This window comes from Cupressus sempervirens, chromosome 1, assembly GCF_028749045.1.
Source record: "Cupressus sempervirens isolate cs-2001-9-10 chromosome 1, ASM2874904v1, whole genome shotgun sequence".
Taxonomy (NCBI): Eukaryota; Viridiplantae; Streptophyta; class Pinopsida; order Cupressales; family Cupressaceae; genus Cupressus; species Cupressus sempervirens.
In genome coordinates, this window is record NC_143118.1 from 793,462,774 (window position 1) to 793,606,952 (window position 144,179).

The window sequence follows — 144,179 nt, forward strand, 5'->3', positions numbered from 1 at the left end:
TTCTCCCTTTTTCGGTCACCTTTGTGAACTAGAGTTGCACATATGTGCTCAACGTGTCTCACTGCTCTTGGCTTCATACAGGTTGAGGTTCCTTCTTCACCTTGACATCAATGATAGCTAAGTCATAATTGCAAACACCAGTAATTTCATGGGTCTATCCTTAGACATTTAGGCAATTATGCCAACACAAGACATCCAACTTTAGGAAGCACCTAAATTCAATCAGATTCAAAGTGTAAAACTCAATTATTTCAAGGCCAAAGAAAGCCTAGAAAGATCAAGTTCTTGCATATTTGAATTTGTAGATTTAAAATTTTATGATTGAATCCTTTGACTGGGTTCCCACTTTGTCTTGATGTGATCATATTTTAAATATGTTTTTTTATCTTTCATCTTAAAAATAAGGTAAAATACTTAATGAATTGCATAAGTAGAGTGATTTCCTCTTAAATTTTACTTTTTAGCATCAAATTGTGATTTTAGGAAGAAGTATGAAATCCAAGCTTTTGACAAGTATTGATGTTGTCTTGTTTAGCAAGGAGAGATTGATGGAAGAGTTGAAGGTAAGAGGAGGCTATGACAAGATTTCATTGATAACACAAGAAAGATGATGATCAAAATTGAGAGTGAAACACAAAAAATGAGATCAAGATGGAGTTCAAAGAGAAAAGAGCAAGCCGATAGAACATATTTGCAAGTCTATTGGTAGAGAAAATTATCAATAGTTGAATTCCCTTACAAAATTGAAGTTCACTTTGTAGGATCCAGCTACATAAAAGACTTCATGACTTCAAGAAGATCAAGGTCAAGGCATCAAAAGAGACATCAAGTTTGCAAGTACAAGCAAGTTCAAAATTATGGCTATGAGAAAATTCACAAGGATGGAGAAAACTTGAGAACATTAAACAATTTGGGAGTATACCATTACAATTTAAGGCTTGATAATGTTGAGTATCAAGAGATATTTCCTCATCACAAAAGAATTGACCAAGTCTATGAGATAAGGATATTGGGATGCCGCCCACTTGTCTTCAACTAATCGAAAAATTCTAGTTACACATGTACAATCATCTTATGACAAATGTCCATGTGGAAGACATCTAGTACCTCTACCTTATCTGTTTTCTCATTAGATCTTAAAAGCACTATAATTTTCTTATTGGGCCATAGGGTGGTGACTTCATGTAATTTGATGATAGTATGACAACTCTAATTAGGGTTTTCAATGGGCCAATCTTGGCCCTTGATCTTGAATTGATCTTAGCCCTTCATTGTAATTGAACAACTATAAAAGATCAAGGCCTTCTCATTTGTAACTCATGAGATTAACTGTAGAGGGGTTAAGAATAGATTAGAAGTAGAGGAGGGAGACTTGTCGAAATTGTTTTCATAATGTTGTTAAATTAATTTTACCAATTCATTGTTCATCTTCATGGTGGATTATTTGTGTTGCTTTTGAGTATGCACGATTTCTTCAATTCTTCACTTAGATTAGATTTCATTTCATGTTGAAAATAAGTCAATGGATGGAAGATATTCTTGAATGGTGATTTGTTGTAGAACTAGTGTCCATGCCTTTTGGTGCTTGTTGATTGTAAGTAATAATACAAGTTTAGTCTCAACCTAAATTGCAAGTGTTTAACTTATATTGGAAATGTTCATTTAGATTGTGCCTTCTTAGGGTATTTTCATAGGGTTTTTGAATGAGTATTGACAATGCGAAAACCATTCCCACACCCTTAGAAGCTAGCACCCTCCTATGCCTAGTTGACATAATGAAGCTGGGATTGATTAGAGGCTCAACTCATCATCAAAATTGTCTTACATTCTTTAAATTAGATTAGCTCCAAACCTTTTCATTTGCAAGTCATTGGTGAGAAGAAGTTAAAGTCAAGTTTATATCATTTGAATAAATAACATAAGTCCCATTTTGATAACTAGCATATCACATAATAAAACTAAGTGAAAGTCCACAATAAGAAGGAACCTCAAGGTTGTCTCATTTGATCACATGATTCATCTACACTGTTTAGCATATGAGAATCCTTATTTAGGAGAGAGTTTGCAATTTGGTTTTTCATCTCAAAATACTAAGTATTCAATTCTATATATTATAGTGGAACAAAACTCACATCAACAGTAGGGTCTCATACCATATTGACGAGGTTGAATGAAAAGGTATATGTTATAGACTTGCTAGTGGATCTCAGTATAAGTTTAATTTCAGTGTTACTATATATGTTCTCTATGCCTATCATGTATGTTAAGAGGAATAAGTGTTTCAATTGTGAACTAGAAAGAGCTTCCTAAGAAGAAATGAGAAATAAAGATAAGAGTTATTGCAATAAATCGAACTACACAAAATTTAGAAATTTATAATCCATAGATTCCATACTACATCAAACATTTTAATCGCATATATGATCATGAATGGAAATAGAATGAAAATCTAAAATGAAAATCACTCAGATAAGAACTAGTTCGCATCAACTTAGCTGTAAAACCAAAAGATAGATGATATCTAAAGAAGAGAAGGCAGAAAGAAGACGTTGCTATCGCACTCAAGAAGCAGCGGAGACAGAATGATATTACATCATGGTGTGCTCATCCTATAAGGATAATTGGGTCAATTACGTTGAGACACTAGATGTGAAGTCCTTGAGCAATCTATTTGAAGAAGAAAAGATACCAGGGTTGCGGATTTCCTGACCAAAATACACAGCAAAGGATCCAAGATGCAGAAGGAAAAAGAGACTGATTGACATGGTTTTGGGCTATTCTATTTTGGACTTTGCATGCTTATCTGTTTGCTTGCTATCCATGGATCCCATAGGCTGTTTGGCCTAAGGACATTATGAAAAAACTTTCAATCATATCTGTCCAAGTCAAGAAGACTTCCAAATCTAACAACACTAGTATCATGGAGAATAAATGATCATATATAGCATGTCAAGTGGCCAACAAAGAAAAAGCTGGAAACTCAACCATTTTCAAGCTAGAAGAGAATGATGCAAGGAGTTTCTAGAGCAACTTGGTTTCTCAAGAGCAGAGTAATAAATGTGATTTATTGAATTTACACTAGGTATTCTATAGTGTATTGTTTCTCTTAAGTAAACACTGCAAATTATTTTTTATTCAGATGAGGGATTTTAGGAGTTACTGAAGCTCGTGTTAGCATCTTCCTCTTTATAGAACTGTTGTAAGTGATAACATCAAGGAGATAAGACAAAACACAAGGACGAGCATTCTTTTGGGAATAATATTAAAGAAACAAAGAAGGCTCTCCCTATCTTTCAATTTGCTACTTGTCTTGAATTTTTCTTGAGAATATTTGTGGTCTGAGTTTTTGAGTCAATCCTACTGCAGAATGGAATCACACCATCCATCTAATCTTTTCATTTCGTTATCTGTGTTTCATATAAGTGTATTTGCAGCCCTGAGTGGGTGCCCACTGTCCCATTCCTCCTAAGAATGAGCCCATTCATCTTGTTTTCTGTAGGAACTGCTTATTCATAGGGATAAAAAGGAACGAGTAGATCAAAACTAAGTAGTAAGAAAGAAAAAGACTTATCTTCAGGTTAGGCATAACTTGTTACATCATCACCAACACAGTAAGACATCTTATATAGGGATTATATTGAATCGTGTAATTGTAGAGCTGGGATATCTTCATGGTGACAAGATACGAGTTTCCATCCATAAGGAAGAACAACCTGACTCCATCTCTAAGAATCTTAAGATTGACAACTACCATAGTAGTGCAGAATGATGATCAATACTTCATGAAAGGCATGATTAATGTTTAAGAATGTAACTGGTGGACGCATAATGGAGGTTTGCTTCTATGGTTTTGACCTGATCTATTGGAATATTAGGGTCTATGGTAATAAAGTCACCTTAATGACTTAATAGTTTTTAGTGATTTCTTATGGTTATTAAATAATTAGTTGATTCCCATAAGATGACAGTTTGGTAACTCATTCTTGAAAGGCATTATAAAAGCCATATTGTAACACACTTAAAATCAACTCTCAATAATATCATTGTCATCTTCTGTTTAGAACTGTACAAATGCAGATGTTACTTAATATTTCCAATATAATCAGTGCATGCTAGAAATGAGAACACTATCTCAGTTAATGTTAGAATACCATTATAAAATTGGATGGTTCAAAATCAACACAAAAGGAATGCTGGTTAATGCCATTGAGGTTGAAGAAGGTAATGGCTAATGTAACACTTCAGAGATAAGTTGGTTGTTGAATTGCTCGATCCTAATATATATGACAAATATGTTGATTTGAATATTGATAAGAATATGTTTGTTCACTTGCACAGCATGGTAAGTAGCAGTCAAACAGTGATCTAATAGGGGAATAGACCTGCAATCTGAAAGGAAACTTATAAGACTGAAATTCCTATGGACGTCCTATTATTAACTCTAAAGTGAAACACTATTAAGGATTTGGTTGGAGATACAATCTCATACTCAGATATTCATTAAGGGAAATATGTGAAATACTAAAAGGAATTTATAGCTCATGGGTAAAGAAAGTTAATGTGGTCAGGCTTGAACATCAGAACATTTGTAAAATAAGAAGAGAGCTGAAACCAAGCAAAAGGTCATGCGTAACCTTTCCTCTCAGTGTCATCTTATGTTCTTACCAATTTATGAAAGTGTGTGTATTCAGCCTTAATTTATATAACATTGCTTGGACCTGGCAATTTTAATCCACAAGAAAAGAGAAATAGACATGGCAGAATAGAATATAAGCTTAAAATATACGTTTTGCCTCAATTGACTTGAGCTCCATCAAGTTTGAATATGGTAAATATCTATCTGTTTGTGCATTACTCATGGTACCTCTAATTTATAAAAATGTTCTTATATTAGTTGTCTGGATGTCCATCGATCAAACATCACAAATGATTGCCTAGGCTTGTATTCTGGTGCTGTGTGACCTGCTCCCTGTCAAAGATTTATCTATTATCAGATTTGTATGCATGAAGGAAATAGATGTAATTTTCTTCTAAAAGAAAAACAATTATGATTATTGCATGGTTTCGTCCCATAGTTTCACTCGAAAATTTGAAATGATATACCATCAACTACAATAAAATTTTCACCTTAATTGTTGTAAAGGTCAGGTTTCTGTCATAGGCTCTTGTGTATCTGTGTAGAATACAAAACAACCATCACTTACTCTGGCCTTTGTGAAATGATTAAATATAAATACTATAATGAGAAAATAAAATGCATGTCAATATGAAAAATGATGAATGTTCTGATTTTATGTAATTATACAACATAGTGATAATATTTACATTGAAAATTAAAAAACTTAATAGTTAGATCTGAGAGTTACCCAGCAACTTGTCCATCCACAAACCAAGATCGCCAATCATTTACTATTTTGTAGCCTAATGACCTTATCCATGATTGACTTCCAATAAATGGCACGACCATATCATGATCACCGCTGCAACATCATATTCTCAAGAGTGTGCATCTTATAGTGGGTAAGATTAAGAAAACTTGTAAATTACTATGAATACTTTATTTTCTCTAAACTGAATAGCACAACAAACAGAGGAGAATTTTTTGTTTATCATAGCTTTACCTGCTTACAAATGGTCTTAAGACATTGAATTAAGTTATAGAAGGGATATTTTAGTAACTTGAGAAATGTTCTTTCAGTAAAATTTCAGTAGTTAATGGGTTTCTAGAAAGCTAAAAGTAAAATAAGTTCTTAGCATGAACCATTGAATTTCAAAGGGTTAAGCTAGAGAGATAAATCTATGGGGTAGAGAATTTACCTGTAGATTAATACAGAATAGCCTTGCATGGTAAGCTCTAAATGATATTTGACTACACTTGAGTAATCAGCAGAAAACTTAAAACGAGTGCTACATCTTTTCCACGCTCCAGTTATTTCTTCCTGCAAAGAGGGAAAATTGAAGGTAACATGATGTTGTCAGTTGTATCATATCTATAAAAACCAGTGTTTCTCAGGACAAATGCACGATTTCAGGATGACAAAAAAATTTCTTAAATTTTGGGAGGGTGGGACAAATTGATATCAATACTACAAATGTGTAGAAATAAAATAACTAAAATTTATTGGAAGTGTCTTGGATTAAATACAGGATTAAGGACACCAAGTCTGGTAGTTGATAACAAAGTCAATTAATATCATTGGATTTCCACAATCCATTAAAGTTATTTTTATATGTTTCTGGTTTAGATTGTGTATGAATCTTTTTTAGAACTAACATTTTGGATCACATTTTGCGATCCATCATGAGAATAAGAGTGCAAGATATGAGAGAACATAAGATGTGGAGAAAGCCTCACCTCCAAGCTAAGATAGAAGAAAGGGACAAGAATGACACAAAAATCCAGGAGAGAAATTAAATCAAACAAAATAAAGAAAAATAAATAAACAAACAAAAGAAAAAGAAACTAAACCCTAAACCTATTCTTTTATCTTTTATTTGTTTATTTTTTGTTCTTTATTTTATTTGATTTAATTTCTCTACTCACTTTTCATGTCTTTCTTACCCCTTTCTTTTATTTTAGCTTGGAGGCAAGGCTTTGTCTGCATCTTATGTTTTCTCATATCCTGCACTCTCTTATCTTGATGATGGATCACAGATCTGAAACGTTGATGCTAACAAAGTTGAATTCTCAAATTATAAATGTAAATGACAGCTCAAAAAAATGATTTATAATTCATATGGCTATCATGATAGCTGTTAGCAATACAATGTTAAATATAGTACACTGCAAAGGCATTGCTGAAGTTACTGTTGATTTTAAAAAACTATAATTTACAGTGTGTTTAATTTAAAACAGGATTAAGAACTCACTGCAGAGTGGGTAATTGATACCAAAGTCTATTGTCAAATTAAATTGTGATTGTCATACCCAAAATCAAGGTACACTTTTGTTTTTGATGTACTAAATTTACTAACCAAGTATTTGAAATGCACGGTCAATGGCACACAATTTTATTCAATTGATAAATGTTATCATATTAGGGTATTACAAGGGGCATCATGACTATTTTCAGTCATCTGTCTCTTTCACCATCACAATTGACACACTCAACCTCCCTCGTTAATACGTAGATTGATAGGTACAATTTAAATGGTCAGAATAATAGAGTTGTCTAAGTCTTGCAGATTTAAAAGGAAAACTTCGAATAATGACAGTTTACTAAGAGTTTTCTACTTACTTTAGTTATTTGAGCTTAGAATTTTTTATCCTAGTGATGACCTAGATGAACCTTCAACGTAATGTTCACTGAAGTTGGTTTATTAAACTCGCAATAATTTAATCGTTGCTAGTTCATTGCTTAGTTATTTAATAGTTTACTATGGTAAAGGTGTCTAATTGAAAAGATTGCCTTTTTACGTCTTATGATTGTCTTAGTTCTATAGATACGATGTAATCGTCCAAGAGGGTATTATAGTTTAATATGTGGTTTTTTGTGTACTTTAATTAATTCCAACCTGTTGATGTGAGTTTTGTACCACTACATAACATATAGGAATTGAATACTTGATACGGAATATCAAACACTCAACCCTCTCTTGAAAAGTAAATACTCATGAAGAACATGATAAAAACTCCAAGGTTCCTTACGCCTGTGGATATTAACTTAGTTATATTAATGTGATTTTCTGGTTCATCACGTAGGCGGGCTTACATAATTCATTCAAGGATGTTGGACTTTGTTGTGATGATGATGAAATTTAGCTTTGCAATGTATACTAGCACCAAATGATATTGATGGTGATGATGGGAGGGAATGTCCACCAATAATGCTCTAATTTTCTAACTTTGTTCTTGAATGAATTCCAACTACTAAACTACTTGCTGCTTTAATTCTACTCCTATGAATGGAAAGATTAGCAAATGGACGGGGATCAAATCTGATGAAAGCTTACCAGCGGCTTTACCTCCATAGATGCAATGATTCAAGGGAAAAAGACTAGATTACCACGCAAGGCTTCCTAACAAGCCACTAGGATGCTAGTGGCCTAGTTTATGCATCCCTATCAAACATCCACTAATATCACCATACAACTATCCATCTATTCTTACTCTTACTTAACAACTTCCTTGAAACAAAATCTACTTTAACAACTTCAATGAAATCTAACTCTAATTATTGGAAGTAGAAACCATGCAATAACATCAAGTGTTCTTATCACCATGCAAGTCACAACAATGATAAGATAAGCAATTTTGGTATTATCTTAAGCAACAATTTCTTCAACCCATCACAAATGAGAGCAAATGGCCCTATATAGGGGCCAAAAAAAATCAACAGTATAGATTAAGAGGCAAAATCAATGATCTAGATGAAATCCTAAAAACCCTAATTAGGGTTTCCACCCCATTGGCCAATTAGAAGATGCCACTTCATCAATGGACCAATGAAAAAAAGGAAAAGTGGCAACCAATGAGAAGGCACCAAAATGGTAGCCAATCAGAATCAAACACCTCTCCTACCCAAGAAGAAAGGAGAGTTTGCCACTTGGCTTACATCAAATGATCCTCTAATATAATTCTACCCTTTTCTTTCATCTTCTTAGCTAAGGAAATGAACTTGGCTAGCCTGTCATTGACTTCATGGGAGAGCAAGGCATGTGCTTCATCTTGAGCTCAACTAAATCCATCATGTTGCTCGCTGCTTGTAGTTTCTTCTCATGATCCTTCTCACACTCTTTCACATATTTGATAAAGGTATTGAGGGAGGCAAGGGTGCCCAAATGCTTCTTCTTGATGGAAACCTTCCCCAACTCATCCAATCTCGACCCAAACTCTATCTCATTGACATTCTCCTCTTTGATATATTCAAAACCAAGTGCAATCCCAACGTTGCCCAACATGGTTGAAATGGAAGTGTCAATGCTTGGGCTGTGCTATGCAATCTCATTTTGTATCTCTTCAAGTATCCTCAATTTGATGGTCAAGGCAACATACCAAGACTCCATTGTACTCATTCCTCCTTCATCCACCAACTTGGTTCTTTCCAAATATCTCTCTGGTAGCCCAATAAATGTCCGTAGCCTGGGAATGGCTAAGTCCTTGACTAGAAGGAAATCCCTCCAATCTCCTTCAAATATTTTAAATTTATCTCTAATAGCCACCAATGACCTGAATGTCAAGATAAAGGAAGGCAAGAAATTTTGCCCATCTTGAATTATATCACTATTTGAATCTTTGGTTTCACACAGCTAAGCCAATATCTCTTCTATGTTGTTCCCAGTGTCCTGAGGAAGGGTTGCCTGATGAAACTGTTGGATAGGCTAGCAATCTCTCCAATACATGTTTTCGGTCTCCAACTTTACAATCCTCTTGTTTGCCTTACTCAACCTTTCTCTAATTGAAATCATGCCTTCCTGGATCTCCTTACATTCCATGTCATCCGTGATTCTTCCCAGGTTATGCTCTACTATCTCATACTCCTGGGCTACAATCTCATCCACTGCCTTGCTAAACTTTGGTATAGAAATCTAAAATTTTCGGTGACCATCATCATTGTTCTTGACTACCTTTGCCACTGTATTTGCAATTTGTTTCTGTTTCTCACTATCTTCCTTTTCCACTAACCCTTGAATATCTTTAGTTGTTCGGACAGTCACCACCTTGCCTCTTGGCATAAGCATTTTCGTTAACCATAGTGGTGCAGTGCATCTCCCCAAATCTAGATTTAGTTTGACTAGAAAAGCACCACTAATGGCCTTAGGCACTTGGCTTATTTCCTCAATATCAATTGGCCTATCCTCTTCTTCAGTAGTGACTATCATACCATCTCCGTGTTGGTTCTCTGAGAGAGGAGAGTATTCGGTATTGTCACTATAACTACTAGATTCCAAATCAAAGCTCAGCTCTATCGCAACCCTTTTTTCACTCGTATTAACCCCTTGGCTCCTAGCCTCAATTATGCTCCCTCTTGACAATGTCGCATTCTGTCTCTTTACTAGAGGCTCCTAATGTTCTTTACTTTTCTCAACCTCCAAATTTCTCTTCTTTCTCCTAACTGCTCTTTGTTGTTGGCTACTGCCCCCACCTTTTTGTCTGATTGACTTCGCTGGACCTTCTTCCTCAGGCTTCATCTTCTCATAAGTAAGGCATAGCTTCGAAATTTGTAATTGTTTTAACTTCTCATTGTACCATGACTCAGTGTGTAGATCAACTGTCCTTGTAACTAAATCTAAGGAAGGATCCTAATATCATCCCAATCCACTGGACCCAATTCTGTTTCATCGATTGTATCATAATCCTCTCTTAGCACATTTTCATAATCTTTCAGCTGATCGGGAATAACAAGGCCTCTCCATTTGATTTCTCTCATCATACCCATGGAAAATCTTGAGAAAGCTAGCTTCCTCACATGAAAGTCATCTTGTGCATTGGCCTAAAAACCTTCTATAGTAGAAATATGTTTGAATGTGTTTACGTGAGATGCCTTGATAAGATCATTAGGATCAAATCCTTGTCTTGCTCTATACCATCCTAGATGATACCACTCTAACTCCTCGGCAACTGCAAAGGCAACAAGATTAGGGCAAGTATCATTGCCTATTCCAAATGAGAAGGTAATCCCTATCTCACCTTTAAGTTTCATCATTTTTTCACAATGCTCAAGTTTCCTAGCCAACTCCATCAAAACTATCCTGTCAGGTGGGTACCTTGGAAGTCCCTTGGGACAAACTGCACTTCTTATTACTCTAATATATGTAAATTGTGAAAATTAGATGAACCAACTCCCATACTTCTTAAATTTTGCTTCTTCTTCTATTGAGAGCCTCCTAGCAGGTGTCCCTTGTAATATTCTTACCGTCTTAATGGCAAAGGCATCATAAAACATCTTATAATCTTTGTTGTTGTGTAAATGAAGCTATGGATAGCACTCATGCACCAAACATGGCCCTGACCCATTGCCACTCACTCCTAATGCCTTAAGTCTAGGATTTTCATATAGACTCACAATCAAATAGAAAAGATAAGAACCCATGTAGAATTGCTTTTGATTTTGCACTGTCCTAAGTTGCAACTCAAAAAATTTCACTTATGATTCTAGCCCAAACAAATTTTCCCTTTCCATTTTCAATTTCATCAATAAAATAATACATCTAGTTCTAGAATTGCATACCTTGAGCCATGCCCATGATCTGGCTGAGAAGCACAATAAGGTCACCATACTTTAATTTGAAATCTGACTTGGTGAGCCTTGATGACCTGGTAACTCCTTTTTCGCCTTCCTGTAACTAGTTCTGCTCTAGATAAATGAAGTAGGCCTCCTGATTATGCTAAAATAACTTGGCTACCTGATCCATCATTACCATTGTCATGCCTTTATATTGGAAAATATTAAATACTTCTTTGACCACTTGTCCCCTGATGTTAGTCAACACTCTCTTCCCTTCATTAAAAATGATGGACTTGGGAACAATACCAAACCGGGATGCACACTCCATTACCAATTTCGAACAAGGCAAGGTAGGAAGGAAAGCCGTCGCGTTTACAATTTTTCTCTTGTAGATATTCTTCGCCATGGGGGACTATCCTTCCTTCAATCTATCCTTCAACTGTACCATATTCACCTTGCTGATATTGGTATCACTTATTCGCCTCACTTTCGAGAAGAAGGTGGTCTTAGGCATCATGTCTTCTTTGTCTTTTTTGTTATTTGTTCCCTTTGGGTTCTTGCTTGCACTAACATCTACAATCCTAAATATTTATTTCTAACTCTTCATTCTAAATGATTTTGACTACACTTATCAATCTCCAAACTTCTTTCTATCGATGGAATCTAGCTTATTTTTGCCTCTCCAAATCCTATCTCAACACTTATCAATCTACAAACTTCAATCGTAGGGGTGAGACTACCACTTATTTTTTCCTCTTCATTACCTTAGGATGGACTACAACTATATCTCCCAACTTCAATCCTAAGGTGGTCTAGCTTATTTCTACCTCTTGAAATGTCCTATCATGAAATCTACACTTATATCTCCCAACTTCAGCATATAAATGGAGATGATGAAGTGGTGGATGAATAGTGCAAGAATAAGACAAGGGAAACGAACCAGGCAAGAATAAGGAATAAAATTCGCCAAAAAAACCAATCTTCACCTCTAAAAATGAATGGAAATTTTACCTTAAATCTGCCTTTACCAATAATCGGACCTCTTCAAGTTTAGATCTGATCTCAAAAATTTCACTCCTCTAAAATGTGATGCCCTAGCAAATGAATTGCTTGCAAAATCTGTCCTAAATTAGAATTTTGACTTCCCAAACTTGCCTTGCCCCTTCACCAAATAAAAATAGCCATAGCTGAAGAAGAAAATTGTAGCCAAAGGAGGAAAAATCAGACTTCAAAATTGCTGCCAATCTCGCAAAAATCAAGCTTCTTTACCACAAATTCAACCTAGGGCAGAAATCACCCAACTTGCCAAAATTCAGATCTGCTCCTCCAAATTTCCCTAGGGTAGAAATCGCCCAACCAAAGAGGAAACAAATCGCTGCCAAAGAAGGAAAAATCAGGCCTCAAAAATTGCCTTAGCTGAAAATTCGCTCCCTAGAAGAAAATCGCTCCAACTAGCAAGAGGGGGTGGAAAGAATGAATGAAGAAATAAGGGGGGGAAGCCCCTCTTATACCAAACTTTTTGCCTCTCCAAGTGGGCTGACTTTTCTGAAGGGAAAACAAAATTGAGTGAGTCCCTTAATTAATGGCCCAAATTTAATTGCAACATTAAATTGACTTATCCCTATAGTGAATTGGCCCATTTAATTGTCAATTTGATTTGAATTTACAAAATAGAAACAAGGTAAGCCTAGGAGATGTCAAAAATTTCATTTAACAATGCCTTGGTAATTAAAATATCATTAAAATCAAATTTGGCAAGCCAAAATTGATTTTCAATTCCAAATTACCAATTTCCTTTAACATTTCTAAAATCCTCTAGGCAAAATTTCAACCAAATTAATTTGATTTTGCAATTTAATCCAATTTCAATTTTGCAATACAATTTCAATTTTTTAACAAAATAAATCCCTTTCCTGACACTCAAAATTCAAATTCTAAATCCAATTTCACTATCAAAATTTCTTTCACCAAATTTTTTTTCAAGATTTTCCAAAGTGATTAAATCTAAAATTCATTTTGAAAATGCTCAAGCTTATACAATTATATCAAATTTTCAAAATCTGTCTAAGTCCAAAATTTGCAAATTTTTCCTGTTAGATGTTATTTCAACCATTGAAAAATGTTGTTGAATTCTATTTGGCCTAAGGACAAAATTACATGTTCTAGAAAATCAAGCTTCGCATTGGGTGAAAACAAACCGAATCCCTCCTGGCTTGAAGACATCTAAGGTGTAAAATTGTGAATTCAAAAACCTCTGGACAACTCCAAAATTTTGCTAAGGCAATTGAAAAATTATAACACCTGTGAAAATTGCAAAGGCCTTCCTGAAAAAGGGGGTCCCCAAAGCTTTGGGGCGATGGTGTGAAAACCTCACAACACAACCTAGGTACTCAAACCTAACCCTCTAGATGCTCACTTTAGCCATTACCATTTAATACTTGAATGATAGCTAACCTTGGGCTTACTTTATTTTTTTGGCAATTATTCATTAATATGTCAAAATCACATTTATGACTCTCCAAAAGAACCACTTTCAAAGGTGGTGAAAATGGAGGTCATGTCTGTTGGGACTCAAAATTGAAGCCCTAATTTTGAGTACCATTGAAAAATCAAGTCCTATAAGGGCTTTTTGATGCATATGTACTTGGCTGTCCATTTGAGGCCTACAAGGTGTTTAATGTTTCTAACACCTTGCATTCAACATGCCTATGTGTTTCATGAATATAAATTGTCATTCTAAGCCATTTCGTAAAGTCCCATTTTGACCAATGTCCAATTTTGCATTTTCACCTAAGTGTCAAACAGCGACAAGAGCCTGAAGTAGAAAAAGGGTCTAGCCTTATAGTTAGCCCGGTGTCTAAAAGGATATGTTAAGGATGGGAGTTAGCTGCTCCTAGATGTGTCTTGTTCTCATCAAGGTAATTTGAAACCTGTAGCGTTTCAAAACACCAACAATGTCCATCCCCTTTCTTAACACTCTTGGTTTACCTCTCATTTATGAGAGGGGACAAAAATGGAAGAGAAACGACTTGTAGTCACTTCTTACTTATAACTAGTGGTTGGGTAGAGGCTTGTAGGCCTTTTTAGTGGTTCTTGGTAAGACTAAGAGGTTGTTCACTCACTCTCTAGTTTTAGAGACCTTTTTGAAATTGGAGAAGACTTGGAGAAAGTATAGGAAGAAAATATCCTCATCAAATCTCATTTTTCATTGCTTTAGATCAAGGTTGGTGCTCTTTCCATGGAGGAAAGTTGTGCTTGCATGATAGTAGCTTAGAATGTGGTTGTTTTGTATGCAAAGTGTATTTTGTATTTGCATTGTTTCCTTGTTTTTTCTTGTATGATTGTTTATTGGTGTTCAAGGCATCACTCACCCTTAGGAGGGAAGTAGTGGCCTTGTGGGTAAAGAGGTTAGTTGGGTCTTCCCTTGAATTGTAGAGTCTCTTCTCTTAGAGAAGAGGGATTAAACATGGAGTATGGGGTCCATGTTGCCACCCTTGTGATATTGCACTTTGGGGTTATAAGGGGAGATATTTGTGACAAGAATTTGGTGATCTTGAAGCCTTGTGAAGGCATGTTATAATGGTTGTCATTCTATTATGTATTACATCTCCTCTTGTTGGTCCACCTTCACACTCTTTAATGGGTCCTTAGGTGGCCTATTGTGCAAATCTTGGAAAAAGGGCATTATTGTTGTTTGTTGTCTTTGTTTGTAATGTCCCCATTTTAGCAGTTGACCAAGTGTGTGTGCATTAGCCTTGTTCTACATGGTCCCGAGGGCTAACGAAGGGTTTAATGGGATCCTGGAGTGTTTTGGCCTAGTCATTTCCAGTTTGGGCCAAAACAAAGTTGATTTACTCATTCAGGCATACTTACTATTTTTAGTAAGTCGGCAAGACACAGTACAGGTCAATTTTGGTGATTGGATTTGATACTCCTCGGTGAGAGCTTTCCGATGAGCTATCACTCGCATTATTCAGAGTCTGATTGCTAATACATTTTAATGCCTGAAGTTTTATTAAAGTAACGTCTAATTTAATTGTAAAATATTAAAGTGTTACTTTAATATTTATTTTATGGGGATGTGTACCCAAGGGAGACATAAGGGGTATTTTAATATATATTTTATATATTACACATCTTTTATCCCACATTGCCCATATGAGTTGAGCGGACCCTTGGAAATAGAATAAAAGGAAGCATTTGTGGCTTCATTAGACAGGTTGAATATGAGAAGAAATTGGTGTGTGAGTTGCAGCTCTGTTCTTGGCATTTGAGGACATTTATCCTCTTTTGTAACATTCTAGACATTATTTCCTTGGGGTTTGGCCTTTGGAATTCTTTGTTATCGGCTTCATTATCAGGCAGTTTAGTTGCATTTCCAACTACAGGCAGATTTGGTATTTTGCTCATATCTTCTTCACTACTTATCCGACGCTTATGCCGCTTTGAGGGAATGATATTACGAAAGTAGTGGACTGATTCAAGGACAAAGTACTATAGCAGCACTATTCATGCGGCACTATAGCAGCACTATTCATGCGGCACTATAGCAGCAAGTTCAAAAGCATGGGCTGGAGTATTATGTCAATAATGCTGAAGTAATTAGTGAGTTGATAAATCTGCCATGTATTTGGTTTTATGAATTCTAAAAATAACATTTTATTGGTAGCAGTTCATTTCCACTTTTCATATTATTGTAGTTTCCTTCTTGTTTATGTTGTATGATACCAATTCCATGCACAAAACACAACAAACAAATAAACGTTTGATTTCTGGAGTTATAAGGGGTTTAAAACATTAAACAGAGAAATAAGAGGTTGAATGCAAACTGTTTGACATAATTCCTTTCAGTAATTTGGTTTAATTTTTTGGGGCATTCAGGGGTGCCCATTACAATGGTATCAGAGCTATAAGTCCTGCCATCCTGTGGAGGTCTTATAGGGGATTTGGAACAACCGGATAGAGGGAAAAGTGTTTGACGAAATGTCAAAACACTAAAATCAGAAATAAATAAATAAAAACATAGGCTAAGCATTTATGTTTGAGGATGCGACAGGGGCCTTATAATTTTCGCGATACCAGAGCGAGACAAAATAGGATTTCAGACTTGCAAAGCAAACAGTTTAGTACATCTGTGCAGGTGGACATTGAATCTAGCCATACAAACATAGAGAAAATATTCTTTGATCAGGACAACAATATGGGTGATCGAGATGACAGGAATACAGGATTAGGCGGAGGCGGGAATGCCAGTCCAGATCAGGGGGAGGTAATGCTCAGACAGTTATCGAATACATTAGAGCAGGGGCAACGTATGTAGCAGGAGCAGAATAGGCGAATGGACATGATGTTGCAGCTCATGGCTAGACAGATGGGTGTCAACATTAATCCAGGTGATGCCAACAACAGAAACAATAACAATGGGGGAAACAATAACCATGGAGGCCAAGGCAACAACAATGGTCCTGAGAATAACATTAATGGTAATAATGGACACAGCAACAATGGGAATGAGGCTGATAACTTTAGACATGTTGCACGCCCTGCGTGGACTGCGAGCTCGAGACCTCTTCTACCCACTTTCCTACCCAGAGATCTGGTTCAACCAGTAAACGAACCACAGATTACCAAGTTACAGGATCAGTTCAGGAGGGACTGGGAGGCTAGTGGACCGGAGTTTCAGGTGGATATTTCCCTCAGAGATTATATGGACTTGAGGATGAGACACATGCCTAGAGCAGGAGGGAGGAATCAAAACTTTGAGCTGAGAAAGAAAGTTGGAAAAATTTCTTTACCTTATTATGATGCTTTAGGGAAGATGACTACACGAGCTTGGGTGTAGAAGGTAGATACATACTTGCAGCTAAATCCTATGCCTGAGGAGGAGGCTATCAAGTATGCGGCTATGCACTTGGATGGCATTGCACATGAATGGTGGCATCATGGCATGGTGACTTTGGGGCATAATCAGATTACATCCTATGAGGAATTCACCGAAACATTGATTGAGAGATTTGACACTAGGGATCCCAAGTTACATTTCAAGGAGCTAGCACAGTTAAAACAGTTAGGTTCTGTGGATGCTTACATTGTCGAGTTTTAGCGCTTGTCTGTACTTGTTACTAATATCTCTCTTAGGAGATTGGTGGTGTTATTTTGTGATGGTCTTGCTGATCCATTACGAGGGGACATAATCCACTCACCTTAGCTGAAGCAACTAAAAAGGCATGAGATTTAGCCCCTTTGGTATACAAAGGAAAAAGCCATTCAACAGATTCTTCCTACCACAAGGACAAAGACAAAAAACTGTTTCAGAAAGAGTATAGCAAACCCAAAGAAGGATCAAAAGGACTAGACAATGAAACCTTGAATGAACTTCGAAAGAAGAAGCTGTGCTTCCATTGTAGAGAGCCTTGGGACTTATCTCATAAATGTTCTCTCAAGGCTAAGGCAAATCAAATGGAGTATTTTTTAGTAGAAGAGTCAGAGTCAGAGGGGGAGGATCAGCACTCCGATTCAGATGAGGGTAACACTATAGAGGAGAGCAAGATTCTTAAGGATGATAGATCGTTGGTACGCTTGACAGGGGCCCAAAAGGCAATCACATTTAAGGTCAAGGGTACTATCCAGGGGCAAAAAGTGATATCTCTTATTGACAATGGGGCTACACATAACTTCATAGATGCACAGTTGGTAGCCAGGAGAGGGTTAGAAACAAAGGAGCATGATGGGTTTAGAGTCATGGTGGCTAACGGTGATAAATTATTATGCACTCGAAAGATATCTAATCTTTGCATCAAGTTTGGAGATGGCTACGAGTTGGAGGATGAGTTCTATGTTGTGGACATGGGAAATTATGATGTCATCCTCGGCATGACATGGATGGCTTCACTAGTTGAGTTCACACTCAACCTAGCAAAATTGGAGATGAGATTCCAGCATGAGGGCAGAACTGTGGTACTTAGAGGATGTTCAGATGGAGGTTGCAGAGTAGTGCCCTTGAGGAGAATGCAGAGACTTTTTCGTCATGATGACATAGAGTGGGCGACAGAGTGCTACATTATGCCAACTTCACCAGAGCCACAAGAAAAGAGTCATCCACCAGATATCCAGAAGATACTTGATAGACACTCTAAAGTATTTAGTGATATTCCTCATGGGGTTCCTCCTGACAGAGGGATGGAACATGTTATTGAGCTCGAGGAGGGAGCCAAACTAGTTATGATTACTCCCTATCGTCATCCTAAGAAACACAAGGATGAGATAGAGAAGGCAATTAAGGATTTGTTGGAGATGGGGCATATCAGGCCCAGTAAGAGCCCCTTTGCTTCAGTAGTAGTATTGGTAAAGAAGGATGGGATGATGCGCATGTGCATCGATTACAGGGCACTGAATAAGAAAACAATTAAAAAAAGGTATCCCATTCCTAGGATTGATGAGCTGATTGATGAGTTGCATGGGGCATGCTTCTTCACCAAAATTGATTTGCGATCCGAATACCATCAAATCAGGATGAGAGCAAAGGACATTGAGAAAACAGCCTTCCGATGTCACTATGGCCACTTTGAGTTCATGGTTATGCCATTTGGTCTAACCAATGCACTCGCTACATTTTAGAGTTGTATGAACCAGGTATTCAGGAAGCAGCTGAGGAGATTTGTCTTGATCTTCTTTGATGACATCTTGGTCTTCAGTAAGACCTGGGAGGAGCACTTACATCATTTGGAGGAGGTGTTATCTATTCTAGAGAGAGATTCATTGTATGCTAAGGAATCTAAATGTGAGTTTGGCATGACTGAGCTCCTTTACCTTGGGTATATCATTAGTGCAGATGGCATTCGGGTTGATCTCGAAAAGATTAGAGCTATTGTAGAGTGGCCTACTCTCACAAACCTTACACAGCTTAAGGGATTCTTTGGTTTATGTGGTTTTTATAGAAGGTTTGTTAAGGGATTCTCACAGATTGCTACACCCTTGACAGATCTTACTAGGAAAGGAGCCTTCATGTGGACAGGGGCAGCACAGAGGTGTTTTGAGCATTTCAAGCAGGTTATGTCTTCATGTCCAGTTCTAGCTCTACCGGATTTCATGAAGCCTTTTGAGCTTCATTGTGATGCATCAGGTGATGGGATTGGAGCAGTATTGATGCAGGAGAAGCATCCCATTGCATTCGAGAGTAGGAAGCTCCGGGGAGTTGAGAAGAGTTATTCTGTCTATGACCGGGAGATGTTGGCCATAATGCATGCATTGGCCAAATTTCAATCATATTTGGTAGGTGGAAATTTTGTGATCAAGACTGATCACAACAGTATTAAATACTTCATGAGCCAGCATGATCTTAATGACTGGCAACAAAAATGGGTGACTAAATTGCAGGCTTAAGACTTTGACATTAAGTTTGTCAAAGGTAAGAAAAATGTGGTGGCTGATGCCTTATCTCGGAGACCTCACTTATGTGCTCTGGCAGAGATTTTAGGAGATTGGAGAGATTGGATTATTGCAGAGTATGTTGGAGATGCTTGGGCTTCTGGATTGATTTCTGGTACCATACAAGATGATCGCTATGAGGTGATAGATGGATTGATTAGAGTTTAGGACAGGGTTTATTTGATTCTGTCATCACATTTGAGAGAGGCGATACTGAAGGCATTTCATGATGCACCTACAGTTGGACATCTGGGGGTCTTCAAGACCTACAGGCAGATCCGAGAGCAGTTTTCATGGAAAGGGCTCAAGGATGATGTTCAAAGGTATGTCAGGGAGTGTGTGGTTTGTCAACAGAATAAGGGAGAGCACACATTTCCTGTAGGTTTATTATAGCCCTTGCTCATTCCTGATAGGAAATGGGAAATTATTTCGATGGACTTCATCACTGGTTTACCACGAGTGCAGGGAAGGGATTGCGTCTATGTGGTGGTGGACTGCTTGACGAAGTTTGCTCACTTCTTTGCTATTCCGTCCACTTACACAACAGCACAAGTAGCAGATCTTTTCTTTAGAGAGATATTAAGGGTACATGGGCTGCCCAGATTCATTGTTAGCGATCGAGATAGTAAGTTTATGAGTGTTTTTTGGCAAGAGTTGTTTAGATTGTGTGGTACAGATCTTACACCTAGCACTAGTTATCATCCGCAAACAGATGGGCAAATAGAGATTGTGAATAAATGGGTGGAAGGATATTTGAAGAACTATGTAACTGCACAACAAAAGGCTTGGATCAGATGGTTGCATATGGGAGAGTATTGTTATAACACCACTTATCATATGTCCATCAAGATGACTCCTTTCATGGAACTCTATGGTTATGAAGCACCTAGCTTCATGGATTTAGTTTTGGGGGATAGTAGAGTGCCCAAAGCCAAAAACTTATTGTAGGATAGTCAGGACATCCTGAAAGTGCTCAAAGAGAATATACAATAGGCCCAGAATCAACAAAAATTGTATGCTGATCAGCACCGAATAGAGCGTAGCTTCGAGGTAGGGGATATGGTTTACTTGAGGCTACAACCATATAGACAGTCATCGCTCAAGAAGAGCGGAGCTGAAAATTTGAAACCTAGATTTTATGGTCCCTATAGGGTGATTCGCAAAGTGGGCAAAGTCACCTATGAGCTTGAGCTTCTAGAGGGAAATCGAGTGCACAATGTGTTTCATATATCTAGGCTTAAGAAAGCCATTGGTCAGATTGTAGTGCCTTCTACAGATTTACCCCCTTTGGATGAGGAGGGGAAGCTTGTGTTAGTACTTGAGGCTATTCTGGACACTAGAGAGAGGAAGCTTAGAAACAGGATAGTTAAGGAGTATTTGGTCAAATGGAAAGACCTACCGGAGGAAGATTCTACATGGGAGAGTGAGCAGGTTATTCAGCAGGTTGGACTGAGATTGCTTGAGGACAAGAAATTTCAAGGGGGGCGGACTGTAATGTCCCCATTTTAGCAGTTGACCAAGTGTGTGCGCGTTAGCCTTGTTCTACATGGTCCCAAGGGCTAACGAAGGGTTTAATGGGATCCTGGAGTGTTTTGGCCTAGTCATTTCCATTTTGGGCCAAAACGAAGTTGATTTACTCATTCAGGCATACTTACTATTTTTAGTAAGTCGGCAGGACACAGTGCAGATCAATTTTGGTGATTGGATTTGATACTCCTCGGTGAGAGCTTTTCGATGAGCTATCACTTGCATTATTCAGAGTTTGATTGCTAATACATTTTAATGCCTGAAGTTTTATTAAAGTAACGTCTAATTTAATTGTAAAATATAAAAGTGTTACTTTAATATTTATTTTATGGGGATGTGTACCCAAGGGAGACATAAGTGGTATTTTAATATATGTTTTATATATTACACATCTTTTATCCCACATTGCCCATATAAGTTGAGCGGACCCTTGGAAATAGAATAAAAGGAAGCATTTGTGGCTTCATTAGACAGGTTGAATATGAGAAGAAATTGGTGTGTGAGTTGCAGCTCCGTTCTTGGCATTTGAGGACATTTATTCTCTCTTGTAACATTCTAGACGTCATTCCCTTGGGGTTTGGCCTTTGGAATTCTTTGTTATCGGCTTCATTATCAGGCAATTTAGTTGCATTTACAGCTACAGGTAGATTTGGTATTTTGCTCATATCTTCTTCACTACTTGTCCGACACTTATGCCGCTTTGAGGGAATGATATTACGAAAGTAGTGGACTGATTGAAGGACAAAGTACTATAGCAACACTATTCATGCGGCACTGGAGCAGCAAGTTCGAAAGCATGGGCTGGAGTATTATGTCAATAATGCTGAAGTAATTAGTGAGTTGATAAATCTGCCATGTATTTGGTTTTATGAATTCTGAAAAAAACATTTTATTGGCAGCAGTTCATTTCCACTTTGCATATTATTGTAGTTTCTTTCTTGTTTATGTTGTATGATACCAATTCCATGCACAAAACACAACAAACAAATAAATGTTTGATTTTCAGAGTTATAAGGGGTTTAAAACATTAAACGGAGAAATAAGAGGTTGAATGCAAACTGTTTGACATAATTCCTTTCAGCAATTTGGTTTAGTTTTTTGGGGCATTCAGGGGTGCCCATTACATTGTTGCATTTTGTGATCCTTGTTTGTTTTTAACCTGTTAAGCCTTGGTTCCCCAAGCTCAGGGGTGATCTCATAGAGGCCTAGGTTGGGAGGTGAGCTCTCCATGGTTACCTTTTTTAATTACAGATTGTTGCATTGGAAACCATGATTGGAAAAGGGCAAAAAAGGGAGAAAGTACTTATGCATATTTCTTAAAGTGTTGTGTAAGATTCAATAGGTGTTGTGAAGGAGTTCTTAGCTCATATTGTGTCAAAAGTGTTTTATAAAGGAGAATTTGAAAATGTGGTGGATCTTGTAGTATGTTGTAGTTGTAAGAAAGAGGAATGTAATGGCTGCACTAAGTTGTATTTCTTTATTCAAATATATGAATGTCTTATTGTGAATGTGGTAGAAGAATGAGAAAGTTTCAGATTTATATATGTTTTGATGTGTAGAAGAACTTTAAGAAGTATAGGATGAAGATTTATTATATTCTATCATTGCAAAAGAGATTAGCGATAAGGTTTGCATATTTTTATATAGTAAGGTTGTAGGGAATGCTTAATGAAATAAATCTGAATGTGAAATGTGAAAATTTAGCATGAGTTCAAAAGAATGAAAAAATGGAAGTATTAGATTTAGTTAGATAAATTTAATTTTTAAAAAAGGTGTGTTTTGGTTTAAAAATTATAGGCATGACAGCGATGATAACTGAAAAATAAAAAAGGTTTGTAGTTTATATGGATGTCATAGTAGCTATTATTGAAGCTACTGTTGCAAATGCCACCAGTGACAAGACTTTGTCAAATATTTTCTTGAATTCCAGTTATTGTTCATTTATATTTTGTTACTCGCATATGGAAAATCAGAGCTAGTTGAAGCATGCCAATGAATTTTAAATCAGATTACTTTTCCACAAAACTATCCTATGCAAATACAAGGAGAATCCACCAGTTAATAAAATGGGGGATCCAAAATCCCTGAGGAAAAGAAAGTTGAACCCAAAAAAATCAAATCCAATTTTATAGATTCATGTGTATCAAGTTTTTTAATGATCCAAATTATTCACATCTCTATCTTCCTCAATCATAAATCCTCGTTTCTTCATTGACACCTTTGTTTATATGCACCTACTCACTTTTACAGTCTTTTGTAATATTATTTCAAAACATTAGAAAAAAGCAAATGGTGAGGTACCAAGAATGGAAAGCTATACATATGAGGTTGTCTATAAATGGCAAATGTCCCAAGGAATGTCTCCCTTTATTAAAACAAGTTAAAAGAAAAAAAAACCAGTTTTATAGATTTACATGTTTCAAGTTTATTAATGGTCCTAATTATTCACATTTCCATCTACCCCATTTATAAATCATCTATTCTTCTTTGACACCCTTATTTATCTGAACCTACTCATTGTACAGTCTGTTATTTTAAGATATAAAAAATCATTTCAAGAGAAGCAATTGGTGGGAAACATCATGGATGGAAGGCTTTATCCCCAAAGTTCCCATAAATGGGGAATGTTCCTCACATTGGGGAGATGTCCCCAATATTTTGTAAAAAAAACGATAGGAAGGTACACTCAATGTCTATCCCCTTGTCACCAGGACATCTTCCATCCCCAAAACCTTGTAAAAGCTAGGGACATGTGTCCCTATGGAACACTTAAAAAAAGGGGAAAAAAAGACAACAAATAATATCCTTCTAAATAATATATGTATTTCTCTCCAATATATTTACTGGTTTGAACATCAGTTGCTAACTAAAAACCACTTAGAACATTGGAAAATTATCAAATGCATCCAAAGTCTTAATACAAGTCAAGTAAAATAAACATTGGCTACTGAGGTAGATTGGAAGAGTTCTAGTGAAATACCGATTGAGCATGAATTGATTTTCTCACAGAAGGATTGTTTGCCCAAATATTTGAAAGTTGATAAGAATCCTATTGGGAAAAACATGTTTTACTTCAGCAATAAATCATGGGAAAAATTACAAAGATAATAATAATCATATATTTGAAACAATGAAGAGATACAACCTTATATTATTCGTGTGCCCAATCTTACAAAACTTTGAGATAGTTGTTTAATTTAGTTAACCACTGACTGATTTCCAGCATTTAGGTTCATAAACAGAGTAAGAGAAGTCACCTGGAACATTTTATCACCAAGTTGGCTTTAACTTTAGATACTAAATATGTGATATTAATTTGCTATGGTTTTCCTGATACCTTTTTCCTAAGCTAAGCAAGATTTATAATTTTATATGGATTTATAGGCAAAAGACTTGTGTCAATTCATCAAGATACAAAACATAGTGCCAAGATAAATATACAAGTTTGGAATGTGCCAAGAATCAAAGATCTGCCTATTATACTAACAAGGATGACAAATATGTTACTCAGCTTGACACCTTGATACATAATTTCCTAACCAAATTTGAACACATGAAATTTTAAATTTATCATATTCAGAATCCAGGTGATATTAAGGAGAGGCAATTTTCATCCTTCATTGGAATCTCAAAGTATACTAATTTTTTTCTCATAACAAAGAAAGCGCAGTGGTTGCTATAAAGCAGAAGCTGGTAAAAAATAAATAAGTTGGATTGACATGTTACATAACCTGGTAAAATATGCAGATTCTAAAGTTGCCACTGTTTTCTTCAAAGAAACTATCACAATTCTAACCTCATTATGGGAACCATTGAAATCGTCATTAATATGGACCAGAATATCCATTATCCTTTGAGAATTTTATTGTCATACTATTTCGGAAGCCTCTCAAAATAAAGAATCCAAACCTTATTGTACATAACTCTTTTGACAAATCCCTTTGTTTTCACAGTGGTCTTTTGCTACTAGAAAAGTCTGATTGATTGCATCTTTCCCTTCAGAGATTGAAGTGTTCTTTTGTGGATGTCATTGAATATGTTTAGAAAACATAGAAAATGAAGAACTTTCTTTTTCAAGGGTATCAGTTTGAAAATTTATTGACTGTGAATTGAAAGGGTCTTGAATAGTAGGAATCTAATTCATCATTGGAAACCAAGTGATTTGGTTTGTTTACACCAATATAACGTCAAGAATTTTATGGATTTCCAGTTGGACCTTATTTGCATACTAGGAATTCATGTAGAAGGAATGAGGAAGAATTCCCATTCTAGATGTTCAAGAAAAACATTAAGGTTCCAGAGGTTCAATTCAAGTATGAAAGACTCCAGCAATGATAGGCTGATCAAAAAGAATGGCGCTCAATCAACTTCCAAAATTGACATGTCCATATTGTCTGCATTGAAAGAAAGGAATAAATGACAAGCTATTATGGACAACCGTCCATTTGATGCTTAGTGGGAACCTTCGGTCATTATGGGCCATCTTTGACTACTCACTTGCTGTGATGTCCCCTTCTAGCTAGAGACATCACTTTAGCTGGTGATTAGCCTATCAGAGACCCTTGTAGGCTAATAAGATTGGATAGAGGGTCACCTTGGTGTGGAGATCCTCCAAGGACCAGAGCAGAGTACTCTTCTGGGTTGCCAGATTTTGTTTATGATGAGTTTTTCTTTGAGTTTGGCTTGGTCAGGCTATTTTTAGCAGTTTTGGAGTTATAAAGATAGACCCCTACTATTTTTAGAAAAGGGGTATGGTCATATGCAATTCTATCATGTTAGCTCCCAGTCCAAACGACATTAAAAAATGTTTAGTAATAATGGAGATATTAATGTTTATTTAGTTAAAATAAACATTATTGGTTTTGAGCCTATATTGTTAAGTTATAATATATAACTTAAGTGAGGGTCATGATATCATAAAAGGGGCCATCGTTTCAATTAATTGTGGGTCCAAGCTTATGGAAAAATTAAAAGGGGTTTTCTAAGTTTTAATGTAATAACATTTTTTATGTTATTATTACATCTTTTAGCCCACATTGAGCATGGAGACTCATTCTGGAGTTGAGGAGTCCTTATAAACAAACCTTGTCTTCCTTCAAGAGGAGGTTATGAGAATTGCTTAAAAACTTTGCCTTGTGAAATTTCTTGAAGTTGTGGCAACAAGGGTTTCTACAAGTTTGAGAAGAATTCAGACTGTGGAGAACGTAGTATCTTTAGAGTTGATGCAATTTGAGGGTTTGAAATATCACTTGAATTTTGCCTGTGAGTTGACTTCATTCTGGAGTCAATATTGTGTTTCAGTAGGAAAAAAGTGGATGAATCTGTTTACAGGTTGGAAGGGGTTATAACAGCAGCTACAGTGTTGTGAACAGTACAGCGCTACAGTGAATTAAAAATCAGAGATTTAATATTGCGGTTTTTGATAGGCGCTGCCCAAGGAGGAAGCAACCAGCAGCATGGTTGCATATTGGAGACAAAAATCAGGTTTTTTTCAACTATTAATGATGATGTTTTTAATGTATTCTTCCAGCAATAAGTATTGTACATACATTAGGAGCCATCCGAATAAATGAATTTGATTAGCATTATAACCAGATTTGAGTTATAATTTTAGGTAAGATTAGTTTTCAATATTTGTATTTTCTTTTCATCAACTCAAAAACCCAAAAACAGCTTAAAACATTAAAAAACAAACCAAAAACAATCATTACACCCAGGGAAACAAACAGTGATCAGCGTAGAGCCTATTTGGGGTTCTTACACTTGCTAAGTGGACACTCCTCTTCTACTTGGACCATGTGGACCCAATCAATTATGACACAAATTCTTTCTTACCCTAACCCTAATTAGAGATGGTGTGGCAAAATCTAGGCCCTTTATCGTTTTTCAATCTGGTCTGCACATTCTGATTTGAAAATTTATATAAAGGCCCTTCCATCTCATTTGTAACTCATTAGATTAGATTAGATAGATTCATAGATAGATAGACACATAGTTAGCTCTTGTTCCTTAGAATAGAATAAGAGTAGGAGAAGGGGAAGACATTGTAAAACTTGGGGAAACAAAATTGGTTTCCATTGAAGATATGCTGGATTCATTTTTATTTCAACTCATTGCGTGGTATCTTTCTAATTTCCATTTGTTAGATAAAGTGCTTTGGTTTCAATGGACAAATGTAATGGTATCTGATGAGTTTCTTGGCTCATACTTTTGGTAGTTTTTTTATTGTAAGTTGTCATTTAAAGTTAGCCTTAGCCCCCTTTTTTCGGATACTTAACTTCTATCATTAAATTTTCATTATTCATTATGATGGTGTTCATTGTGATATGAAAATTCTTTGTATAACCCTTAGAAGATTTCACTAGTTCTTGTAGAGTTGTAGTTGATCTTGGAAAAGTTATTGGGAGTTTGTTCATTGGAGCATTGTCCATTGATATTATTCCCCTCACAATTAGAGTTAGACCTTTCTAACCACTGACATTATCCATAAAAAAAAGGAACCTTTTAATCACATGTATGAAATTTCTCAATCTTAGAATATATTGGATTTTGTTCAAGAGAGGATAATATACCTTGGTACTTTATTCTACGTTGGTGCAGTCATAAAGCACACATCAACAAGTTCAAGGTTTAGTTCCATGATCGAATTACAATAAATATATCTCAAAGAAATGAGGAAGGTTAAAATGAAATGAAAGTTCGAAGACAAAGTGATGGCATCATGATCTAAGTTTACAAGTTCAAGTCATTGAGAAGGATCAAGCCCAAACAAAAAATGATGTGAAAAATGCAAAGCCATGAAGAAGGATGAAGGCCAAGGCATAAAGTTGGGAACCATTTTAGGTACAATGAATTTCCAAAACACATCAATGAGTAGATTTCCAAGACAAGGAGGATGGAAAGGTGGAGTTCAAACAAGAAAATCGTGTTGAGTTGGTGCACCTTCATCTCCACCAATCAAGTTGTTTCAAGTGTGCATGTGGATTGAATTTAATGCTTTACCACAATGATTTTTCTCATTGGTCAATCCTCAAATGGATTTAAAAACAATATAATGTTTACATTGGCCCATAAATTGTACCTAGTTGTAATATGTTAACATTCAATGATTATGAGTAGTAGTTCTAATAACCCTAATTAGGGTTGTGTTGGCATAATCTAGGTCATTGATTCCAAATCAATCTGAGCCATCCATTGTACTTGATCTCCCTATATAAGAAAAACTCGAATCATTTGTAAGGCAGACTTGGTGAAATTGTTTCTATTTTTCTGCCAAAGTAATTGTAGATTCATTGTTGAATGCATGGTGGATTGCTTCTTATTTTAGAGTGTTGCATGGTTTCTTATTTTCTTAATTAGAATAGGATTTATTTATGTTAAACAGTAGTCGAAGTTGTTAAATTGTTAAGTAGATGAATGGAAGTTATAGTTGTTGGTGGTTGATGGTGAGAAGTATGTTCATACCTTTTGGTAGTTGTTGATTGCATGTAACAATACATAGTTGGTCTAAAATTATTGTAAACACTTAACTTAAATGGGGAATGTTCACCTAGATTGTCCCAGAATTGCATTTGAATGAATGTTATCAATATGGAAATCATTCATGACTCCTTAGAGGATTGCAATCTCTTTTGCATAGTTAATCTAGTGAAGCAAGAATTAGTTGAGTTTCAATTCATCACCATTAGTGTCCTTCATTCTTTTAGTTAGCATAGATTCCTAAACCCATATATTTTTTGTAATTTGTTTTGTTAGAAGTAGTTGAAGAGCTCAAATTGCCAAATCACTTGCATTACGAATTCTGATAGATCCATGAATGAATAGCATAAGTGTAATGCCCCCATTTTTGCAAGCATCACACTTTGAGGGATTAGTGTATTATTTGACCTTCGTAGGCTAGTATGGTGGATTAGTAGATCCATTTGGGGTATCACAAAGGATTTCTAGTGGCAATTGTCAGCATTGTTCAAGATTGTTCCTCGTTTGAGTCAAAATGGCACAATTCCTGTTTATAAGTCTTGAGGCAAATTGTAGTGAGGAATTATAAATACTTTCTAATGCAAAAGTTGAACCATCTAGTTTCTTCATTTTATTTTTGGTGAATTGGTGTTCATCTTGATTTGAAGAATTGTGAATTCTATCAAATGTCATTACATGTTGAGTTAGTATTCTATTAACAACCGAATTGAACCTTTGCTATAACATCAGCCAGAGGTTATGAATGTGTTCCAAAAGTGATAAGTCGTCAAGGTTGGTTCAGCATTTTTCGTCAAGGAATTCGTACAGATATTGCGGATGGGCAAAGGTTGTGGATGGAATCCTATTGCAGATCGCAGCATTTTCTGTAGTCTATTGTTTTTACAATAGGCTGCCATGGCTTATTTTCAGGCTTAGCACCGTTTTTGGGATGGCTGTAATGGACTGCAACATTATTTATAGGGGACAGCTTGATTATTAGCAACCAGCTAATGTAAATTGGGGAAAATGATATCACAGAAGAGAAGGCACATGTTGAGTTGGGGGTGTTTCCTTTCGTTACCACCGGCATGGAGTTATTTTCTAGGAGTCGCCATTTTATGTATACAGTGATTTCCTATAGGAGATCTTCAACAAATATAAGTAACTTCTATGCATCGAGTTCTTTAGAGTTGCTTTCACTAAAGTTCATGCATGTGAACTTTGCATTGCAAATATTTTTCTTTGATATTTAGTGACTAAAGTTTGAGTATGCCTCATTGAGAAATCTACATATGAGATTCAACACATTGTTCTTCACTTTCACAAAAACTAATTAGATTATTAGACCATCAAATGCATTGAATAATTGTTGCCTAGATAATTTTATGAGAGAGAATTAATTAAGTTAATTAATGGAAAGACGGAGAGAGAGAGAGAGAGAGAGAGAGAGAGAGAGAGAGAGAGAGAGAGAGAGAGAGAGAGAAATTATTTTCCATTATTCCAATATATTCTCTCCCTGTACTTTAACTTCTAAAGAGAAGTTCGGGTTTCTTTTTCTCCTTCAACATTTTCTCTCTCCCTATACTACCTCTCTCTACGTACTCAAACTTTTAGAGAGAAGTATGGGTTTGGGTTGCCTTCTCTCACTCAAGATTTTCTCTCTCCATGTACTAAAATACTCTCTCACTACGTACTCCAAATTTTTAACCTAATCCTAACCTGAACTTCCCAGTGTTAGTTATTCCATCAAAACTCAAAAGCACAAAGGTTTTCACTTGGGTGATTGGTCAAATATCTTGCAGGTAGTAGATCAAATGTTAAGCTGAATCTCTAGCATGTCAACTCCTAGCTAAAAGACAAAACATGTAACCACATTGAAAGATCTTCCTCCCTTCTCTAGTCCTGGCATTCCATAGAATTAGACAAGGCACGAGAACTATTTGGAAAATGGACCTCAACTTACCCGCAGGCATCCTAAAGTATGGGAACTGAAACTTAATCGTTTTACATGGCATCCCAATGAAGTGACATCTCATACTGCAAATGGTGGGAGATTCTACATATAGAGAGTTTCACTAAATGCCAAAGAAAGATGATTGGTAAAGCTGCTCAAGCCTCAGGCCAATTCCATAAAACAATTGATTTGGAGTCAGTTTTATTACAAGACTAACCACATTCCTAAGTGAACGCAATGAGTGAATATGCAATATAATTTTTTTTTGAAGATCTTTGATAAGAAGTCAAGCACCCACGACATGGAGAGCCACAACTCATGTGTATACATTTAATGGAAAGATTGGGCATGATATAGGTTTGCTTGTAACTGGCATATCCATACAAAGCACGTGAGTTGTTCAAATGAACTGTTTTCAAGTCAATAAAGCCGCAGACAAGGAAAGTTAGCAGCAGAGGAAGTTTCCAAATGTTTGAGAAAATATCCTCATTCATCCTGCACCCAGTAAGCAGGGAACTCTGATGCTTAGTGTGGGTGTAAACTGTTTGACTAAATGTCTTGTAAAGAGATCGTTTCATGTATGATTTGCTGGGAATATTAGAGAGCAAGCCGCAGCATCTGGCTAAAAGCAATTTTTCCTATGTGAGTTTATTGTGACATGGTATCCCAAGCCGCAACTTCTGAAAATCCCTACCACCTCATATGCGGATTTACTTATATGCAACAAGTTAGAATTACAAATTTTATATATGAAGATGCAAGTAAACCATAGGAGGATTAGAAATATTTTGACCAAAAGCCTAAATGTGTCATCTCTTATGTGCCAAATGAAGAACCTCACTGCACAGATATGAAAGTTTTAAAGTCTTCAATGAGAGAAAATTTGAAGTCTCGGGTGGCACAAGCATGCTAACTATTTGATTGAATTCCCCTAAACTACCACTTTCACAAGTTTACCAAATGGATGCATGAGAATTGTTTGGCATGATAGGTCAGGTGAATTTGTGTGTTTTGAAGCCCATAGTCTAATAATACACAATCAGAGGAACATTTATCAAAGAATTTGGTAAACAATACTATGAGGTACAAATTCCAAGGTAAAAAGCCTCTTGTGATATTAACAAGCACGCTTCCCAAGATATCAGGTACAAAGATGGGACATATGGAAATTATAGACTTTTAGAAAATGATGAGCAGAGAAGATAAATGCCCGTGGCTATACAGCCACGAAAATGCACTTTCTTTACATTCCTTTTTCTAACTTTTTAAAAAATTCACTAAGTCCTCTCCTTCGTATGAAAGTGCATTTTCGTGGCTGTATAGATGTTGCCAAGATAAATCACCCCGAGCATAACGAACATAAAGTGGTCTAGCCCATGTAGGAGGACACCCACTTGTGGTTCAATGTGCGAAATTAGTTCTAGAATGTATCAAGGTATATGATTAGAATTCCAAGGACATCAAGACCTCAGTAGGTAATGTCATGGCAAGGCTAGATCTAGTATCTATCTCCATCACATTTAGATTGCCAGTAAGAGAAGAATTCATAGAAATTTCTAACGAAGGTGCCCAAGGATACTTCCATTAGAATAAGAAAACATGTCTGAATGCCATTGCTAGGAGTTGGCTAGATCAACCTAGACGAGAACAAACACAATTGCCAAGAGTGCTACACAGAAATATCATTAATGAAGATATTTATGATATGATAATTCTTCTCAATAGAGTGGTGGGATATCAGACGGCTGAAGATTTTTAGGATTGAATGTTTTTGTACATTAATACCATCACCACTAGAAAACAATTTATAGATTGGGGAGAAATGATTAGTGATGCCCTTCATCACCTTTTAACCGGATTGAATGCGAGTTAGGGGTTTCACTTGTCCTCGTACCTAATGTATGCAATTGCTAGTATGAAATCATGGCCTGGTCTTAATCCTTATGGGGAGTATAGCTTAACCACACAAATTTATAATTATTACCCCCAGTTGCAATTAAGACAAAGCAATGCACACTTTCGTAGGGTGAATGATGCTTTTTCTATGCTCATAGCCAGGGAGCTACAGTGAGATATAGGACTCTGAATTTCTCTTGAAGCAACCAGTCTCATCAGTATTTATGGTAGCTTCTTCATAAAGTACCTACAATTCACTTATATTTGCATTGGATGTTTTCGAGATTGTCCTCTCATGTTGCCTTGCTTTGTAGGTGACAGGTTGGTACTTTTAGAAGTTTGCAGGAAAATTGGTTAGGTAAACAAAAGTGCAGGAACAAAAGATCAATTCCTTTCCCAATCGACATTGGGAACTATAGTTGTCTTTCTTCTTCAAATGCTCAAAATATCGAGAGATCCACGATGAACATAACTTTTCACTCCTTCCACAGTTGCTTCCCATTTGATGGTAGTGGGTATGTTAAAAATAACTTGGCACTCGAACCCAACTATCTCCATTTCCCTACAATGGAAGATTATTGGGCGAACTGTGAAAATGACTTCAAAGTGAGGAGAAGGGATTAGATGAGATTCACAATACAACAAATCATTGATTACAAAATGGGATGGGATGTGACAAGCATAAAAGAGGACGGGTTAGACTTGATTGATCCTTTCTTCTTTGAGGGCATACAATTATTAGAATTGCCGTATATTAATTGGTCTCTGCCAGAATTGAAAGACCTCAAGGAAAGAACCTTCTTTGTGATTCAATGAACTAAAAACTGGTTAAAAAATAAAGTCAAAGAAGTCACAGCTACTACATCAAAAAGAAGAGGCAGTGCAAAGAAAAATAATAATTATTAGGAAGGTACATCAGTTTCAGCCATTCCGTCTTCTATCCATACTTCCTTGGGCTCTTTAAATAGTACATAGGGTGGAGATGATGGTGAAGATACGGATAAAGGAGTTGATCTAATTTCAGCATGTGAACTCAATGCAGTCACCAGGAAGAGGAGATCAAAACCCAAGGATAAGACTTTAAAACCAATTCAACAGATGATAGATGAAGCTCCCGAGATGAACACTTTACCATCATTTGTAGATGAGATGATTCGATCCATAGCATCTCCTACAGGCTCACTATCTCCTAAAAATGCAAAAGCAACTCAAGAGGTGCCAGTTGTAGAAAATGTACATAACTTAGATTTGTCATCTATAGTTCTATAGGTTCCTTCAGTAATCAGCCCATCTACCAATATTTCAACATCTTGGTTACAACAAAGTTTGGAGAGAAAGAAGAAAAGGATGATCCAATTGGAAGCACCAAATCTAGATGCCGTAGCTGATTTAATGCATAAAGGCGCAAAGATAAAGAAGACTAGAATGGATTCTAGACTGGTAGTGAATCCTACCTCAGGAAACTTATTTGTTGAAATTGTACAACTAGTCACAAAGAAGGACATAAATGAGGCAAACGAATCTGATTTTAGCATCACTAAAGTGGATCTAGGCCGGACCACTCATGAGGGAAGAGAACACAATTTTCAAGTGTCAACTACTGTCCTGATGGAACAGTCAAGGAGAGATAAGCAAGCTAAGAATCAACTCAAGTGTCAAGTTTGAGTAATTTCTTCATGCATCCGATTGATGATCAGTGATTCCTTTCCGAATCCTAGCTCATCTACGGAAATCACAGGAGATCCTAAGAAAATGTTTGATGAAGAAACCATTCAAGACATAGGAGAATGTCAAACTTATGGTAAGATGGTGAAAGCATGGGTAAAAAGTATGAAAGAAAAAACATAAAGCCTATTTCAGGAGGTCAAAGTTACATATGCTAAGGCGAATCATATACAACAAAACATTAAAAAAGAGTTAACAACTCTCAAAGAACAACAAACATTCTGGAGAGAAATTGATGCTAATTTAGTAGAGATTAAATGAATGGACAGCAATATAGTCAAATCGCTGAAGTTAATCACCAGTGGAGAAGAGAAAATTGACATATGGCTGGAAAACATCAGATGGAAGATTGATAGCATGAGTCAACAATTGGAAGAAGGAGAACAATTCTTAAACTCCTGCAAGCTACTAAAAAAGAAGGCCTTGGGGAATATACTGATGATTGTAGAAGGTATCCCTATTAGTGAACACACTCAAGATCTAGACATATCTTCCATTTTGGAATGCATAGAGGCAAAAATCAGCAGCGAACTTGGCAGTAAACAAAGTTCGATTGAGCAGTCTCTCAGTAACTTCGGAGTCCTGTATTCAAAACTTACTAGGTTATGTCATCGATTTGAATGAAGTTAGAAAGAGACATGATCTATGCAAGCTGAAAATGCAAAGCTTAATCATCATTAAAAACAAGGCGTTGGCTCAAGTCATCAAATCATTTAGAGTGTACAAGGCAAACTTGACTCAACTACTCACAACACCTATAGATCAAAGAGCAAGCTCAAGAAATATCAATGATCATAGTTAAAAGTTAGAAGTGCATATGTCTAAAGTTGTCTCAGGTTTTTATTTATGTATTTTGTAAAAAGGTCAACTATAGAATTAATTTTGGTTTTGGTCAATGTCTTAACTTTTGCTAACTATAGCTAAGCATTGAAAGTTAGAGTTGGTTACAAACTATCTTCGAAGTAATCCAAATTCTAACTTTTTGAGTAGTTATGAACCCGAAAGGTTAGTTATTCTAGAATAGCTATAAATTCTAAAATCTCAATCTAATAAAGGACTTCTTGGACTTAGACAGGGAACACTTATGTTTTGATGACAAGGCAATTTTTGAAAAGTGTGTACAATTGTTGTTCTTGTAGTCAAATATTTCTTCTATTCTTGGTGCTAAGAAATAAAGAAAGTACATTTTGCATTCTCTCTTTCTATATATCTGAAACGTTGAAATATTGATCCTTTCTTTGTAATGGATGTTTTTACTGTATTGTGCAAATGTTCATGAATGATTGAATCAATATTGTGAGTGATAGCTCTCAAGCATAGTTCTTGATTGTTTTTATTAATAGTTTACATTGATTTTATGGAAACATTGAAGTTGTGTGGTGCATTTTCTATCAATGGTTTCCTTTTTATATTCTAAGTTCTAATCATTTCTATTGAAAAATAAATTTTTTTATCTTATGTGGGAGCTGACCCTCTAAATGCAGAGGAAGGCCGGATATCAAGGGCCTATCCAACTATTGGAGAAATCGATTTGCCACACATTCCATTGGGGTAAATTGCATATTTTCTAAGTGCCAAATCTGTTTACCAACAATAATGAAACTTACATGCAAAGTGTTTGACGAAATGTCAAACCTTCCAAAATGACAACTCAAGGTAGATTTGAGACAATATCTTAGCTTGCAATATTATAGTGGTATTGAAATGGTTTCTTGCCATTTGTGGGAGAAGCCTTTTACATTCAAGACAAACGGTTTGTGTGAATCTTGGAAAAAACAATGTCTATACAACATCTTATGTCACAGCTCATGCATGCTTTATATGATTATAGTAATGTCTTAAGTTATCAATGCAGATGCGGATCTGGAAGTGGATGCGAAGTGCGGGATTTTCTTTTGTTGCCGAGGGGGGGGGGGATGCAGATGCATATGGATCCGTATATATATATATATATATATATATATATATATATATATATATATATATATATATAACAGAATAAGAAAATCTCAAGAGTATCTCACAGATACTCCAACTTCTAAAAAGATTAACAAAATATGTATTGATCATGTGCAAATAATATACACAATCACAATTCTGCAATATCTTTAGTAACTGAAAAATTATTAAAAATATATCTTAGACATTTAGATTCTTTGCAGAACAAATCACACAGCAGAAAGTTTCTACCTTGGACTCCCCAAGAACCATATGCTAACCAAAGCCTTGTTTTCAGCAATGGGCCCATGTTGAGTAGTCTTCCAAAAGAGACAAATGGACTTCACTGAGGAATATGAAAGGTTTGTTGTTACGTTCATAACTAAAACATATAAATGTAAAGATGATGATTATGAATTGTATGCCAACACCATATTTTCCATCTTTAGATGCTGACAACATCAAGTAGAAATGCACAGAAATCCATGCCTGGACGTGTCCCCATTTGGGTGGCATCTTGGTGGCATCCACAAGGCTTCTGGATGCACCAAGCATCAACACGCACCAACTTCCGCATCCAAGGTTGCTGAGGATGAATTGGTAACTTAGATAACATCTTTCAAAATTATAATAAAAATTTATCAGAGCTTCTACAACATCCAAAAATCTTGGATCCTTTGTTTGAAAGAAAAAAGAAGCAAAAAGTTGTTCAAATAGCAATAAAGTTCTTATTTTTATGACAATAGTCCCTTGATTGAGCATAATGACGGTGTTGATGTCATGGCAATCATGAAGGATGTTGTGGGTATCCTCTTGAGTGTTGACATGCAAGATGGGAGTGTCAATATGAAGATTGCCTAGAAAATACGAGCTATAACAATTCTGATTTTCATGACAGCACACAGTTGTGCTTGCATCACCCTGAAACAACAAAGAGTTCGCATGTGGATGATGTCAGTCCTCAAGAAAGTACTAATGATGCCATTAACGATGAAGACTCGTGCTATAGTGAGTTTGATTTTTCGTATCTGACCTTATAAAATGAATCAAAAACTTTGTTTATTGGTAGTAGGTCCCAGGATCATGACTTACAAGAACTTGCAGTTGCATTGGAAGTGGGCATATAGATGTTCAGAACAGCAGCTTCCACTTTACTAGTTAAGCCAACTTTTGAGGTACATGTAGAAGTATTTAGATGATTTGTGCACTGATAGTAGAAGTTGCGGATACAACATCCTTTCATAGTGCAGATTTTGATTCCGATAGCTTGCATGGTGGTCATGGATTTTAGAGACATGATTTGGTTAGGCAACTAAGGGTGAATTCAGTCAGATTACCACAATCCTTGAGCATTTTAATGTCGCTCATTATATGTTGGCCACCTATGGTTGAGGTTCTTTTGATGGATGAGCATTGTGATGGTAGCCTTTCCCTTGCAAAGTTTTATACAATCTGAGAAGCCATTAGAATAATGAAGCAAAACTATTTAAAATTATTGGCTGACAAAAACTACCTTCTTGAGTGGGGTTGCACTTTTTATATGTGTTGATGGGAAAGGAAGAGGAGGTAAATGATCTCATCCATGAGATTGACATGACTATGAAATTATTGAAGAGCATCTAGTTGGCTATTCAGGACTCGTAGTCACAGTTAGAGGCGTTTACTGTGGAGCTGGGTCATGCACATTCTTTACCAACTACAAGCACAATGTGATTCTCTACAGTGACAATTGGTGATGACCTTATAACAATGGGTTAAATTTATGATTCGGTGGAGGATGTGGCCACATCACAATTACAAGTAATGATGTTATAGTTGAGATGAGTGCACCTATAGAGGGTAATGGAGAACCACATGTTGTATCAAGTTCTCCCATGATCAACACTTTGTTAGATGATATGGGATAGAATACCGATAGCACTTTTTTGGTAGTGGTGGATTCTCTAGAGAGTTGTGTTAGTAAATGACACTACTCCATCATCTTCACAGGAAACTTGTACAATGTCATATGGTTGGGATTATGACTCTAATGTTGATTTGATTCCCTCTCATAGAAACAATTTGTTACTTCATCTTATGCAGCTAATGGTGATAGACAACTTGTTGCATTATAGGGTCAAAGTGATCAGCTCAAGGTTTATTCTCCCTAATTTCATTTTTACCATGTCGATACATTTGTTGAGTACCTTCTTAAAGAGTATGAAGTTTCAAAAAGAACCTTTAAGATCAGCAAGGCTACTTTCATTCGAGGTTCTTGTGACATTCAACATTTAGTAGGAGCAATTGTAGAAACTTTGACTACAATGTTTCCTCACAGAGATTTTGTGGTTAGGTTTGCAGAGAAGGTTACCAGAGACCCTACCCAATCAACTGTGCAGGGACAATGATTGGATCCATCTCCTGACTCTTGATGTGTTTACGATGACCATTGACAAATATTGAATCCTTTTACCATAGCTACATAATGAGAAGTGCTCATCATTTTACTTTTGATCCTCATGTATGAGGTTTATTTCAGATGCATAGTTTTAGTACATAGAGTTTGGATAGTTGGATTGTGTTCCACTTCTGTGCACTTGTGATTATACTAGTGTCACATTAGTGTTTCTGTGTGGGACCATTCTCAGTATTTTTTTGGTATTCCAAGTGGAGTTTCATTGTAGTTGTGATTGCTTGAGGAAAAACACTCTTAGGGAGAGTGGACTCTAATATCCCAATTATTTGCAAGCATCAAGTTTGAGAGATCAACCTATAACTCCTCATAGGATAGTAAGGTTGATTAGAGGATCCAATTTGGGTATCATGAAGGATCTTTGGTAGCATTTATCAAGCCTTGTTCAGGATTGTTCCTCATTTGAGTCAGAATGATACACTTTCTATTTATAGCAATAAATCGAGACTCACCGCGAGTCACACAAGTCAACGAGTCGAGTCACCTATGTTGGATCAAAACAACCCATGACCTTGACCCATGATTTTCCATGTGACCCGATGAGTCCGAGCCACATAACCTAGCCCGTTTAGGGAAAATTTGGTCACCCAAAAAAATAAAAAATGTTATGTTTTTTAAAACAAAAATTATGTTTCTTTTTGTTATAATCCTAAGAGGGCTTCCATAACATTTTTATGTCAGAATTAGAAAGGAAGAGATAAAGAAAGAGATATAGGGAGCCATTGTTTTGCAACTAGCTGAAAGGAAGAGGAAAAGCACATTGAAGCAGCTATATACTTGCATTAAGAACATCAAGAAGTTTATAGGAGCTCTTATCAACACATATCAACTCCTTTGAAAGAGGTAAGAGTTGATTTTTTTCGATTTAGATGAATGCTTTCTCTATCTTTATGGGTTTTTTGGTTTATAACATTATTGCCGTTATTTTACGCTTGACTTTAAAATCTACATTGCATTTGTATATCTCAATTATTTGCAAATTTTTTATAGAAAATGTAGGGTTTTCTGATTTTTTCTTTTAGTTTAAATCTTCATTAAATACAATGCTTAAATAGTATTTTTTTGGTTAGAATTGTCTTATTGCAGCAACCTTGATATTTTGAAAATATTTTTTCCCCAATCATAATAGCCCCTCCTAAAAACCCAAAGGCAATAAAAAAGATGAGTGTTGGAAGTACACCATAGACTTCCCAGGTAGAGGTAGAAATAAAGAATAATGCTGATTTTGTAAGATCATTATTAGTGGGGGGAATAAATAGATTGAATTACCATATTGATGGCATACACAGCCATGATACTGAGCCTTGTAAAGAGGCAACTGCTGAGGCTAAACATTTTGTTGTGTTGCCTTAGAAAAATATGAACAAGCAAAGGAATTAAGATGAAATCAATTTGAAGAGTTAGCTCAAATTGGTTCCAATCCACCCTCGTCTGCATCTGTATGTGTATCTAGTTTTACACCCCTAGGTTGTGTTGGAGAGGGATCTTCCCTTTCTCCCTTTCGTCCTAATGCTTCTTCTAGTGCTAGTGCTTCTACATTTGTTCCTACTAGTGGCTTCAACCCTAAAAGTAGTATTGGCATTACCTTTTATTCTAGAGTTAGAAAATCTACTTCTAGGTTAGACATTTTTTTGTACCATGTACCACTCCTAGTGCACAACCCTCACTTGAGAACATGTAATATCCCCAGCTGGATATGACTTCAACAAACCCCAATTATCTCTTATAATTTATTGGCTTTACATTTTGTTAAATACTTTGCTAACAAACTTCGATATTCTTGAGATAGATCTAATGACAATCTTCACTTTATTACCGTTAATATTTTCTTGCATCATGAAACTTTTGTCATTCAAATAGGAAAATCATATTCTGAAATGAAACAGTAATATGCTTCACAATTAAATTCAACTAGTTGCAATTTATTTATTTGCAAGTTGTCCATCACAACAATGCAAATAGAACGTGGAAAATTCTGGAGCTGATTCAATTAACAATAGATAGACATTCTCAGAACATGGCCCCATCCTTTCTTAATATCAACACTAGAAATGCTATAGGCAGACCTCATAAATTGTTCAAACCCTCCCAACTGCAAATTGCAGCCCACCAATTATCATAGATAGTTAAAAATTTAGAATAATAATGTACGAAGTGATCGCAGCCTATGATTATAAATTCCCATCCTCACAAATAATTAATGCAACACCATTTAGATCAGACACAAGGCATCAATATTCAACCCCAAGAAAAAACAGATATTACGGCCGTGTGAGACCAAATTGTAGGCTTGATTTAATGCAACACAAGTCCTAAGAAAGGCTTCTTCCAGCCTCCAATTACCTCACACCACCCTCTAAATGCAAAACCCTTCTTGGTAATGATGAAGTGTTGCCATTTTTGGGTAATGGCAGCCATAATTCATACAAATTGTCCCTCCAGATCTTGGATGTAGCCTTGCAAAATTGATCTCCAATTCCCTTCCAAAACAAACAATATAGTAGCAAATATATCAATGAATTACCCACAACAAAAAAACTCTCCTTAGTCACAGTAGGAATAGTAGGAGAGTAGCAAATTGCATACCTCAACACAATTTGCAAAGCAATCTTAGAACTAAGAAACCCTTATACCTCAGTAAGGGCATGAAAATCAGAACTTCAGAAAAGCCATAAAAGAAAATAAGAATTCAAGCATGATTTTTCCTATGAAAGGAGCCCATATTTATAATCTCTTGTTGACAAAAGTTTCCCAAAAGAACTCAACTCTTGAAACTTATTAACACAACCCTTCTAGTAATATCTCTTAATATCATTATTATAATAAAATATTCTTATTATAATAATGTGACTTTAATAATTAATTAATAAATAAGAGCTCATGCAATTAATAACCACATCCACTACAGATGATAACCAATCGACAGAGGTACCCATTACATTGCCAAAAATGGCAACTTCCAAAAATAGACTTACTAAAAATAGTATGTCCACAACTGAGACCCCCTAATCACCTTGTCATCTCATGAGGGTCGCTATAATGAACTGACATGATCATCTGCACAATCTTGCCAAAAATGGGGACACTACAATCCTCCCTCCTTGAGATTGCTTGTCCTCAAGCAATCTGGCATCACGCTAAAACTATCACCCAGATCCCATAAGAAGCTAGTCATATCCCTATCATCACTGAACCAATAGTATGCCAACATCATCACCAAGACCAACAACATAACTTGTATTATAACACCCAATACCGACATTGATGATGTAGAAGCCAAAATATTCATAAAAGGCAACTCAACAGAAGATCCCAACATACCCTCCTATACTGAACCTATCCAATCATCCTACAAACAATCTAGCTTAGGTACAGACCAACTCTACACCTAACACAAGTCCTGGACATGTGAGTCAAATATCAAACTGTAAATACTCATCACAGTAAAAAATCTATCACTAGTATGATCATCTCTATCATCATCCTCATGCGGCTATGATGACTCCTCCTCAATCACATCAATGTAAACCCACATTCCATAGTTGGCTGCCCCCTTCGGCCTCAATGTGCAAGTATGACCTTAAGAGAAAGGTCCCTTGCACCAATAGCAAAGTTTTTACCTCCTCAAATCCCCTCTAGAAGTATTATCAGATATCCCCATTGGCTTTTTTTTGTCCTCAACAATTGGTGGGTACTCCTCATCAATAGACGGAGGGATAGAAGACTTTTAAGCAACCTTGCTTTGAGAAGATGACTTCAAGTCTCATTCTTTCTTCATCACTAGCTATAGAGAAGATGTGTCTAATGACTTCACCCATTGATGAAGTGGCTCAGTCAATCCCTCCACAAATAACATCACTCATCTGTGTTCCAAAATATCATAAACCATGACTAAAAGCCTGTAGAACTTACTAATATAACTCTTTAGTCCGCCATACTACTTTGGTTGAGCCAACTCATAAAAATACACCTTTGGATCCTTCTTATCAAGTCTCTTGATTAGGCGATCCACAAACTCCTAATAGGAAGTGATCTGATCATGTCACAAAGAAACTAACCCATGGTATCACCAATCATTGGGAAGCTCCATCCAAATGTAGCACTCCAAATTTGATAGTGTCCACCTCTAACATAGGATGCAAAGCTAAATACATGTCGAGCTTATGGATCCAAGCTCGAGTTGTAACTCTCCCACTATCATTAAAGTGCTCCAACGTCATTGTGCTGGTAACTTGTTGTAACTCAGTCTATCAACTACTGACCTCACTCTAGAATACTCCTATTTTTCAGTCAAGAACCTATCAAAATTCAGATGATCTTTAATTGCCTGTGGTAAGAATCCCACTCCGTAAAGTGTTTCACTGTGTCATCAACAAAAGGAGGGGTCTCAGATTCAATGCTGGCTGCATCCACCTCGGGTCTTAGAGACATGGGCCTCTGTGGCCTATCATGAGTGCTAGTATGTCTTTCAGCTCTATTAGCTAACCCACCTTGATCCTCAACTCAAACTTCGTCTCCATCTCTATATCTATCACCATATAGGGTTCTATCCTCAACTAAAGATCTATGTGAGCCAATAGAAACATCTTGATCCCTCTCCCTACTCCATCCTCGAGGAAGTGCAATTTGTTGTAGAGTGTTAGAGAGTTGTTGTAGTACAGCTATCATTTTCTATTGTCCAACTGTTAGATTCATGAATGTCTGCATAGCCTCTCTGTCAATCTCAACATCAACATCTCTAACTCCTAAACCACTTGGACTACCAACTGACTCAAACTATATCTCAAGCTCACCTTCCCTAGGTGGAGTGGTAAGACCTCTATAGTTCATACACGGCACAAATATCATCTCCATGATACTGAATGCAAATTCTAACAACTCCTGCCCAAACCACTAATTAATAATTCTGAGCGCAATCCCTATAGGCCGACAAGAAACCACTCTAATACCATTGTAATATACCCACCTGGATATGACTTGAACAAACCCCAATTATCTCTTATAATTTATTTGCTTGACATTTCATTAAACACTTTACAAACAAATTTTGATATTACTAAGATAGATCGAATGACAATCTTCATTTTATTACCATTAATACTTACTTGCATCATGAAACCTTTGTCATCGAAATAGGAAATGCATATTTTGAAATGAAACAATAAATTTCTTCATAATTAAATTCAACTAGTTGCAATTTATTTTTTTCCAACTACGATGTTCATTACAACAATGTAAATAGAACCTGGCAAAATCTAGAGCTGATTCAATTAATGAAAGATAGACATTCTTAGAACATGACCCTAGCCTCTCTTGATTTCAAAACTGATAATGCTACAGGAAGACCTCAAAAATTGTTCAACCTCTCCCAATTGCAAATTGCAGTCCACTAGTTATCACAAATAGTTTTAGAATTCATAATGACAATGCTGGAAGTGATTGGAGCCTATGATTATAGATTCCCAACCTCACAAATAATTGATGCAGCACCCTCTAGATCATACATGGGGCATCAATACTCAACTCTAGACTAAAACGAATATCACAGCCTTGTAAGACCAAATCATAGACTTGAATTAATACAAGTCGGTTCTAAGAAAGGTGTCTTCCAATCTCCAATTACCTCATGCCACCCTCTAAATGCAAAACCCTTTTGCAAATGATGAAGCGCTACCTATTAGGGTAATGAAAGCTTGAATTCATACAAATCATCCCTCCAAATCTTGGATGCAACCTTGCAAAATTGATCACCAATTTCCTTCTAGACCAAATAATAAATTATCCACAGTAGCAAATAGATCAATGGATCACCCACAACAACAAAGTCTCCTTAGTCACAATAGGAATAGTAGGGGAATAGCAAATTGTATACTTCAGCACAATTTGCAAAGCAAACTCACAATAATTGTTAGAACTCAGAAACCCTTATACCTCAGCAAGGGCATGAGAATCAAAACTTCAAAAAAGCTACAAAGGCAACAAAAGAAAACAAGTATTCAGGGTGATTTTTCTAACGAAATGAGCTCATATTTATAATCCCTTGCTGACAAAAGTTTCCCAAAATAACCCAACTTCAAAAACTGTAAAAGTTTCCCAAAAGAATTCATCTCTTGAAACTTATCAACACAAATCTTTTAGTAATATCTCTTAATAATATTATTATAATAAAATATTATTATTATAATAATGTGACTTTAATAATGGATTAATATTTTTAATAAATAAGAGCTCATACAATTAATAACCACATCCACTACAGGTGATGACCACATGCCAGAGCCACCCACTACATTGCCAAAAATGGAAACTTCCAAAAATGGACTTGCTAAAAATAAGAAATCCACAATTGGGACCCCTTGATCACCTTGTCAAATCATGAGGGTCTCTACAATGAACTGACACGATCATTTGCAGAATCTCGCCAAAAATGGGGACATTATAGAGCATGGGTTGAACAAGGAGATCCATGATGTTGGAAGATCAATTTGCAAGTTTTGGTATTTTTGCAACATTCCATTTATTATAGTTAGGTAGTTCATTTATATTTGATTGTTTTACTTTTAAATTAAAATTTTGTAATTATAACTTGATGTTGAAATTCACTAATTTAAATATTTCTATATATGTGACAAGACTCCTTATTGGCAGGGCATGATCAATGTGGTTCTCATTTGTGGTGCAGGATTTAAAGCCCCCACTGATATTGAGTTGAGTGGCCCCCTCTTACTAGAAATGATTGAGGAAATGAACCTTGAGATTGAGGACCATAGAAAGGCTTGGAGCCAAACTGGTTGCACCATTATGACAGATGGATGGACATATAGAAGGAATAGGACTCTCCTAAATTTTCTTGTTTCCTATGGAGGTGATTGATCATCCTCATTTTCTACTTCTGAAAGTCTAAAATTAAATGTATTAATTGAATATTTAAATTTTTGATTTATTGATTGGCCAATGATAATTATTGTTGAAGTTGATGAAAAATTAACCCCACAACCCCCAAGAATCACCTACATGCAAACACCTATCACAGAAAGAGAGAAGCAAAAGCTATGGAGGTTGGAATTCACATATCTATAGAGGAGACATTCTTGATGAGCAAAAAGAGAAATTGTTATTAATCAAAACTAAATGAATTAATTTACAAAGAGAGATCAATCTTAATAAACAAGATTAGAAACCCTAAAAGATTAAACCTAGGTTGCACAATGAAAATAAAATTAAAATATTAATTAATATGAATTCAAATGCATACTTTAGTTTTATTTTCATGTGCAACTTTGCAAAGTTTTAGATTTTAATGATCATCCACTCAATTTTAACTATTTTGTAAGCCCCTCGTAGTCCTCCTATGAGTTACTAGTGGGGAGAAGTCCACTATGGGCTATGTATATGAGGGGGTGGATAGGGCCAAGGAGGCCATTAGAGTCAAATATGCAGAGTTAAGGGTAAGTATGGCCTCATTTGGGACATAATTGATAGGAGATTGCAAAATCAGCTTTATAGGCCCATCCATGCAGCAACCTATTACCTCAATCTAACTTTCCATTTCCATGATGATTTCAAGGTGGATGCGCGGATTCTTAGTGGCCTACATACTATGATAGGGAAGATGGCAGCCACTAATGCCACAAATACATTGCTTGAGATGGATGTCTAAAATAATTGAATAGGGCCCATTTTTGGAAGCTAAATATACAAAGAAGGTTGTACAAAATTGCAGCCAGGAAAAATTCGCAATTTGTGCATTTTAATTTTATTGTCTACATTCTAATTTTAAAAGTGAAAATGAGACTAATCTTCTTCTTTTTTCTTTTCCTTTTTTCAGATAGATGGTGGAAAATGTTTGGGCTTTCAGCCGAAAACCTTCAAAAAATTGCCATCTGCATATTGAGTCAGAAATGTAGCTCTTTTGGATGTAAGCACAACTTGAGAATGTTCAATCAGATTCACTCGAAGAAACATAGTAGGTTTTCTATGGAGAGGATGAATAATATAGTCATTGTGCATTACAACCTGCGCCTCAGGATCGGAGATATTTTGGATAGTGACGCCTCTCCAGATACTCTAGAGGAGGTTGATCCAGAGTCTGAGTGGGTTACTGGGGTTACTAATACTATCTTCGATGATGAGGACCTAGTGTGGATTGACTAGGTAGACAGAGAGGCTGAGGCTGTGCCTATGGCAGCAAAGGAACAAAGAGCTACAGTTGATCCTAGTGGCACCTCACAGGCAAAGACTATGGCTAATCAGTCATCTAGGACCTGCCTTAGATGCCTTATTAGGAGGCATAATATAGGTTACTCTGAGGCTAAGGATGAGGATGAGGATGAGGATGAAGAACCATAGCTATAGACTTGTTTTCGTTTACATAAGTTTAGAACATTTGATGATGATATTTAGTATTGATATGATGGATTTCATGGATTTGATATGCATTTTGATTCGACAATATGTAGATACTAGAATTTTGAATTTTATATATCTATGTTTGTTATTTCCTTCAGCTACAATTTACCTTTGTACTTAAGTAATCAATGTATATTTATATATGTGATCAAATTACCTTCTATTTCATGATGTTGTTGTGTTTTTAAGCTTTATTCAATAATGGGTGCATGGAATGTTCTTTAAATCCTAAAAAATCTCTAAATTTCAAGGGTTTTGTCGCTTTGCCGAGTCACGAGTGAGTCCAAGTCAATTCACGAGTCAAGTTACCCTTCCTGAGTCAAAGTTGGGTTTTGAGTCAGGTAGCTTTGATTTGTAGTAAGTATTATTTTGGGGTAGTTAAGATTTCTTTGGAAGGGTGCCTAAGCATGTTGGCAGTAGTGTTGAATCTTGGAAGCTTTGATAGAGCTTCTTTTTAGGGACTTACTATTTATAGTAAGTCAAGTTCATGCAGTGAATTTTTTGGGTAAGGCACTTGATTGTCTAACATTTGTAGTTGGGTTTTGGCTATTGAGGGGCCAAAATGCACCTCATAGACAATTATTTGAAATTTTTAATAAATTAACATTCATAAAACTATTATACATAATTTTAAAATTAATTAATAAAAGTGCATTTTGGTACTTGCATAGATAGTGCCTTGTAGTTGTACGATCTTAAAATTTGTAAATTTTCTTTGTAAGACCTTTTAGCTCTTCTTTTGGCGAACTCCTAGAACATGGATGCTTATGCTCAAAATATTTCCTTTTCTTGAGCTTCTATCCATTTTTAACCATTCTTTCTCTACCTTCGAGAGCCTAGAGGGCATTTCGAGGCATAAACCCTCTTGGATAAAGGCCAAGATTGGCCCTTACCGAGGGTAGAGTTAGACATCATCCCTTACTCTAGGGTAGAGGTGCCTCTACCCTAGAGTAAGAGATGACCTCGAACTCTATCCTCGGTAAAGGCCAATCTTGACCTTTATGCAAGAGGGTTTTTTCCACGACCTCTACTTGAAGAGTGTTTTATCAGGACTTCCTCAGGGTTTTCCATTCTTTTCCACCTAGTGTAGTCCTACCTTTTTATTTTGATCCCAAAGTCACTGTTAAAGGAGGTCTTCTCACTTAATTTGATCATCCATGTAATCTAAGGTGATCCATTACATGCAAGCAATCCATACTTTGAAGCATACAAATCATCATTTGCAAACAAGTTGTCATGGTGCATTCAAGGAGTTCAAGTCTAGCTAAAAAGGATTTATTGAAGGCCCTCATTTCATGTCATCAATCATTCATTTCTTGCTCAAGCTCTAGCTTCTTTCTTCATAGGAAATAGTGGAGTTGACCATCAAGGAAGGATCTACATTTATCACTATTATACAAGCATTTAACCCTTCAAAAGTTCTAAAGCATACTTGCATCCATGAATCATAGATTCATGAAACTTGTAGATTTATTGCAATTTGTGGAGGCATCCTACATTATCATTCTATATCATTCATACATCTATGTACAAGCACCTATACGTCTTTGTAGATAGTGGATTTGAATCCATCCATAGTGATTCGACAAGGTGAATATTTACATTTGTCCTACTTTTTACATTCTTTCTCATTTCAAGGTTAATCCCTAAATGGGGGCTTGAACAAGGCAAGCCCCTCCCCTCGACATATTTCCTTTTTCTTGTTTACATGTGCAAATTTGTAGGTTTGTGAATTTGCAAATTCGGATTCATGAATCTAGGGTTTCACTTTCCACTGGAATTTTGGATTCAAAAAATTTTGTGTAGTCTTGGTCCAAGAATAGCTCTGTGATTTTGACCTTTCTTGGGTTTTCCATTTCATGCTATTATTCCCACCATAGTCTAATGGCCAAACGTTTCCTTGTATAAGTTGTCTTTCCTCATGTGCTAGGGAGGCTATTGAGAATATTTTAGGATTGGTGGCCTTTGAGGTGTCCATGGGATTGCAAATTCCTTCCATCAAAATATTGCTTCCACACCCTTTAACTTTTTCTTGTTTCATTCATGTCTTGGCAGCTATTGAGGGGTATTGGATTTTTGGGTAAAACATTATCCAAAGAATAGTGAAATCCTCACTTTGGTGTAATTTCCTCCACTCCCTTATTGAATTCTCCTTGTGCATGTGTCAAGGGTGGATTAGAAGCTGCTAGTTAGGATCTGTCAAATGGAGATCAAAATCCCCACTATGAGCATAATGTCACCATTTCCTTTCTTTGTTGTTGTTTCGTCTACTGCAGCTTGTCTTAAGGCTATTTTTTCTACATCCAAAGGACTGCAAAATCCCTTCCAAGCATGAAAGCCCGACTTTCGTTCTTTTAATTTATTGCTTTATGTCTTGAGGAACATTTATAAAAGTGTTCAAAGGATTGCAAAATCCCCAATGTAATGAGAACTCTATCTCCTCTTCATTTCTTGTCTTATTTTCTCCTATGTGCTAAGGTGGATTCTCATGTACCAAGGGCCCGTGAAATTCTGACCCTTGCAAAATATTGCCACCTTTGTTTGTACTTTAACTCTTTCAAGACCTAAGGTGGTGGTTCTTATCATGTCCAATGGGTCATGAAATCCCCACCTCTATTGTAATGTCGACTTCCTTTGCCTTAGTTGTATTCCCTTGATAATACAAGTGTTTGAAGTAATCCATGTCTATATTTCTTCCTTAGTCACATTTCTCTTTCACTTTGCTTATTTCTTCCATCACTTAATTGATTGAAATGATCCTTTAAATTTGAAAAATCATAGCTATTCTATCCATTCCATACTTGTTTTTCTCAATCCCTTGAATCTTTCTTGGCCTATTATTCAAAGCAAAGATCCAAAAAAATTGTCAAAGATTGGTTCCTCTATAGTTTTATCAGTTTCAAAAGAGAACTTAGGTATCCTGACGACTAGCCATCTCCACTACTACTTTCTTGTTCAATCCTAAGTAGGCTTTGAGTTTCAACTAGCCTAATATTTCCAATGCAAGATAGATCCCCATTTCCTAAATGCAGAGATAGAATGCAAATCCTGACAAGAATACTCCAAATGGAGAGAGACAACAAAATGCTAAACCTAAACTAACCTAAGGTTGCAAAAGAGGTGGCGGTCCCAGTCTATGATGGGGTGTGTGTGCAAGGCACAGCAGGTCCCCAATCTCATTATTGGAAAATTAATTTAAATCAGTTTTCCATCACTCAGTCTCTTGTGTCCTCACATTGGGGCTGACCCTCTTCATTATTCTGCACCTTGGATTAAAGTTCTTGCATTTTTTGCAAGGTTACAGTTCTTAATGATGATGTCCAATTGTATCTTTCTTTTCTCTAAGTGTTGAGCGTGCAGATTATAAATGGACCAACCCTTTTGAAGGTCAACATCTACTGCAGACAATTATAACCTGAGCCTGATCAATTGCAATATCATTCCAACTAGCTCTTTTCATTCATTGCCTCGATAGCATTGATCATTGCCTATTCATTACTGAAGGTCATGAAGCTGAACAAATGGGACCTCCCAATTTCCCATTCACTTGAAATCCTGGACTTCAGGACCACGTCAAATGGGTTGAAAGTATCACAAAGGTTGTGGTCATCAGCTTGAGGATGTGTGTGAACTCAGTTTCACATCAATCAGCAGCCAGTTCACTGTTGAAATCAAATTTGAAACCCTCTACCTGAACACTAAAGAAAGGGATCATCAAGAGTGTGGTCCTTGCCTTTGACCAGTTCCTCACTATGTCAATGGTAAACTTCTGCAGAAACTACGACCATTCAGAAATGACTCTTGGGCAGAAACAGTGTAATCATTGGGGTACAAAAGTTTGCATCAAGTATGATACTTGTGGACCAATTTTCTTCAGAAATTGTTCAAGTGCTCCATAGTGACATTTTACAAAAAATGCAGCTGTTTTGGAACAACTTTCTACAACAGTCCCAACTGTTGTTGGAATGATTTCCTACAACTACTATGCTGTTACAAATCAACTAATGAAATGGTTGCATGGCTACTATGTAACAACCTCACCTAGCTGCCTTTAGACAGTGGTCTGTTGCCAGAAGGCTGAAATTATCCTGCCTTCTTCATTATGGCATCTTTCAAAAGCAACCACTAATCAAAGAAAGATCATGTTGTTCTGCCTATTTATACTTAAAAGTCATGTACTCTTTTTGGGTGATGCAAGATTGCACTGGCCCAAGGTTGCCCCTAATCAATCAATACCCAAATAGCATGGTCATTCCATGTATTGTGGTCATCAATAGTGCTCCTTTTGCAAACAAGAAGAGAATATTTTTGGTGAAAATCAACCCTGAAAATGAAGCTCAAGTTTTTACATGAGAAATAAATATCTATTTGAACTCAATGCACTAGGTTATCAAACTTCTTGAGAAGATAATATCAATGATCAAACGCTTCATTCAAAATTTAAAATATCAGATCTTGTACTTAAATGAAACAACTACTGAATGCAGAAAAAAAACTTGTCAAACTCTTCTCCACCAAGTCAAACCTGCCAAAACTCTTCCTCTAGATAGGCAACACAATTAGCAAGCACTTGAAGACATTAAGTCAGTCAAATTTACTTCCGTGCAATTCAGTCTTGAATGTTTACAAAAGACATGGAATTTAAACAATTCATCCAAATGAGCCATTGAGTGGTGGTTAAAGTTATTAATGCTAATCTCTTACCAATCTGCCCAGTTGGCCATGGTTAAATACTTTCAAAGAGATATGTATAGATTGTTTAGGAGAGAGAACATTGGGATTTTGACCAAATTGCAATTGGTTCAACAATTTCATCCTATGGAGCATGATCAAAATAACTATGATGTCAGTACCATGAAAAATTAGATGGGACTTGTTTTCTTGTCTTCAATGTTGAATATTCTCCTTAATCTTCACTTTATGATTGTTTTTCAACTCGTTGATGATGTTGTAATGATTAAGATAATATATTTTCTAGTTCATAAATTTAATAATATGAAAAGAAAATCAATTTGACAAATCTATGAAGTTCTCATCCTCTAGAGGGCAATTTGGAAAATGAAAAATGAAATACAGTTTTTGGGGATAAGATCAAGAGTTGAGAAATGTCATTTAGCAGCCAAAATGTTGTCCATTGTGTCCCGGCCTTGCTACTTCTATAAAGAAGTGAGAGGACATATAACCTTGAGCTATTAGATGTTCATAAAGTCTTGTTACAGATGTCGGTTTCTTTTATACAAAACAAAGGGATTTTATATGACAATTGCTAGTTGTTACAAAGTGAGTGTAATTTTAAGGGTTATTTAGAATTTTGTAAATTGAGCTAAAGGGATTGTAACAAAAATTATGTCACAAAAATGTTCTTGATTAATGCATGTGAATTTCACAATTGAAATGTGATTAAATTTTATTTTTTAGGAAATTCCAGCAGTCCAGCATCACCAGATCTCACATTTGAGAAGTGTTTATGTGGAAAATAAAAAAGGGATCTAATATGTTCAAACATACACATTTGGATGAAATCATAATCCGTCTCACTCAAAAACAGTTGGAAGGTAGTATACAATGAAACTTCAATTCTCGAATATTAACGTTCAACATACATGCAGAAATAAAGTCAGAAGCTTGATGCTGCATCGAGCTGCAATTTACATTCTTCTCAGTTTAGGAGAAAAATACTTCAATTTTCATGCATTTCCTACGTGCTCCAATGAGCTACAAATTTGAAAATAACTAAATATGTTGTACAAACTGCGAAGTCACAAGTACTTGGGATCATCCAATGGCATTTTATTGGATTTTACTTTCTGTAGTAGAACTTGCCATTGGATTTGTGTCTAATTAACTTTTACTTGCATATTATAATATTGAAACTATAATGATCTTTGGTTTTTTATTTTATTTCTTTTATCTTATGGAATCTGTTCTTAATGATGCAGACTTAGGCCATTTATAAAGACATTGAGTTATACAAGGAGATTTTTGGTCATTTCCATTTAGGAAATAAACATTAAAATAGGTTGGGAGGAGAACTTTTCACTTACCACATGACAAGGAGAATCTTGCTCTCCAATTGGCAATGTGAGTAGCATAGATCCATCCACTTTTTGAAAGCTTGTTAGCCAAAAATGACCAAACATCATCCACACTGCATGAAGATCATCAAATGGTGATTTTCTTGTTGAACTGTTCAAGATAATTTTATCCCTGCTCATTTCCTCTTCTTTCTTTATGGAGAATGGGAAGCACATTGGGTCAAGAATATTATTAGCATTGATCCATGAAAGGGTCTGTATTTCACAAGAACAAGCTTGTCAAAATCTGTATATTTCTAGAATTTTGGACCTAGAGAAAGATAATCCACTGCTGATGTAACTTGGACCTAGAGAAAGATAATCCACTACTGATGTTACCTGCCCAAATTCCAGCATTTTGAATTTACAAGCATCACTTCTTGGATTGAAATAGCTTCCATTGCATGCCTCTTTGACTGCCTGCAACAGTGAAAATCAATAGTTTGCATATTATTCTGAGTGAACCAGGAAAACTAGAATCAAATTTATCCTCTACACAATATCTTGGGAAAAAATGACTATTAACCTAATTTCAGTTTCCATAAAGATATATATATTACTTCCAGAGTACTCCTTGCAATACCATTGTAAACTTATTTTTTTCACGTGAACAAAGTAAGAGTTATAGGTGTTGGTCTTGACTCTACCCATGTTTTTTCTTTAAGATTCGGTATGAGTTAACTAGTTGAGACTTATTTACAAATGAAAGAGTGAAAAATGAGCCTTGGTCTAGTGGATAGCAAGATTATTATGTTGAGTAAAGACTTAGTAGCACTGTACCTTTCCTTGATGTGGATATTTATGTAGGGTTTATGAAAAATATATGAGAGGATTTTTTATGTGGCCATCTTCAAATACAGATGTTCCTCTTTAGCATTTAAATTTCAAATATATGAGATAGTTGGCCATTTCGTTGACTTTCAATTGTCCAATTTGGTAAATCTGAATGTCTTGAATTTTATTAAATTTATATAATCCTATGTTGGTGAAACTGAAATCACAATAAGTGGATTCCTAGAACAAAGCCCTAACCTATGGTTTCTCCTCGAAGTCATATCCTATCTGTGATTCTGTTCATTGGGATTTTATAAGAATTTATTAGAACTGGCGTTGAGCTTGTGTAGGAGTTCTAAAAGATTTGTGTAATGAAGAATAAAATAATTTGGTTAAATCCAACACATGTTTGAAGAAGAAGGTGAAGGCTTAGAAATAGGTAGATGAATTGAGCAGATACATTAAGCAAATTGTGAATTTCAGGAAATAGAGATTGAATTTATTATGTAAATTTCATAATTTTCTCCATCGACAGGAAGCCTATCAAAATAAATCAAAACAAAAAAATTGTTATTGATGAGACCAAACACTCATGATCAAATCTAACCTTTGATATGGTTTTGAAAGAAAAGCTCAATGATGTTTCCAAGCATTAACGGTTAGGAAAAACAAGAAGTAGATAAATACCCCACTGAGATAGGATGAGCAACACAAGGTAAATATTGTAAAAGAAATAGTCTGATAGAGGTTGGCCTTCTATGGTGGGGAAGGGAGACGTTTCTCCTTTTTGTGATGATGCATGTGAGCAACATAGCCTCATTGTGTGGAGTTTCTTGACCTCTTGGGACCAAATATCAATGTAGTGAAGTTGACTAGATTTATGTTTCTGATTTTCAATACACAAGATCATGTTTAGGATGGTGCAAAGATTTGAAAATGGTAACCTAGTGGCCCTTGGTTAGGCTAACAATTTCATCTCTTCATTGATTGCTTAGCTCATATCTTAACATTTCAAAAGGTCTCTTAGACAGAAATGTGAATTTCCTCGGATGGTGTGGGAAAGGTTCTGAGACTTATACCACTGGTTAGAAAACTCTTCTAGAAGGTAGCTTGGAAATAAAGAACTTTAAGCTTTGGAAATAGCCCTGGCATCCTACATGTTGGCCTAAGGTTAATGCTTTCATATGGCTTATAACTTAAGATAAATTTCCTCATTAGAATAATCTTCAGAAAATAAGGGTTGGGGGTTTGAATAGATGTATTATTTGCCTTCAAGATAAAGATCTGGTAGACATCTTTTACCTTGCCACTAATTTTCTTCATCATTTATGGTGTGATTTGTTGGGAATTTCAAGAATAATTTTGAGCCCATTCAATATTCTCCAGCGAATCAGCTATGATATTCTTTGAAGATAAAAACACTTCATGATTTGCATTATATCGGTTGTAGTTTGATCTGGTAAAATATTTGGTGGGAGCAACTTGATTCGAATGAATTCTTTTTTTTTTTTTCCAAATTCAACAACAAGCCAAAGACTATTTGACATAGATATTGAATTTAAATAGTATGTCCAAGCAATGTTGAGAGTTCAAACTGAACTATTTCTTGGAGGATGATAGGTGATCCTCAATCTGGCAGCCTAGGAAAAGGCACATTAGAATGAGGAGATCAGTTTATGGAGAGGGATTTCAATCTCGACGTTAATACTTTTGAGATAATTTTATAGTCCGTGTTGTCCAAAGAGATGAGATAGTAGCTGGCCAGGTGTTCTGCGTTGTACTTTTGCATGATGAGGACTATGGTGCTAGTATTGAGGCTTCCAAGCATTTTAAGGTTTTGCCAGGATTCCACAATTAATAGTTCAGAAACTTTTATAGAAAATCATTGGAAAGTGATCAAGTCTCAGAGCTTTATCTGGCTGGAAGGAGAGAAAAATGGCTTTAAGTTTTATCTGTGATGGGAGAAGTCAATCCTAGATTGTCATGGGAGTTTTGTCTTAGCTGTGATGGCTCAGTTCATGGTTTTTGCCAACTTTAACCAGATTTTGCAAAGTGAAACTTATGGTTGTTTCCAGCTATGCTTTGAGTACCATCTCCCTCCTACTCCACAAGTATAGCTTAGGTTGTATTTATTAAAATTTTGTTGAAAAATTTTCAGTTTTGTCTAAACAAAATACGAGGAAACAGCACCTGGTATAACTCGTCCGATACAAGTCCCATTCCATGTGCAAAGGGAACCTTTCCATTAGTGTCCATTTCAAAATCAGTTAGCCCATTCCCAACCATGTATCCCTGTAACACTAAGAATACATGTCATAAGGCTTTTTTCATAAGTGTGAATTCAGAGTCCAAGATATTTGAAAGTTGCATGTTTGAATTAGGTAGGGCTTAGCTTTCTGACCTTAAGATTCAAAGTAGGTTTCACCCCTGCAGCAATGCCTGTCAGACAAAAGAACTTCTAATTTTCATTGATGCCTTTCGCAGCTCAAATATTCAAACTTTTGAAGGGAAGAAAATTGCGATGCCAAGTGCCAACATTGGGATAAAAAAAATTTAAGATGAAACTTTCAGTGCAGTGTCAAGTTCTTCAAAAACAATGGAAATACGTGGCCACATAAAACTTCTTCTAGTTCAATTTAAAGTTTGATCAACTTTTGGATTCAAATTTGCCAGCTACAGGCAAAGGGTAACTGATGCCTACGGTAGTGCTATCATTAAAAAAACATTCAAGATTTTCTAATATGGAAGACTGATTTGTGCTGAGGAAAATAGGAAAACATGTTTATCTAAGCCATACCGTCTGCTATTTCCTTTGCCACCAGTGGAACAAATATGCCAGAATATGAATCTCCTCCTATGTATACTGGATTTGATAAAAACTCTGGATACTCCTCAAACCACTGCATTGATAGTGGACAATATTAATAAACAGTGCGTATCTCTATAAGTTGTAAATAGTAGTCGGCATTAAATTATAAGAGGTAAACAATCAATGTAAACAGATTTTCACAATCCATATTTTTTTGGATTAGATTGTGTAGCAGTTTTTTAACATCAATGTTTCGTGATCCATCATCAGGATGCAAAAAAGTGCAAGATCACGTACAAAAATTTCTTGATCTTTCTTGCATCTTGATGATGGATCACAGAATCTGATCTAAGCTTTGATGTCCAGAAACTTTATTCACAATAGTAAATAATCATCATACCTAGTATAATCTAGCTAAAAATATATTACTGGATGCACTGAAGAAAACCTAACTCTACATATATTTTGAAACCAGTGTAATAGGCTTGTGAAAGGCCACAGCTTCATACCTTTATAAGAAAAGCGTACACATCTGAGACTGTCTTAATATCTCCAGTTTGGTAGTCCTCTGTTGTATTGGAGTATGAGAATCCTGTTCCAACTGGAGAATCCAGAAAAATAATATTGGACACCTTGCAGGAGGACAAAAATTAGAATTCAGTATACACAAAAAGCTTAGATATTGATATAATATCTTACCTGAACATTAAACAACACTAAAATTCAGTTTTGGAACTTAGGAAGAATTTTCTAGAAGGATGAACCCACCATCTCCCATTGTTTATGATAGACATAAAAACATGTGTAGTTTACTAGTAAGGTGGAGCCATATTTTTTATGTAACATTTTTAATTACAAGGATAGACTAGGACTCAAATACAGAACCACGTGATAAAATGTTGCTCGACTTCCTTCTTACTTTCCCTTTCATACTGGTTTTCTATCTAGAAGTGTGGATGGCCTACATCAAACAATCTAGGCCTTAAAATGTTTTGAAATTGGCCAACAGAAAAATCATTTCTTGAATATTTTGTTTTTCTCAGTTCTATTCCCTTCTAACTTTTGTTGAGGGCTACTAGCTAAAGCCTAGCACTAGAATATAGTATTCTAAATTCATTTTTGTATCATGAAATTGTCTGTCCACTTGTAAACACAACACTAGTATCGAGCAACAAGTAAAATTCACATTCAAGAAAGCAGTGGGATTCGAACTTGGGACCTTAGTCCAAGAATGTGGATTGGCCTTCATCTTTGGCATGCTCCCAGATGCTTCAGTGAGATCAAAGTTAAGTGGACCTGAAACAACACAAATTCCAAAGCAAATTTTATTTTTTCTTGAAATCAATCCAATAGTCAGAAGTAGAACTAAAAGGATACAGTCTTGAATTCTGGTTCTCAGGTGGAATTAGTAGTGTAAACTGGTTGACACTCAAATCAAGCTCTTAATCATGAAAAATGCATTATATGGGATATCACATATCTACAATTAGAATTTGGCTAGTTTTTTTTTTTTTAATGGAGGTTCTCCATGAAATATTTGTACCTATTCGATACAGCAGTATGAACCTCTTCAACTACAAACTAAGAACTGAAGGGTATCCATTCCACTAAAATCATTCAAAGTTAGTTTCATTTTTTCAAAAATGTTGAAATAATCTAGATAAACATATCATTCTTAGAATCCTAACTATAGCAAAGAATTCTAACCAATCTCATAGATAAATCCATTGAAGCTTGAACACCCTGGACCTCCTGTGAGCCAGAGAAGAAGTGGATCTTTTCCTGGATTCCTCTCCGACTTAACAAAATAATAGAAAAGTGCTCTTCCATGGACCTCGTTCACTGTTACATACCTGCAATTTATATCATTGTTGCCATTAAAATATTGCAAATTTGCTCTGTAATCTATATCTACCTGAGTCTGAATATGTCCAAGTATAGGCAAATGAATAGAATGTCTATGTGAATATATCCGAGTATGCATAATGGCTACATATGTAAACATGCACAATGTGAACTATAATTAAGTACAAGTTGTTTCTTTAAATATGACCATTAAATGTATATGTGGAGAATAAATTTCTTGAATTGGCTCTCCGCTTAAATGGCACTTACCCACTATATATTTCTGAACTAAGATGTCCAGTGAAGCCAGGAAAGGACTGTACTCTTGCATCTAAGGTGGCTGTTTGAGCTACATGAATTGAATTCAGTGCTATAATTATGAGAACATATAATAAATTTACAGATAGAAAAGGATTTTGGGATGCCATGCTCTGTATTACTTTGGTTCATCAAGAAATTAATATATAGAGAGATAGTGTGTGTTAACTGGTGATTACCAAGCATGCAACGTTAGTGTTTAAACATTTTATTGTTCAATCACAAAAACAACTTTCTTTCTAGAAATGCTTAGAATGGACAAGCTGTGGTACAGCTCTGAAAAATGATTTAGAGTACGTAATATGGAAGATGGCAAGGCAATTGTTGCTATAAGAAAAATCCACTAAAACTGCTTGGACTTTAGCGTCACCTTTGTCACATGTTTATTGGATTCAACAATATGTGAAATAAGTTTTCCTGTCAACCACATTTTAACCGAAGGAAGATAACAAATTTGCATAACTTATTTGGAGTTTCATTTGATTTTGTATCTATAAGAATGTATTCGTTAGAGCTTTATATTATAGAACCTTCAAGGTTATATTATCTCCAAATCGTGGATTTACTTGGTACAAAAAAATAAACTGAAAAAATAAATCAATCTGACTATTAGATGATATAAAATGATAGTTGAATTTACAAATGAAGATTTCAAATTTCAAATTATATTGGTCTTTAAATTGCACTTGTTTCAGTCTTGGTGATTATTTTACTAATATAATGACTTCAACCACAACACTCTATTCCAATTAGTCAATGTACATAAAGATTAATACATAATAAATAAATAAATTGATAACATAAAAACAAATAGATGAATAGATAGAATATTAATTTATAAACATTTATATCATAATGTGATTATTGTTTGGTTCAATTGCATTTTTCTACAGTCCTATTATTGTTTTGAACATTTTATTTGTTTTTTATATTTTGGTTCGCTAAGAATTTGAGTTTTTCCTTTCTTTCTTGTTTGCCTCTTAAATCACGATTTCACATTCATATCCACCCAATGTCAATACAAATTTTATTAGTAAGAAACCATGTTCACCCTAATTCTAATGGAAACAACTATCCAACCACCAAGAAGCACCATAGCATCAATGGTTGGATGCTAGACTCTAGTTTTCACTTCTCAGCAATTAGGATTATTTAACAATAGTCCCCACAAATGAGAAGTCAAATTTTCAATTATGTAGTATGCAATCATCGATACCATAGTGCATCTTGATGGTTGGATAGTATCTTTAGTTATTAATTATGTAGCATCTAACCATGGATAACATTGTGCATCCTCAGATAAACATTTCTCACTTATCTTACCTTCATGCAATAAATTGAACATAGAGAACTACATATAATCAACCATTAAATGTAGTTACATTCATGCATTCTTTATGAAGAGCACTAGGTAGAGGTTCCTTCCATGCACTCTCCGTGAAGAACTAGTGGATGTGATATGTAAATATTTTGAGTATGTTTTGGTGGGCAAGTTCATATGAATTTGACCTTCTTTAGGTGATTAGAAAATTAAATATAGAATCCAAAGACATAAGTTGATGTTCACATTGCATTATCTGAGCATTTTATCATTGTAACCTTTTATATGAAAGAAAATAGCAAATTGATGTTTTGGAATGGTCTTGAATATATGAACTAGTGTAAACAAAACCATTAGATTTTAGAAAATGAAACTTTATCTTAATTATTAGCTTTGAGAGGACTCTCATTTTTTCCAACATCATACAATAGAAAAATACTAAAATCATTCAATAAATATTATCATTTATCAAACATGAACTGTCAAAAAAAAGTCATTTTTTAAATATCACAAAATAAAAAATATTTAAAAATATTAGATAAAATAAATATTATCATTTATAAACATAGAACTTTCCAAAAACAATATACATATACATAAATAGGATAAATTTTATTAGATAATTCTAATGGGGGTGGATGGATTGGATCCACAATGATAATTAAACATAAAATACACACTACAAGCACTTATAGAAATTATAAAATCATTTCATTGCTTGATTGATAAAAACCATTACATTGTGCCTCTTTTATAGAGGTCTTTGATTGTTTCCGGAAACATCTAAATTAATGGACATAGAACAAATAGACTTTTCTAGAGTTATCTACATAAATGACTTCTAGACCTTTACAAAATTAAATATTAATTTTACCTAACCCTATTCGGTAATCTAGCTAGAGTTTCTAGAATCCTCTAGTATTGTTTTACATTTCATTTGAGGGGAAATTACATTCCAACACTTCCTCCTAATTTCAACCTCAAATTTTGTTGCATACAAATCCAAATCCTTTCTTTTGCCTGATGCCAAAATGTCATTTTTTGATAATCTTTAGTAGTGTCTGCCAAGGTTGTGGCCTTTAATTTCTACAAACATTTTGTAAGCAATTGACTGCCAACGATTTCCTCTTTTTAGTAGATCCACTGATAATCTTGCCTCATTTATCACAAACGTCAATCACAACATTTACTAATAACCTTTTGTGTCTTTGATACCTTGCTCTAATATGTTTCCCAATGCTACTGCATTCCTTCTTACACTTGAACATTTGTATCTAATAAACCTTTGATCATTCCTGCAATTCTTTGCCAATTTGATCCATAACTCCATCCACAATCCATTTTGATGCAACCTGCCATAAAATCGTTATTGCATTATTTATTCCAACATGTCTTATAACAATGATTTTTCAAGCCACATATATTACAAGGATGTACATCACAACATCTATCCATTGTATGCCTTTTCTTGTTACAGTGTGAACATTGCACAATCTTTATGCTTTCAATTGATTCTTTTGAACCTTTATCCATCTTTCCACTACCTGCATCATATCGAAGACCTTCATATTTTGGCCTAACTGTAGTCTCAATCAGATTACTTAATCCCTATTTATCCTTTCCTAAACCTTTACCTTTAAAACCTATCTTTCCATAATCTTCAAACCAATATTGTCATTATAATAGCTAGAAGTTCCGCCAATACAATTTTAATGCTCATCATTACATTCTTTTTTGCAAACAATTTCAGCAAAATCACATTTCTCAATCCCATAATCACTGAAATCATTTGTGTCACAAGATACGTCACATACAAATGGTTTCACATTCAAACATTCTTTCTCTTGTTTTAGAGCAGACAATTCCTTCTTTAACATATTATTTTTCTCTTCCAATTTCTTCACATTATCTTCTAAAACTTTGTTCTTTTTCTCAACATAATCAAACAACTTTAACTTTTCTTCTAATTCTCTATTTTGCTCTCTAAGCTTGTTTCCTTCACCTGCCAATTATGTACTTCTTCCACAAATTTTAACCTACTTTTTGAGCTCTTCAATTTCCCCTATATAGACACTAATTTCATTTAACAATTTAGACTTTTCTTCTCTCATTTTATTTCTTACTTTTGCCAATTCCTTTTGCGAAATATCTTTTCCACACAATAATCTTGCATTTTCTTTCTTCACCATCACTAATTCTTTTTCTAACTTATTTGTCTTCTCTTTCTGAACTCTACCAACTTTTTCCATTGAAATCAACAATTAATAGACCTTACTCTTTCTTTTAGATAATTCTAAATACCTTTTTACTTCCAAATTTTTAATTAAATCTTCAAACAACTTGAAACAAACTCTACATAAATATCAAACTTGATTCCACGTCACATCCTTCTTCTTTTTTCTTTTAACAACAATAGGAGAATTTCTTAAATGACCATACCTTTTGTTCTTTCCTTTGTCCTTTCTTTCGTGCTTTACAAACACTTTGGTTCTTACATAATCTTCATGAAAAGTCTTCTTTCCATTGATTTTGTTGTTCTCAATAATGTGCTTTCTTGCCGACTTGCCCTCTTTCCTTTTTCTCACAGCTGCTCAACACTTCATTTGTGATCTTCTTCAAAACAATTGTCTTTTCTATAACACAAATTAATCTTTCATATTTTAGCACCACCAAAACATTGCTTCCTTTTTAATCACAATTTTGTCCACTTGGCTCTGTTACCAAACTGATGGGGTGGGATAGATTGGATCCACAATGATAATTAAACATAAAATACACACTACAGGCACTTATAGAAATTATAAAATCATTTTTATTGCTGAATCAATAAAAACCATTACATTGTACCTCCAAACTACATTGATTGGCTCCAAACTACATTGGGTAAATGACAAGGAACAAAACAACAACATAAAAGCATTAATTGACTATCTCATAATGCATCGATTGCAATGGAATTCTAATTTCATACTTAGAAGCAATATGGATTGGCCATAAATTACAGTCCATTAAAATTAAATCTTGATATTCATGCCATTATTGATTGTAATGTTGTTGTAGAGTTTCAAACCTTATCTTACATAGGCACCACTCTTTCTTTTCCTTTTTTTGCCCTTTTTCCGAAATCCTTTCAAAGATAATCCAAACTTGTCATTTTGTTAATATTAGTTTTCCATTTGTAATCTAAAGTTTGGACAGCGATAGAAATCATTTTCTTTGGACAATCTATTGCAGATTCGTTATTCTAATAAATGCAACAATGAACTGGTTTTAATATATAGGACTCTACCATGTAGTTTTTTCAAATGATTCAATTTTTTTTTTTATGGAAAAGTGATTAGAATTGTTTTATTTGTTCAAGCTACATTGTTGTTAGTAGAAGGGACATCTATTTATAGTGGTCATTTGTTTGTATATCTTATTTTTTATGGAAAAGTAATTAGGAACTGTTTTATTTGTTGAAGCATTGTTGTTAGCAGAAGGGTCATCTATTTATAGTGGTCACTTGTTTGTATATCTTATTTTTTATGTAAGTATTATTTGGTTTGATTATTAAACAGTTAATAATAATAATTTTATATTATGTTAAATTGTATAACTTTTTAGTCAAATTTATTGAAACAAGTGGTTTATTATAATTCATTTTTGTAAGAATGAATAGTATATTTGAATTAATTGCATCTAGGTGACCCTCACTCATTTGAAACATTAGACTTGTCCAAGAGATAAGCTTACTTAATCAGAGGAAGGCTCAATACTACACTTCTATGAATGTCACTTACATTTAATGGATTATAGGTGCACTTTCTTTTCTTATGAAAGATAGGTTCTTGTGAAAATGGACCAATAGTTTGGCTAATATTGTATAGTTGACTCTTGAGTGCAATATCACAATATCACTTGCCACTAAAATCACCTCCTACTTATCAATAACAATTTTATATTCAACCTATAAAATAAAGATAATTATTCATTATATTTTATTTATCAAAAAATATATTTGACTATCAAATTAAACTATATTTACGAATAATCAGTCTAATTATTGTTTACAAAAGTGCCTTGACAAAGTATTGTGCATATATTAAATATAACATAAAATGAAAGTGGGATGCACCTTAAAAAGAATGTAGCATTAAAGAAATTGAAAAGAAAAATTTGTAAAATGATGAATTCTATAAAATATTTTTTATAAAGAATTTAAATTTTTAAGTAAACTATAAAGAAATTCCACAAAAAATGCATTGATGGTAAGGCTTTAACATCTTTGTAGTTTTGAAATCATGTTTGTTATTAGTAAATGATGATATGGCTTATTGAATATTTAAATAATGAAATATCTTTTAACTAATTTATGATTCTTTAATAATTATAATGTAAGGAAAAATACTTATAATTTTATTTATAATTTGTTATAAATTGGTGTTTGTTAAAGATAACTAGCTATATTTTTATTATATAATATATAATATATATGAAGAAAGTTGAGAGATTTCTAATTTCTAAATGTGTTTTCTAAAGTAAATTAAAGCCTTCATATCTCTAGTTCTCTTTATATATATATATATATATATATATATATATATATATATATATATAAAGAGAACTAGAGATATGAAGGCTTTAATTTACTTTAGAAAACACATTTAAAAATTAGAAATCTCTCAACTTTCTTCATATATATTATATAATTATATGTACATAGTAGCATCCCAAGAGAAAGTCCTAAGAATAAAATCATACTTTAGTGTTTAGATTATAGGAATACGTAGGGTTTTAGATTAAATTACTAATTTAATTTATGAGATATGGTTGGGATAGTATTCAATAAGGATTATGATTAATGTTCAATTCACCTCTCTCTCTCTCTCTCTCTCTCTCTCTCTCTCTCTCTCACCCTCTCTCTCCCTCCAATTATAATTTTATTCTACTTCATTCCATAATTATTTTCTTTACCTAATATCCCTCCTCTTCCCCTTTACCTCTCTACCTCATCTATTTTTGTTCCATTATAGCAATAGCCCTCTCACATGCCTCTCATAATAATCATCTCTCTCACACATGTCCCTTCATAACTACAAACTATCTCTCTACCTCTCTCATTCCTCATTCATTTATCACTATCTCTATCTCTTTTGAGTGCTAGAATTATATTTCTTCTTGAGCTCTCTCTCATCTCTCTCTCCTGCCCCCTTCTCTCCCTATGTATTATCTCTACCACTTCCCCTTCTTCATTTTTCTAATCCCCCCTCTCACCATCTCTTCCCTGTGATTAAAATCAATCTCTACCTCATATCTCTAAACCTCTCCCGCTTTTTACTCGTGTGTGTATATCTCTCCTCTTTTTCACCCCTCTCTATCCCTTCCTCCCTTTATCACTTTCCCTAGTTATCCTCTTTAAGTACTCTCTCTCTCTCTCTCTCTCTCTCTCTCTCTCTCTCTCTCTCTCTCTCTGTGCTAGACTTATATTTATTCTTGATCTCTATCTCATCTCTCCCCCTACCCCTTGTCTCTCTAAGTATTATCTCTTCCACTTCCCTTTATCCATTTTTCCAATCCCCCTTCTCACCATCTATCCCCTATAATTACCATCTATATCTATCTCATATGTCTCAACCTTTCCCCCTTGTTACTATCGTGTGCATATCTCTCCTCAATTTCACCCTCTCTCTCCCCTCCCCCTTTATCACTTTTCCTAGTTATCCTCTTTAACTACACTCCATCCTTTCACCATCTTTCCCTCAATATTCTCTCTCTCTCTCACATACACACACTCACTCATTATCCATTCCTTCATCACAATCTCTATCTATTTTGAGTGATAATTAGCTTTCTTCCTGAGCTCTATCTCATCTATCTCCCCTTTCTACTTCTCTCTCTTTGTATCATCTCTCCCACTTGTCCTTATCCATTTTCCTCATATCCTCTAACACCATCTCTACCATATATCTCTACCTCATGTCTCTCAACCTCTCCTCCTTACATTACTCTCATGTGCATATCTCTCCTTCTTATTACTCCACTGTCTCTCTCACTTCCTTCCTTCCTTTATATCTTCCCTTAGTTACCCTCTTTAACTATACTCATTCTCTCTCTCTCTCTCTCTCTCTCTCTCTCTCTCTCTCTCTCTCTCTCTCTCTCTCTCTCACACACACACACACACACACACACACACACACACACACACACACACACACACACACATTTCCCATTCCTTCATCACCATCTCTTCCCCATGATTACCATATATCTCTACCTCTGCCACAATCTCTCTCTCTCTCTCTCTCTCTCTCTCTCTCTCTCTCTCTCTCTCTCTCTCTTATATTTATATATATATATATAATTTTAAATTAAACTATATTAATTATTTTTAATTAATTAAAATTTAATATATTATTTTTCAATATATCTTAAATTTATTAGATACTCTATTTTGATTTTACAATACAATAAATTATATTTAATATTTAATACTTTTACAATATATAATCTTAATTGTAAATATAATAATTTGGGGACAATATACCTTGGCTTCCTCTATATATTTTATTTTATTTATATAGCTAAAAGCATTCAAAGCCAGACTCCATATTATTTTGTATAATTAAAGGGTTCAATATACTTAATCATTTGTTCAATTATCTTTAGAGTTTTCACTTTATTTTGATTAGACTAAGGTTGAATTTTAATTTCAGTTAGTTTTAAGGTATAATGTAGTTAAAAAATAGGGTTAAATGTGTTTAATTATTTAATTAGGTTTAGAAGTATGGTTCAATTTGTTTAGTGTTTTATTTCAGCATAGTGTACAATTTGAATCAATGTTTATGGTTTGGTGTAGGATTGGAATTATTTCTATTTGGATACAACGATGGGGGGTGGATTTTTTTTTTAGAGATGGGATTCAACTTCAATTATTGTGAGGCTTAGCTTGGCAATTAGAATTGTCAAGTATGATTTAAATGTAGTTATTATATCTTCCTAAGTTGTCAGAGATGCAAAAAAATTAATTATAAGGTTAAAATATAAAAATAGGTTTATATTATAGTTTAACACTATGATTATGATAAGGATACTGAGGATGAAGTGGAGGGGAGAAATAGGAGTTTGAAAGGGGGTATTGAGTGTAGCTCTCAGAAGAAGAAGAGGAAAGTTGAGGTGAGCAACACTGACCATGGCAATGACTTTGTTGAGGAAAAGATGAGAGGCTCCCAAAAGAAGGGGAGTGGTGGAAAGGGACTGGATATTAAGGGTCACAAGGATGATAGGGTTTTGACCCCATCAGATGATGAAATTCTTGCTCATAGAATGGAGAGGAAGAGAAAATCGATGAGATCTCAGGAGGAGGGGGTTGAGAATTATATGAAGAAGGTGGCACTGGAAAAAGAGGAATTTTTGGATCAAGAGAAAATCCCAAATTTTGACAAGGATGAGGGTGAGGTGGACATTACGAAAGGACCCTTAGGAAGCCCTAGGACCATTATGAAGTTGGAGATTTGAAACAACAAATGCAGTTTATTGTTAAGGAAGTTGAGCAGGTAAGAAAATTAACTAGAGGGGAGCACACTCTTGGTCAACATATTGACAGGATTTTAGAGGTTATTGGAAATGCTGAAGAGGTTAAAAACCTTATGAAAAAGATTCCATAGACTGAAGCCAAAAATAGGGTGCTGGATAAAGCTATTAGTGATAATCTGAAGAAGGCGAAAAACTTAGAGGCCAAGGTGAATAATATGGAAAAGGTGATAAAGAAAATGATTGATAATAATAGTAATACTTTAAAGACTATGGCAGATAATGTGAGCAGTCTCCTAAATAAGCATGAGGAAGATAAAGGACAAGATTCCCCTATTGTTGCTGAGAACTAGGGGCCTAGTAAACGCACTCAAGCTCATTCTAGGAAGAATGAGGAGAAGAACAAGATGGAAGAGGTGAAGGCCGCTATGGAGAATATACACATCTTGGCAGACCAAGCTACTGACCTGCTAAAAACTATGTAGTTGTTCGGGTGTTGGTTTTTTCTTATTCCTTTGCTATCTTTTCAGCTCTATTTCTGGTTGGCCTCCTGTTTTCCTATTTTTCTTTGCTCTTTTTGGAGGCTTTTTATTTAGTGTACTGTGCTTTTAGACTTAGATGTTAGCTTTATGCTTTTCTCTCTAGACTTTTGATTACTTTGTAAAAGCTTTCAGGTCCTTTAAAACTTGTTTTTACTTAATCAAAACACATAATTAGTTTTGTTTAAGGTTTATTTTAAGTTTAATATTAGCATTAATATATATTGATTTATGATTGAAATTTAATTTGATTTTATATGTAATCTGATAAATAAGTAAACAAGTTAATGATTCAAACGATGATACCCAAAAAATTAATAATATAAAGAATGCTTAAATATATATAAATGATTGTGTCTTTCAATTCTTGGTTGCCTAGTTCATTCACTTCACTCATTTTTTAGTACTTCTGTAGTTATCTATTATCGATTGAAGTGAAATCTGAGTTGCCTGGCATTACATAATCAATGAGTTCTACAAAATCTTCCTATTTCAAGGTTATATTAGGAAAATGGAAGAGGGGAACTAGTAGAGATTGATTTGTAAGTATTTTGGACTCTAGTTTTCACTTCTCATTAATGAGGATTATTTAAAAATAGTACCCATAGATGAGAAGTCAAATTTTCAATTATGTAGCATGCAATTATTTATACCATAGTGCATCTTGATGGCTATATAGTATCTTTAGTTATTAATTATGTAGCATCTAACCATTGATAACATTGTGCATCGTCAAAAAGATATTTCCCACTCATCTTACCTTCATGCAAGAAATTGAAAATAGAGAACCACATATTATCATCCATTAGATGTAGTTGCATTCATGCATTCTTTATGAAGTGCACTAGGTAGAGGTTCCTTCCATGCATTCTCTGTGAAGAACTAGTGGATGTGATTTGTAAGTATTTTGAGTATGTTTTGGTGGGAAAGTTCATATGAGCCTAACCTTCTTTAGGTGATTAGAAAATTAAATCAGTAGAAAATAGAATCCAAAGACATAAGTTGATGTTCACATTGCATTATCTAAGGATTTTATCATTGCAACCTTCTATATGATAGAAAATAGAATTTGATGTTTTGGAGTGGTCTTCAATATATGAAAAGGTATAGACAAAACCATTATATCTCAGCAAATGAAACTCTATCTTAATTATTATCTTTGACGAAACTCTCATTTTTTCCAATATCATAAAATAGAAAAATACTAAAAACATTCAATAAATATTATCATTTATCAGACATGTCAAAAAAAAGTCATTTTTCTAATATGAAAAAATAAAAAATACTTAAAAGCATTAGATGGAATAAATATTATCATTTATAAACATGGAACTTTCCAAAAATAATTTACATAAATAAAGAAAATAAATATTATTATATAATTCTTCACATATCACATCCCCTATACATATTTTGATTCACTTCAAGAATTTTTTTGAAAAATGGCCTATAATAACCAATTAAAACCCTTTAAATGCTAAAGTCAATTGGAAACCTTCAAATATCTATACCTAAATGACAAATAGAAAATTTATTGATTCTCTTTAATAGTGTCCTCATTAGCCTCTTGAAGGAATGAATATTGATTGGCTACATATTACATTGGATAAATGACAAGGAACAAAACAACAACATAAAAGCATTAATTGACTATCTCATAATGCATTGATTGCAATGGAATTCTAATTTCATACTTATAAGCTATATGGACTGGCCACAAATTACAATCCACAAAAAATAAATTTTGATATTCATACTAGTATTATTGATTGTAATGTTGTTGTAGAGTTTGAAACCTTATCTTACATAGGCACCACTCGTTCTTTTCATGTTTTTATCTTTCTTTCTTTCTAAATCCTTTCAAAGATAATCCAAACTTGTCATTTTATTAATATTAGTTTTTTGTAGTCTAAAGTTTGGATAGTGATAGAAATCATTTTCTTTGGAATACAATGGACAATCTATTGCAAAGTCATTATTCTAATAAATGTAATAAATGAAGTGGTTTTAATATATATGACTCTATCATGTAGATTTTTTAAATGATTCAATTTTTTATGGAAAAGTAATTAGGAATTATTTTATTGGTTGAAGTTGCATTGTTGTTAGTGAGAAGGGGCATCTATTTCTTTATAGTGGTTACTTGTTTGTAAATCTTTAGTTTTTAATATAAGTATTATTTGGTTTGATTATTAAATAGCTTTTTTTTGACAAAAGTGGATGAACCATTGTATATATTAATATATTTTTTAAGAAACTAATTCAAAAAAAGCTCAACCACGAAAGAATCAGTAAGAAAATCCAACATCGTCGTTCATAAAAAGATCATCGATATTTACAACTATTTATATTGACGATATATTGCTCAACCTTACAATTCAAGGATTACCCTTCCTCCCATATTTACAAAATTTTGGGCAATCTAGATACAAGGTTCATCAAGTTTTGACAATACATAATTAAAATTCAAAAAATCTCGAAGCTTTTACACATACAATGTTATTCCTCCATTTCTGCCCATTCCTCCCCATGTGGAGGCATCAAATTTTTGGACATACAACCCCAACTAGTGGGTGGTTGCTTGTGATGAAGTGCCTCCCACATTGACCTATATTTAGGCCCATTCCAAAAGAGGGCCAAGTGAAAACCTCTTGCTCCTGAAAAAGGGTTCATATACCTAAGTGGATCCCTCATACAACAACTATTGGCATCCCTAGTACATCATCCACTTTGAAATCGAGCACCCTAATAGCATCCTCGTTTGCATCTTGTGTGTCAAGCACCAAGCCTTGGCTCAAAAATTTCCCCCATGGAGCAGCCCCTGAAGACAACCCCTCAAAGTTCATTAATGCATAGTTGACATTGGAAAGACTCAGAATATCTAAGATAGCGTAGCCAGTATGCTTAACTCTATCTTCAAGATGATACCCTAGAGCTCTAGTTGTGGTTTAAAGAGCCAATTTCATGATGCAAGGACTTTGTTTCTAAAAAGACTTTTGAAAAGAATCATACATAACCATAAATTCATGTCTCTGTAGCAATTGAGACCTTGGAAACTACCCTCCAACTAAATCATGTCCAACCCATAAATCATACTGTTGCATAGCCTTTCTTAGTTTATTTTCATTCCAAAACTGAGGGTGAACAACCTTTCATGCCAATATTTATGTCAAATACTCTGGTGGATAGAAGGAGAATTATGCTTTGAAGCTTGGCGGCCCAGAGTAAATTGTCATGAAATTCCTTCACCTCAACCTATGCATTGGTAATGAATATGAATGGAAGTAATCATTTATGATTAGCCCTAACAATCCACTAACTCACATGTAATCAACATAAGCAGATCTTTGTACTACTCTATGATTAATGTAGGTTGCAATGAGAAAGTAGTTATTCCATTGCAACCCAAATTAGAAAGATAGTTTGCAACTTTATTCCCTTCTCTAAGTATGTGCAATATAGTCACTTCAAGAAATTGATCAATTAAAATCCAAATTTTTTGTAGAACATGCTGAAGCTATCATAAAGATGATTGTCTCTTGATACATGCATTTACTATTACTTGGGAATCACCTTCAATCTTGATTATTAAATAGTTGATAATAATAATTTTATAATATGTTAAATTGTGTAATTTTTAAACCAAATTTATTATCTATATTTCATAACAAGTGGTTTATTATAATTCATTTTTTTGAGAATGAATAGAATATTTGAACTAATTGCATCTAGGTGACACTCACTCACTTGAAACATTATACTTGTATAAGAGATCATCTACTTAAATAGAGGAGGATTCTTTACTTCACCTCTATGAATGTCACTTAGATTTAATGGATGTTAGTTGTACCTTTTTTTTCTTATTAAAGATAAGTTCTTGTGAAAATAGGTCAATAGTTTGACTAATAACTTTCATTGTTGACTCTTGATAGCAATATCACAATATTACTTACCATTAAAATCATCTCCTACTTATCAATAATAATTTTATATTCAATCTATAAAATAAAATAATAATATATTTTGTTTTTTGATTAAAAAATATCTTTGACTATTGATCAAATTAAACTATATTTAAGAATAATTAGTCTACTTAACTTTAATTTGTTTACAAAAGTGTCTTGACAAGGTATTGTGCATATATTAAATAAAACATAAAATGAAATTGGGATACACCTTAAAAGGAATGGAACACTAAAGTTATTGAAAAGATAAATTTTTAAAACAATGCATTCTATAAAATAATTTTTTTATAAAGAACTTAAATTTTTAATTAACTGAAATAACCCTTACTATAAAGGTCACTAAATCCCAATATTGTACTGTGGCAATTCGTCAAATAATTTGCAAACAGGCTCTGATACCACTGAAATATCCCCGACAGGATTATTGCTTCTTAGACACCAAAATACTAAAACTTCAATGATTAGGCATTTCGTCAAACAGTTAGCACCCAAGGTTGTTTAACGAACTAGTTACAAACTGATGTCAAGTTCTATTCTTGTAATCAGAGTTGTACTAATACACTATGAGATTTGTCATGAATGGAGTAATTCCTCACATAATTCACCAAGACATTTCAAATGCAAAATATAATCATACCTTCAATGTTCATGGAGAAATTCCTATTACAATCAAATGTTTCATTGCTTAACCATGATTCAATAATGGACCTGGACCGTAGCATCATTGTACCTTGCTCCAGAATTTAGCAATGGTTGACATTCCTCAAGCTGCGTTGTCAACTCATTTACCTTATTGCAATATCATTTGAAAACTCATAGCCAGTATTGTTTGTAGTATTACATGATACCATGTCACATCAACCTCTGAGCTTATTCCCAGTCAAGAACAGCATATCTGAATGTTGATCTCGAACTCCTCCTTCCACTGCATCTGCCAAGTTCTCAATCAGATGAAGCAGGAGTTGATTCAAACCTAAACATGTGATAGCTCTCAACTTCTTATCTCTGTCTCACGCATTTACCAATATGGGGATCGCGGGTTTCTGAGGTTTACCAGTCTCGATTTCGTCCTTCTTCTATTATACTGGTCATAATTTTGATTCAGATGAAAATTGCGATGTTCCCTGAGTAATGCCCGTTCTAAGTTCGCTACTGGCAGGGGCAAATGTAGATGGAGTCGTTCGTCCTTAATGTTGTCTCTGCAACTAATTTGCATGCGACTTCTTATTAATCAACTCGCTGTGATTAATGGTCTTCAATCTAAGTTTGACGTGAATGAGTTTTTCCTGTGGTGTGTGCTGTATCAACTTCGCGATCTGCCCTTGCATGTTTGCCAAATCTAAGCTAGCAAAGATTCCAAAGAAACCGTGAGTCCTTCAAACCGTATATCCCTATACCGCGACTGGCCTTGATTCCAATTTACTATAACTCTGTATCATTCACTCAAGTTCACTTGCGTGTGCTTATTATGTCTTCCGCAAAATACACCTTCTTGTCCTGTTGTTCCGCTTCAAAGCCTGCACAATACTGGTTGCCGTCGATGATGTGTCAATTGATGATAGAATATTAAGATCTGCTGTAGGATGTTCGGCTAGGGAGTTTGCTGGAGGGTCTTAGGAATTTGCAAGAGATGAAAGATTATATCAGCTCCCACCTATTGTAGGATTTGCTCCCGGTAGCTAAACTTGCATATAATTCAGACCCTAGTGGTTCCAGCTGGCTCCTGTGATCTTGCTCCAGGGATGATGCGTCCCAATTATTACTCCTGATGGAAATATATACACTTCCAGCCGTCGCTAATAAGGATGGATCCTCTTCCTCAATCTTGGCTGACAAAGAACAAAGGTGATTCTATATTGCAGCTATCTCTATCCTACAAATAATTCACACAATGTTCGTCCAACGTTGGCCCTTGGCCACAGATTCTGCCCCAATGAAATGACTGTAACGTCACCTCCAATCTGCAATAATTCAGATGATATTTCACACCCTCAAAATTGCGCACCTATTGAGAGTTATCGTTCTCAATGGCCAACTGTGACAATTGCGAAAACCCTAGGTTCCACAATGCACCTGTGATTGAATCACAATCTGAAACCAAAAGGAAGATAAACAACTGCTTGATTCGAATGGAGCCCCGGGGTGCCTATTTATTCTTTTCTCTCCATCTTCTCCAGAGACTTCTAGAACATTTTCAATCTTATCTCTTAAGTGACTTTATTAAATATTTTATGATCCAAGTCACTTTATTAAATTAATTAAATATAAAGTTATCTTTTAATATTTATTTATTTGATAACTTTATAAATAATTAACTTAATATCTTTTATTTATTTAATTAAAATAATTAATTAGTCATCCTTATAAAATATGCATTATTTTGGACAACCAGATTAATTAAATTAATTAAATCGAACTGTCACCAAAAAAATGGGGACATGACAGTCCGCCCTTCCTGAAATTGCTTGTCCCCAAGCAATGGCTGAACCATAAACCAATCAGTATGCCTGGGTCCCAAATGTAAATCTGTATGTCATCCCAATCCTCATCATACTCCCATGGAGAAATCATCAATACCAGTATCTGAGAAACTGTACTCAACATCCAAACAACTGACAACTCTGATGAAATTATCTGAAAACCAACTGTAAATGTCGGTAGAAGAAAACATTCTGCGAAACTCAAGCCAACTGAAACATCAATTCTATCAAAACTCAAACCCCTGTCAAAATGACACCTGCACCCAACTGCACTATAGATATGACAACAACCATAGGTACTTGAATCACTGCCATCAAATCCAATCTCTGAAAAACTACTCCGGGTGTGTCGATGCTGCAGGCTAAGTAACTTGCTACTACCAATTTTATTTTCAAAAGATGGTGCCAATCTATCCCTTAATGGATGGTAAGAAACTGGAGCCAATCTACATCTGCATGAAATGAAATCTTCTATTTTTGTGTCAAAAGAAAAATGACAAGTGTACCCTACCGCATAACGTCGATAAGAACCTCCAACCTCTGCTGCTGGCTCATCATCACTAAATTGGGAATCAACAGATGGCTCCATTTTTTGACTCCGAGTGACTGTAGGCTGGATAGGATCCCGTGCATTCTTCTCAACAAACCCTTCCTCGAGATCCCTGTGAGGTAGCATAGTAGCAAGGACCCCTATAATCTTCTCAACCAATATGCAAATAACACTAGTATCTTGGATGAGAACACCTTCTGTCACTTTATGCGAGTCCAAATGAACACATGCACTATCCAGCAAATACTCCATGAACGGTTCAGTGCATGTTAATGTTAATGTTAATGTTTCCTCATAAACATTAACATACTCCCCTTTACACCACAACTGGTCCTCCTGTAAGGGTGGCATACTCAACTGTACCACACTATCAACTATCTGAGAAGAATCAATCTGGAAACTTGACTCTACCGGTATCCCAAACTCATTAAGACCAACTTCTTCCAAACCCTGAACATGTGTGTCAGTCTCAACAATAAGCTCCTCAAAAGCAACTGTAGGAGTGTACTTACCATCATCTACCTCAATAGACAAATGAACTGGGTCTGGGGCTGGGTTTGACCGCAAATACTCCAACTCCACGGTCACCTCCTTCAACTGAAACTGCGACTTTTGTAGATCCTGCCGTGTGTCCTCTAAAGCCTCAGTAGTCGCTATGAGCTCCTAGGAAAGCTCACTCACCTCCTCTTCACGATCCAAGAGTGCCTCATAGGCTGTACTCCCCCACTCAACCAAGTGATCACGGTCGGCTACCAATCGTAAATAATCCTGCTTCAAAATCCGAACAGCTTCACGCAAGGCATGAATATCTGCCAAATAAAAGTAACCACCGCTGGACTCATCTGTCATAGAAGTACCCCAACCAGTAACGGCTAACAACTGACGAGCAGTATCAAAGTGCTCACAAGTGATAGCAATGTCTCGCTCACTAACTTTCAACTGGCTAGACACATGATGGCTCTGGCTGAACTGTCTCCTACAAGCCTCTTCTGGTGCTTGGTCTAAAGGAGTATCCTCATTATTATCATCCATATCTCGCGAATCATCTCCAATGTCCATATCAATATCCAGAGTGTCAAAACCTGTAGTACTGCTGTCTAATTCCTCTATACCCAAAGAATTTGTCAAAGAAGCTAAATCTTCAAAATTGTCCATTTCATCCTCCTGGATATCATCCAGGCCAAAATGATCCTGGGACTCATCTGGACACACTGCCAAATATGAAAAATCTTCAACACCTTTCAGCAAGAATGGTCAACTGGAAATATGAACCAAACCCAACAACGATGTATAAAGACTAATACCAACATCGGACAAACTGTTGGCACAAGGAAAGACAACGCCGTGTATTCTGCTAATCAAATCCATGATAGCATCCAAGCAATCATTGCTACCATTAAAACATCTCCAGTTAATTGAATCCCAAATGTTGCTGAAACATTCTCGAGTCCATATCCATAAACAAGAAACAACTGGTAACTCAAGCAAACTCCTTACCTGAGTAATGTGACCAATACCAACTAACTTCACATACCTATCTGCCATTGTCCTTGTATCCTGGATGTGAATGCAAGATGAACTCGTAACATTATCAGCTACCACATATGATCCGTCAAATGTAGAAAGCTGAGTGTTAGACGTGCCAGATGAAATTAAACTTAGCTCCATGCCATGCTCATTCTCATGTCTCTCCCAGTCCTGTAAAGCCAAAGTTGCTCGAGTGTCCTCAAGCTCACGAGAAAGCTTGACAACCTCCTCCTCCTTCCTCCTCAAGGCATCTAAATAGTCTTTGGCAAGGCTTAGAAGATGGTCACGATCTAATAGAAGATGTAAATAGCTCAACTTCATCTTTCCCATTCCTTCACCAATTGCATGTAAGTCACAGCAAGAAGAATTTGCCTGAACTCCCTTATGTCTTCCTTGTAACTGAATCATCTGGATGTGCTCTTCTATCATCTCCCACATCCTGTCATGATGAGATAAAGAAGCCACAATACTATCTTTGCTTACCTTTAGCTGGCTGGACAAATCATGTGAAGTACTGTCATTCTCATCCTCATGTGACGAAGCATCTAACTGAGCCTGGTACTCTCTCTCAGCAAAATCATGAATACACAGTGTTTTCTCATCTCTACGTGGTACCTCACCATCAACATCCTTATCATCATCTGAACTCACTTCACTGTAAACATTGACTGTCGGAACCAAACCACTTTGAGTATCTGAGACATCACCCTTGGGAAACCTGTATACAACTGTCTCAATTGAAGTATCAAGTTGACAGTTACTATCCATCAGCGTAATATCCTTCACCACTTCTTCCTGTGACCGAACTGAAACCTCTGACCAGTTGCACACTTGTTTCTCGAATTCCTCATTAAGGTTCCTAGTAACATCTCTCATTGTATTAGTAAACGCTTTGTGAGAAGGTTTGACAAAATGAAATCCAGTTGATTTATTCACCTTAGCTGGGTCGGACAGCCTGTCAATCATACGGTGGTGCTTAACCAACAGTTTAGACATGTTATGTCTAATTTTTCTGAGCTCATCCTAAATGTCTGAATAGTCCTCCTTTCCACAATTCTGACTCTGAATACTATATCTATTACTTATCCAAGATTGTGTCCTCAGAGACTTTGTGTTGTACCTGTACATCTTGGTTGAAGTCGAGTGCTAATTACTCATGTAAGTCGGTTCTCACCCCACAAGATGGCAAGAAAACCGCTTTGATACCACTGAAATAACCCTTACTATAAAGGTCACTAAATCCCAATATTGTACTGTGGCAATTCGTCAAATAATTTGCAAACAGGCTCTGATACCACTGAAATATCCCCGACAGGATTATTGCTTCTTAGACACCAAAATACTAAAACTTCAATGATTAGGCATTTCGTCAAACAGTTAGCACCCAAGGTTGTTTAACGAACTAGTTACAAACTGATGTCAAGTTCTATTCTTGTAATCAGAGTTGTACTAATACACTATGAGATTTTTCATGAATGGAGTAATTCCTCACATAATTCACCAAGACATTTCAAATGCAAAATATAATCATACCTTCAATGTTCAAGGAGAAATTCCTATTACAATCAAATGTTTCATTGCTTAACCATGATTCAATAATGGACCTGGACCGTAGCATCATTGTACCTTGCTCCAGAATTTAGCAATGGTTGACATTCCTCAAGCTACGTTGTCAACTCATTTACCTTATTGCAATATCATTTGAAAACTCATAGCCAGTATTGTTTGTAGTATTACATGATACCATGTCACATCAACCTCTGAGCTTATTCCCAGTCAAGAAAAGCATATCTGAATGTTGATCTTGAACTCCTCCTTCCACTGCATCTGCCAAGTTCTCAATCAGATGAAGCAGGAGTTGATTCAAACCTGAACATGTGATAGCTCTCAACTTCTTATCTCTGTCTCACGCATTTACCAATATGGGGATCGCAGGTTTCTGAGGTTTACTAGTCGCAATTTTGTCCTTCTTCTATTATACTGGACATAATTTTGATTCAGATGAAAATTGCGATGTTCCCTGAGTAATGCCCGTTCTAAGTTCGCTACTGGCAGGGGCAAATGTAGATGGAGTTGTCCGTCCTTAATGTTGTCTCTGCAACTAATCCGCATGCGACTTCTTATTAATCAACTCGCTGTGATTAATGGTCTTCAATCCAAGTTTGACGTGAATGCATTTTTCCTGTGGTGTGTGCTGTATTAACTTCGTGATCTGCCCTTGCATGTTTACCAAATCTAAGCTGGCAAAGATTCCAAAGAAACCGTGAGTCCTTCAAACCGTATATCCCTCTACCGCGACTGGCCTTGATTCCAATTTACTATAACTCTGAATCATTCACTCAAGTTCACTTGCGTGTGCTTATTATGTCTTCCACAAAATACACCTTCTTGTCCTGTTGTTCCGCTTCAAAGCCTGCACAATACTGGTTGCCGTCGATGATGTGTCAATTGATGATAGAATATTAAGATCTGCTGTAGGATGTTTGGCTAGGGAGTTTGCTGGAGGGTCTTAGGAATTCGCAAGAGATGAAAGATTATATCAGCTCCCACCTGTTGTAGGATTTGCTCCCGGTAGCTAAACTTGCATATAATTCAGACCCTAGTGGTTCTAGCTGGCTCCTGTGATCTTGCTCCAGGGATGATGCGTCCCAATTATTACTCCTGATGGAAATATATACACTTCCAGCCATCGCTAATAAGGATGGATCCTCTTCCTCAATCTTGGCTGACAAAGAACAAAGGCGATTCTATACTGCAGCTATCTCTATCCTACAAATAATTCACACAATGTTCGTCCAACGTTGGCCCTTGGCCACAGATTCTGCCCCAATGAAATGACTGTAACGTCACCTCCAATCTGCAATAATTCAGATGATATTTCACACCCTCAAAATTGCGCACCTATTGAGAGTTATCGTTCTCAATGGCCAACTGTGACAATTGCGAAAACCCTAGGTTCCACAATGCACCTGTGATTGAATCACAATCTGAAACCAAAAGGAAGATAAACAACTACTTGATTCGAATGGAGCCCCGGGGTGCCTATTTATTCTTTTCTCTCCATCTTCTCCAGAGACTTCTAGAACATTTTCGATCTTATCTCTTAAGTGACTTTATTAAATATTTTATGATCCAAGTCACTTTATTAAATTAATTAAATATAAAGTTATCTTTTAATATTTATTTATTTGATAACTTTATAAATAATTAACTTAATATCTTTTATTTATTTAATTAAAATAATTAATTAGTCGTCCTTATAAAATATGCATTATTTTGGACAACCAGATTAATTAAATTAATTAAATCGAACTGTCACCAAAAAAATGGGGACATGACATTAACCTAAAGAAACTCCACAAAAATTGCATTTATGGTGAAGCTTTAGCATCTTTGTATGCATTTTGAAATCATGTTTGTTATTAGTAAATGATGATATGGCTTATTGAATATTTAAATAATGAAACATCTTTTAACTAATTTATAACATTTTTCTTTAATAATTATAATGTAAGGAAAAAGACTTTCTTATAATTTTATTATAATTTGTTATACATTGGTATCTATTGAAGATAACTAGCTATATATTTATTATATAATATATAATAAATATAAAGAAAGCTAAGAGATATCAAAGCTTTGATTTTTAAATGTATTTTTCAAAGTAAATTAAAGCTTCAATATCTCTAGTTTCTCTTTATATATCTTATATATTGTATAATAAATATATAGATAGTAGCATCCCCAAGAGAAAGTCCTAAGAATAAAACCATACTTAAGTGTTTAGATTGTAGGAATACATTGTGTTTTAGATAAAATTACTAATTTAATTTATGGGATATAGTTGAATATGGGATACTATTCAATAAGGATTAGGATTAATGTTCAATTCACCTCATCTACTCTCTCTCTCTCTCTCTCTCACACACACACACACACACACACACACACACACACCTCTATGTCATGTCTCTAACCTTCTCCCATTCTCACCCTCTCTCACATATCTCCCCCCTTATTACTCTCTTTCACTATCTCCTCTCACTCTTCTCACCATCTCTTTCCCATTTACACCCCCCCACTCTCACGCATAGACACACATGCATTTTACTCTATGTCATGTCTCTCACCTTCTCCCATTCTCATCCTCTCTCACATATCTCACCCCTTATTACCCTCTTTCACTATCTCCTCTCACTCTTCTCACCATCTCTCTCTCTCTCTCTCTCTCTCTCTCTCTCTCTCTCTCTCTCTCTCTCTCTCTCTCTCTCTCTCTCTCTCTCTCTCTCTACCTCTCTCATTAAAATCATCATTATCTCTATCACTTTTGAGTGCTAGAATTATATTTCCTCTATCTCATCTCCCCCCCCTACCCCCTTCTCTCTCTAATTATTATATCTTCCACTTCCCCTTATCCATTTTCCAAATTCCCCCCTCCACCATCTATTCCCTATGATTACCATCTACATCTATCTCATGTCTCTCAACCTCTCCCCCTTATTACTATCATGTGCATATCTCTCCTCAATTTCACCCTTCTCTCTCCCTTCTTCCCTTTATCACTTTTCCTAGTTATCCTCTTTAACTACACTCCCTCCTCTCACCATCTCTTCCACAATATTCTCTCTCTCACTCACTCACTCATTATCCATTCCTTCATCACAATCTCTATCTATTTTGAATGATAATTATCTTTTTTCCTAAGATCTATCTCATCTATCTCCCCTTTCCCCTTCTCTCTCTTTGTATTATCTCTCTGACTTTCCCTTCTCCATTTTCCTAATTTATCCTCTAACACCATCTCTACCATATATCTCTACCTCATGTCTCTCAATGTCTCCTCCTTACACTACTCTCATGTGCATATCTCTCCTCCTTGTTACCCCACTCTTTTACCCCTCCTCCCTTTATATCTTCCCTTTGTTACCTTCTTTAACTATATACATTCCCTCCCCCCCCCCCGCCCCACCTCTCTCTCTCTCTCTCACACACACACACACACACACATTTCCATTCCTTCATCACCATCTCTATCTATTTTGAGTGCTAATTAGCTTCCTTCTTGAGCTCTATCCAATCTCTCCCCTTTCCCCTTCTTTCTCTTTGTATTATCTCTCCCACTTCCCCTTCTTTAACTATACTACATCCCCCCACTCTCACACTCACATACTCTCTCTTTCTCTCTCTCTCTCTCTCTCTCTCACACACACACACACACACACACATACACACACACATCCCATTCCTTCATCACCATCTCTAGATCTATTTTGAGTGCTAATTAGTTTCCTTCTTGAGCTCTATCTGATCTCTCCCCTTCCCCCTTCTCTCTCTTTGTAATATCTCTCCCTTTTCCCCTTCTCCATTTTCATAATCCAACCTATCCAAGGATAACTTTAGTGGTGAATATTCATCAAATAGAAAACTTCACTCATTTGGGACCCATAATTTGGTGAATAAATTTGCACTTTCAAGGTGGACATGTCACCCACACTTTATGAAAATTGGGTCCCATGCTTTGATCAATTGCCAATAATGATACACAATTATTTTTATTTCAGTGGTGACTTTGCCAATGGAATTTAATCTTTTCATATAGTAAGTCTAATATTTTTGCCTACAATTTTTGAGGCTTGTCTTAATTGATGGACACATTCACCAATATGTGGTAGATGTTTAAGTTAGATTATATGTAAATTACATATACTTGACACATGCCTATATTCTAGAGACTTTTCAAGTAAGTTTTGATCATTTTAATCTTTGGCCCGAAATATATTTGAATGTGGACAAGTGTCATTATTTTAGAGAATTTCTCCAAAAAAATTGTCCTTTAACATTTTGGCCTGAAATAGGCTTTATACCATTCATTTAGGATAATCTAACGGTTATTAAAAATTGTTATTGTGTTTTAGATGATATTAAATTATGGTTTCTATTTATTTATACTTTTGATCGCACATTTCTTCAATACTTATAGATTCACCAAGGTTTTGCAAATTTTTCATACAACAAAAACAAAATTGCCAATAAAATTATTTTTTTCCTAATTTGAAAAAAATAAAAATTGCCAATTGAAATTAAATTTTTCCCCATTAAATTATGTCAGATTCACCTGGATTTTATACTTTTTTCCAAAGGGGGGTTTCTTAAAGTTATCCTAGCACCTATCACCATCTCTTCCCCATGATTACCATATATCTCTACCTCTTCCACGATATTTACTCTCTCTCTCTCTCTCTCTCTCTCTCTCTCTCTCTCTCTCTCTCTCTCTCTCTCTCTCTCACACACACACACACACACACACACACACTCCCATTCCTCACTCAATCACATTTCCCATTGCTCACTCACACTCCTATCACTATATATATATATATAGAAGTCTCCATATAGCTTGGTTTCCTCTATATATTTAATTTAATTTATATATCTCTATTTTAAATTAAACTATATTAATTATTTTTAATGAATTAAGATTTAATATATCACTTTTTAATATATGTTAAATTTATTAGATACTCTATTTTAATTTTACAATACAATAAATTATATTTAATATTTAATATTTTTTAAATATATAATCTTAATTCTAAATATAATACAATATAGCTTGGCTTCCTCTATATATTTAATTTAATTTATATAGCTAAAAGCATTAAAAGCCAGATTCCATATTATTTTGTATAATTTAAGGGTTGTAGTTATACAATAGGGTTAAAATGTGTTTAATTATTTAATTAGGTTTAGAAGTATGGTTCAATTTGTTTAGTGGTTTATAATGATGAGGGGTGGATTATTTCTATGCAGAGATGAGATTCAACTTCAATTATTGTGAGGATCAGCTTAGCAATTAGAATTGTCAAGCATGATTTAAATGTAGTTATTATATCTTCCTAAGTTATTAGAGATGCAAAAAATTAAATTATAAGGTTAAAATATAAAAAATAGGTTTATATTATAATTTAGCACATAATTAGATTTATTTAAGGTTTAATTTAAGTTTAATAGTAGCATTAATATATATTGATTTATGAATGGAATCTAATTTGATTTTATATGTAATTTGATAAGTTATCCCTAGGATAACCTATGACCCCTTTCGACACATTTCATTACAACATATGTTTCTAGGGGTCCCAGAACTCTTGAGAACATATTATAATCATTTATATGGGTCAAAAGGAGTCATAGGATAACCTATGACCCCTTTAGACACATTTCATGACAACATATGTCTTTACGGGTCCCAAGACCCCTAGGGACATATTATAATCATTTATATGAGTCAAAATGGGTCATTGAAAAATCTATGACCCCTTTTGACACATTTCATCGTAACATATGTCTCTAGGGGTCCCAAGACCCCAAGGGACATATTATAATCATTTATATGGGTCAAAAGGGGTCATAGGATAACCCATGACCCCTTTTGACACATTTCATGACAACATATGTCTCTAGGGGTCTCAGGACCCTAGGAACATATTATAATCATTTATATGAGTTGAAAGGGGCCATAGGTTGAGTTGAAAGGGGCCATAGAATGACCTATGACCCCTTTTGACACATTTCATTACAACATATGTCTCTAGGGATCCTAGGACCCCTAGGGACATATTTAATCATTTATATGAGTCGAAAGGAGTCATAAGTCAACACATTTCATGACAATATATGCATCTAGGGGTCTTAGGACCCCTAAGGACATTAGAATCATTTATATGGGTCAAAAGGGGTAATAGGATAACCCATGACCCCTTTTGACATATTTCATTACAACATATGTCTCTAGGGGTCATAGGACCCCTAGGGACATATTATAATCATGTATATGGTTTGAAAGGGGTCATAGTATAAGCTATGATCCCTTTCAACACATTTCATTTCAACATATGTCTGTAGGGGTCTTAGGACCCCTAGAGACATATTATAATCATTTATATGGGTCGAAAGGAGTCATAGGATAACCAGGTAAGTGCACCAAGTTGTGGTGCCAAAAGGGGGGTATAAGTGGACACCTTTTTCTTGAAATCAGCAAATTCTGGACTTCAACAAGAATTTGAAGATAGTTACGCTTAAAATTTTAAGATATGACAAAAACAAAAGTTGTAGTCCTTTGAATCTAGTTTCTAAACTACTAATTTTTTTTCAAAATGGTTTAGTTTTAGGTCCTCAAAAAAGGGGGCCACAGAAAGTGGTACTGTTTATTCCAAAAAAACATAACATAGTACAAAGTGTGGCCCCCCTAAAATTTTAACTTTTTTTTTGAAATTTTTTAATCGCTCTAGTCAAAAGTTACCTAACACTATGTAGTTTATCCCAGATTTTTCGGGTAATTTTATAATGTGTATTTTTTTTTAATGAATTTTTAAATTAGACCCATCCCAAAAATGTGAAATATATGTGTGCTCCCCCTAGAAATGATTGAAAACTAATCTAAAATCAAAACTTCTTTTTTTCAAAGTGTGTAGAATGGAGTCTAGTTTCTAAAAAACTAAGTTGTTACAAAATTCGATGAATGAGCTAAAATCTATAGCCCAATTAGTACATGGTGGTTTCTGACAAAAAATGAACATACATTCAAAAGAAATTATAGATGAAAGACTTAAAATAGTTCAAATTAAAAATAAATTATATGGTTAGATAGCTAACACAAAGACCTATAATGTTATGTAACCTGATCTTATCGATACCCAACCACGAGGAATCTTGAAGGGGAGCATATAAGAAAAATCAATCATTTTTTGTGTGTTTGCTGGAAAACATGTCTCAGACCTGTTTATAAACTCCAAACCTTTGGGTTGGATCTCCAAGGCAAAACCAAGCCTTAGGCTTGGTTTTAATGCAAAGCTTTGAATAGCGTGTGCACCCTATAGCGCATTAGCCCTATAGCGCGCACGCGCTATTAAAACGCTAGTGAATTCGAGGTAGTGTGCACGCGCTATAGTGCGTATGCACTATTGAGACCTAAATTGCAAACCAAAACCAAGAGAGAGCTAGGGGGGTGGGGTGAGGGAATGGCTATTTGTGTGTGTGAGAGAGATAGAGAGAAATCAGGGGATGGGAGAGGGGAGAGAGGAAGTGAGAAAGAGTAGGGGTGGCAGAGAGAGTATAGGATGGGAGATAGAGGAAATGTGAGAGAGTAGGGGTGGCAAAGAGAGTACAAGATGTAAGAGAGAGGAAGTGTGAGAGAGAGAGTAGAGGTGGCAAAGAGAGAGTACAAGATGGGGGAGAGAGATTGAAGGTAGGGGATGGGAGAGAGAGGAAGTGTGAGAGAAAGTACAAGTTGGGAGAGAGAGATTGAGAGTAGGGGATGGGGGAGAGAGAGAGTAGGTGGTGGGAGATGGAGTAGGAGAGGAAGAGCGAGAGAGAGGAGGATGGGAGTGCATGTGTGTGAAAGAGAGAGAGTAGGGAATGGGAGAGGGGGAAGATAGAGTAGCTTGAGAGAGAGTAAGGGATGGAAGAGAGAGTAGGCAATGGGAGAGGGAGTGGGAGAGGGAGAGAGAGAGGGGGGATGGAAATGTGTGTAAGAGAGAAAGAGAGAGAGTGTGAAAATGTGAGAGAGGGTAGGGGGTAGCAAAGAGAGAGTAGAGAGAGAGAGAGAGAGAGAGAGAGAGAGTAGGTAGTGGGAGAGGGAGAGTGAGAGAGAGAGAAAGTAGAGGATGGAAGAGGAGAGAGGGGGGATGGGTGTGTCTGAAAGAGAGAAAGTAGGGAATGAGAGAGGGGAGAGAGAGATAGAGAGAGTAGGGGATGGGATAGAAAGAGAGTAGGCAATGGTAGAGGGAGTGGGAGAGGGAGAGAGAGGGTGGATGGAAGAGAAAGAGATTAGGCAATGGCAGAGGGAGTGGGAGAGGGAGAGAGAGGGGGGATGGAAGTGTGTGTAAGAGAGAAAGTAGGGGATGGGAGAGAGTGTGAGAGTGTGAGAGAGAGTAGGGGTGGTAAAGAGAGAGAGTGAGAGTAGGGGATGGGAGAGAGAGGGGGAGAGAGAGAGAGAGAGAGAGAGAGAGAGAGAGAGAGAGACAGAGAGAGAGAGAGAGAGTAGGCGATGGGAAAGGGAGTGAGAGGGAGAGAGATAGGGGGAATAGAAGTGTGTAAGAGAGATAGAGTTGGAGATGGGAGAGAGTAGGCAATAGGAGAGGGAGTGTGTGAGAGAGAGAGGGGGGGGAATGGGAATGTGTATAAGAGAGATAGAGTAGGGGATGGGAGAGAGTGTGAGAGTTTGAGAGAGAGTAGGGGGTGGTAGAGAGAGCTTGTACAGGATGGGGGTGAGAGAGAGAGAGAGAGAGAGAGAGAGAGAGAGAGAGAGAGAGAGAGAGAGAGAGAGAGAGAGAGAGAGTAGGGGATGGGAGAGAGTGTGAGAGAGAGTAGGGGATGGAAGAGAGAGAGTGAGAGTAGGGGATGGGAGAGAGAAAGTAAAGAGGGAAAGAGAGTACTTGAGAGAGAGAGAGAGAGATAGTAGGTGGTGCAAGAGGGAGTGGGAGAGGGAGAGAGAGGGGGGATGGGAGTGTGTGTGACAAATCTAGAGAGTAGGGGATGGGAGAGGAGAGAGAGAGGGGGAGGATGGGAGTGTGTGTCTATGAAAGAGAGAGAGAGTAGGGGATGGGAGAGGGGAGAGAGAGAGAGTAGGGGATGGGAGAGAGAAAGTAGGCAGTGGGAGAGGGAGAGAGAGAGAGAGGGGGGGAATGGGAATGTGTGTAAGAGAGATAGAGTAGGGGATGGGATAGAGTGTGAGAGTGTGAGAGAGAGTAGGTGCTGGTGGAGAGAGCTCGTACAAGATGGGAGAGAGAGAGAGAGATTAGGGGATGGGAGTGTGAGAGAGAGTAGGGGATGGGAAAGAGAGAGAGTGAGAGTAGGGGATGGGAAAGAGAGAGAGTGAGAGTAAGGGATGGGATGGGAGAGAGAGAGAGTAGAGAGGGAGAGAGAGAGATCTAGTAGGCGGTAGGAGGGGGAGAGGGAGAGAGATAGGGGGGATGGGAGTGTGCGTGATAGATGTAGAGAGTAGGGGATAGGAGAGAAGAGAGTGGGGGGATAAGAGAGTGTGTGTCTATGAAAGAGAGAGAGTAGGGGATGGGAGAGAGTGTGAGAGTGTAAGAGAGAGTAGGGGGTGGCAGAGAGAGAGTACAGGATGGGAGAAACAGAGTGAAAGGATGGGAGAGATAGAGTGAAAGGATGGGAGAGAGTGAGAGAGAGAGTAGGGGGTGGCAGAGAGAGAGAGTACAGGATGGGAGAGATAGAGTGAAAGGATGGGAGAGAGTGTGAGAGAGAGTAGGGGATGGGAGAGAGAGTGTGAGAGAGAGTTGGGAATGGGAGAGAGAGAGAGAGTAAGAGTAGGGGATGGGAGAGAGAGAGTAGAGAGGGAGAGAGAGAACTTGAGAGAGAGAAATAGTAGGTGACCTGGGAGAGGGAGTGGGAGAGGAGGAGAGAGAGGGATGGGAGTGCGTGTGACAAATCTAGAGAGTAGGGGATGGGAGAGAAGAGAGAGGGGGGATGGGAGTGCGAGTGTGTGTGTGTGTGTGTGTGTGTGTGTGTGTGTGTGTGTGTGTGTGTGTGTGTGTGTGAAAGAAAGAGAGTAGGGATAAGAGAGAGTGTGAGAGTGTGAGAGAGAGTAGGGGGTGGCAAAGAGAGGGTACGAGATGGGAGAGACAGAGTGAAAGGATGGGAAAGAGTGTGAGAGAGAGTAGGAGGTGGCAGAGAGAGAGAGAGTACGAGATGAGAGAAACAGAATGAAAGGATGAGAGAGAGTGTCAGAGAGAGTAGGGGATGGGAGAGAGTGTGAGAGAGAGTTGGGGATTGGAGAGAGAGAGAGAGTAAGAGTAGGGTATGGGAGAGAGAGAGAGAGAGAGAGTAGAGAGGGAGAGAGAGAACTTGAGAGAGAGAGAGAGATAGTAGGTGGTGGGAGAGGGAGTGGGAGAGGAGGAGAGAGAGGGATGGGAGTGCATGTGAGCGATCTAGAGAGTAAGGGATGGGAGAGGGGAGAGAGAGAGGGGGATGGGAGTGTGTATCTGCAAAAGAGAGTTTAGGGGATGGGAGAGGGGAGAGAGAGAGTAGCCCAAGAGAGAGAGAGAGAGTAGCAGATGGGAGAGAGGGGCAGATGGGAGTGTGTGTAAGAGAGAGTAGGGGATGGGAGAGAGTGTGAGAGAGAGTAGAAGGTGGCAGAGAGAGAGAGAGTAAGAAGTGGGAGAGGGAGGACGGGAGTGTGTGTGAGAGATCTAAAGAGTAGGGGATGGGAGAGGAGAGAGGGTGAGAGAGATAGAGAGAGTAGGCGGTGGGAGAGGGAGAGCGAGAGAGAGTAAAGGATGGGAGAGGGGAGAGAGAGAGTGTGTAGGGGATGGGAGAGGGGAGAGAGAGTAGGAAGAGAGAGAGAGTAGGGAGAGAGAGAGAGAGTAGGGAGGGTGGAGAGTGATGTGTTCTCATATAGTGCATACGCGCTATAGCGTGTACGCACTATGTGAAATCACTATGGTCAAAAAGCAACTTTGGGGCCCGTTTCATTCATTCTCTGCTTTTGTTCTATTCTGCACTCTGTTATCCTGACAGAAATTGTGGGTTTCAACACAGCAAACACTCTTTTAAGGTGGCAAACACTATTTCAAGCTAACAAACACTATTTCAAGGTGGCAAACACTTTTGGAAGCTAGCAAACACCAAATTCAATCATTGGATACACGATTTGAAGACTTTTTGAATATTCCTTGTATAGAAAAGGTTAGTGCAATCTATTTTAAATATTGTTTGTTGATATATAGATACAAATTTGATTATAATTTTACATGTTGTTTAATATATAGTGAATTCATTGAAATTTGTATGTTTCAATGAAATGTTATTTCGAAATGGTTAGAAATTTGACAAGTCATTTTATATATATATTGTGTATTCATTCAAATAATTATAATTTTTATATGTATTTGAATAATTTATAATTTACACATTTTAAGTAATTCAAATGTTTGAATAATTTGACATGTAGAAATCATCATCATGCCAAGGGAGAAACCAAAAAATCAAACAAATGAAGATAGGGAGAGAGATTTGGCAATTAAAAGAGATAAAATGAAATTACTACGTGAGCAAAGAAAATTGCAAAGCAATAATGAAGAATTGACTTTTGAAGAGGATCAAGAACCACCGGTACCAAGAAACAAAGAGGAAGAATTAGAAAGACAAAGAGAACGAATGAGATTGTTATGCTCAAGAAGACAATTGAATTGTGAAGCTACACCATCTTCTAATGTTGGAGTCATATCGTCCGCTACACCATCTTCCAATGTTGAAGTCATATCGTCCTCTCATGTTGAAGAGACACTGATTTGTAGATCCGACGATATACACACTCCATCATGTCATGTTGAAGGCACAACATCAACACATCAAGTAGGTGATATTCCATCTTTTGCATCTTATTGCCAAGGCATATCATCTTTGGTTCAAGGTACGCAATACACTCAACCTTATGTTGATGTTCAAAATGTTGAGAGAATTGAAGAGATTATAACACCTTCTAGAATTCATTTTAGAAGACCAAAATATTTGATTGATATTGATAGTAACATTTTGAAATCAATGCCTGACAAGATTAGCAAGCGTAATGTAAGAATACCATGACCGAAAATCAAACTATTATAACAATACAAATACATTTAAATAGTAATGTAAGAATGGTTTAGTTCACATAAAAAATAATTCTATCTTAGATATTCTAAATACATCACAAAACTTTATCGCTTCAAAAAAATTGGAATTTCTCCCATCTACTTGAGTTCCCATCAATTGTCCATAAAACTGGGAAAGGGAATAGGTGCTATGCTCCCAATCCCAACATCCTCCTGTCCACTACTAGGAGATGTGTGTAATGTAGGATTCAGCTCCATCAACTTAGTCATTTCTTTCACTAGTTGATTGGGACTCTCACCATTTGTTGCCAACTATGGTGACAATGCTTGGGGTTACACTTATTAAGTAAGAATATTTCCTAATCTATGGATTAGAGCATTGAGCATATCAGAATGTGATTTATGCTATGGGAGAAGAGGTATGTTGGGCATACTAATTGATTCTAGGGCTAGTGCAATTACATCTCCTTCCACTAGTGTTGTAAATATAATTTCTATAGTTGTTGAAGGTGCACCTCCAATATTTGGTCTATATCTCTTTCAAACATTTAGATTATCCTCTCTTTCTTTCCTCTTCTATTCCTTTAGTGCAACCATCTCCGCAACTCATTTTCCCCTCTCTATAGCATCTAAGATCTCATTTCTTGCAATCTTTTCCTCTCTCCCATCTTTCCTATCCCTGATCTTCTCCTTCATGTCAAGTGCATTAGCCTCAAATAACTTCTTAGTCTCTCTTGTTCCTTAGAATTTTGTATCCTTTTCTTTGGTAGATATAGGAATCTACTGGGTAAACCACTATGTTGTTTTCTATCTAGTGGCATGTAACGTATAAAATCAACATCTCCATCACAGTCATTTTGGGCCTAGGTATCAAAAAATTGTTAACTATTTATTTCATCATGCTTGCCACCATTTGCAAAGCATTAGATGATGTCCTTGGGGTCAACATGTGGTGGGGATGGAATTAAAAGGGAAACATTTTCATCCCCACAAGTATTTGGTTACCCAAGGTTTGTGACAACCTCCTACAACCAATCTGGTTGTGAATCTTGCATTAGCAAGCTTAATCTAATATCATAATTGAAAATGTAGTTTTTTATATGTCTCTTAGCCTTGAACAAATAAAAATTGGAATTCTCTAACCAACAGTAATGTAAGGAGACCCACCCTGCTAGTTTAGGCCACTATGCCCAAACTAACCAATGACTTCTTCTGATCCTATAGGGTTTCTTCTTGACCCTATTCCCAAGAGGATATCTCCCAACTATCCCCTTCCCTAGGATCTATGCACACCAATTGACTATGTGACAAAGAACTCATGGTGGATAAATCTGAAGGAATTTCGTAGGAATACCTTTCTTTCCAAAATCACTCTCATCTATCCATGTTACTTCAGATTCTGGTTGATCCTTCCATTTGATAAGATGCTCCATATAAGTGCCATGACAAGTCTTCTTCTTGATTCTTGAATCCATAACCTTTTCAGCTTTTGGCTGAGATTATAATGGGATAGTGACTTCTTCAACCTTTGATTTTGTTTGTCCTTCTATGAATGTAGGCCCTTTATATTGAACTTAGTCCTTGACATTAAAGATAAGGTAAATTTCCAAGTTTGGTGGGAGTTCTATTTTTTCGGCATTAGAACCATAATTTGCAAGTACCTTACAAGGTCCTATCCTATGCATTTGTAGCTTGGTTGGAACACCCTATGCAAGTACCAAAACTCATCCTTGGAATCATATCATGGCCTCAACACCTTGGATCATCTCAAAACATCTCATCTAACATGTTCCAACTCCTTGCACACTCTCAACAACTCATCTCTTACACTTTCTCAATTTTGCCTCTTCTAGGCTTGTTCCAACTAGCCCTTGCCAGTCACTAATTTGTTGTTTTCTCCAAAATTTTCCACAGAACTTCCTAAACTATTGGGTGATTAAAATACCCTTTTCCTCACTCTAAAATATACACCAAAACCAACTACACTTGTTTTGTAAAATATCACTCAAAACTGGCTATTTCAGTCTGCCAACTAGGCCTAGTTTGAGGCCATTTACAAAGCAACTCACAATCCCTTGACTTTTGGAACTCCCATGACCCAAAAAAGTCTTAAGACACAACTCAAATGCAAGGATTCTTCTATTTTTTTGGTCTCATGATCAACTTTACAATGGTTTTTACAAAACCCTCCTTTCTAGCCCCTTTACCCTAGGGCTTTCTAGAACTCTTACTTTGCAACATCTCTAGAACCCCAAAATGGTTCAAACACCTTCACTTTGGTTATATTAGATGACTTCAAACATAAAATGCAACTCTTGTTCGGAGAAAACACTGAATCCACCTTGGGAGCAATCACATACCCCTTTTTATGCACTCAAATTTTAGGGAAAACTATGCAAATACTTCTTAAATGGTTTCAACACTCAACTTTTTAGATGGAAATGGTTATTATAGACTCAAACCAACAAGAAAAATCCCAAACTTGAGGTTTCTCAACACTCAACAATCAAATTTCAAAACTGTTACCAACACTTACTACTAGGACAATTTCTAGTTTTAATGGTCAAACTCCCAAACCATACAAAGGACCCCCCATTGTTTTTGAATTTTTAAACACTCTTTTTGGAGACCTACAATAACCTCTCTCACTTTTTGGAGATCACACTCCATTTTCATTTTACGATGCCATCTCAGGTGATGCTGAAACTTGCAATGTCGGCTAGTACAAAGTTGCCAACTGCCAAATCTCTCTCACCTTTCCTCGTGGGATCAAACTGTCTGCTCTATTAGCTTTGCCTGGTCAAGTAAACCCTATCCCCAACCTCTTCCTATCCCCTTCAGTGCTCAAACGTTCTCGGGCACGCCAATCTAGAATGTCCCCAAGGGTCACTAAATGCCATAGGGCTGCGATCTTTGACGGGGCATATCTCGGAGCTCGTGCGAGGTATGGATGCAATTTCAATTCCTACAAGACCGTGTTGTGGAGACCTACAATAACCTCTCTCACTTTTTGGAGATCACACTCCATTTTTGTTTTACAACGCCATCTCGGGTGATGCTGAAACTTGCAGTGTGGGCCAGTACAAAGTTGCCAACTGCCAAATCTCTCTCACCTTTCATCGTGGGATCGAACTGTCTACTCCGTTAGCTTCGAGTGGCCAGGTAAACCCTATCCCCAACATCATCCTATCCCCTTCAGTGCTCGAACGTTCTCAGGCACGCCAATCTGGAATGTCCCCAAGGGTCACTAAATGCCATAGGGCTGCGATCTTTGATGGGGCATATCTCAGAGCTCGTGTGAGGTATGGATGCGATTCTAGTTCCTACAGGACCATGTTGCGGAGACCTACAATAACCTCTCTCACTTTTTGGAGATCACACTCCATTTTTGTTTTACAATGCCATCTCGGGTGATGCTGAAACTTGCAGTGTGGGCCAGTACAAAGTTGCCAACTGCCAAATCTCTCTCACCTTTCATCATGGGATCGAACTGTCTACTCCGTTAGCTTTGAGTGGCCGGGTAAACCCTATCCCCAACCTCGTCCTATCCCCTTCAGTGCTCGAACGTTCTCAAGCACGCCAATCCGGAATGTCCCCAAGGGTCACTAAATGCCATAGGGCTGCGATCTTTGATGGGGTATATCTCAGAGCTCGTGCGAGGTATGGATGCAATTCTAGTTCCTACAGGACCATGTTGCAAAGACCTACAATAACCTCTCTCACTTTTTGGAGATCACATTTCATTTTCATTCTACAATGCCATCTCAGGTGATGCTGAAACTTGTAGTGTGGGCCAGTACAAAGTTGCCAACTGCCAAATCTCTCTCATCTTTCATCGTGGGATCAAACTGTCTACTCCATTAGCTCCGAGTGGCCTGGTAAACCCTATCCCCAACCTCTTCCTATCCCCTTCCGTGCTCGAACGTTCTCAGGCACACTGAACCAGAATGTCCCTAAGGGTCACTAAATGCCATAGGGCTGCGATCTTTGATGGGGCATATCTTGAAGCTCGTGTGAGGTATGGATGCAATTCCAATTTTTATAGGACCATGTTGCAGAGACCTACAATAACCTCTCTCGCTTTTTGGAGATCACATTCCATTTTCATTTTACAATGCCATCTTGGGTGATGCTGAAACTTGTAGTGTTGGCCAGTACAAAGTTGCTAACTGCCAATTCTCTCTCACCTTTCCTCGTGGGATCAAACTGTCTGCTCCATTAGCTCTGGGTGGCTGGGTAAACCCTATCCCCAACCTCTTCCTGTCCCCTTCAGTGCTCAAACGTTCTCAGGCACACTGAACCAGAATGTCCCTAAGGGTCACTAAATGCCATAGGGTTGTGATCTTTGATGGGGCATATCTCGAAGCTCGTGTGAGGTATGGATGCAATTCTAGTTCATATAGGACCGTGTTGCAGAGACCTATAATAACCTCTCTCACTTTTTGGAGATCACATTTCATTTTCATTCTACAATGCCATCTCGGGTGATGCTGAAACTTGTAGTGTGGGCCAGTACAAAGTTGCCAACTGCCAAATCTCTCTCATCTTTCATCGTGGGATCAAACTGTCTACTCCATTAGCTCCAAGTGGCCGGGTAAACCCTATCCCCAACCTCTTCTTATCCCCTTCCGTGCTCGAACGTTCTTAGGCACACTGAACCAGAATGTCCCTAAGGGTCACTAAATGCCATAGGGCTGTGATCTTTGATGGGGCATATCTCGAACCTCGTGCGAGGTATGGATGTGATTCTAGTTCCTATAGGACTATGTTGCAGAGACCTACAATAACGTCTCTCTCTTTTTGGAGATCACATTCCGTTTTCACTTTACAACGCCATCTTGGGTGATGCTGAAACTTGTAGTGTTAGCCAGTACAAAGTTGCCAACTGCCAAATCTCTCTTACCTTTCCTCATGGGATCAAAATTTCTACTCTGTTAGCTCCGCGTGGTCGGGTAAACCCTATCCACAACCTTGTCCTATCCCCTTCAGTGCTCGAACGTTCTCAGGCACGCCAATCCAGAATGTCCCCAAGGGTCACTAAATGCCATAGGGTTGCGATCTTTGACGGGGCATATCTCGGAGCTCGTGCAAGGTATGGATGCAATTCTAGCTCCTACAGGACTGTGTTGCAGAGACCTACAATAACTTCTCTCACTATTTGGAGATCCCACTCCATTCTTGTTTTACAATGCCATCTCAGGTGATGCTGAAACTTGCAGTGTGGGCCAGTACAAAGTTGCCAACTGCCAAATCTCTCTCACCTTTCGTTGTGGGATCGAACTGTCTGCTCCGTTAGCTCCGGGTGGCTGGGTAAACCCTATTCCCAACCTCGTCCTATCCCCTTCAGTGCTCAAACGTTCTCAGGAACGCCAATCCGGAATGTCCCTAAGGGTCACTAAATGCCATAGGGCTGTGATCTTTGACGGGGCATATCTCAGAGCTCGTGGGAGGTATGGATGCGATTCTAGTTCATACAGGACCATGTTGTGAAGACCTAAAATAACCTCTCTCACTTTTTGGAGATCACATTCTGTTTTCATTTTACAACGCCATCTTGGGTGATGCTAAAACTTGCAATGTTGGCTAGTACAAAGTTGCTAACTGCCAAATCTCTCTCATCTTTCGTCATAGGATCAAACTGTCTGCTCCATTAGCTTCGAGTGGTTGGGTAAACCCTATCCCCAACCTTGTCTTGTCCCCTTCAATGCTTGAACGTTCTCAGGCACACCGAACCAGAATGTCCCTAAGGGTCACTAAATGCCACAAGGCTGTAATCTTTGACGGGGCATATCTCGAAGCTCGTGCGAGATATGGATGAGATTCCAATTCCTACAGGACTATGTTGCAGAGACCTACAATAACCTCTCTCTCTTTTTGGAGATCACATTCCATTTTCATTCTACAATTCCATCTCGGGTGATGCTGAAACTTGTAGTGTTGGCCAGTACAAAGTTGCCAACTGCCAAATCTCTCTCATCTTTCGTTGTGGGATCAAACTGTCTACTCCATTAGCTCCGGGTGGTTGGGTAAACCCTATCCCAAGCCTCTTCCTGTCCCCTTCAGTGCTCGAACGTTCTCAGGCACGCTGAACTAGAATGTCCCTAAGGGTCACTAAATGCCATAGGGTTGCGATCTTTGACGGGGCATATCTATGGGCTGTCAATACTTCGACTATACTTTAAGTCAACGATTATCAATATGTGAAAAAATGGAACTCATTGTATTTTGAAGTACTGAGAAGATGGCCTTGCCCTTCCCCAGGAGTTTCAGAAATGGGAGACATTAGGTAAGAGAGTGAAAATGTTACTATCGCTTCAACGCACATGACGCAATTGGAAATGCAAATTTTGATGGTAATCATTTTGTGATAAGGGAGAGACTAGGGATGATCATTGTTACTATCTCTTTAGTAGTGGAATTTTGTTTTCTCTTGAATTTGGTGGTGGGGGATCAGTGGTAAGACTCCTTGGATATTCCTTCTTATGATTTTAGTGACAAGTGTTGCTCTTTGAAAACACTTGTACAATCTTTTTTAAATTATTAGATAAAAACAGAGAATTGTAAGTATTAAACATGATTAGCCTTTAGTTCCTAAAAGATCTTTATTTCCCCATCAATGCATTTAGAAAGTTAAGTTTTAAGAAGATCATAAATAGAAAAAATTAGAGAAGCGATTTAAACATTTATATTGATTGGAAACATGTGAGTCTTGAGTTTCCTCTACCTTTTAAAGAACATTCCTTAGCTAGCAGACCTAATTCCACATTCCATAAGACTGTCATTGCGCTAAAGATTTAGGAAACCAACTGCTCTAAGATAAAGCTTCCCGGTCAATAATAATCTAGCCTATTGAGGTACATAATACTTCTCAATTAAACTTGTGTTAATTCAGTATTAATTTTGTAATTAACTACAATTTTAGTATCTGTGTACAGGGGGTGACTGAGAAAACTATTTGAGGTCCAATTTGAAAATATATTTGTAAGGATCTCGACCAAGGTTCACAACTTTGATGATTAACACATTCATTCAGGCCAGAACCTCACTACAAAAAAATAATATATAAAAAAGGTAGTGAATAACGTCATGTCTAGACCCAAATCAACCAATGAAAGTCAAATTAGCATAATGTGGAACAAAAATATATGCATTGAGTGGGTTGTCATAAAAAAGCTTCATAATAAAATTCATGTCTAGAATTAAAAGACCTTAAAGAACATTTATGCTTGTAACACAAATGACCATTCAAAACTGAATATGATTACAATATGTGAAATAGCATTACAAGAACTTGTAATGCTCTTGTGAACATCATGTTAATTCTTGTAAGAATCCCTAAGATGTTTGTTATACTCAAAATTTTGTTGAAATTGAATTAATTTTTATCCTGTCGGTTAATTGGCTTAGGGTGATATATGCTTCTTGGATGGAATAATGAGTTTGTGATTAACTCTGTATTAAGATTCATAGCATCTTCTAGTTATTTGCAAAGGAAATTTATAAATTACTTGCTAATGTCATATGGCTTGCTTGAGAAAGATGTCTATGTTCTTATTGATGGGTACTAATGACTATCCACATTTAGTTCTTCAATATCCTATTTGACAAGCTTTCCATAGACATTTCTTTGCCATACTAAGTATTTTTGAAAACATATTTGAGTAGAAGGACTACAATAAATACTACATGATGTTTTAACAAATAAAGTAATGGGTTAAAGACTATTATTTCCAAGGTATTATGTCATAGTATTTTAATTGTAATGATCTTAGACTAATGATATTCTTGAAGGTAACTTCGACATGCAGCAAGAAAGACAACCTACAGCCAAGGCTATATTGTGCCTACAACCAAAGCCATAAATGCTCACAGCCAAAGCCACTAGTGCACATAGCCAAAGCCATGGATGCTTATAGCCAAAGTTACAAGTGTTTGCAGCCAAAGCCATGAGTATATGAAGTCGATGATCATAACTGTTTACAACTATTCACTAGAAACAACTTCTTTGCAGTTTTTGAGAAATACTAATAAAGCAAAAAAGAACATCTACTAGTTGGTAGACATAATGGCAACTCTCTAGCAATTGAATTTAATTTCATACATGCACATATCTAATTTAATGTCATACACGAACATATTTAATTTAATGTCATACATGAACAAACATATAATATAAAATGATAACCAATAATGTCATATACATTAACAAACACATAATATATTATGATAACCAATAATGTCATATATGAACAAACATATCATATATTAACCAATAATGTCATACATCAAATATAGAATGTCATATGTACATCAAATGTGTATCGAATATGTCTCTCAGATGCCTATATATATATACATGGGGAAGGAAACAAGTCTCTATATATATATATGTATCAAATATCTCAACTACATCTTTTCCTTCCCACGAGGGGAAGGAAACAAGTCTCTCGACATCCTCTGCCGTTGTGTGGAGGGAGACAGTGGAGATGACGGGGCCCTCCTGACACGCTCACTTGACCTCTTGTTGAGGCTCTTCTCCAGGTCCAACTGATACAAAGAAAGTAGATATGAATCAATATTTATTATACGTTGAAATCAAATATATGTACTCACAAAATCAATTATTTTCTTACCGCCAACAAATAGTCACTCTGTGAGTCCACCTCAAATGCTTGTGGACGATCAGGCATGACAAGACCCTACAACAATTCAATAAATATAATCACTTATAAATAACATTATAAATTTTGAGATTAACTATTATAAACAACAACTAAAACAAAGAAAATTCTTTCATACCTCCATCAGTAGCTGTGAGCTAGCCACAGTTGCGGCCACTCCACTATCAACAGACTGTCGCAAATGAGGAGGTGTATCTGACATCATGAGCTGCATGTCATACAATACACGTTATATCTAACATGAAACATGGAATAAATATAATCAAATGAATTAAATTAACATGAAACAATTGTACCTGTGTGAAGCTCGTATGATGTCTCTGCTCTGCGTCTATGGTAAAGGTTGAGGGTCCGGTGGAGAACTGATGCACATGCATATTTTTTTTGTTCAATCCTTAATATGATTACGTAATAAATATATGTATTAATTAAAATGATTAAATTGATACATACCTCAGGACTCGTCGAAGGGACAAAAAATGGGCCTGGAGGATCGCTGCTAGGCCCAGGAACACTTTGACCCTAAATTTTGAACAATGTCAATAAATCCTAATTAATTAATCATTCACTATACGTATGAAATGTGATCAAATTAGTAATTTACCTGTGTGTCAATGCCAAATGTCTCATTTAGGAACTGATCGGTGACAAGCCCATCATCTGCACCATCTCCGACATGAGTGCCAAATGTGCATAGGGATCCACATGAAGTGCACATGTGACCACGACATATAGAAGGCTCCCCCTCAACTAATGGGCTCGTGGAATGGATGAGGGTCTGCGTCAAAGCATTAATGGTCCCTAGAGTGCTGGCCTCTACATGTTCCTTCACAACTGAAGGAATAATCACATGCTCACATTGTGGATGGACCACGGGTGCCCTAACTACATTAGGGTCACGACGTGCTCTGAGCCTCCCAAATGATGACCCCCCACCTCTACCCTGGGAGTCTAACTTATCAAAATAATTAGGGATCTCCCCAAGGACAAAATCACAATATAATTTCTTCAAAAAATACATGGGGACCTCGTGATTGTTGCAAGGAGGGGCATCAAAAATCATCCACCATCTATCCCAAGAATTATTTCTAATAGCATCATGTATGCACCAATGGATGGGGAATCATTTAGTACCCTCTCTAACAGTATTTTGCTCACCGGGTTTTCTAAATAATGCACATATACTACCTTTTGGTGTTTCCTTTTTTCTAACATCTTCATATGACAATTTATTTGCATAAAATCTTTTTTGTTCATCCCTCTTAGTCCGCCAAATATCTAACTGACCACTAACTGAGGCTATCTGAGTGTTAATGGATTCAAGGGATGATGCCAATTGAGCCCTCATTGGATTGGTTTGTCCAGATTCTTTCAACCGAGCAATGATTCCTTCTAATTGAGTTTTGCCTCTCTCTATTTCATTTCTTATATTTTCTTGTGTGCTTGGTGGAGGTCTTGCAATTGGTTCGGATTGTGGAATTTGTTCTTCTTCTTGAGGAAGGTTTTGGTTTTGGGGTTCTTGAGGGTTTTGATGTTCTTGTGGATTTTCTGGTTGATTATGAACATTTCTTGATAAAAAATCAATTGAAATTCAAATAAATAAACAAATCTAAATGAAATTTGTAAAAACCCTACAAAAGAATATAAAAAACTTACAAAACAATATGAAAAATATATCAAACAATGAAAAGTTAGGTTCATATCACTTACGGCGTCGTCGTGGGTATGCTTGTGGTCTTGGATTTCGTCGACGAGGAGGCATTTTGGCAAATGGTGGTGCAAATGTTGAGTTTTCAACTCGCGTACGCGCTACTCGCTGTAGGAGTAGAAGAAAATGCTAATGAAAATGATGGGCTGCGGGTTTGCAACCCATCATATATACTTTTTATTTTTTTAAAGCGCGTACGCGCTTTTTAAAATAGGAAAATAAAATTTCCTTGTCACCTTTTTGGCACCACAACTCGGTGCATATCCCCAACCTTATGACCCCTTTCAAAATGTTTCATGATAACATATGTCCCTAGGGGTCCTAAGACTCCTAGGAACATATTATAATCATTTATATGGGTCGAAAGGGGTCATGGGATAACCAATGACCCCTTTCGATACATTTCATTACAACATATGTTTCTAGGGTTCCCAGGACCCCTAGGGACATATTATAATCATTTATATGGGTCAAAAGGGGTCATAGAAAAACCTATGATCCCTTTTGACACATTTTATTACAACATATGTCTCTAGGGGTCCTAAGATGCCCAAGGACAAATTATAATCATTGATATGGGTCAAACTTTTGACACATTTCATAACAACATATGTCTCTAGGAGTCTCAGGACCCTAAGAACATATTATAATCATTTATATGGGTCGAAAGGGGTCATAGGATAACTTATGACCCCTTTCAACACATCTTATGACAACATATGTCACTAGGGGTCCTAAGACCCTTACAGACATATTATAATTATTTATATTGGTCAAAAGGGGTCATAAGATAGCCTATGACCCCTTCCAACACATTTCATTACAACATATGTCTCTAGGGTTCCTAGGATCCCTAGGGACATATTATAATCATTTATATGTGTTAAAAGAGGTCATAGGATAGCCTATGACCCCTTTCAATACATTTCATGACAACATATGTCTCTAGGGATCCCAGTACCCCTAGGGACATATTATAATCATTCATATGGGTCGAAAAGGGTCAACAAAAAAGCTAGACCCCTTTTGACACATTTCATTACAACATATGTCTTGAGGGGTCTTAGGACCCTTAGGGACATATTATAATCGTTTATATGGGTCAAAAGGGGTCATAGGACCCCTTTCAACAAATTTCATGACAACATATGTCTCTAGGGGTTCGAAGACTCTAGGAACATATTATAATCATTTATATGAGTTGAAAGGGGCCATAGGTTGCCCTATGATCCCTTTCAACACATTTCATTCTAACATATCTTTCTAAGGGTCCTAGGACCCCTAGGGACATATTATAATCATTTATATGGGTTGAAAGGGGTCATAAGATAACCTATGACCCCTTTTAACACATTTCATGACAACATATGTCTCTAGGGGTCTCAAGAGCCCTAAGGACATATTAGAATAGTTTATATGGGTCAAAAGGGGCCATAGGATAACCTATGACCCCTTTCGACATACGTCATTACAACATATGTCTCTAGAAGTCATAGGACACCTAGGGACATATTATAATCATTTCTATGGTTTGAAAGGGATCATAGTATAACTTATGACAACTTTAGACACATTTGATTACAACATATGTCTATAGGGGTCTTAGGACCCCTAGGGACATATTATAATCATTTATATGGGTTGAAAGGAGTCATAGGATAACTTTATGACCACTTTTGACATATTTCATGAAAACATATATCCCTAGGGGTGCGAGGACTCCTAAGAACATATTATAATCATTTATATAGGTCAATTTTGACACATTTCATGACAACATATGCCTCTAGGGGTCCCAAGACCCCTATGAATATATTAGAATCATTTATATGGGTTGAAAGTGGTCATAGAATAACCTATGACCCCTTTCAACATATTTCATCACAACATATGTCTTTAGGGGTTCGAAGACCCCTAGGGACATATTATAATTGTTTATATGGATTGAAAGGGGTCATAGGATAACCTAGACCCCTTTTGACACATTTCATTACAACATATGTCTCTAGTGGTCGCAGGACCCCTAGGGACATATTATAATCATTTATATGAGTCAAAATGGGCCATAGGATGTCTTATAACCCCTTTTGACATATTTCATTACAACATATGCCTCTAGGGGTCCTAAGACCCCAAGGGACATATTATAATTGTTTATATGGGTTGAAAGGGGTCAGAGAATAACTTGTGACTCCTTTCAACACATTTAATTGCAACATATGTCTCTAGAGGTCCTACAACTCGTAGGGACATATTATAATCATTTATATGGGTCAAAAAAAGTCATAAGATAACCTTATGACCCCTTTCGACATGTTTCATTACAACATATGTCCCTAGGTGTCCGAGGACTCCTAGGAACATATTATAATCATTTATATGAGTCGAAAGGTGTCATAGGAAAACCTATGACCCCTTTTGACACATTTCATTACAACATATGTCGCTAGGGGTCCCAAGACCCCAAGGGACATATTATAATCATTTATATGGGTCAAAAGGGATCATAGAATAGCCTATGAACCCTTTTGACACATTTCATGACAACATATGTTTCTACAGGTCCAAGGACCCTAGGAACATATTATAATCATTTATATTGGTCGACACATATAATGACAACATATGTCTCTAATGGTCCTAGGACCCTTAGGGACATATTATAATCATTTATATAGTCGAAAGGGGCCATAGGATGATCTACAACCCCTTTCAACACATTTTATTATAACATAGTCTGTAGGGGTCTAAGGACCCCTAAGGACATATTATAATTGTTTATTTAAATTGAAAGGGGTCATAGGATAACCTATGAACTCTTTCGACACATTTCATTACAAAATATGTCTCTACGGGTCCCAAAACCCATAGGGACATATTATAATTGTTTATATGGGTCAAAAGGGATCATAAGATAATCTATGACCCCTTTCAACACATTTCATTACAACATATGTCTCTAGGGGTCCTAGGATGCCTAGGGACATATTCTAATAGGTTATATGGGTTGAAAGGGGTCACAAGATAACTTATGACCCCTTTTGCCATATTTCATTATAACATATGTCTCTAGGGGTCCTAGGACTCCTAGGGACATATTATCATCATTTATATGGGTTGTCAACACATTTCATGACTACATATGTCTCTAGGTGTCCTATGACTCCTAGGAACATATTATAATCGTTTATATGGGTCCAAAGGGGTCCTAGGACCCCTAGGGACATATAATCATCATTTAAATGGGTCGTTGACACATTTCATGACAACATATGTCTCTAGGTGTCCTATGACTCCTAGGGACATATTATAATCATTTATATGGGTCCAAAGGGGTTTTAGGACCACATATGTTCCTAGGGGTCTTAGGACCCCTAAGTACATACATTATGTGTTTGAATAGGTCAAATGGGATTATAAAGTTCATTGACTCATTGAATAAAAAAATACATTTGTAGGGGTCCTAGGAATATATATTATGTGAATGAATGAATCGAAAGGGGTAATAGAGTATCTTATGACCCATAAGCACACTTAATGTCATTGAATGGGTAAAAAAGGGTCACAAGATATTCTAAGGCTATTTTAAGTCATTAGATCACATCATCTATGTGGTTAGGGGTCCTAGGAACCATAAGCACACATATTGTGATTGAATAGGTTAAAGAGTGTCAAAAGGTACCCTATGACCCCTTGCGATCCTTTAGAACCATTATCTGTATGGTTAAGGGTTCTAAAGCCTTTTAAAAATATATTAAGTATCCTAAAAAAGGGTCATACTATTATAAAATAATTTGAAAGAAAATTTAAAAAATTTAAAAAACAAAAAAAATGGGTATCCAATTTGAGAATGGGTATCCGATTTGGGAACGGATAATCAATTTGGGAATGAGTACCTGATTAGGCTTGGTTTTTCTTTGGATGCCAACACTCCATAGTCAACGCCCAAAACTTCTCAAAAACACATTTTTGGTGTGTTGTCATGTGTTTCTAACTTTGATCATGTAGCTAAAAAATTTTTTTCATCCAAATTTGATAAAATGGAAAGGGTTTCTTGAGAATGTTCTCAACTTTCCATCAATATAATGTATGTCAAATTATGGGTTAAGTAAGTAATTATTACTTATTTTCTAATGGAGTTAGCTACAAAGTGTTGATTGACGTACTAATTAAAAAATAGCTATAACTTTCAAATCGTATAAGATTTGTGGAATCCAAAAGATGCATCACATTCTATGCTTTGACTAGTATAAGAAAAGAAAAATTAATTTTGAATTTTTTTTACTTAGTTAAGGTGGTCAAACATGGGAGTTTCTTAATTCTGAAAAAATTATAGTAGAAAATCCATAATTAATTATTTATTTGGAATAAAAATTCTCAAAAATATACATCACATCCCGATATGAGTCTACTTTTTATATCTCTAATTATATTTTAAAATATTATCATTTGATTTTGACTAAGGTCGTCAGACATACACCTACTTTTTATTTTTTCCCTAAAATTTTTGTAGTACTGCATTAAAATTCAAACTTTTGACCAATAACTCTTTACTAATTCAAATAAGTTTTTTGATTCATGGAGTTTTTGTGGGAGGTTCCCTAGCCTGGTTGTAGGTTTGCATACATGGGTTTTGTGGAAGCGTTTCAATAGTAGAGTAGTTTTTTGTTTATTGAAGTGGGTGTTATTTTTGTTTGGCATTTGTGGGGACTTTTTCAATTTCTTGGTAGTTGTTTAGGTTTTTGTTTGTTTTTCTGATTTCAATCATTGCATGGAAGAGATTTCTATGGCATCAATTATGGATCTTTCTCACATGGACAAGGCTCATAATGGGTCCTCTTCAAGCATGCATGCTTAGCAAGTAGATACGTTTTATACAAATGCTAGCCCTAATATGAAGAAGGTTAATGGGTGTCTTCCTAGAACCTAGGATCACCCAATTTTGGTCATTCCTCTTGATTTGGTGGAAGAAGATGTCTCATATTGGAGTAGACATGTTCTAATCTATAAGTTTCTTGGTATTTGTATTCCTTTTTCCACTCTTAAGGCTTGGATCCGGTGTTCCTAGTAGATTGAAGGAGATATGAATATTATGCTTGTGGCAAATAGGTATTTTATGGTTATTTTCTCAAATATTGCATATCAGAATAAAGTTTTTGAGGGTGGCCCATATTTTTATAATCAGGTTGGATTATTTATTAAACCATGGCATGCAGGTTTTAATTCGGTTGAAGAGATGCCTTCTCGAGTTCATGTTTAGGTTTTTCTACCTCGCCCCCCCCTGGAGTTTTGGTAGGAAGACATTTTACATAAAATTGCTAGTCTCTTGGGAAAGCTTGCGGCAGTTGCTACACAAACTCTTGATAAAAAGGTGATTTCTTTTGCTTGGATTTGTGTTGAGATAGATCTAAATAATCCCCTACCAAATTTGATGGAAATTTGTTTGGGATATTCATCATGGATTCAACTGTTATATTATGAATCTCTACCTTTTTTATGTTGGTTTTGTCACGAGTATGGCCATCTCCTACGACATTGCCCTAAAGTTCATAAGGATGTTCATTCCCCTTCTTTAGAACCTCCTCCTTTGGGTAAAGAGGACAAAGGGAAAGCTCCCATGATGGCAAAACCTTAGGGAAAGAACAAGGAAGGATTTGTACCTATTAAAACTATGGTTAAAGGATGAGGTCAGAAGAGGCTATTCAAGGATAGATAGACAGATGGAAGCTTTAATAGGTTTGAGGTGCTAGAGAATTTAGCTTTGGAAGAAGGGGTTCTACGTGTGGTCACTTCTAATAGTGTTGGGGTCAATATGGAGGTTGTACGACCTCTTGAACTAGAACCAGTTCAAGTTATTTAGGGACAACAAGAGGCTCAAGTGACTTTAAATAATTCCATAGAGGATGACATTTTTTGGGCATATTTAGCTAGAGAAGTTTTAGTTTCATCTCAAAATAGTAAGGGTTCATCTCATAGATTGGGAGTGCAACAATGACCCCTTAAGAAAAATCTTGCAGATAGCTCCTCAAAAGGGCAGAAGACAGAACTTGAAAAGATAAAACTGACTGGAGATCTATTGGTGGAATCTAGGTTTGTTAAACCTATTGATGATCACTTTTCTCAAACCCCTCAATGATCATTCTCTCTTGGAATGTGAGGGGTTTGAATATCACCTATCATCAAAAAGTTATTCATGATTTGATTGCAATTCATTCTCTAGATGTCTTTTGTGTTCAAGAGACTAAGGTTTCTATTAAGGTTATGCATCAACATGCTCCACACATTTGGTATGCTAGTCACTACCAAAGTATTGGTTCACAAGGGAATTCTAGAGATTTGGCTCTATTCTGGGACCCTCATAAGATTTCTACCTTTTGGTGGATTTCTAGTCATTACTTAATCTCTATGGTGGCTACTGCCTTAGACTCTAGTGAGACTATTTTTGTGACAAATGTTTATGCCCCTATTAACATTTGTGGGAAGATTCATCTCTGGGATCACATTAGGTATGTGTGTTCTTGTGCTCCTTATTTTCCTTGGATTTTAGGAGGCATTTTTAATTCTATTTTAAGTCTTGAGGAGAAAAGAGGAGGTTGGCCTAGGCTTGGCCCTGCTTCTAATCTTTTTCAAGCCCAGGTGGATTTTCTTTTTGATACTAACATTAAGCCTTCAAATGGGGTTTTCACTTGGACCAATAGACAAAGTGGTCAGGAATCTATGTCAGAATGTTTGGATAGATTTCTTGTTTCATGTTATTGGGTTTGTGGTGGCCTAATTATGAGTTCTAAAATTCTTGATTGGAGAGGTTTTGATCATTGGCCGATTAAGTTCTCTTCTTCTCCTATTGCACTCCCTAAGAACCCTTCTTTTAGATTCCATCTTATGTGGCTCCGAGACTCATCCCTGTATGATTTGGTGGCTAAGTGGTGGAGAGAGGGTGACCTAGCTTATGGCACAACTATGTTTTTCTTTGAGACAAAACTTACATATGTCAAATATCATCTTAAGAGATAGAATACTTCTTTCTTTGGGAACTTTCAATCTAGAAAGAGGAATGCTCTAAATCATCTTGCATTGATTACTCACCAAATCAAAGATTCTAGGCTTACAGAGGCTCTTGGCAAGGCAGAATCCTAGGCTATGTGGGATGTGGAAGAATGAGAACTTTGGGAAGAGATTTACTGGAAACACAAGGCTCACATTGATTGGCTATAGGAAGGGGATTGAAATACTACTTTTTTTCATCATTCTATTCAAGCTCATCGTAATAAAGGATATATTTCTTCTCTTGTTACTACTAAAGGACTTAAGATTTCTTCTCAATCTGCTATGACCAAGGAAGCCCTTCAATTTTATTCTAACCTTTTTACTGAGGATTCTCAGCTTACAATTGAGGAGGAGAACTTAATTCTTTCATGCATTCCTTCTCTTATCACCAATGCTATGAATGATTCTCTTCTTCATCCAATTTTGATATCTGAACTTGAAAAGGTTGTGTTTGGGATACATAAAGGCAAAGCTCCAAGCCCAGATGGATTCCCTATGGAATTATTTCAAGAATTTTGGGAAATTATAAATATGGATCTCTTGGAGGTGGTTAAGGAATCCCTTCAAAATAAGAAAATGCTTTGTGCATTGAACTATACTTTACTCACTCTTATCCCTAAGAAAGAAGGTGCTGACAATCTTGACTCCTTTCATTCCATTGGACTCATCAATGGCTATCAATTGTTGCTTGCCTAACTCTATTAAAATTAGTTATTCAAGCTCTTCCTATTTATAGGTGTTTTGTTCAGGCTGCTCCAATGTATTTTCTTTAGGAATTTGATGCTTTATCCTGTCAATTCCTTTGGAGTGGGAACCTTTCAACTTCTAAATGGAGTCTGGTTATATGGGAAACAATGTGTAGACCTTAGAAGGAGGGTGGCCTTGGCTTACGATCAGCTATTTTAAATGGATAGGTTCTCACTACAAAACTTTATTGGTATTGGTGTACTAACCAACATCAACTTTGGGCTCGTATTCTCACCCATAAGTATTTTCCAGATATTTATGTGGTTGAGGTTTACCACTTTCCTCTAGAAGGGAGAGGATCCATGATTTGGAATATGCTAAATTTTGGAGCTCAATTGGTTAAAGATGGTCTCTTTTGGAATTCTCATTCAAGATCACAAACTATATTTTGGCTTGACTTGGGATGGGCACCCTCCTATTCTTACCACTCATCCTCAGCTACATGCTCTCTATCAAAAATTTAGTGTTGTTGGATGAGACAAAATTAATTTTTATAAGATAGGGTGTGTTAGAGGTTTGCCTCCTTCCTTTCATTGGAAACACCCTTTGGAATGGCCTCCAAGAGGATCTAAGGAGGATAGGAAGGAGTTGTTTCAGATTTTGCAGTCTTGTGAGTGTACTACTTTGGTTGGTAATGATGTTTTTACTTGGGATAGCGAAGATTTGTTTGAAAAATTTTCAATTTCTGTAGGATATGTTGAGCTTCTTCAACAAATGTTGGGGGACATTTAGATGTCTTGGTGGAAGCAAGTCTGGTACAAGTTTTCTTGGCCCAAATGTAATTTTTTAATGTGGTTGGTGGCCCATAGCCAATGTCTTCCATGGGATAATTTATGCAAGTGTGGCTTCCAAGAACCCTCATTGTGTGTTCTATGCTAGAATAGTGAAGAAAATATCTTTCATCTCTTTTTCCAATGCTCTTTCGGTAGACATATTTGGCACTCTTGGTGGATGTGTGGAACTAATCCTATTGGCATGTTTCCTCACTGGTAGAATTCTTTGCTTGTGGGGTAAGGCTCCTGTCAAGATTTCATTTCTTCAAGTTGCCTAGACTCTTGGACCCTCCTTTATTATTTGGTATAAATGGTTGGAAAGGAACCGTTTTATCTTTAAGGATGAGTTTTTAGAGGTTCCTCACTTATGGTGGAAAATTCTCCATTCTTTGGGGGAAACTGTTTCTAAAAAATGTGACACTTCTGAGGCCATGGAACCAGCGGAGGATATTTTCACTAATCATTTGAATATTCCCACCTCACATGAAAATCTACTAAGAAAGATGTGTAGACATCCCTTACGAAAGATAAATAGGGTGGGAAAGTGGAGTGCCCCTCCACAAGGTATTCTTAAAATCAACACGGATGGGTCTTTCAAGGGAAATACAGGCCCTACTGGCATTGGTAATTTTGGTAGAGATAGGATGGGGGATGTCTAGTTTGTGTTTTATATTTATAAAGGTCATCACACTAACAACTTGATGGAGGCCATAGATATTTTGTATGCTGTGAAGAATGCTTGAGACCTTAGTTGGAGAAGGTTTATCTGTGAATTTGATTCACAAGTGGTGATATGTCTATTGAATCAACAACATTGTGAAGTTGTTAGTTGGAAGTTAGCTTTGATTGTGGACCAGATTCATAATTTGCGTACTTCTGTGGAGTCTATTACTTTCACTCATGTTCTCAGAGAATGGAATAGTGTTGTTGATTGTTTGGCGAAGTGGGCTTGTAACCATATGTGTAATTGGAACATTGTTGATAGGACTCAACTTCCAATGGGCTTGTCCCATCAACTTGATCAATTGGTTGATCTTGACAGGGTTGTCTCATGCCCTTTCTCTATTTGTACTTGTCTCTCTTTCAACTTGAATAAATTTTCACCCCTTCTTTATTTCAAAAAAAACTTTTGAGCAATCAAATAATTTTTTCTCCAATTAAGGCCTACTAGTTTAGAAACTAGATTCAATTTCTTACAGATTATTTTCTTACAACTTTTTGATATAAAGTCAAGAACCACTTTAAAATTATGTGTCAAGTTGACATAACCCTGATTTGTTGATTTTTCACTGCCACTTAAGGCCATAGTTTGGTTGACCATGATCCTACTATATATATATATATATATATATATATATATATATATATGATGTTGCCTTTCAATTCCTAATTAGGTCCCATAGTTCATTCACTTCACTCATTTTTGTGTACTTCTGTAATTATTGATTGAAGTGAAATCTGAGTTGCCTGGCATTACATAACTAATGAGTTCTACAAAATCTTCCAATTTCATCTCATACAGGCCATTTCAAATTGAAAAGTTTTGTAATGTTCCTGTCCCATTGTTTGTGATATTGAGACAATATTTCTCACTCTTTGTGATAAGAGGTTTATTTGTAAAATGTATATGTCCTTAATTCTTTGAACTAGTGATTTTGATTCAACTCAAAATTGTTTTGTAATGAAGATTGATATGTCAAGTCTTCCTATAATAACAAGTTCTATATAGAAACACAATTGATTTGAATATGTTGTGTTCTTATTAGAACCTTGTAGCTTATGCCTCATAAAAGAAGTCACAATTACTATATTCTCTGCTGAATATAATGGGTTGTGTTTTCCCTTTTATAATTCTAATATAGTGGTCTATTACTTCTTTCTTAAATATCTTATAAAGTTTCCTCTTTAAAGATTCAACTATTCAATACATATATCTTTTAAACTTTGATTTCATGTCATCAATACTTGTTGTCTTGCCATTTCTATATTGGTTACATTACTTCCAAGTCCTTTGATCTCTTTCTGACTCTTTTCAATCTAATGCCGATAATGTTTTACTTCTGTCATGAGTTCCCTTGTGTATAATTACTGACAAAGTCTTCTTATCTATCTGTCACTAACTATATTTGGTATTCATGTTGAATGTAATAAAAAGTGATAGATGGATTACTAGTTTACTTATTTGATGCAATTATGGAAGAAATGTGAAATACTAATGTTCAATGATGGAGATTGTATTCTCCATATGTTATAGTTTCTACAGTTGTACATTAAAATACTGATTGGGCACTCTTTTAGCAATCACATTGGTATTCATGGTTCCCTCATGTTGCACAACTTCTTTTCTGCTACTCCCGATGATTGTTTGTTTTCTTCATTCACGTCCAAATGTGGCCAAAGATCCCTATGTCTCTTTGGCGGTAAATGTATTCCTTCTATCATTGTCTGAGGTATTAAAATATTCATTAAACTTTTGATTTCATACCTTAATACTACGGGAAATTTATTCAAGAATTAATTGGTGTACATGATACTGTTGTTGTGACCAAATCTTGTAACATATCATTTTATCATCATTGACTATATTAAGAAGTTGATATGAGATTCGAAAGGTTTGTGTTGATGTGTTATATGATAATCAATAACCCAAATATTCACAGCTGCCCAAACACTATATCATCCTTACTATTCTTTTGGAAAAATCCCAAATATGAATATTCTATTGATTGTATCTGATTTCTGATTGCTTCCCTATGATAAGTACCTCTGTTATTCACTGCCTGTTCAATCTACGAGTGCTAAGTATAATTCAATAGTGTCTATGCTCTCCGTTCCATATAGTCACTGCTTATATTATCTTCTATCTTCAGAATTACATGATGAGCTTTGTCCTCTTGCATACTATAGCCTATGTCATCTTGTTCTATAGATAATGATTTCTATAATATAGTCTTCCATGTAATATGTTTGGCGGATATCTCTTATTTTGTATGTTGTTAAATGTATGCCCACTACGTTTTCCTTATTTGCTGATTTTCCTCCTTTGATTGCTCATGTCTAATATTCTCTATTCATATAAAGCTTGTCTGCTGAGTGTCCCATTGCATTGAGTGTTATTATTCATTATAAATAATTTTAATTTGGATAATAATATTCTATAAGGTGTTATTATTATTTATTAACTTCATCAATATAATATTATAGTTATAATTATAATTTATTTATTTAATCTTATATTAACTCTATAAAAATCAATTTTAGAAATGGGTACATTACAAGTTTGTTTCCCCTTTGTCTTTATATTATGAAATGAACATGTAATCAAAAATCATGAAGGGAGGTATATATAGCCAATGCAACCTAATGCCCAATTCATTTTATATTGAAGTGGTTCATTGACTCATCAAGAAAGTGACATTTTTAGAACCATAAAACCCCTTCATCATTTGACAACCTACAGGCATGTGGTCTATGGTTCTATAAGCTTGGCGATGCTTTGCTCAAGCTTTACTATTAAGTCTATATAATTCCATTAATGTGTTCCTTCATTGGCCACAGATCTTAAAGGTTAACATTATGTTTGATGGGAGAGATCTAGTCTTTCATTTGAGGGAGTAGAAGAAAAAGAATTCTAGAAGTTCTTGTGATTTCAGTTTAGCATATGATTTCTCAATCACTAATATCAGTTTTTGTAAGGAGAATAAAGAGAATCAACACACACAGTCAACAAATTGATCTTTGTAAGGAGAGTAAAGAATGGGCGCACACACAACCAATAAATTCAAAAAGTGTTTAAGTATGCAAGAGCAATGAAATGAAACTCATAAAGCTAAAATGCAACGAGACTTATCTAGATTTTTTTTCAAATTCAATACAAAATTACAAAATAAATACTCTTTCATGTACACTATTTCTATTTAGTCAAATTTATCTAGAAAATTGTCTTAACCCTCTTTTGTAACTTAATTGCTATTCTCCTACAATGAAGTTTGGAATCCAAAAAATTTACTTTTGAACTTTCAATACAAATTAGTTTTCATAGCAATTCACAATAAATAGAAGGAACACAACAAAAGCCTTTCAAGTGGGAGAGAAAAACATACCGTACAACCACTATTTTGATAGAAAATTCTTATCCAAGTGCATGCCAAAATTCTCAACAAATACTCCAAGCTCCAACTCCTAATTTCTGAGAAGACTTCCAATTGGATTGAGAGATATAGAGACTCATAAATCACAAACAAGATTCAATTAGGAGGATATATCTTTTAAAAGCAGACAAATTGGAACGATCACACAACCAATCACTTTGGATAACAAGTGTCATGTAGTGGCATGTACCTGTCTTATAATTTAATTGTATCTATAATAAGTTTATAGAATATAATTGTTATTTTTTATATTTTAAATAAAATTAATTTGGTCTAATTCAAATGTTCTTTTACTCAATTCTTATATTATAGTTAGTAAAATTATGCGAAAAGTGAAAAATAATTCATAATTAATAAATTTTGGTGTATAGTTATAAATAAACTAATAGAATTGTTGAAAAAATGAAAACAAATTACATTAATTTTAATGTAGGCAACTCTTTTTAGCATGAATCTACAATGTAATCAATATTAAAATTAATATATGTTCTTAATGTGGTATTTGTTTCTTATATTTTATTTACAGTTAATCTTTTTAAAATATATTATATACACTTCAATTATAATTTCATGTTTTTATATTAAATTTATGTTTTTTTTTTACTAACTTCCACTTCTTTCCGAAAAAGTCTAAGATAACACAATTTTCCTAATTAATAAAACTATTCCAACATTTTTTCATCACAATAATCCACATATACCTAGAAACCTAAGTAAATTTATTTTATTGCATTTTACTATATAAATATAAGGGTGGTTTAATTTTATCACTTTTGTTATATTTTTTTTAAAATTAAGTTTTTCTTTTATATTTTATTTATGTCTTTTTCTATACATAGTAATGTGTTTATTTTCCCTCTTACAGAACTTCATTATCAATGATATATCAATATAAGTGCTTTGTAACTATGGGAATTTCACCGAAAAAAATTGCAATATGGAGAACCTCTGAAAAAAAGGCTCAAACCAATTTAGGCAATCATATAATTTGTATAAAATGTAAAAATTATTAACAAATAACAAAACTTTATAAGCATTTGAATTATTCAAAAATAAGTACTTGTGATTGGATGATAGATGATAAACTAATACAATACTTGTGCAAACTGAATGCAATAGTACTAGCCTACGTGGTGGATTCAAAGGTCTCTTATGAAACTGAAGAGCCTCTCAACTAATTAAAGATAATAATACAATAAATTATAGATTAAAAATTAATACATAATAATTAATTATAAATTGAATTGTATCAATTTGAATCAAATCAAATAGTTTATTAAATATTACTTATAATTATTGTTGAACTTTGGCATATTTGTCATTGATTTCAAAATAAGGATCTGATGTTTAATAGATAATGTTGCAAATACATGATTGTCATTGATGTCTAGGTCAAGGAAACATTATCTTCATATGCTACATGAACATCGTCTTCATATAAAAAAACTCAGTTCATAGTATGTGTGAAAATTCTTAAATTCAATATCTCTACATTATTAATCACTTTTCTTATAAAGACAATACATGAACTTTGAAGAAATAAACGGCTATTGATTGCATAAAGATGATTAAATTGTGATCTCTTAATTTCACCATTTTTTTACAACAAACAAAAGTGTGATTAAATTGGTTCATTTTAAAATTTATTACGACTTGTAATAAAGATAAGAGAAGGCATTTTTATGGTATCAAAACCAAATTGTATTAAAGAAACAATGATTTCAATGGTAATGACGTTCCTTCAAACATTATAGTTTTCATAAAAAATGACGAGCTGATATTAAAAATCAATTTCCTTCATGAAAAATCTGATCAACATTGCTTTAAAAAGCATCATTTTAAATTGGAAATGGTATGTATTATAAAGCTGATTTATACAGATTTAAGAATCAGTTTCTATGAGATGAAAAAATCTGAAGTATTTATGTTATTAAAATCGATCAAAGACTAGAATTGGGCTATGAATCAAATGTTTCCATTGAAGGAGTTGCAAATTGAGTTTCTCAAATTTTGATAATAATAATAAGACATAATTTGCTATGGTTTTGTTCAATATTGTTTTTGAAATTAAAAGCGACCAAAAACAAGGGGGTCGGTCCTTAACAATCAAAAGGCTGGTAACTAGCACATTACCAACCAGTAACAAAAATAGACAAAAAGAACAAGAGTACCAGCAATCAGACACAAAAACCAAAAACCAAAGCGCTAGAACCAGAAAGGAACCCTAGCAACTAATCAAAGTCCAACAAGGCACCCAGGCCTTATAAAAACTTAAATAATGTTATGGCAGTTATGGTTTTGTTCAATATTGTTGTGCTACAGAAACTATATTGATTGTTGGTGTCATTGTTTTGAACTTGAAGATGCATGTTTGGCTACATGTGTTATGAGAAGATGTTTGACAAGGTTGGGAAACATATTTGAATATTTGTTGTTGAATATCTATATTTTGGCATGTTTGTGATGAATATTATAAGATTGGTCACTATGAAAATGTAATGAAATGAATAATTTTGAATATTATTGATTACAATAGATTGTGAACGGGGAGAGTTCTTAATAAGTCAGATGTATAGAAATAGAGTTATCTTCTAAATATTAATTTTCTTCTAAATATTAATTTTTTCAAATGCAAGGGAGGTGAGTGCTTCTAGTTATGAGGAAGTGAGTGTTTCTTGCTATTATGAATTGGGTGTTTTAGGAGATAGGGATGGGTATTTCTTGGAGTTGTTGTTTCTAAATGGAAAAGGGTGTTGGTGTTTTCCAAAGTTGTAGCTTTGAAATTATAAATTGTCTTTAGAGGTATAATAAAAAGATTTGAGAAAGTGGTTTTTGATTCTAAGGAATTTTCCACTATAAACAAGGTGCCTATAATCCAATTATGTTTACTCAAGTCTTATTGCTCATTGTATCTTGTATCTAAAGCACACATGATTAATAATGTTAAAAGTTGAAAAGTTTTATAAATCACTAATTCAACCCCCTCCCCACAAATGATTGAGGTATTCCAACAATTACATCTTATTTTCAAAAAGTAAAGTGTTCTTCTTAAATTATATTCTTAAAAAGCCATGACCAAGCAATTATTTTACTTATTTGAATTTGTTGACAACAAATGTTGATAAGATCTCCCATGAATGATATAATTTGAAAAACTACCCAAAGATTATGTCAATCTTTTCAAATTAGAATTATCTAAATATATTAAAATAAAGTCTAGCTTTCAAGCAAATGAATAATATGGCTCATTATTATGAGTTGTAGATGCACAAATGGGTGTGTGAACAATCCAAATGGATATGTTTGCACAAACATAAGTACTTTAAAATGCTTTGGACATTGAAGCGAAATTGTAGCAAGTTGTGTCTTGTTCGTTGCGCTATTTCGGGTATGTTTATATGTGATTATTTAATTTTTTAAAAATTTTTTTAAGTTTTCAAAGAATATTTTAGTGTTAATTTAATATTTTTATTGCTTATTACTGCTAGTTAATTATATTAACTTCTCATTTATAATTTTTTTATTGGTTAATTATATATTAGTGTTATTAGAAAAAATTTAGAAAAAGCATTAGAAAATATTAAAAAAACATTAGTCTACAATATTAGAAAAATATTAGTATGACATTAGGAAACAAATTTAGAAAAATATTAGTGTTACCAAATTTTACACATGCTGAATTTTACTAAGAAGTAACATCACAGAAGTAACATTGCAAAAAGAAGCGTACTTTTTTTATTCATTACTATTCCATCATTTTTGCAATCATTTATGAAACCATGCGCAAAAGGGATACAATATTCATTGTATAGATCATCACTGATACGTACAATTTTCATTTTTACAATATGAAATGAATTAATGTGCTGAATGGAGAAAATCTCACACAAGTCGTGAGGATAACTGATTAATTTTTTTCATCAAGAAATACACTAACAGATAAATATATACATGAAAGAAATAGGAATAGAGATAACCAATCATTGCCTGTTGCTTTGACTGGTTATGGTTTCTTTTCCTGCCGCACTCGTCCAGCTCCGAGCTCCATGATCCCCCAGCAGCTACAAAAACATAAAAGCAACTAATGTTAGATCCTGAGGGATCTAAGCAATGACTACCTATATCTATGACTACATATTCTATCTGTCAATGCATTTCGTCATGAAAGAAAACAAGCAGTGATATTGGCATTTAGTGCTAAAAAATATAAAACCATTTGTGAGTGTCACGAGCCCGTGCTCGAACCTCATAAGATATGCAACATAATAGAAAAGATGAAAAGACTAACAAATCTGTATTATGAAGTTATTTATGAACATGTGCAACAAGCAAATGGGAATCCAAGTTTCGAATTTTAATTCAACAAAGGAAATATGAAGAGAAAATATCAATCAGAACATGGCACCGATAATGCGGCCTAGGGATGGACAGTTATAGCTTCAAATTAAAAGATGAAAGTGCGATAAATAACAGGGATACCAAGGAATGTTGTTTGCATCTTATTTTCAGCAAAAATGACAAAGCACATCTACCTGTATGAGCTTCTTGACACAAAGTTTTTAGCATGAAGTCCAAATCATAAGAAACTTTATGAACTAGTTGTACGACATTTCTTTGTTGTGTATCACAACCTGTTCTAGGTGCTGGTACAACAATTGACATTGATATTGCTAGTAAAAAAAATTTCAGCTACATATATATTAAAATAAATAAATGGGATATAAAAAGAAAAAACTACTTGGAAATTTATAACATGGATCTTGGGGAGGCTTTGTTATTCCAACATTTATTCATGAACAAGGATGCTAATTGTTACTGCAGTTTGTTCCAACTAGGATGACGCTTAATAAAAGTGTGACAAGATCTCCTCCTCTTTTGAGCAAAGCTGACTTGTTGGGTTTTATGGATAAGGTAGGCATTGGTACTGATGTAGCTATGCATGATCACATAAAAAGGGTTCAGCAAATGATGTTATGCAACTAAAGATGCAAATACTCGATTCTGTTCAACAGACCTGGGGAAGCACTTGTTATGGGTTATGACACAATGGGATATGAACCTTGGAGACCACACATTCGAGCCATGATAGAAGATGAAATGAAAGCTGTGAGTATAGATTCAAAGACAAAAGACTGAGATTTTGGCTACTTGTTTACAACAGATAAGAGCTTGCTTGTCGTTGAAAACTTTGCCAAGCATCTGATATGGAACTCAAGGAACAAAACCCTGTAACAGCATGAAACTATGCATAGTAAATCCTCATGGCGGGTTTTAGGTGAAGGTATCATTTTAAACCAACAGTCAACGCTTTCAAGATACAAGACAAATGCAAGCTAAAAAGATATGCAACAGACCCACGTGTATCATGGTGACTGGGCTCCAACAAGACCCTCATTTGGAATAAATTACAACTTATAGAATCAACAAAAAGGGGAAGAGCTAAGTGTCACTTCAGATGCAATAAAATCCCATTATGGTTTGTATAAGACACAATTGTCAAAATCCTCGACTTTCAAATCCATTCGAAATGCAGCAATCTATGTGTCATGAAATTGCAAAGAGAAAAACTCATTTGGTTTCTAAAAATATACAAGTTCTAGCTTCAGCAAAACAACATCTACCTATATGAGCTTTTTAACATGAAGCTTTCAACAAATGAAGTTATGCACAAGAACCCCATTTGGGTGTTTTATATAAGGTAACGACTTCAACATCTTCCATGGGACCGGATTTCAAATAACAATCAAAACATACCTCCATGGCGGCATTCTGTAGGTTGAAGATGTGTTTTCACATGAGGCAGCTCGAAATGATCAAACAACAAGGCCGACTAATCATCTCCAAGTGCGACTCAGAAACCTCCAAAAGAGGAGCAAGTCGTGGGTAAAAAGAAGCAACCAACAGGCTCGAAATGATCAAACATCAGGGCTCCTTCTTTGTCAAACCCTTACTCCTCTCCCATATGCGAAACTCCAGATGTATGAATGAAATAAAAGTTATGGGTTTCACAATATTAATCCGCCCTTTTTCATTTTACATAAAATTTGAAGTCTGGGATATTAGGGAGGAGTTTTTGCCTTGTTTTAATTTCTCAATGGCCACAAGCTGTCATCTGAGTCTTTCTCCCCCCTAAATCAATAGTTTATTGTATTTCTTTTGCAAAGTTTTGTTTGATTTAATCCTTTTAAAAAGTTTTAAAATAAAATATATTTCCTTCATTGGTTTCCTTTTATAATATAATTTATTCATTTTTGTTATTTTAATAAATATTAGTTCTTTTATTGAAATATTAAGTAATTGATTTTTATTACTTAATATTTTATATTTAAAAAAAAAAACCAAAAAACTAATATTTATTAAAATAAGAAAGGGTAAATTATATTATAAAAGTCATTAAATAATAGATATTAGATGCTTTATATTTTTTTTTTTTAAATATAAATCATTTAATAATTATCATTTAATAAGTATCATAACAGGAAATAAATATTTATTTTCCTTTTAAGAGGGTTAAGAGACAGATATTTTGCAGATCATTATGATTAAGTGTTGAGCCATGTGTTGATAAGACTTGGAGACTAGGAGAGTTATTGCAATTTGAAGACTTTTTAGAGGTTGCTTGGAGCTGTAACTACATTTATGAAGGGTAGTTGATGATATTATCAGACCATGCCTTCTGGGCTATTTTTGTACACCTTTTGAAGTCTTGTCAAAGACTCAAGTTTGGCCTTAAGGGCTGAATCCAACCCAGCATTTATGACTTTCTAAATGTAGTTGGGTGATTGGTGCATAAGTATGAGTTGAAGACTCTTTTTGTAGGGGTTCTGATTTTATGGATAGAAGTTTTGTGGCTATTCTCTGAGTCTTGGACTTCATTCTACAGAGTTTGTAATTCATTTCTGGAGATATAATACAGGTTACAGCAGTGTGATTATGCTTGGTGAAGTTATCAGTTAGCCCTTTTCCTTTCTACAATTTCTGTGTGCATTTTAAATGATTGGATAGGTTAATTTGTGAATGTTTCATTATTCCTTATTTTTTCTATCTCATTTCAGCACCTTTGTGTAGAACAGTAAGTTTGTTTGTAGGTTATAACATGTGTTTTTAGATGAAATTGGGCAAAGGGAGGTATTAGTTTATCTTTCTATTTGTAGTTTCAATGGAAAACCTTATTATAAATCATTTGTGCAAGCCTTTACAGGAAGTTGTGCTTCATCTGTGTTTCATAGAGCTATATAATCCTATTTGTTACATGTGGGTTACGTTTCCATACCCCCTTTTTGGTGTGTCACCTCCTTAGTTTAACTTTAGGTTTAGTTTTGGGTTTTTAGCAATTTCTTCCCTTTTCCCTCGAGTTTCATTTAAGTTTTAAGAGGTTATCACTGAGAGATTCAATAGGAGCCAGCCTAGAATCCAGAGGTTTCATCTCACTGTCCAGTCCCATATAGTGAAGTGAATCCCATGTTAAGTAAGGGTTACTGAACGTTTTCCAGTTCAATAAAGGGTGCAAATCTTGAAACTTAACAATTAGTTTTATTAGATAAATATTAGAAAAAAAATTACAAAATATTAGAAAAACAATAGAAAATACTAAAAAATATTAGTTTAGAATATTAGAAAATATTAGAAAAACAAAACAAAAAAATAAAAAAATGTTAATCTAGAATATTAGAAAAATATTAGTATAACATTAGGAAACAAATTTAGAAAAATATTAGGGTTATTAGAAAAGTATTAGAAAAAGTTCATTAAAAGATATTAGAAAAATATTAGAAAATATTAGAAAAAACATTAGAAAATATTAGAAAAAAAATTTGAAAATATTAGAAAAACATTAGTCTAGAATATTAGAAAATATTAGAAAAATATTAGTCTAGAATATTAGAAAATATTAAAAAAAATAGTCTAGAATATTAGAAAAATATTAATTTAACTTTAGAAAGAAAATTTAGAAAAATATTGGTATAACATTAGAAAACATAAAATAATAATAAAATGTCTAACCCTAACCCTAACCCTATATATAACCCTAGTTTTGTAACCCTAATTCTAATCTTAACCCTAACCCTAAGCCAAACCCTAACTCTAACTCTAGTTGCAACTCAAACTCTAACCCTAACTCTAACCCTAATTCTAATCCTAATCCTAACTCTCTCTCTAACCCTAACCCTAACTCTAGCTCTAACTCAGACTCAAACCCTAACTCTAATTTTAACCCTAACTTTAATTGTAACCCTAAGCCTAATGCTAACCTAAACTTTAACTATAGCCCTATTGTTAACACTAAAACTCTAATTAAATAACTCTAACCCTAAGTCTAATTTTAACCCTAACTCTAGCTCTAATTCTAACTTTAACTCTAACCCTAACTCTAACCCTTTAATTTAACCCTAACACTAGAACTCTAGTCTTAACTCTATCTCTAATTGTCCCCATAACCCTAGAATCCTAACTCTATCTCTAACCTTAATCTTAACTCTATCTCTAACCCTAACTATAACCCTAACCCTAAACCTATCTCTAATTCCACCCCTAACCCTAACCCTATATAACCCTAATCATAATCATAATCCAAACCCTAACCCTAACCCTAACCCTAACCCTAACCTTAATCCTAACCCTATCTCTAATTCCACCCCTAATCCTAGATCCCTAAGCTTGGAACCCTAACTCTAATTCCACCCTTAACCTTAATCCTAACCCTATATATGACTCTAGTTTTGCAACCTTGATTCTAATCTTAATTATAACTCTAACTCTAGCTTGAACCCTAACTAGCTCTAACTCTAACTCGAACCCTAATTATAACTCTAATTATAACCCTAACCCTAATGCTAACCTAAACTTTAATTATACCCCTATTGTTAACTGTTGAGCTCTAATTCTAAGTCTAACCCTAACTCTAATTTTAACCCTAACCCTAACCCTAATGCTAACCCAAACTTTAACTACACCCCTATTGTTAACCCTATAACTTTAATTCTAATTTTTAACCCTAACCCTAAGCCAAATCCTAACTCTAGCTTTAACTCTAACTCAAACCCGAACTCTAACCCTAACCTAACCCTAACCTAACCCTAATCCTAATCCTAACTCTATCTCTAACCCTAACCCTAACCCTAATCTTTCCTCTAATTCCACCACTAAACCTAACCCTAACTCTAACTGCAACTCTAATTATAACCCTAACCGTAACATGCTAACCCAAACTTTAACTATAGCCCTATTGTTAACACTAGAACTCTAATTCTAACTCTAACCCTAACTCTAATTTTAACCCTAACTCTAGCTCCAATTCTAATTCTAACTCAAAATCAAACCCTAACTCTAACCCTAGGTGTAACTCTATCTCTAAACGTAATTGTAACCCTAGAATCCTAACTCTATCTCTATTCCTAATCCTAACCCTAACCCTAACTCTTGCAAGTTTATTTCTTTGAACTTGGAAACATGCATCATGATGAGAAAGACGTGAAGGATTAGAGGAATTAGATATTATTTGGTAAGGTTCTTGTGAGAGAGGGGCAATGAGAGACTCGTAGATCTATTTTAGAGACATTTTATCAAATAGAAGAAAGTCTACAAGAATTGCAAGAAGTTTGCATTGATTAGGGGTAGAGGTATTTAAAACAGAGCTAGTGCTTTTAAAGATCTCAAGATAGATCTAGCATAGGGGATATTTACAAGGATGACCTTATGTTCATCAAATTTGTGGCATTTTAGAAGTGAGGATGTATCCAAATAGTTGATGTGCTCATTCTAATAAAAAAAGGGTTATTTCAAAATTTCAAAGGGGCTTACATCACTAGTGGGCATTTTGGGAAGGGCTTGAAATAGTTTTCTTATCACCAAAGCCTACAAAGCTAATGCATAGTCATCATGAATAGACAGGACTATGTCTCTAAGATGCTTTACTTTCTCTTAAATCCCAGTAGCTACAAGATCCTTCATCACAACTTGTGCTCTAGGATCATAAATAAAGTCAAAGCTCTTGTGTCCAACTCCTCCTTTGATGATGCTATTATGAGAAATTTATTGCCTTCTAAGGAAGTAACCCCCCGCATATATGGGGTTCCAAAAAATCAAAAAGAAGATATTCCTTTGCTCAACCTATTGTTGACACCATTGGGTCTCCCACATACCCTTTAGCCTCTCATCTACCCAAGATGGTCTCTCCTTTGTTGGGGCACTCCAACTTTTTTTATCAAAGATTCTAACCTTTTTTTCCAATTTATAGAGGACACCAAGTGGGAGAAAGGTGATATCTTGATTATTTTTTATGTCCTCTCCCTCTTTACCAAGGTTCCTATTCATAACTTTGTTCAAGTTATGAGGCACAAGGTTGGTGATGAGATAGCCATATTGGTAGAGTTTTTCTTGAGATCCACCTTCTTCTCATTCCAAAATGTCATCTATGAATAGGTGGATGGGGTGGCTATGCGCTCCCCCCTTTCCCTGGTCATAGCAAACCTTTATATCGAGTATTTCAAAGAGATGTTGTTCCACTCCTTTCTCCTCAGACCCAAATGGTGGAAATTTTATGTTGATGACACCAATGTTTGTTGGTCAAATGGACTAGACAAACTTGAAGAGTTTCATAAGCACATCAACAACTTGGCCCACACCATTTCCTTCACCAGGGAGCTGGAGTCAAACACCATGTTACCTTTCCTTGATGTTCTTATCATCAAGAAGCCTAATGGTACCTTTGATCCACTAGTACATTTTGACCAAATCTTATAGGTGTCATAATTGTGATGATTTATTTGGTTGAAATTTACCTCTCTTGTTAATGCATCCTAGTGGATGCATTGGTCAAGATTCTAACCAAAATTGGTCAAAATTTCCACCAATGTTGGTCAATCCATTGGTGGAAATGTCAATATATTTGGTGGAAATTTCAACCAAGATTAGTCAAAATTTCCACCAATGTTGGTCAATGCATTGATTGAAATTTTGGCAAATATTTGGTGGAAATATTGACCAACTTGTTTTGTTTAAAAATAAAAATTACTAAAAGATAAATATCCAAAGTAATAATCGATGGCAGCTTGGTCAATGATTAGTTTGGATATTTATCTTTAGGTCTTTGGTGGGTCTACCACCACCTTGAGATGAGACTTCACAGACCTATATTGATGGCACTACAAGTGTCTACAAATGGATGAAGTTCCCATCTATTAGGGTGTCTCATTTCCTACGTCTAGACCATGGAGAGGGAGAGAATATACATTGGGGTTGAAGTATGTTGGCCCACCTATACCATGAGTAAGCATGTGAGTTAACCTTATCCTATTGATTCTTAGCTCCCTAAAACCCACATATGTCAAAGGTAAACCAGAACAAACATGATTGAATCCACATACAAAATAGAGGGTACCCACCATAGGTACTAACTAATAGGTGTCTCAATAATGTTTTAACTCTTAATCAATAGAAAAGAATGTAGGAACATGCAAGAAGGTGTTGTAGAGAAACCCCAATCCAAATGGGAAGCCTTGGTGGAAGTCCTAAGGAAGGAAAAACACTATTTCCATCAAACAACATGGCAAACCCTTAAAACCCTTCTTTTTGAGGCTAAAATTGTCCACGTATAGCACAAAATTTTTTGAAACCTGTTGTTGTAGACACCTAAATTTGATTACACCACTTTGGTAATCTAATTTAGCCATCTCTAAAGGCATCATTAATTAAATTCTTATTTAATTAATCCTTTGCCATCCCCTAGCTAATTAATTTAATTAATCATCTATAGTCCTAATTGATAAATCAAATAACCTATTATTTATCAATTAAATCCTATTCTTCTATCTAATTCCAAAAATCCCCATTTATTAAATAAATCTATTTGATAATAAAAATCCTCAAATCTAAAAACCCCTAACTTATCCCTAATCCTCCATTTAGCCTAATCCACCCCATCCACCCATACTAACCAAGCTTAGCCACTAACTCACCCACCCTCATTAATGCCATCCACTTGCACATCTCTAACATCTCTAATCTAATCCTAAAACCAAGCCTAATCCACCCCCTAATGTTGTCACATTCCCTAAGAAAGTTTAAGACTTTCCTAAACCAAACCAAAGTCTCCCCTCAAAAATCTCAACCACCAAATCATGAGTGCTCTTACAAAACATAAAAGACTCTTACAAGCCCACTCATGACCCTTACATCCATCTTCCACACTCTTCCCTCTTCCACACTCATTCCTCTTACATCTCTCTTACATACTCAACCCCACTCATCATGCTTTTAACCAACCCTTTACCCTACCCTCTCATACTCATCCTCCCTGTGACAAGTGTCACCTTCCCATTGGTGCTAAACAAGCACAATCCATGTGCTCTCCTTTGAGTGCATCCTAGCCCTCCTTAAGCCTTCATCTCTTCTTGCATCTTAGCCCTCCATCCCTCAAGCCCTTAGCCTATAAATTGAATCCCATCCCAAGCCATTCAACAACAACCATTTGAGTAAAGTTATCATGCCCTTTTGAGAGCCAAAAGCCATACCCATACCCTTATAATGCCAAATTGAGAGCTCACAAGGCTACCAATTTGCCATTACCCATCTCCACCATTGAAGCAACTTTGAGCATCTTGAGCATACATCCACATCAAAGGACGCATCTACAAAATCAAGAAAGCATGAAGTGTTTTCTCTTGTGAGGTTTGCACTTCTTGTTTTCCTTTCTTTGTCTAAACATATACGTGAATTTAGTTTTAGTTTGTGAATGTTTACTTTATTGTTAATGTTCTTTGCATACTAAGATCTAGTTCTACAGTTGTCACTTATGTTTGCACCCTTGTCCAGAGCCTATGCATGAGGACAACCTAGTGAAACATGGAAACAACCTCCAAGCTGTGGGACATGAACTGTGAGGTTGAGTCTCCGAAGAAGGCCGGCTTCCTCTTATTATATGGATGCACCTAACTACTCTTGGAGAGGAAAAGGGAGAAGGAGAGCATGAAAGAAAATATACCTAATCTAATCTAAAGAGGTGATGCACCAAAATAGAGTGTTCAGACCAATCTCTGCCCATATATGCACTATTGAACTAGAATGAAACTAAGGATATACACATTCAGACTTGCTTTAATCAAATAACCACATGCAGATCAAAAGACCAAGAGGAATGACAAAAGGAAAGAGAGATTCACTTATATTATTATTCATAGGCCAAGGAGATACAGTCATGCAGATTACAAATCTCTACAAAACATCAGTGAGAGGCAAAGAGTTCTTGCACTTTCACACCAATGGCTGAAGGAGATAAGTTAGACTATCATTCAGTTCAGAGGCAAAGGGAATGTTACACTAGAATTGCAGAGCAACAACAGAGAACAACATAGAATGATTGACCTTTTCAAAATTTACAAAAATTGCCTTTATAGTTTAGGCATAACTGAGATTTTCTCTAGTTGAAGTTACTCTACAACCACCGCCATCAAGGCTCTGCCAAGAAAAATCATGGGGATCTAAGGAGATCTAATCTTCTATGTCAAATAATGCCTTGAGGAGACAGAAATGGCACCATTAAGTCACTCTGACTAGGTAGATAGATAGGTCAGGATGGTAGAGTGTTCCTGTATGTTTCACATTCACTTCTGGTAGCTGGAATCGATCATGAAGATCAGATTCGTGTAAAACTCTTGATTTCCCCTATTTTTGGACTGGGAGTCAACACAGTCAGCAAGTCAAATGAGACCCGTAAGTAGGAGGAGCCACGTGGGCCAATGAACCTCTTTCTTTTTTGCCACCTCGCAGGGTCTCTCTAAGTTGACCGCCCCTTTTCTTTACTAACTATGCCATCTTGCAAACCTTGATCGTGACAGTGACAATAACTGCCAGCCACTAATCGTCAATGCCTTAACAAGACCCACTGGGACACATGTCAACGAGGTGCTAAGTCGCTATGTGTATCCTCTGAGCACTTTCTCATAGTGAGATAGCATCCACCATCAATTTCCTTAGATCTGACGATCGTGAAGACTCGCCATGATACTGCGCTATCTCCTTAAAACCTCTGGGCCCATGAAACACCTCAGCAGACTTGGCATCTGAGTCAGCTCAAATTGGTACCATCCCCATAGCTTTATAACACTCAGCCCCACCTTGCTACGTGTCGCTAAGGTGCTATGGTTAATATTCTCACAGCTTTCCATGGCAAGATAGCGCCCACCATTGATCTCCACGAGATTAATGGTCGTGGAAGATCTGCGCTTGCCTCCATGAAGTTTCTAATCCATGAACCCACTTGGCAACCACCTAGCACAACCTGTTATCCTTGTATTGGTGAGACCTAGCCCCACTGATCCACGTGGCACAAGGGTGCTATGTCACTATGTGTAACATTCTCGCAACTTTCCATAGTGAGATAGCGCCTGCCGTGGATTTCCTTAGATCTTACAGTGATCAACAAAATTGTACAACTGCACACTGAGTTGTCTGAGAGAACCAATGAAAAATTGCCACCATTCTACTGTGATCCACCTGACAACTGCCACCGAGGATGAGTCATAACACCACTTGGCAACACATGGCATCCAACTGGCAATCCACAGAGAAACTAGTCCCGCAGAGACACATGGCGACAAAGCGTTATGTTGCTATGGCAAAACAACGTGCAACTTTCCATAGTGACATAACGCCAACCATGGATCAGATCACATCATATGGTGAGGACTCATCAAGTTTCTTCCTATGAGGAGGGTGGGAAAATGACGTCACCTGGGACATGTTCCCTGCACTCGCTTTCTCACATTTTTTAATTTCCTTGCATCTTGATAATGTGAGAAAGTGCCAGCCCTTGATCTGTGAAGATCTGATAGTGCTCAAAACATGGGCTCTTTGAACCTGCATGACTACACTTCATGACATCGCCTGGACATGTGTTAATAACCCGCTTTTCTGCATTGTCAGAAGGTCTAACAAGGCTCAGAATTTGGGGAAGCAGGCACCAATGGAATTGCCAGCTCAGCCAGCCACCCTGTACAACTTGCAACCCATAGAAGGAACATGGACCCACCTGCCACATGTCGGAAATGGGCTTTCTCGCATTATTTAAAGATCTTACATTTGGAAAATGCGGGGAAGCGAGGAACCGTAGATCATGGAAGATCTAATGGCACGAAAAGTTGCAAGCTGATGGAAATAAAACATAAGGTTTCATCATTCAAATTCTTCAATATTTCCTGGGCATTTAAAATAATATTAACTCTAGGAACTAACCGTTGGATAGGTTGGGCATACAAAATTGAATTTTTTGGCAGGAGGCAAAAAATGGTAACATTTCTGGCGATTCACAGGGGATGCTAGCCTACTATGCATAAGAATAGTGGCCTAAAGCATCCATTGGGCTACAGAGTCAAAAGATGTTGATCCTGTGTATACTGTGAGACTCTAACCCTACCTCTGCGGCAACAGCAAAATACTGAAGAAACTCTATTTCTGCAACTAGAACCAGAAATTAAACATCTCTGTAACCTTCAAAAAATTTCAAGACTTGTTGTCTCATAGAGAGACAACCCTGTACTCGTGTAGTTCTTGGAAAAAAAAGAAAAGCTGAAAACAAACAACTACTCTACTATATACAAATATTTACCAAGAGAGGGGTCAAACAAACCCATTGACTGGTTTGCTGAAATAGCTACCCTTCCTTATCAACTAATTTCTTGTTTCATACAAAAGCATAGCCAAATGGATCAGTAGGTATGACAAGCACACTGCTGCATGAAATATCTCTTTCCGAATGCTAAAAATAGTGAAGCTTTCTAGCACTGGGTTGTTACCTTGTGGAGAAAAACATACTGGCTCCTCCTTGTGATAATCTTCCTCATGCTTTGGAGTGAACATGACTAGGGGCAACTTGTTGATTTTTTGCAGAGCTAGATACCTTATAGGGCATCCTCTTGATGGTGTAGGGCCAGAGGAATCATCCTTGACCACTTGACTATGCTCTACAATGATAGTTTCAACTGGTTTGGAAGTGGCTCCTCCTTTTGATTTTTTTCACATCTTGTTCATGTTCCCCATGAACCACTTCCTTTGGATCTACTAGTATGGTGTGATCTTCCACTTGTTGCTATTGTGGAACATGCTCCTCATATATAGGAGATACTGATTCAATATCCATGGAAGAGAAGAGAGCATCCAACTCATCCAAAAGATCATCCTCATCACTAATCTCCTCCATTACAGTTGCAAGGACATGCATAGGTTGGGGGGAAACCTTATGCAAGTTAGCATATTCCTCCTCAAGGACAAATCTATCCTTGAGGCCTTCTTGTCCATCCTCCACATCATATAGGGTTGTCGACTGCAGCAAATGATCCTCTTCCTTCCCTAGCAGCAGATCCTCATTCACTGGTAAGGACTCAAAAGCCATGACTTGTTCCTCAGGGGGAGGAACAACCTTGTTGTCTTCTTCTTCTTCCTCAATAAAAGAGGGAAACTCTTCAAATGAGGGGATTGGGTCCTCTTCCTTTGGCTCAACAGCCTCCTCATTTTTCTCCTCAGTAGATTGCAATTCCTCACATGGAATCTTTGTGAGTTTGGACTCGCTCTATCGAAACTCCATATTTGAACCATCAGAAGTCCATACAACCGGCCCACCTAGAAATAATCTAATATTAATAGGTTCGGGGGTTCATGACTATTCCAACTCTCTCTTATATGGGATGGAGGGGCTACAATAGTAGGATCTTGCGAGGGAGGGGGCTTCCTAAAGCTTGGGATGACATATTTTGGAGGTGGGGTGGGGGGGGTATCTACCTCCTTGGCTTGAAAATGAGTTGATTGGAGCCTCATTTCCTGCCCTCTTGCTACAACAACTTGCCTTGCAAGGTTCTCCTCCAAATGTCTCTGTTTCTCCCTCTCTTCTTTCTCATGTTGGAGGTAGGCCTGGTAGGCCATCTCCTCCTGTTGTCTCTCAAGTTCTTGTTGCCTTGCAACCTCATCAAGCTGCCCATCAAGGTTTAGCAATAGCTCACCTTGCTCAAGTTGTCTATCCTAGGCCAATAACTGCTCATCTATCTTCCTATCCCATGAATCCATGTTTCTTTGGAATCCCAACAACATTTCTTTAAGTTCTTCAATTAAGGATGTTGGGACTAATGGAGTAGGAGCAGTGGGAGGGTCAAAGTTTTGAGTAGCTTGGTTATAAACAGCTTGGGATGGAGATTGAAATTGGCAATATGAGGGTTGAGTAGTAAAATCTTCATGATATGGGGGGGAATAATGACTATTTCTATGAAATGAATCCATAAAAAAGTTTTCATAAAAGCTGCAATTTCATAGAAAACTTGAAAATCACAAAAAGATCAAAGGTGATCTTTACATACTAGCACTGTTTCTACTTGAAACCAGTAGATTTGCACTAGAGTTGCCATGGTGTTTGATTGAATGCCTCCAAAGGCTGGTAGCACTAAGAATAACACCCAAATCCTTAGTGTATCAGGATCAACTGGCTAACCAGGGGACTTCAAATTTTTTTGACTAAGGTCCCACCGGGCATGCCAAAAATTGTTGTCACTTAGGTTTGCACCCTTGTCCAGAGCCTATGCATGAGGACAACCTGGTGAAACATGGAAACAACCTCCAAGTTGTGGGACTTGAACTGTGAGGTTGAGTCTCCAGAGAAGGCCGGCTTCCTCTTGCTATTAGGATGCCCCTAACTACTCTTGGAGAGGAAAAGGGAGAAGGAGAGCATGAAATCGAATCTACCTAATCTAATCTAAAGAGGTGATGCACCAAAATAGAGTGTTCAGACCAATCTCTGCTCATATATGCACTATTGAACTAGAATGAAACTAAGGATATACACATTCAGACTTGCTTTAATCAAATAATCACATGCAAATCAGAAGACCAAGATGAATGACACAAAGAAAGAGAGATTCGCTTATATTATCATTCATAGGCCAAGGAGATACAGTCATGCAGATTACAAATCTCTACAAAACATCAGTGAGAGGCAAAGAGTTCTTGCACTTTCACACTAATGGATGAAGGAGATAAGTTAGAATATCATTCAGTTCAGAGGCAAAGGGAATGTTACACTAGAATTTTAGAGCAACAGTAGAGAACAACAGAGAATGATTGACCTTTTCAAAATTTACAAAAATTGCCTTTATAGTTCAGGCATAACTAAGATTTTCTCTAGTTGAAGTTACTCTACAACCACCGCCATCAAGGCTCTGCCAAGAACAATCATGGGGATCTGAGGAGATCTAATATTCTATGTCAAATAATTCCTTGAGGGGATAGAAATGGTGCCATTAAGTCACTATGACCAGGTAGATAGATAGGTCAAGGTGGTAGAGTGTTCCTGTATGTTTCGCATTCACTTCTGGTAGCTGGAATCGATCATGAAGATCATATTCGTGTAAAACTCTTGATTTCCCCTATTTTTGGACTGGAAGTCAACACAGTCAGCAAGTCAAATGAGACCTGTAAGTAGGAGGAGCCACATAGGCCAATGAACCTCTTTCTTTTTTGCCACCTCACAGGGTCTCTCTAAATTGACTGCCCCTTTTCTTTACTAACTGCACCATCTTGCAAACCCTGACCGCAACAATCACAATAACTGCCAGCTGCTAATTGTCAATGCCTTAATCAAACCCACTGGGACACATGTCAGCGAGGCACTATGTTGCTATGTGTATCCTTTGAGCACTTTCTCATAGTGAGATAACACCCACCATCAATTTCCTTAGATCTGATGATCGTGAAGACATGCCATGATACTGGGCTATCTCCTTAAAACCTTTGGGTCCACGAAACACCTCAACACACCTGGCATCTAACTCAGCTTGAACTGGTACCATCCATGCAGCTTTATAACACTTAGCCACACCCTGCTATGTGTTGCTAAGGTTCTATGTCACTATGGTTAATATTCTTGCAGCTTTCCATGGCGAGATAGCGCCCACTATTGATCTCCATGAGATCAACGGTTTTGGAAGATCTTTGCTTGCCTCCATGAAGTTTCTGATCCATGAACCCACTTGGTAACCACCTGGCACAACCTGACATCCTTGTCTTGGCAAGACCTGGCCCCACTGATCCACATGGCACAAGGGCGCTATGTCGCTATGTGTAACATTCTCGCAACTTTCCATAGCGGGATAGCGTCTGTCGTGGATTTCCTTAGATCTGACAATGATCAACAAAATTGTACAACTGCACACTGAGTTGTCTGAGTAGACCAATGAAAAATCACCACCATTGTATTGTGACCCACCTGAAAACTGCCACCAAGGATGAGCCGTAACACCACTTGGCAACACATGGCATCCAACTAGCGATCCACAAAGAAATTGGTCTCGCAGAGACATGTGGCGACAAAGTGTTATGTCACTATGGCAAAACAATATGCAAATTTCCATAGTGACATAACGACAACCATGGATTAGATCACATCAGACGGTGAGGACTCATCAAGTTTCTTCCTATGAGGAGGGCAGGCAAATGACATCACCTGGGACACGTGCCCTCCACCTGCTTTCTCGCATTTTTAAATTTCCTCTCATCTTGATAATGTGGGAAAGCACCAACCCTTGATTTGTGAAGATCTGATGGTGCTCGAAACATGCGCTCTTTGAACCTACACAACTACACTTCGTGACACTGCCTGGATGTGTGTCAACAACCCGCTTTCTCACACTGTCAGAAGGTCTGACAAAGCTCAGAATGCAGGGAAGCGGGCACCAATAGAATTGCCAGCTTAGCCAACCACCCTGTACAACCTGTAGCCCATAGAAGGAACACAGACCCACCTACCACTCGTTGCAAAAGAGCTTTCCCACATTATTTAAAGATCGTGCATTTGGAAAATGTGAGGAAGCGAGGAATCATAGATCATGGAAGATCTAATAGCGTGGAAAGTTGCAAGCTGATGGAAATAAAACATAAGGTTTCATCGTTAAAATTCTTTGATATTTCCTAGGCATTTAAAATAATATTAACTCTGAGAACTAGCCGTTGGATAGGCTAGGCATACAAATTTGAATTTTTTGGTGGGAGGAAAAAAATGGCAACAAAACCCTAGACCCCCAAAATCCTTAAGGTCTTTGAAAAGGGTACTTCGAATGGTGGTTTTTTATTAGGAATCTTGTTAAGAAGTTTTGCAGTATAATTGTTTTTTCCTACATTTGCAGGGACAATTCTTGTAGCTCTATTCGCAACATTTGAATGTGTTTTTGCTTAAGGGTTGGAGCTCAGTTAGGTATTCTTGGTTGTTTTTTATTAAGGAACTATTAAAGAGTCCAAATACATTCCTAGATGAGTATCCACCCATTTGGGGAGTTCAAAGATCATTTGGGATTATTTGTGTGGAAGGAGAGTTAGCAAGCAAGATTGTTCTACTTAGTTGATTTGTACAAATTGAAAGGTTTAGGAACTACTTGGTTAGAGTTCTAAAGAGAATAGGGTGAGTAGAAGCCCTATTTGGTCAAGTGTATGACCTAAGGAGACCCTTAGGAAGAGCTTGGTGGAGAAACAATATTGGTTGTCACATCAGTAGAGAAAGGTCAAATCACTTAATGAATTGAAAAATAATGATTCAAAAAAGCTGCAAAAAATAGATGTTGTAACATGTAGTAGGATACAATTAATATTGATAAACATCTTACTTAGGATCTTGAGTTATGCGGTGCAACATAAACAATGACTCCACGGTCTTAGGTCGTAGAAGTTTATGGCAGTCTACATATCTAATTATTATGTCATCCAAGAATTCAAAACTTTTATTCCCTCCTTGTAATCCATCTTCATAAAATTCATGTTTCAAAAGTTTCAAATTCATAATTATACCCTCAAAAAAAGATACAATAAACATGAGCAATAAGAAAAATAACAAAATGTATTTGATGCAAGTTATTAATTCCTCCAAAGTAGCCTACTTATGTATGAAAATGTGCAATTTCTAGTGCCAGGTCAGCGGGTAGTTGTTATAGAATACATCTCATAATAGGTCTTCATGATATCCTCTACAAGCTTCAAGTTTTCTACGTCCTTGATATTCATTAAACCTTCTTCCATTGCCCTATGTTTTTTCAAGCCTCTAATTTCCCCAAGTGCAAGGGTGCTAGGTAGGAAACATACCTTCAAATACAATTACATGAAAAATTGTTGGGTTCTAATACAAATAGCTGATCAATGTAACATGAAACATGAGAAGCAACTCATTTACCTTATTCTTAAGTTCTTAACAATGATGATGAAATCATGACATCAATTCAATTGGGAATCAAGCAAACAAACTACAATCAACTCTTCCATCAGTTAAATCAGACTGTATAAATCATTCAAACATCAAATGGGACAAGAGAATAAAGTCATAGAAAATGCTTCTAAAATAGTATCTTACATCTAAAAAATAGTAAAAATACTTTTAAAATAATATTTTATATCTCAAAAGACCATAAGTGATACTGAAATGTTCTCATTGATAACCATTTTAGTAGATATGTAAGTCAGTTAAGGGAGTGTTGATAGTTTTTTATTAGATTATAAAGGCATACTAGTACAAAAGAAGAGAGAAACTATTTGAACCACATTTTAGGCACTATTTTTCAAGTAGATTTTCCTTGTTATTGCATATAAGTGGATGATAGAGTTAAAGACATCAATAGACTCTGAGTTGAGAATTTGCAAGATTATAGATACAAAATGCAATGGAAACTTAAAGCATGAGAAGAATTCCCTTTCAATGGGATAATTGCTATAAAAATCTATCAAGATGTTTAAAGAGAAAATATATTAAACATGCTTTGGAGAGATTAAGATAAATAAGCACACAAGACTAGTGCATGACTTCTACCAAGGCATGTATTAAAGTGTCTTATACATATATTAACATGCATAATAGTCTCGCTATATGTCTAAAGTAATCATCTCTATATTGATTAAAGAAAAACACTGATGTTTTGTATAACACTAATGTTTCACCTATATGAAAACCATCTAGATGCAATAAATATTTGGTAAATTTTTAAGCTTCTATAATCTAATTTCTTAAGAAATTTTTAAAAAACACATAATTGAATACTGAGAAAACATAACAAATGCATAAGTCAAAAACCTTAATTGATAACAAGAATTCATAGTCACATAATTAATAATAATAAGATTAGGTATCATAGAAATTGCATAGAATTCATCTACAACAAATTCCAAAATATGTATATGATATTTATTAACAATGTGCACGACATCTTTAGGGATTTATTTTTGCAAATTCTTGAGCTCGGCATCTTTTCTTGTACATAATGATTTCCTTCAATTTGGAAATTTCTTCCTTGAGATCTCTAACATCTTTGATTTCCTTGCTACTATGTGCAAAACCTAGTTCCAAGTCAGACACTCTCTTTGCAAATTTCAAAGTGTTGATTGTCTTTGACTAAGAGTCAATGTTTGGATTGAGATGTACAAACATGAGTGTCTTTTCTTGGCCACCCAGGGAATCCTAAAGAATTTGGGTCAGTTTGATGTTATGATATGGGACATGTGCACTCTTATTAGCTAAAGAAAATATAACATCCCCAAGAGCAGAGAGAAATTTATGCTTTTATAGAAAATAGCTATTTATCACTCAAGTCAAAGAATCATGTTGCAGAATTACACTCCTAGGGCTTACTCATCATATGGAAATATCCATTGATTGATCTAGGCCTTGGTCCTATTTGAATTCATTAAGATATTCTCACTTTCTAGATTATCACTATAGCTATAGTGATGAAGCATCAAATATCAAGGTATCTTTCAACAATTACAGTTCGGACAGCTTGAAGTAGGGTATGATATTATTGTTACCAATTTAGCCTACCTCATAAATTGCTATATTAAGCTTTCTTATATATAGCACTATGTGTTTTAAGTTATTGATCATACATATTACAGAATGGTTTGGATGCAGAATGTGAAGTACAAATATCAATAAACAAGATAGATTGATCATTTTTATTCAAGTTACATAGAAGTACCAAAATAGTACACTTTTATTAAAATATATTTCAAAACTCTTTTATAAGGTACACAATATTCAAATTTTAGATAGTACTTGATACAATGCATTTAGATACCACACAAATTGTGGTAGCTCCTAATACACTCTCTGAATAAACACGTTGCATAAATAAAAAAGTACTAAAGAGATCAGGGGAAAAGCCTCCATTACTTGAACGGAAGGTCATTGATCTGAATTTTGAAGAAGATTTGAGCCCACATCTCCATCTTTGAATAAACCTACAAAATGTAAAGACGGGGGTCAATTCATATGAATTGAGCAATGGGAAAAATTCCAATCATCTTTGCACTACTTAGTGTTCTTATAATATGATTATTTAGATAAACGTATTAAAAGATGCAAAGGCAAGAGTAATATTTGAAAATAAAGTAGATTTTATGCTAATAAATTTGTTTCATGTGTAGATATACATGTATGAAGTTTGAGTTTGTTGAAGGATCATGCATAAGGTACACACATGAAGCCTTTCAACTAAGTCCTATAGGAGTGAAGACCTTGGGGAGACTGTTGAGGGGGCATACATATGTTATAAGTATGGGACCTTTTGGTTGAACCAAAGTAGCTAACTAAATATTTGAGGAGATTGTTAAAGGGATGTACATCAATTACAAGTATAAAACCTTTCAATCAAATCATGAAGCGGTTGAGGACAATTGAAGATAGAAGTATTAAAGGGACATGATCTTCTCTAAATGAAACCTTTTTCTATTGTATACATATACATCTCAGATGAGTTAAACATTAAAGGGACAAGACTTTGACGCTTGAAACCTTTTGTTTTAAACAAAATTAGAATTGAAAGTATCATGATTATAGAGGCATCTATGTGGAATCAACTAACTAAACAACATAATCTACATGAGAATCTAAGGAAGGAAGTATATGGAAGATACAAAGAAAGAAGATGGAAAAACAGTATCCAAATATGGAATGTATCCAAAATAATTTCCAGTAAGCATAAGAAAATGGTTGTAAAACATGTAATTGAAATCTAACCAGGTAGGTACAAAAGGTGTTGTGTGATAGAAAGTGTATGAGAAAAATGAATATGCACAAGTTCCTGTGCATATGAAAGATGGGGTGTTACTAATCATAACAATCAAGAATAATGTGCAAAATAGAAGGAGGTTTCAATACTCCATGAACAAGGAACTTGGTAGCAATAGGAGAAATGTTCTTGCATCGTACATGTTAATGCATGACTCATTCATAATTCTGAAACAAAAAGACATAATACTTATCAGAACCCATCACAGTGCTACCAAGGAAGAATGCAAAATATAAAGCAAATAACACATTGAGGAAAATTTTAAAAATATCATGATACTGAAATCCAAAAGTGTCATTATTGCAATAATGAGATGTTATGCTATAGTAAAATGAAAAGGTACTTAATGATATTTTTAGATTGTTGTGTTTTATTAGATTCACATATTGTGAAAGGAAGTAAAATTTCATGCGTAAGAGAAATGGTTGCAAAATATAACCAGTCACATAATATTCCAAACATTTCAACAATAGTATGAAAAGAATTTAAATTAGTGAAATACTTGAATATGATAGTCAAAATCATAGTATGGAATAAGTCGTAAGAAGATTTTAAGCCTCATAAATATATATATATTTTCATATTTCCAATAAGAATGCAGGAAAATAAATTGTAGATTTCATGGCAGCAGGAAGAATATTTTCAATGCAATCTTTGGAAGCAATTAAAATTAGTTTTAGCTACAAAAAATTAGATAAGAACATACATCTCTTGAAAGGGGATTCTTATGGAGAAAATAACATTAAACTTGTTCTTGGAAATGAAACATTAAAAGGGCAAAATAATTTGATACAATTTGAGCTTTTGATAGATTTGATTTCTTCAAATGAAAAACCAAATATGCCTAAAGCTAATTCTTCTGATGGAGCTTCCACAAACTTTCCCATGAGCATAAAAGTGGAAGGAAGTTTACTGATTCTGGTGAATCAAGATATAGAAATGGTAAATATTACACAAAATGAAACAAATCTCTTGCTTTCTAAGAAAGAATGCAATTCAAGTGATGCAGGAAATGGATCAGGCATGAATCATGGTAGATAGAATACAATAGTTACAGCAAGAATTAGCAACTAGTAGACCCACAAAATACCATCATGTTTCATGCATCAAACAACAAAAATGGAGAAGCATATAGCTTACATAAGAAGCTATGCCACAACATGAAGATCACACCAGTCACAACAAACAACCTTGTGAGGTATAATGGAGCTATGAAACATGAAGAAGTAGCCATGAAAGAAAGTGAAATGAAATGCCTAGCAGAACAAAGCTCACAACAAGAAAAGAATAAACAATAAAGCTCACGACAGGCATGAAGTAGAATAACTAGCAGCTCGTGGCATAAATCCATATGGAGATGTAGAAACCCACTCATAAAAAATAACCTAGTATGTGAAATGAGCCACAAAACAAATGAGAAAACAATGGCTCATGACATGGATAAGAAGACCCATAGCTACAATGACCCATCAAAAGTGCAAAGACCAATGTCTAGCTCCAAAAAATAGAAGAGAAACAAACATCCAGTTTTCCATATTGGCTAGGGTTTCAACCCTATATTTTTTCTTATCCTTCCAATTTGAAAAGATGGAAATGACTATAGTTTTTCCTTTTGATAGCCCCTCAAATAGATTGAATAAAATTTCAGGTCCACAAGTTCTCCTTTCATATGGGAGATGTAATTTTGCAAAATGATAATGTAAGACTTGTTTTTTAAGTCTATTTTATTATTTTAATTAAATAAACCTTATTGCAATATATTAATAAAATGTAATTATTATTAATTTAGTTGACATATTTTAAATTAACTATTTAATAATAAATATTAAAATGCAAATGTTATAAAGTGAAAAAAGAGGAAAGGAGAATAAAATGGTTGAGTTAAGTAAAGGTTATGAGGGGAGTTGCATTCTTAATTGCCTAAATGTGAGGGTAAGGAGTTCAGTGGCTATTTTTGGACTCATAGATCATATTGATTATTTTGGAGTCGATAGTTGTTTTTGGCATTTTCAAAATCTTCCTAGAGTTGTCTACATGTGGAATTGGTCAAGGCATAGTTTGGAGTGCATGTGGCATGTTTTTTGAGCAGCTATGACCTGTTTTAGTTGTAGTTTATTTTTAGAGCCTTTTTTATGCATTTTTACATGGTTATTGATGAGATTGACATGCTATGTTTTTAGCTTGACATTGAAATTTGACCTAGGGTTTTGTGCATGATTTTGAGGAGATAGAGGTAGTTTTTCAGTTGGCTATCAGTTGAACAAGTGGTACATAATAGTTTTCAAAAGTTTCTTCATAGTTTGGATCAATTTTGACTCATTTTTTCCATGCATTTTTCTAACATCCGAGTTAGGCCTTTGAGCTTTATTTATTGTACATTCACCTCATTATGAGGAATCTTCTTTCTCTCTCAGATTTTTTGCACATTGCAAATTTTTGAGTTGATTGTAGGAGCACTTTGTAGCAGAGATTTTTTCAACATTGATTATATAGATATAGTGGTTCCTTCTCATTGATTCTTGTGCAATATTGAAGATTCTTTGCTTTTATGTTGTGTTTGTCCTTCATTCAAGCTATATTCCTTATTGCATGTTAGAATCTCAATACTTATAATTGTAGGTCTTTGTTTGTGTCCTTATTCTTTTGTAAAAAATTGATAAAACTTAGCTTTTCCTTTCAAAACAAAATTTTTTGGGTCCTTGCATAGAAATATTTTTATAATTACATGCTTATATGGGTATTGTGAATAATTTTTATCTTGGGTAATTTGTGTTTATTTAACTAAGGTTGCATACAAATGATTTGTGTATCACCTCATTTAGGCTTAATATCCATTATTTGGATTCACTTCTCATCTCTTTTCTGCTATACAATTAAGGTTTTAGGTCATCAATATATAGGAACCAACCTAGCTTCCAAAGAGTCATCTCTCATTTTAGGACAACCCACCACCCAAGAGAGTTTCCATGTTTTAACAGGATAGCTAGATTCTACATCTCACTATAGGCACATTCCTAATTGATGACAATTGCTATAGCATATAGTGATTGGATTCATTGTTGTGTGGAGAAGACTCATTATTAATATGGGGATGAGTGATGGAATGTAATTATCGCTATAACTTATAGCAATATATCTCATCAGGGAGAGAAGGATATGGATTTCAATATAGTGATGAGCAATAAGTCTTCATATATCATTGTATATTATAGCGGTCATGATCTACCACTAAGTGGTGAGAGCACAAAAAGGATATAGCAATTAGCAATGAAACTTGGAGATCATTGTGACTTATAGAGATGGATGGTTTTATTATTAAAAGGGCATCATTGTAAGTTATAGTGATAAGTTGAATGTGATCATTGATCACATTTTGTGTTATGGAGATATAGCAATCAACAATGAGCTGTGGGATATCACTATTTGTTATAGTGATATTTCAAGTGTGAATATCGAAGGATAAAGTTTTGATATCTCCATACCTAATAGAGAGAAAGTGTATTGGAGATCGTAGATGAAGGGTTTCTAGTATAGAGATATATCTCAATTGACAAGTAGAGGATATGGAATTTCAATATATCGATGAGTGATAAATCTTCATATATCGATGTTTGTTATAGTGATCATGAACTATCGCTGATAGGTGAGAACACAAAAGGATATAGCGGTTAGTGATCAAACTTGGAGATTGTTTTAACTTATAGTGATGGATGGTTGTATTATTTAAAGGGCATCACTATGAGTTACGACAATAAGTTAAATGTGATTATTGATCGCATATTATGTTATGGAGATATAGCAATCACCGATGAGCTACATGATATCTCTATATGTTATAGCAACCTTTCAAGTGCCAATATCAAAGGATGAAGTTATTATATCACCATACCTAATAGTGAGAAGGTATATTAGAGATTTTAGATGAAGGGTTTCTAGTATAGTGATAAGCGATGGTGATATTGCCATTTCTATAGCGATAGACATGAAGTTAAAAGCAACTCACTATTTGTGAGAACAAGGTATAGTGTTCATAATTTAATATATGTATATTGTTGAAAGTTGTGGTGATCAAATGTTTTAATATGTTTCATCAGGCACAAAAATAAGTGCACAAAATGAATTCTGACAGCCAGTTCATTATATTTGCTACAATGATAAAAAAATGACTCTGTGTTTCAATTCGTGTGGAAAAGTAAATGCATGAATGTTGTTTGTTTGGTAATAAAATATGATCATTATTGGTTTAAGATCATGAAGTTGTACTTAGGGAAAGTTTTAGAAGGTGTCATGGAGAGTTATGGTTCTATACAGAAGAGGAAAGCCAAGAAAGTAAAAAAGGGTAAAGCTAATAAGAAGTAGAAAGTAGATGATGAAGTGCCACCAAGGAAATTTAATGAAGACCTCATTAAATAGATGGCTCTTGTAGGTCCTAAGTCAAGAAGAAGAAAATTTTCATACCCAAAAAAAATTTAATGATAAGTACAATGACATTCAAGATGTATGGATTAGGACTAGGGGTTATGATCTCTTTCTATATCATTATGTAAGGAGAAATCACAAGGCACCTATCTATCATCCTTGGGAGATAAATTTAGGAAAATTGATAGTGCTAAATGTGTTTGTGAATGTGAGTTACTAAAGGTCATTATAAGCAAATATAATGCTAAAGCTAGATGCATGTATGACGAGGATGGGGGAAAATTCATGGAGATATCTATTGAATCTCTAAATGAATCCTTTAGACTCACCGATGGTCTAACTAAAAGGTTGGCATTCACATAATTGAAAAATGAGTATGAGAGGGTAGATATTTTATATGTGCAATAGAAATTGATATTGCACAAAATAGAAAAGGAGCCTCTAACTATGATAGATGAACCTCCATTCAAAATCAAATTGTTTAAGACATACTTTGACATGACATACCAATCATGTAGACAAGTAGGAGTGATGGAAGCACCTGATTTGATGGAAATTGTGCCTGTGGTGTTAGCATCAGACATTCAAATGCTGAAGTCCAGACCCTATGATTATGAAAAGTATGTTGTTGATAACATTATCCTTCTGATGTTAATTTTGAAGATGTTGAGTACCCTACTTTTAAAAATTATTTCTTTCTTGAACATATGGTTTTATATTTTGGGAAAATGAGAGGATTGTGGGGTGAGGGTTTGAAATTGAATTTGAGGGAGTCTAATGGGGAAATGAAGCCTATTCAAATGTGGACACTAGTATGGGATTACAGGTTCAGTGTTTCTTGTTACCTTACATTTTAAGATCATTTTTTTAAAAATTTGTACACTTTGTTTGGATACCAGTCTTTTCACTCAATTAGCCTTGATATTAAAATATTTTTAAGACCTAGGGACAATAGGTTGGGATTGAAAATAAAACAAAATTGGGGAGACTTGTATGCATATGATTATGTCACTTGTATCAAAGTATTTGGGTTTGAAGGAAGGCCATACAAATTACTAGCATTAATGTCTGATAGAATTACATATCTAGAATTTGTAGGGCAGATGTCTGAATCTAGAAAACAACATTTCAAAGGTAAACAAAGAAAGAAAACTTTTTTCCAGCAAATTTATCTTTTGGAGAATTTATTATTTGTGCAACTAATTTATATGAAAAGATTAGAAATAAATTGTAGAATGAATACCACATGTACACCATAGATTCTTGGAGGAAATATGATCTAGAAGGATACATTCATGCCTCTAGAAAATCATAGAAATTGGGTGACTATATTCATCAAGGCATTGAATATGAGAAAGTTTTCAAGAATTTGGAGTGGGAAGAAGTACTACAAAAGATTCAAGATCAAAATAGAAAACTCGAAGAATAATGGGAAAAAGCCAGAGAATAGTTTAAAGAAAACATTTAGAAGATTCTAGATTCCCATGTTCCAATTTCGAGAACTAAAGACTGTAATGCCACACTGGACATAAGAAATAAATAAAGAAACAAAGACCAAAAAAAAAAAAAGATTTATACAATACCACTTAAACCAAGTACAAGATAAATGAATAATTCACTTTCAATTCGTAAATCTCATAACAAATGATGATATCATCCGTAAAATTTTCATCATGACTCTTATACATATAGAGTACAATACGATAACGGAGAGTGATATCCTTCTTAACATCTATGTCCAACATATGGAGCCTATAGGAATAGATTCTGTTTCAAGATACAACTTCAACAATAATCTTTTAGCTATCAGATAATCACCTTGAAGCACCTGAAAACACATAGCATTGCAACACAACATAAAGAGGGCTCAATATACACTGAGTTAAAAAAAACATAATCCCCTTGCATAAATGTTAGGATAAACATTCACATAACCATAATGTAGATATCTATTCCATTTAACATAGTGCAACTCAAAATCTAATATGCAAGAAGTAAACATTTTCTAAACAATGCATAATTAAACTCGCACTAAGAATAACCTGTAAATGATTCATATATATACTGAGGTGTCATCACTATGGTGCTAAGGTTCTGCATCCAAAATTGGTATGCTCATAGTTAGCTCAAAGCGGAAATCTCTTTATACTCATCAAATGATGTAATAGAGTTTTTCCCTGTTCTCTGTACTCAACCGTCTAGGTTCAAGTCATAGGTAAGGCCTTTTAAATTTACTTATGTATTTAACCCACCCGATTTATTTTAGTGTTTTTGCTGTATTAAATAACTGAA

The 144,179-nt window shown here is 35.7% G+C and overlaps 1 protein-coding gene across 1 annotated transcript; it reads right to left on the minus strand.

Annotated features, from left to right (window-relative positions):
- Positions 1 to 4,668: 4,668 nt before the first annotated feature.
- On the minus strand, positions 4,669 to 58,884 carry LOC149580258 (serine carboxypeptidase 1-like). The gene is made up of 14 exons (XM_089813420.1): positions 58,727 to 58,884; positions 58,319 to 58,464; positions 57,831 to 57,907; positions 57,121 to 57,243; positions 56,600 to 56,702; positions 56,204 to 56,241; positions 55,993 to 56,094; positions 53,368 to 53,448; positions 52,999 to 53,244; positions 24,103 to 24,171; positions 5,818 to 5,939; positions 5,367 to 5,480; positions 5,128 to 5,173; positions 4,669 to 4,969 (listed from the first exon to the last, which is right to left on the minus strand). Exons 1-14 carry the CDS (start codon positions 58,882 to 58,884, stop codon positions 4,886 to 4,888), a joined length of 1,509 nt encoding a protein of 502 aa, XP_089669546.1. The 3' UTR covers positions 4,669 to 4,885.
- Between the last annotated feature and the right edge of the window lie 85,295 nt (positions 58,885 to 144,179).

Excerpts from the sequence above, each read along its gene's own strand:
- LOC149580258 (XM_089813420.1), bottom strand. The coding sequence starts at position 58,884 with ATGGCATCCCAAAATCCTTTTCTATCTGTAAATTTATTATATGTTCTC. Across the intron at positions 56,703-57,120 it reads TGTACGCTTTTCTTATAAAG|TGGTTTGAGGAGTATCCAGA; the intron begins GTATGAAGCTGT and ends CTATCAATGCAG. Across the intron at positions 56,095-56,203 it reads AACCTACTTTGAATCTTAAG|GGATACATGGTTGGGAATGG; the intron begins GTCAGAAAGCTA and ends TTAGTGTTACAG.